The sequence below is a fragment of the Lissotriton vulgaris genome, unplaced genomic scaffold (genome assembly GCF_964263255.1).
Source record: "Lissotriton vulgaris unplaced genomic scaffold, aLisVul1.2 SCAFFOLD_728, whole genome shotgun sequence".
In the NCBI taxonomy this organism is placed as follows: domain Eukaryota; kingdom Metazoa; phylum Chordata; class Amphibia; order Caudata; family Salamandridae; genus Lissotriton; species Lissotriton vulgaris.
This window is the reverse complement of record NW_028248620.1, coordinates 722,272-858,996: the sequence shown is the minus strand read 5'-3', so window position 1 is coordinate 858,996 and position 136,725 is coordinate 722,272. Positions and strand designations below refer to the sequence as shown.

At 51.2% G+C, this 136,725-nt stretch overlaps 24 protein-coding genes across 24 annotated transcripts; 6 read left to right on the top strand and 18 right to left on the bottom strand.

The window, feature by feature from the left end:
- Positions 1-4,089: 4,089 nt before the first annotated feature.
- LOC147663973 (histone H4) lies at positions 4,090-4,477 on the bottom strand. Its single transcript, XM_086950035.1, has one exon. It carries the CDS (start codon positions 4,437-4,439, stop codon positions 4,128-4,130), a length of 312 nt encoding a protein of 103 aa, XP_086806161.1. The 5' UTR covers positions 4,440-4,477; the 3' UTR covers positions 4,090-4,127.
- A 1,244-nt stretch (positions 4,478-5,721) lies between these two features.
- Positions 5,722-6,120, bottom strand: LOC147663972 (histone H2A type 2-C-like). The gene has a single exon (XM_086950117.1). It carries the CDS (start codon positions 6,118-6,120, stop codon positions 5,722-5,724), a length of 399 nt encoding a protein of 132 aa, XP_086806243.1.
- A 318-nt stretch (positions 6,121-6,438) lies between these two features.
- LOC147663971 (histone H2B 1.2-like) lies at positions 6,439-6,883 on the top strand. Its single transcript, XM_086950056.1, has one exon. The coding sequence runs from the start codon at positions 6,450-6,452 to the stop codon at positions 6,828-6,830; it is 381 nt and encodes a 126-aa protein (XP_086806182.1). The 5' UTR covers positions 6,439-6,449; the 3' UTR covers positions 6,831-6,883.
- An 869-nt stretch (positions 6,884-7,752) lies between these two features.
- LOC147663970 (histone H3) lies at positions 7,753-8,163 on the bottom strand. Its single transcript, XM_086950116.1, has one exon. It carries the CDS (start codon positions 8,161-8,163, stop codon positions 7,753-7,755), a length of 411 nt encoding a protein of 136 aa, XP_086806242.1.
- A 24,129-nt stretch (positions 8,164-32,292) lies between these two features.
- Positions 32,293-32,680, bottom strand: LOC147663969 (histone H4). Its single transcript, XM_086950034.1, has one exon. The coding sequence runs from the start codon at positions 32,640-32,642 to the stop codon at positions 32,331-32,333; it is 312 nt and encodes a 103-aa protein (XP_086806160.1). The 5' UTR covers positions 32,643-32,680; the 3' UTR covers positions 32,293-32,330.
- Positions 32,681-33,924: 1,244 nt separating this feature from the next.
- LOC147663968 (histone H2A type 2-C-like) lies at positions 33,925-34,323 on the bottom strand. Its single transcript, XM_086950115.1, has one exon. It carries the CDS (start codon positions 34,321-34,323, stop codon positions 33,925-33,927), a length of 399 nt encoding a protein of 132 aa, XP_086806241.1.
- Positions 34,324-34,641: 318 nt separating this feature from the next.
- LOC147663967 (histone H2B 1.2-like) lies at positions 34,642-35,086 on the top strand. The gene has a single exon (XM_086950057.1). The coding sequence runs from the start codon at positions 34,653-34,655 to the stop codon at positions 35,031-35,033; it is 381 nt and encodes a 126-aa protein (XP_086806183.1). The 5' UTR covers positions 34,642-34,652; the 3' UTR covers positions 35,034-35,086.
- Positions 35,087-35,955: 869 nt separating this feature from the next.
- LOC147663966 (histone H3) lies at positions 35,956-36,366 on the bottom strand. Its single transcript, XM_086950114.1, has one exon. It carries the CDS (start codon positions 36,364-36,366, stop codon positions 35,956-35,958), a length of 411 nt encoding a protein of 136 aa, XP_086806240.1.
- A 20,236-nt stretch (positions 36,367-56,602) lies between these two features.
- LOC147663965 (histone H4) lies at positions 56,603-56,969 on the bottom strand. The gene has a single exon (XM_086950029.1). The coding sequence runs from the start codon at positions 56,950-56,952 to the stop codon at positions 56,641-56,643; it is 312 nt and encodes a 103-aa protein (XP_086806155.1). The 5' UTR covers positions 56,953-56,969; the 3' UTR covers positions 56,603-56,640.
- A 1,253-nt stretch (positions 56,970-58,222) lies between these two features.
- On the bottom strand, positions 58,223-58,621 carry LOC147663964 (histone H2A type 2-C-like). The gene has a single exon (XM_086950113.1). The coding sequence runs from the start codon at positions 58,619-58,621 to the stop codon at positions 58,223-58,225; it is 399 nt and encodes a 132-aa protein (XP_086806239.1).
- Positions 58,622-58,950: 329 nt separating this feature from the next.
- LOC147663963 (histone H2B 1.2-like) lies at positions 58,951-59,331 on the top strand. Its single transcript, XM_086950112.1, has one exon. It carries the CDS (start codon positions 58,951-58,953, stop codon positions 59,329-59,331), a length of 381 nt encoding a protein of 126 aa, XP_086806238.1.
- A 922-nt stretch (positions 59,332-60,253) lies between these two features.
- LOC147663962 (histone H3) lies at positions 60,254-60,664 on the bottom strand. Its single transcript, XM_086950111.1, has one exon. It carries the CDS (start codon positions 60,662-60,664, stop codon positions 60,254-60,256), a length of 411 nt encoding a protein of 136 aa, XP_086806237.1.
- A 20,236-nt stretch (positions 60,665-80,900) lies between these two features.
- LOC147663961 (histone H4) lies at positions 80,901-81,267 on the bottom strand. Its single transcript, XM_086950028.1, has one exon. The coding sequence runs from the start codon at positions 81,248-81,250 to the stop codon at positions 80,939-80,941; it is 312 nt and encodes a 103-aa protein (XP_086806154.1). The 5' UTR covers positions 81,251-81,267; the 3' UTR covers positions 80,901-80,938.
- Positions 81,268-82,520: 1,253 nt separating this feature from the next.
- LOC147663960 (histone H2A type 2-C-like) lies at positions 82,521-82,919 on the bottom strand. The gene has a single exon (XM_086950110.1). The coding sequence runs from the start codon at positions 82,917-82,919 to the stop codon at positions 82,521-82,523; it is 399 nt and encodes a 132-aa protein (XP_086806236.1).
- Positions 82,920-83,248: 329 nt separating this feature from the next.
- Positions 83,249-83,629, top strand: LOC147663959 (histone H2B 1.2-like). Its single transcript, XM_086950109.1, has one exon. The coding sequence runs from the start codon at positions 83,249-83,251 to the stop codon at positions 83,627-83,629; it is 381 nt and encodes a 126-aa protein (XP_086806235.1).
- A 922-nt stretch (positions 83,630-84,551) lies between these two features.
- On the bottom strand, positions 84,552-84,962 carry LOC147663958 (histone H3). Its single transcript, XM_086950108.1, has one exon. The coding sequence runs from the start codon at positions 84,960-84,962 to the stop codon at positions 84,552-84,554; it is 411 nt and encodes a 136-aa protein (XP_086806234.1).
- A 16,048-nt stretch (positions 84,963-101,010) lies between these two features.
- Positions 101,011-101,398, bottom strand: LOC147663957 (histone H4). The gene has a single exon (XM_086950039.1). The coding sequence runs from the start codon at positions 101,358-101,360 to the stop codon at positions 101,049-101,051; it is 312 nt and encodes a 103-aa protein (XP_086806165.1). The 5' UTR covers positions 101,361-101,398; the 3' UTR covers positions 101,011-101,048.
- Positions 101,399-102,629: 1,231 nt separating this feature from the next.
- LOC147663956 (histone H2A type 2-C-like) lies at positions 102,630-103,028 on the bottom strand. The gene has a single exon (XM_086950107.1). It carries the CDS (start codon positions 103,026-103,028, stop codon positions 102,630-102,632), a length of 399 nt encoding a protein of 132 aa, XP_086806233.1.
- A 318-nt stretch (positions 103,029-103,346) lies between these two features.
- On the top strand, positions 103,347-103,791 carry LOC147663955 (histone H2B 1.2-like). Its single transcript, XM_086950047.1, has one exon. It carries the CDS (start codon positions 103,358-103,360, stop codon positions 103,736-103,738), a length of 381 nt encoding a protein of 126 aa, XP_086806173.1. The 5' UTR covers positions 103,347-103,357; the 3' UTR covers positions 103,739-103,791.
- An 869-nt stretch (positions 103,792-104,660) lies between these two features.
- Positions 104,661-105,071, bottom strand: LOC147663954 (histone H3). Its single transcript, XM_086950106.1, has one exon. It carries the CDS (start codon positions 105,069-105,071, stop codon positions 104,661-104,663), a length of 411 nt encoding a protein of 136 aa, XP_086806232.1.
- A 15,884-nt stretch (positions 105,072-120,955) lies between these two features.
- Positions 120,956-121,343, bottom strand: LOC147663953 (histone H4). Its single transcript, XM_086950037.1, has one exon. The coding sequence runs from the start codon at positions 121,303-121,305 to the stop codon at positions 120,994-120,996; it is 312 nt and encodes a 103-aa protein (XP_086806163.1). The 5' UTR covers positions 121,306-121,343; the 3' UTR covers positions 120,956-120,993.
- A 1,244-nt stretch (positions 121,344-122,587) lies between these two features.
- On the bottom strand, positions 122,588-122,986 carry LOC147663952 (histone H2A type 2-C-like). Its single transcript, XM_086950105.1, has one exon. The coding sequence runs from the start codon at positions 122,984-122,986 to the stop codon at positions 122,588-122,590; it is 399 nt and encodes a 132-aa protein (XP_086806231.1).
- A 325-nt stretch (positions 122,987-123,311) lies between these two features.
- Positions 123,312-123,749, top strand: LOC147663951 (histone H2B 1.2-like). Its single transcript, XM_086950077.1, has one exon. It carries the CDS (start codon positions 123,316-123,318, stop codon positions 123,694-123,696), a length of 381 nt encoding a protein of 126 aa, XP_086806203.1. The 5' UTR covers positions 123,312-123,315; the 3' UTR covers positions 123,697-123,749.
- An 869-nt stretch (positions 123,750-124,618) lies between these two features.
- LOC147663950 (histone H3) lies at positions 124,619-125,029 on the bottom strand. The gene has a single exon (XM_086950104.1). The coding sequence runs from the start codon at positions 125,027-125,029 to the stop codon at positions 124,619-124,621; it is 411 nt and encodes a 136-aa protein (XP_086806230.1).
- Between the last annotated feature and the right edge of the window lie 11,696 nt (positions 125,030-136,725).

Here is a 136,725-nt window from a genome sequence, read left to right as displayed (position 1 = left end):
CTCCAAATGTCACATGAATCATTAAAACTGCTGCCTGGAGCTTGGATGTAGGCCCAAGGCCTTGTAGACCTTTCCCTGTAACTGTACAGGGGTTAAATACACTTTGTGGTGTCTGTAATGTGTTGGTTATTCACACATCCAGCTAGGGGTGACATCTGAAATCTTACCCTGCGCGGAGCTCCATAACTCTGGGTAGAAGGGACAACTTTATCCCCTTGAAGCTTAACTCCTCCAAATGTCACAAGATTCATTAAAACTGCTGCCTGGAGGCTGGAGGTAGGCCCAAGGCCTTGCAGACCTTTCCCTGTAACTGTAAAGGGGTTAAATACACTCTGTGGTGTCTGTAATGTGTTGGTTATTCACACATCCAGCTAGGGGTGACATCTGAAATCTTACCCTGCGCGGAGCTCCATAACCCTGGGTAGAAGGGACAACTTCATCCCCTTGAAGCTAATCACCTCCAAATGTCACAAGATTCATCAAAACTGGTGCCTGGATGCTGGAAGTAGGCCCAAGGCCTTGCAGGCCTTTTCCTGTAACTGCAAAGTAGTTAAATACACTTTGCTGAGTATTTGAGGTGCTTTGTTTTCAAACCTCCAGCTAGGGGTGTAATCTGGAATCTTACCCTGCGCGGAGCTCCATAACCCTGGGTAGAAGGTACAACTTCATCCCCTTGAAGCTTAACACCTCCAAATGTCACAAGATCCATCAAAACTGGAGCCTGGATGCTGGAAGTAGTCCCAATGCCTTGCAGGACTTTTCCTGTAACTGTAAAGGGGTTAAATACACTTTGTGGTGTCTGTAATGTGTTGGTTATTCACACATCCAGCTAGGGGTGACATCTGAAATCTTACCCTGCGCGGAGCTCCAAAACCCTGGGTAGAAGGGACAACTTCATCCCCTTGAAGCTTAACACCTCCAAATGTCACAAGATTCATCAAAACTGGTGCCTGGTTGCTGGAAGTAGGCCCAAGGCCTTGCAGGACTTTTCCTGTAACTGCAAAGTAGTTAAATACACTTTGCTGAGTATTTGAAGTGCTTTGTTTTCAAACATCCAGCTATGGGTGAAATCTGGAATCTTACCCTGCGCAGAGCTCCATAACCCTGGGCAAAAGGTACAACTTCATCCCCTTGAAGCTTAACACCTCCAAATGTCACAAGATTCATTAAAACTGCTGCCTGGAGGCTAGAGGTAAGCCCAAGGCCTTGCAGACCTTTCCCTGTAACTGTAAAGGGGATAAATACACTTTGTGGTGTCAGTAATGTGTTGGTTATTCACACATCCAGCTAGAGGTGACATCTGAAATCTTACCCTGCGCGGAGCTCCATAACCCTGGGTAGAAGGTACAACTTCATCCCCTTGAAGCTTAACACCTCCAAATGTCACAAGATTCATCAAAACTGGTGCCTGGATGCTGGAAGTAGTCCCAATGCCTTGCAGGACTTTTCCTGTAACTGCAAAGTAGTTAAATACACTTTGCTGAGTATATGAAGTGCTTTGTTTTCAAACCTCCAGCTAGGGGTGTAATCTCGAATCTTACCCTGCGCGGAGCTCCATAACCCTGGGTAGAAGGTACAACTTCATCCCCTTGAAGCTTAACACCTCCAAATGTCACAAGATTCAGTAAAACTGGTGCCTGGATGCTGTAAGTAGGCCCAAGGCCTTGCAGGCCTTTTCCTGGAACTGCAGAGGAGTTAAATACACTTTGTTGAGTATATGAAGTGCTTTGTTTTCAAACCTCCAGCTAGGGGTGTAATCTCGAATCTTACCCTGCGCGGAGCTCCATAACCCTGGGTAGAAGGTACAACTTCATCCCCTTGAAGCTTAACACCTCCTAATGTCACAAGATTCATTAAAACTGCTGCCGGGAGGCTGGAGGTAGGCCCAAGGCCTTGCAGACCTTTCCCTGTAACTGTACAGGGGTTAAATACACTCTGTTGTGTATGTGATTTGTTGGGTTTTCACACATCTAGGCAGGCAAGCATCACAAAAACAGGTGGCTGGAGACAGGCCCAAGGCCTTGTCCTGATGCTATAAAGGGGTGAAATACACTTTGACCATGTAAAGTGTTTTCTTATCAAACCTCCAGCCAGGGGTATAACCCGAAATCTTACCCTGCGCGGAGCTCCATAGCCAAGGTTAGTAGGAGCAACTGTATCCCTTTGAAGATGAACTCAACCAAATGTTACAATTATCACTAAACAGGCCCACAGCCTTGTGCTGATACTGTAACAGGGGTGAATCTCACCCTGCGCGGAGCTCCATAGCCCTGTGTAGAAATAGCCACTTTGTGCCTGCAGGCTAGAAATGGGCTTGGGACACTGAAGGCTAGAATCTGATAATGTAAAATACCTTTTGAATGAAGGTATTTTTTTTTTGGCAGACCTCCAGCTAAGGGGGAAAACCGGAAATGTTACCCGAATCGGAGCTCACCAGCCCTGGGTAGGAAAAGTGACTTTGTCCCCTTGAACCTAAAGAGTTGGTATAAAATCAATTTAAAAAAAAAAGTGTATATATAGTTTTTTTTTGCTTACCTCCAGCTAAGGGGGAAAACCGGAAATGTTACCCGAATCGGAGTTCCATAGCCTCGGGTAGAAACAGTGACTTTGTCCCCTTGAACCTAGAGAGTTAAAAAAAAAAAAATGTTTATATATAGTAAAAAAAATACAATACAATAGAAATATGTGTTTGTAGGTTTTTTTTTTTTTTTTGGGCCGACCTCCAGCTAAGGGGGGAAACCGGAAATGTTACCCGAATCGGAGCTCACCAGCCCTGGGTAGGAAAAGTGACTTTGTCCCCTTGAACCTGAAGAGTTAGTATACAATGAATTAAACAAAAAAAATTGTATATATCGTTTTTTTTTCTGTTTTGCTTACCTCCAGCAAGGGGGAAAACCGAAAATTTTACCCGAATCGGAGCTCCCCAGCCCTGGGTAGAAGTAGTGCCATTGTCCCCTTGAACCAAACTGTCCACACAGAAAAAAACTGAAACGGGTGCTTAAAGACCCACAGGGACCCGTAAACGGTCATGCTGGTTCGCCGCAAGAATCAGGATGCCACAGCCTCTTCCTATGGGCCTGCATGGGAACTCGACTTCATCGACCATTAAGCCCCCACGCAGTGGGGGCTTACAGAGCCTGGGCAGGAGACAAAGTTGGAGTTAGCGCGGCCGTTCCGCCGCCCGGCCATCTGGTCGCCAGGCTCACTGGGCCATCTGGTCACTGCACAACGGTGCGACCAGATGGCCCACTGAGCCATGCGACCAGATGGCCGATCGGCGGAACCGCCGCGTTAACTCCAACTTTGTCTCCCGCTCTGGTGCTGTAACCCCCCACTACGTGGGGGCTTAATAGTCGGCATAGGTCCCCCAGTCCAGGCCTCCAAGACGGCGGGCCCCTGGGCAGGGCTAAACCTGCCTTATCTCCCGAGTTTCGTCGCCCCAGGATAACGGGACCCTGGGGCGGTCTACACACGCCTTAGGTCCCCAGTCCAGGGCTCCATGACGGTGGGCCCCTGAACCGGGCTGAACCCGCCTTAGGTTACCAGTTCAGGGCTCCATGGTGGCGGTCCCCGGGGCCGGGCTAAGCACGCCTTATCTCTCCGGTTTCGGGGCCAAGGACAACGGGACCCTGGGGCGGGCTAAACACGCCTTATGGTCCCCAGTCCAGGGCTCCATGATGGCGGGCCCCTGGGCAGGGATAAACACGCCTTAGGTCCCCAGTCCAGGGCTCCATGATGGCGGAGCCCTGTGCCGTGCTAAACCTGCCTTATCTACCCAGTTTCGGGCCTCAGGATAAAGAGACCCTGGGGCGGGCTACACACGCCTTAGGTCCCCAGTCCATGGCTCCATGATGTAGGTCCCCTGAACCCGCCTTAGGTTACCAGTTTAGGGCTCTACGGTGGCGGACCCTGGGCCGGGCTGAACCCGCCTTCCCGAGCAGAGTGGCTGCGGAGCAAATCCCCGGGTTCCCTCCATCCTCCCCTCCCGACCGAGTGGGGGCCTAGATAGGAGCCCTGCGCTGCGGGAATAATAGTTCATAGACCCAGCTCTCACAAGACATGGTGGTCGGCTCTTAAAAGAGCCTTTGGGTTGTTTTGTCTTTTTTTTCCGTGGGCAAGTCGAGTGTTTAACCGCCGAATCCGTAGAGGGTGCGGCCCTGGCGCTTCAGGGCATAGACCACATCCATGGCGGTGACGGTCTTCCTCTTGGCGTGCTCGGTGTAGGTGACGGCGTCCCGGATCACGTTCTCCAGGAAAACCTTCAGCACTCCGCGGGTCTCCTCGTAGATGAGGCCGGAGATGCGCTTGACTCCGCCACGGCGCGCCAGGCGGCGAATGGCCGGCTTGGTGATGCCCTGGATGTTGTCCCGGAGCACCTTGCGGTGCCTCTTGGCGCCGCCTTTGCCGAGCCCCTTCCCTCCTTTGCCGCGTCCAGACATGTTCTCCTCTCGGTGCTGTGAGCAGAAGTGATAGCTCCAGCCCCCGCACCGGCTGATTATATGGAGGAGCTGCGGACCTGCGAGGGAGTCCAAGCGCCCGCCCTGTGAGGCGGGAGAGCCCGGCCCCGGCCCGCCCTCTGCAGGGAGCGGGGGCTGGAGAGGCCGTTGCCGTTTGAAAAAGAGCGGGCTCCCAGCCCGCCTTTGTCATGGGTTGGCTCAGCTGCTGCCGCCGGCGCACAGACCACAGTCAAACACACGCACACGCCTCCCTTCCCGGCCCCCACTTGTGACCGGCCCGCCTAACCCTCTCGTTCCGTGCCCCCCTCCCAATATGAACAGAAGCCTCGGACATTTCTAAAGGAGCCCAACACACGTTAACGGCCTCACCGGCACCACCCCGCTGTGTGTGGCCGCCTGCAACCCCGTAACACTGTCCACGTCTCGCGCCCAAGGCACCTCCCTTCCCGGCCCCCACTTGTGACCGCAGCCCGCCTAACCCTCTCGTTCGGTGCCCCCTCCCAATATGAACCGAAGCCTCGGACTTGTTTCAATGGAGCCCTACACCGGCACCACCCCGCTGTGTGACACCGCCTGCAACCCCGTAACACTGTCCAAGTCTCGCGCCCAAGGCACCCCTTTTCCCGGCCCCCACTTGTGACCGCGGCCCGCCTAACCCTCTCGTTCCGTGCCCCTCCCAATATGAACAGATGCTTAGGACATGTTTCAATGGAGCCCACACCGGCTCCTCCCCGCTGTGTGTGACTGCCTGCAACCCCGTAACACTGTCCACGTCTCGAGCCCAAGGCACCTCTCTTCCCGGCCCCTACTTGTGACCGCGGCCCGCCTAACCCTCTCTTTCGGCGCCCCCTCCCAATATGAACAGAAGCCTCGGACATGTTTAATGGAGCCCAACACACGTTAAAGGCCTCACCGGCACCACCCCGCTGTGTCTGGCCGCCTGCAATCCCGTAACGGTCCCCATCTCGCGCCCGGTTGTGTCGTCTGCCCCAAAAAGATGCCAAATAAATATAGGATTTTTATTAGAAAAAACATTATGGATATCGGACTCGAAGCTGGGCTTTGGGGACGGGGGCAACATTTATATGCAGGGCCGAGGGCTTGGAGTGTGTCCCACCTATGAAGCGACGGCGCGGGCGCTGCCGCATCTATGAAGCCGCCAGAGTAACACCTCGGCACGGATACGCTCTTTGATGGAGTCTGTGGATGGCCCTGAAAAGAGCCTTTGTGTTTAGGGTGTATTTCCACGGGGGTCTGCGGGCCTTTACTTGCTTGCTTTGCCCTGTGCCTTGTGGCTCTCGGTTTTCTTGGGCAGCAGCACGGCCTGGATGTTGGGCAGGACTCCTCCCTGGGCGATGGTGACTCGGCCCAGCAGCTTGTTCAGCTCCTCGTCGTTGCGGATGGCCAGCTGGAGGTGTCTGGGGATGATGCGGGTCTTCTTGTTGTCCCGGGCGGCGTTGCCAGCCAGCTCCAGGATCTCGGCGGTCAGGTACTCCAGCACTGCAGCCAGATAGACGGGGGCACCGGCGCCCACCCTCTCGGCGTAGCTTCCCTTACGGAGCAGTCTGTGCACACGGCCCACGGGGAACTGGAGCCCGGCTCTGGAAGAGCGTGTCTTGGCCTTGGCGCGGGCCTTTCCTCCCTGCTTTCCGCGTCCAGACATGGCGATCGATGTACAGTCTCAGTCACACAACAGCGAGAATGATACTGCTCTTTTTGCTGGACTCGGTAATATAAAGACTTCGGGTGCGTCTGATTGGTTGACAGCTAGTCGTTGATAGTACTTCTCATTGGAGGAAGGCGTGCTATGGTTTAGCCAATCAGTGTCCCAGAACCGCATTACAATAGGAAGTGGGGGCCCGGCCTATACCTGCCAATGAGAAGGGAGAGCCGGGAAGAAGCTGCTTTGCACGCCCTGGCTATAAATACAAGTGGGGCCGCCCAAACATGATTTCTCTCGGCTCCACAGCACGCGGTGAAAGATCCTCGACCATGCCTGAACCAGCCAAGTCCGCGCCGGCTCCCAAGAAGGGCTCCAAGAAAGCGCTCTCCAAGCCGCCCAAGAAGGACGGGAAGAAGCGCAAGAGGAGCAGGAAGGAAAGCTATGCCATCTACATTTACAAAGTGATGAAGCAGGTGCACCCGGACACCGGCATCTCTTCCAAGGCCATGGGCATCATGAACTCCTTCGTGAACGACATCTTTGAGCGCATCGCTGCAGAGTCTTCCAAACTGGCTCTCTACAACTCGCGGCGCACCATCACCTCACGGGAGATCCAGACCGCAGTCCGCCTTCTGCTGCCCGGAGAGCTGGCCAAGCACGCCGTGTCGGAGGGCACCAAGGCCGTCACCAAGTACACCAGCGCCAAGTAAGGCTTCCAGGCGCACCCCAACGAACACAACGGCTCTTTTAAGGGCCAACCACTTCCTCCCCTAAGAGCTAATGTAACCCTAGTATGACAGAAGAATATGTGTTTTTATAAGGGTAATGTTGAGCGCAGATAGCGCCGCTCTCCCGGGGTTTGCTGCACACCGAGGGACGATGGAGCAGGCAGCCCGTTTTGCCTCTTTCAATAAACATGTCTATATGAATGAGCCCTCCCTGGGACCAAGTGCCACCTATGCACTGTAATGTAACGATGACGTTATATAAACCTGCTGGCAATTCACACAGCTACTCCCGGGCAATTTGCTTTCCATGTTATGGGCGAGCAGCTTTAATGTGTGCCGGTTTAATTAGCGTTGTGTTTGTATTTCCAGACCCAGGGGAACGGCTACAATACGCCCCGGGGCAAACGCTACCGAAATCAGACACATGAACCCCATGTACCGGGAGCCCAGATGCCTCATAGCGCTGGCTTGTGACCAGCGGATCCCTGCCGCCATTAAATGATGGGCACATTGACGAGGTGTTTGTGCACTGTGAAGACGGAAGGCTCTGGTCACCCCCAGAGCCTGTATAAGTTGCCCAGTACTCGTGGTACTCTCAGAACCCGATGTACCGGGAGCACAGATGCCCAAAAGCGGTGGCTTGTGACCCGCGGATCCCTACCACAACCCTCTACCCAAACAACGCTTCAAATGAAGGGCACGTGGAAGAGGTGTTTGTGCACTGTGGACACCGAGTGCTCTGGTTTCCCCAGAAGCGGTATAAGTTGCCCGGTGCTCGTGGTATTCACAGCCCCTCCTCCCTAACCTGTAGGCCATGCCATGGCAGATAAGAGAAGCTCAAAGGTGACAGGGTGGTGGCCCTTAAAAGAGCCGTTGTGGTGGTTGTTCGGGTCGGTCTGTCTCCTTAGGCTCTCTCGCCTCGGATGCGACGGGCCAGCTGGATGTCCTTGGGCATGATGGTCACCCTCTTGGCGTGGATGGCGCACAGGTTGGTGTCCTCGAAGAGCCCGACCAGGTAGGCCTCGCTTGCCTCCTGCAGGGCCATGACGGCGGAGCTCTGGAAGCGCAGATCGGTCTTGAAGTCCTGGGCGATCTCCCTCACCAAGCGCTGGAAGGGCAGCTTGCGGATGAGGAGCTCGGTGGACTTCTGGTAGCGGCGGATCTCGCGGAGAGCCACGGTGCCGGGCCGGTAGCGGTGAGGCTTCTTGACTCCCCCGGTGGCAGGCGCGCTCTTGCGAGCTGCCTTGGTGGCCAGCTGCTTGCGGGGCGCTTTGCCGCCGGTGGACTTGCGGGCTGTCTGCTTGGTGCGGGCCATGGCGGGAGCGGTCTCTCTCAGCGACGAGCGAGGAAGAATGGCGTCTACCGGGGAAAGAGCTCTATTTATGCCCTCACAGACGGAGGGCTGCTCTGGTTGGCTGAAGAGACCGCCCTACGTTCGAAAATAGCCCGCGGTGTACAACGATTGGTTACTGAACGGGAGGCTGCAGCCTAGCTGTCCAATGAGCTGTGGATAAAAGAGAAGCCTCCGGTTGAATGACGTGAGTTGGAGCCGGAGCCGGAGCCCGCGCCTCGGCCAGCCTTTGTCTCCGTGTCCGTCCATCCACTACTAGTCACGCCGACGACTCGACCCCGGTCCCCCGGGAGAGGAGCCCGAGATGTCATAAGCACACTGCCCTTATCACCCTGGAACACTCCCCCGTTACCTGCGCTCGAGTCTGCCCGGGTACAGTGAAAGCACCAACACACACACACACACACGTTTATAATAAACCCCGGTCTTATGACTCCCAGACCCCCTTCTTACCCGCCCCTGCTCACCCTGGAACACTCCCCCGTTACCTGCTGCTCGATTGAAAGAGCACAATCCTCTGCTTTATGCAGACACTACATCGAGTCTGCCCGGGTACAGTGAAAGCACCGAGACACACACGTTATTGCACATGCATTATAAACGGAGGTCTTATAACTCCCAGACCCCCTTATTGTCTATGTTATACCGATTTCAATCCACGCAGCCCCGAAAGAGCCGTTTATATGGCCAAGATCACACGCGGCACTCGCGCGTGGAAAGGTGCCCTATGGATGCATTGTGCGGTTTATTTTTGAGAAGTGGGGCATTGGGTGGGTGCAAAGGTGGGGATGAACACGCTCTCTTCTAGACAGGGTGGTGGCCCTTAAAAGAGCCGTTGTGTTTGCAGTGTCTCGGTGCAAGCCCTTACTTCTTCTTGGGCGCTGCCTTTTTGGGCTTCGCTGCTTTGGGCTTGGCTGCCTTGGGTTTGACTACCTTGGCAGGGCTTTTCTTGGCTACTTTGGGCTTCGCCGCCTTGGCTTTCGCTGGGCTCTTGGCAGCCTTCTTGGCGGGGGCAGCCTTGGGCTTCTTGGGGCTCTTGGCTGCTGCTGGCTTCTTGACCTTCTTCGGGCTCTTCTTGACCCCCGCGGGAGCCTTTTTGGGCTTCTTGGCGGCAGGGGCTGCTTTCTTGGCGGCTGGCTTCTTGGTCTTGGAGGCTGACTTCTTGGCCGCCTTCTTACCTTCCAGCTGCTTCTTATTCACCTTGAAGGATCCGGAGGCCCCGGTGCCCTTCAGCTGAGCTAGGGCGCCTTTGCTGACCAGGCTCTTGAGGGAGACCTTGACGCGGCTCTTGTTCTTGTCCGCATCGTAGCCGGCGGCGGTCAGCGCCTTCTTCAGGGCCACCAGGGAGACTCCCTTCCTCTCGGCCGAGGCGGTCACGCACTTCAGGATGAGATCGGACACGCTGGGACCGGAAGGCTTCTTGGCCTTGGAGGCCCCCGCTGCTTTCTTCTGCTTCTTCTTGGGGGCGACCTCAGCGGGAGGAGCCGCGGCGGCTGGAGCGGTTTCTGCCATTGCTATGCAAGTCTCGACGCTGACGCTGTCACAGAACGGAAATGTACCTCGGCCCGAGCCCCGTGCATATATAGGGAGGAGCCAGCCCCTGATTGGTCCCGAGGAGAGAGGGCTGTGCGAGGCGCACTCGGCTCTCTGCTCCGAGCTGACATTTGTGTTTCCTACCATCGGAGTTTCAAAGTTTTAAACCACAATCCGTTAAACACACGCTCCCGTGCACACATGAAAAGAAGCCCAGCTTCAGCCCCTTCCCGTGCCCGCCCCCGTTTCAGCCGACCCCGTCCACAGAGGCTTGCAATCCGCCGTGAATCTCTGCCCTCCCCCGGTGGCTGACGCCTCCGTGACCGGAATCCCGGGCTCCGGGACCCTTTTCCCCGGTCCACCCTCGCGCTCTGAGGCCGGGAGCGGCGGCCCGCGGGCGGGAGGGGCCTCCTGCAGGGAGCGGGCCAAGTGGAGTCACCATGGGGCTCCGGGGGCCGCGGGGAGCGCCTCCTGCACCGGGCCGAAGTAACACAGGGCTCCGCCGGCCGAGCGCGGGGAGCGGAGACAACGCCAGAGAGACCCGGCCCCCCGGGGGCCAGGGGGGCCCTCGCCGCGCGCCTGCACCCTCGGCTGTGGCACCCAAGGCTCCGGGGCAGCCGGGGGGACTTTCACAAGCAGCGGGGCACGGTCCGGCATCAAGACTCACGGGCATCACAAGGCGGCTGCGCGCTGGTAGCTTCACATGCAGGCCGAGGGCATTCACTGCCAAGCACCGAGCTGGACGAGACGGGGGCACAGTAAACATAATAAACACACAGTGACACCATAGAGGCAGGCGGCCGAGTCAGACCTACATGCTTAATGGCACCCAGAGTGAGAGCAGAGGGTGTGAATGCACCTGAAACGGTGACCCCAGTACCTGCACGGAGGCCCTCTGCTGAGCTGATTTTCACAGCTGGAGTTAGGTTTACATCTCAGGTGACATCTTTGGACGGGACCCGACCATAACAACGCGGTCAAAACACCGCTGTACATTTCGATCGCTGCATTTACAACGCAAGTCTTCTCCACGACTTGCACGGGAGGGCGCACTAGACTAAGGAATAGTGCGATTTGCAATTCCAACACCTTCCCTACCTTACTTAGGCTGGAGTTGGAATAGTAAATCATACTATTCCTGAGTGTAGAGCGCCCTCCCGCGCAAGTCGTGGAAAGCCCCTAAAACAGCAATGTAATGTACCGCAATCTGATTGTTACAACATACATCCCACACTACAGAGTGAGGCCTTTGACTATCACTGTTGTATTGAGCTCGATGGCTGGGGTGGGGACCACTCCTGAATCAAATGGGATGTCAAGAGTGCGACCTGTGCCCACAAATCAGATTCTGCGCATGGCAGCCTGATTGAGGTCTAATTACAGGGTTTCGCCTTATATGTAGGTAGAAGGAAACACAAAGAAAACACTTCACATAGTCCAAAACGTACATGAACACCATTCACAGTTTCAGATCTTACCCTTCAGGTACCCAGGCCCATTCCTAGCTTCCAGGAACCTGTTCTAGTAATATATCTGACACAATGAGGTTTCCAGAATCAAGGGGACAAAGTCAGTCCTTCTACCCCGAGATATGGAGCTCCGCACAGGGAAAGATTTCACGCCTTTCCCTGGGATGGAGGTGTAAGAATAAAATACTTCACATGGACCAAAACTGCACAAAAAAACAGTCACCATATCAGAATAGAGCCTTCAGGGCACTGGGGCATTTCTAGCCTCCAGGGACCTGCTTTAGTGATATTTGTGACATTATGGGGTTTTCCGATTCAAGGGCACTAAGTCACTCCTTCTACCCAGGGATTTGGAGCTCCACGCAGGGCAAGATTCAACATTTCCCTCACGGGTGGAGGTGAAGAAATGAAAACACTTCACCTAGCCTAAAAGGTACATGCACCCATTTGAAATATCATGCCTTGGCCTGCAGAGACATGGGCACATTTCTATTCACCAAACACACGTTTTAGTGATAATTGTGAAATTATGATGTGCTCAGCTGCAAGGGGACAATGGCACTCCTTCTACCCAGAACTACGGAGCTCGGCATAGGGTAAGATTGCAGCCTTTCCCCTTGGATTTGAGGGAAGCGTTTTACCTCTCCGCCTGCATCCAAGGGGAAAACCTGCAATCTCCCCCTGCGCGTAGTTCCATAGCCCTGGGTAGAAGGAGCAACTGTATCCCTTTGAAGATTAACATCTCCAAATGTTACATGTGTCACAAAAAATGGTGCCTGGAGGTTAGAAATAGGCCAAAGGCATTGCATGCCTTTCCTGATAATGCAAAGGGGTGAAATACACTTCATTGGGCATGTGAAGTGTTTTGTTTTCACACCTCCAGCCAGGGGTGAAACCTGAAATCTTACCCTGCGCTGAGCTCCATATCCCTGGGTAGTAGGTGCCAGTTCATCCCCTTGAAGTTGAAAACCTGCATATGTCACAAGCATCAGTAAAACTGGTGCCCGGAGCCAGGAAACAAGCACAAGGCCTTGCAGGCCTTGTCCTGATACTGTAAAGGGGTGCACTTCACTTTATTGACCATGTGAAGGGTTTTCTTTTCACACCTCTAGCCAGGGGAATAACCAGAAATCTTACCCTGCGCGGAGCTCCTTAACCCTGGGTAGAAGGTGTGACTTACTCCCCTTGAAGCTTAACACCACCAAATGTCACAGATATCAGTAAAATTGGTGCCTGAAGGCTGGAAGTAGGCCCAAGGCCTTGCAGGCCTTTTCCTGTTACTGCAAAGGAGTTAAATACACTTTGCTGAGTATGTAAAGTGCTTTCGTTTCAAACGTGCAGCTAGGGGTGAAATCTGTAATCTTACCCTGCGCTGAGCTCCATAACCCTGGGTAGAAGGTGCGTCTTCATCCCCTTGAAGTTGAACACCTACAAATGTCACAACTATCAGTACAACTGATGCCTGGAGGCTGGAAGTAGGCCCAAGGCCTTGCAGGCCTTTCCTGATACTGTGAAGGAGTGAAATACACTGTATTGGGCATGTGAAGTGTTTTGCTTTAACACCTCCAGCAGGGGTGAAACCTGAAATCTTACCCTGCGCTGAGCTCCATGACCCTGGGTAGACAGTGTGACTTCATACCCTTGTAGCCTAACAACCCCAAATGACTTAGGTATCGGTAAAACTGGTGCCAGAAGGCTGGAAACACACCCAGGGCCTTGCAGGCCTAGCTCCGACACTGTAAAGGAGTTAAATGCACTTTGGTGTGTATGGTAAGTGTTCTATTTTCACACCTCCAGCCTGGGGTGAAACCTGAAATCTTACCCTGCGCGGAGCTCCATTACACTGGGTAGAAGGTGCGACTACATCCCCTTGAAGCTGAACACCTCCAAATGTCACAAGTTTTAAAAACACAGGTGCCTGGAGGCTGGAAACAGGCAAAAGGCCATGTTTTGATACTGTAAAGGAGTGAAGTACACTTTATTGAGCATGTGAAGTGTTGTGCTTTATCAGCTCCAGCAAGAGGAATAACCTGAAATCTTACCCTGCGCTGAGCTCCTTAACCCTGGGTAGAAGGTGTGACTACTTCCCCTTGAAGCTTAACACCACTAAATGTCACAGGTATCAGTACAATTGGTGCCTGGATGCTGTAAGTAGTCCCAATGCCTTGCAGGACTTTTCCTGTAACTGCAAAGTAGTTAAATACACTTTGCTGAGTATATGAAGTGCTTTGTTTTCAAACCTTCAGCTAGGGGTGTAATATGGAATCTTAATCTGCGCGGAGCTCCATAACCCTGGGTAGAAGGTACAACTTCATCCCCTTGAAGCTTAACACCTCCAAATGTCCCAAGTTTCAGTAAAACTGGTGCCTGGATGCTGTAAGTAGGCCCAAGGCCTTGCAGGCCTTTTCCTGGAACTGCAGAGGAGTTAAATACACTTTGTTGAGTATATGAAGTGCTTTGTTTTCAAACCTCCAGCTAGGGGTGTAATCTGGAATCTTACCCTGCGCGGAGCTCCACAACCCTGGGTAGAAGGTACAACTTCTTCCCCTTGAACCTTAACACCTCCAAATGTCGCAAGATTCACTAAAACTGCTGCCTGGAGACTAGAGGTAGGCCCAAGGCCTTGCAGACCTTTCCCTGTAACTGTAAAGGGGTTAAATACACTCTGTGGTGTCTGAGATGTGTTGGTTATTCACACATCCAGGCAGGGGTGATACCTGAAATATTACCCTGCGCGGAGCTCCATAACCCTGGGTAGAAGGTACAACTTCATACCCTTTGAAAGTTAACACCTCCAAATGTCACAAGTATCAGTAAAACTGGTGCCTGGATGCTGTAAGTAGGCCCAAGGCCTTGCAGGCCTTTTCCAGGAACTGCAGAGGAGTTAAATACACTTTGCTGAGTATATGAAGTGCTTTGTTTTCAAACCTCCAGCTAGGGGTGTAATCTGGAATCTTACCCTGCGCGGAGCTCCACAACCCTGGGTAGAAGGTACAACTTCATCCCCTTGAAGCTTAACACCTCCAAATGTCACAAGATTCATTAAAACTGCTGCCTGGAGGCTGGAGGTAGGCCCAAGGCCTTGCAGACCTTTCCCTGTAACTGTAAAGGGGTTAAATACACTTTGTGGTGTCTGTAATGTGTTGGTTATTCACACATCCAGCTAGGGGTGACATCTGAAATCTTACCCTGCGCGGAGCTCCATAACCCTGGGTAGAAGGGACAACTTCATCCCCTTGAAGCTTAACACCTCCAAATGTCACAAGATTCATCAAAACTGGTGCCTGGATGCTGGAAGTAGGCCCAAGGCCTTGCAGGCCTTTTCCTGGACCTGCAAAGGAGATAAATACACTGTGCTGAGTATGTAAAGTGCTTTATTTTCAAACGTGCAGCTACGGGTAAAATCTGGAATCTTACCCGGTGCGGAGCTCCATAACTCTGGGTAGAAGGTACAACTTCATCCCCTTGAAGCTTAACACCTCCAAATGTCACAAGATTCATTAAAACTGCTGCCTGGAGGCTTGAGGTAGGCCCAAGGCCTTGCAGACCTTTCCCTCTAACTGTAAAGGGGTTAAATAAACTTTGTGTTGTCTGAGATGTGTTGGTTATTCACACATCCAGGCAGGGGTGATACCTAAAATCTTACCCTGCGCGGAGCTCCATAACCCTGGGTAGAAGGTACAACTTCATACCCTTTGAAGGTTAACACCTCCAAATGTCACAAGTATCAGTACAACTGGTGCCTGGATGCTGGAAGTAGGCCCAAGGCCTTGCAGGCCTTTTCCTGTTACTCTAAATGAGTTAAATACACTTTGCTGAGTATGTAAAGTGCTTTCTTTTCAAACGTGCAGCTAGGGGTGAAATCTGGAATCTTACCCTGCGCGGAGCTCCATAACCCTGGGTAGAAGGTACAACTTCATCCCCTTGAAGCTTAACACCTCCAAATGTCACAAGATTCATTAAAACTGCTGCCTGGAGGCTGGGGGTAGGCCCAAGGCCTTGCAGACCTTTCCCTGTAACTGTAAAGGGGTTAAATACACTCTGTGGTGTCTGAGATGTGTTGGTTATTCACACATCCAGGCAGGGGTGATACCTGAAATCTTACCCTGCGCGGAGCTCCATAACCCTGGGTAGAAGGGACAACTTCATCCCCTTGAAGCTTAACACCTCCAAATGTCACAAGATTCATCAAAACTGGTGCCTGGTTGCTGGAAGTAGGCCCAAGGCCTTGCAGGACTTTTCCTGTAACTGCAAAGTAGTTAAATACACTTTGCTGAGTATTTGAAGTGCTTTGTTTTCAAACATCCAGCTATGGGTGAAATCTGGAATCTTACCCTGCGCAGAGCTCCATAACCCTGGGCAAAAGGTACAACTTCATCCCCTTGAAGCTTAACACCTCCAAATGTCACAAGATTCATTAAAACTGCTGCCTGGAGGCTGGAGGTAGGCCCAAGGCCTTGCAGACCTTTCCCTGTAACTGTAAAGGGGTTAAATACACTCTGTGGTGTCTGAGATGTGTTGGTTATTCACACATCCAGGCAGGGGTGATACCTGAAATCTTACCCTGCGCGGAGCTCCATAACCCTGGGTAGAAGGTACAACTTCATACCCTTTGAAAGTTAACACCTCCAAATGTCACAAGTATCAGTAAAACTGGTGCCTGGATGCTGTAAGTAGGCCCAAGGCCTTGCAGGCCTTTTCCTGGAACTGCAGAGGAGTTAAATACACTTTGCTGAGTATATGAAGTGCTTTGTTTTCAAACCTCCAGCTAGGGGTGTAATCTGGAATCTTACCCTGCGCGGAGCTCCACAACCCTGGGTAGAATGTACAACTTCATCCCCTTGAAGCTTAACACCTCCAAATGTCTCAAGATTCATCAAAACTGGTGCCTGGATGCTGGAAGTAGTCCCAATGCCTTGCAGGACTTTTCCTGTAACTGCAAAGTAGTTAAATACACTTTGCTGAGTATATGAAGTGCTTTGTTTTCAAACCTCCAGCTAGGGGTGTAATCTCGAATCTTACCCTGCGCGGAGCTCCATAACCCTGGGTAGAAGGTACAACTTCATCCCCTTGAAGCTTAACACCTCCAAATGTCACAAGATTCATTAAAACTGCTGCCTGGAGGCTGGAGGTAGGCCCAAGGCCTTGCAGACCTTTCCCTGTAACTGTAAAGGGGTTAAATACACTTTGTGGTGTCTGAGATGGGTTGGTTATTCACACATGCAGGCAGGGGTGATACCTGAAATCTTACCCTGCGCGGAGCTCCATAACCCTGGGTAGAAGGTACAACTTCATACCCTTTGAAAGTTAACACCTCCAAATGTCACAAGAATCAGTAAAACTGGTGCCTGGATGCTGTAAGTAGTCCCAATGCCTTGCAGGACTTTTCCTGTAACTGCAAAGTAGTTAAATACACTTTGCTGAGTATATGAAGTGCTTTGTTTTCAAACCTCCAGCTAGGGGTGTAATATGGAATCTTAATCTGCGCGGAGCTCCATAACCCTGGGTAGAAGGTACAACTTCATCCCCTTGAAGCTTAACACCTCCAAATGTCCCAAGTTTCAGTAAAACTGGTGCCTGGATGCTGTAAGTAGGCCCAAGGCCTTGCAGGCCTTTTCCTGGAACTGCAGAGGAGTTAAATACACTTTGTTGAGTATATGAAGTGCTTTGTTTTCAAACCTCCAGCTAGGGGTGTAATCTGGAATCTTACCCTGCGCGGAGCTCCACAACCCTGGGTAGAAGGTACAACTTCTTCCCCTTGAACCTTAACACCTCCAAATGTCGCAAGATTCACTAAAACTGCTGCCTGGAGACTAGAGGTAGGCCCAAGGCCTTGCAGACCTTTCCCTGTAACTGTAAAGGGGTTAAATACACTCTGTGGTGTCTGAGATGTGTTGGTTATTCACACATCCAGGCAGGGGTGATACCTGAAATCTTACCCTGCGCGGAGCTCCATAACCCTGGGTAGAAGGTACAACTTCATACCCTTTGAAAGTTAACACCTCCAAATGTCACAAGTATCAGTAAAACTGGTGCCTGGATGCTGTAAGTAGGCCCAAGGCCTTGCAGGCCTTTTCCAGGAACTGCAGAGGAGTTAAATACACTTTGCTGAGTATATGAAGTGCTTTGTTTTCAAACCTCCAGCTAAGGGTGTAATCTGGAATCTTACCCTGCGCGGAGCTCCACAACCCTGGGTAGAAGGTACAACTTCATCCCCTTGAAGCTTAACACCTCCAAATGTCACAAGATTCATTAAAACTGCTGCCTGGAGGCTGGAGGTAGGCCCAAGGCCTTGCAGACCTTTCCCTGTAACTGTAAAGGGGTTAAATACACTTTGTGGTGTCTGTAATGTGTTGGTTATTCACACATCCAGCTAGGGGTGACATCTGAAATCTTACCCTGCGCGGAGCTCCATAACCCTGGGTAGAAGGGACAACTTCATCCCCTTGAAGCTTAACACCTCCAAATGTCACAAGATTCATCAAAACTGGTGCCTGGATGCTGGAAGTAGGCCCAAGGCCTTGCAGGCCTTTTCCTGGACCTGCAAAGGAGATAAATACACTGTGCTGAGTATGTAAAGTGCTTTATTTTCAAACGTGCAGCTACGGGTAAAATCTGGAATCTTACCCGGTGCGGAGCTCCATAACTCTGGGTAGAAGGTACAACTTCATCCCCTTGAAGCTTAACACCTCCAAATGTCACAAGATTCATTAAAACTGCTGCCTGGAGGCTTGAGGTAGGCCCAAGGCCTTGCAGACCTTTCCCTCTAACTGTAAAGGGGTTAAATAAACTTTGTGTTGTCTGAGATGTGTTGGTTATTCACACATCCAGGCAGGGGTGATACCTAAAATCTTACCCTGCGCGGAGCTCCATAACCCTGGGTAGAAGGTACAACTTCATACCCTTTGAAGGTTAACACCTCCAAATGTCACAAGTATCAGTACAACTGGTGCCTGGATGCTGGAAGTAGGCCCAAGGCCTTGCAGGCCTTTTCCTGTTACTCTAAATGAGTTAAATACACTTTGCTGAGTATGTAAAGTGCTTTCTTTTCAAACGTGCAGCTAGGGGTGAAATCTGGAATCTTACCCTGCGCGGAGCTCCATAACCCTGGGTAGAAGGTACAACTTCATCCCCTTGAAGCTTAACACCTCCAAATGTCACAAGATTCATTAAAACTGCTGCCTGGAGGCTGGGGGTAGGCCCAAGGCCTTGCAGACCTTTCCCTGTAACTGTAAAGGGGTTAAATACACTCTGTGGTGTCTGAGATGTGTTGGTTATTCACACATCCAGGCAGGGGTGATACCTGAAATCTTACCCTGCGCGGAGCTCCATAACCCTGGGTAGAAGGGACAACTTCATCCCCTTGAAGCTTAACACCTCCAAATGTCACAAGATTCATCAAAACTGGTGCCTGGTTGCTGGAAGTAGGCCCAAGGCCTTGCAGGACTTTTCCTGTAACTGCAAAGTAGTTAAATACACTTTGCTGAGTATTTGAAGTGCTTTGTTTTCAAACATCCAGCTATGGGTGAAATCTGGAATCTTACCCTGCGCAGAGCTCCATAACCCTGGGCAAAAGGTACAACTTCATCCCCTTGAAGCTTAACACCTCCAAATGTCACAAGATTCATTAAAACTGCTGCCTGGAGGCTAGAGGTAAGCCCAAGGCCTTGCAGACCTTTCCCTGTAACTGTAAAGGGGATAAATACACTTTGTGGTGTCAGTAATGTGTTGGTTATTCACACATCCAGCTAGAGGTGACATCTGAAATCTTACCCTGCGCGGAGCTCCATAACCCTGGGTAGAAGGTACAACTTCATCCCCTTGAAGCTTAACACCTCCAAATGTCACAAGATTCATCAAAACTGGTGCCTGGATGCTGGAAGTAGTCCCAATGCCTTGCAGGACTTTTCCTGTAACTGCAAAGTAGTTAAATACACTTTGCTGAGTATATGAAGTGCTTTGTTTTCAAACCTCCAGCTAGGGGTGTAATCTGGAATCTTACCCTGCGCGGAGCTCCACAACCCTGGGTAGAAGGTACAACTTCATCCCCTTGAAGCTTAACACCTCCAAATGTCGCAAGATTCACTAAAACTGCTGCCTGGAGACTAGAGGTAGGCCCAAGGCCTTGCAGACCTTTCCCTGTAACTGTAAAGGGGTTAAATACACTCTGTGGTGTCTGAGATGTGTTGGTTATTCACACATCCAGGCAGGGGTGATACCTGAAATCTTACCCTGCGCGGAGCTCCATAACCCTGGGTAGAAGGTACAACTTCATACCCTTTGAAAGTTAACACCTCCAAATGTCACAAGTATCAGTAAAACTGGTGCCTGGATGCTGTAAGTAGGCCCAAGGCCTTGCAGGCCTTTTCCTGGAACTGCAGATGAGTTAATTACACTTTGCTGAGTATATGAAGTGCTTGGTTTTCAAACCTCCAGCTAGGGGTGTAATCTGGAATCTTACCCTGCGCGGAGCTCCACAACCCTGGGTAGAAGGTACAACTTCATCCCCTTGAAGCTTAACACCTCCAAATGTCTCAAGATTCATCAAAACTGGTGCCTGGATGCTGGAAGTAGTCCCAATGCCTTGCAGGACTTTTCCTGTAACTGTAAAGGGGTTAAATACACTTTGTGGTGTCTGTAATGTGTTGGTTATTCACACATCCAGCTAGGAGTGACATCTGAAATCTTACCCTGCGCGGAGCTCCATAACCCTGGGTAGAAGGTACAACTTCATCCCCTTGAAGCTTAACACCTCCAAATGTCACAAGATTCATCAAAACTGGTGCCTGGATGCTGTAAGTAGGCCCAAGGCCTGGCAGGCCTTTTCCTGGGACTGCAAAGGAGTTCAATACACTTTGCCGAGTTTGTTAAGTGTTTTGTTTCAACACCTCCAGCTAGGGGTGACATCTGAAATCTTACCCTGCGCGGAGCTCCATAACCCTGGGTAGAAGGTACAACTTCATACCCTTTGAAGGTTAACACCTCCAAATGTCACAAGTATCAGTAAAACTGGTGCCTGGATGCTGGAGGTGGGCCCAAGGCCTTGCAGGCCTTTTCCTGGAACTGCAAAGGAGTTAAATACACTTTGTGGTGTCTGTAATGTGTTGGTTATTCACACATCCAGCTAGGGGTGACATCTGAAATCTTACCCTGCGCGGAGCTCCATAACCCTGGGTAGAAGGGACAACTTCATCCCCTTGAAGCTAATCACCTCCAAATGTCACAAGATTCATCAAAACTGGTGCCTGGATGCTGGAAGTAGGCCCAAGGCCTTGCAGGCCTTTTCCTGTAACTGCAAAGTAGTTAAATACACTTTGCTGAGTATTTGAGGTGCTTTGTTTTCAAACCTCCAGCTAGGGGTGTAATCTGGAATCTTACCCTGCGCGGAGCTCCATAACCCTGGGTAGAAGGTACAACTTCATCCCCTTGAAGCTTAACACCTCCAAATGTCACAAGATCCATCAAAACTGGAGCCTGGATGCTGGAAGTAGTCCCAATGCCTTGCAGGACTTTTCCTGTAACTGTAAAGGGGTTAAATACACTTTGTGGTGTCTGTAATGTGTTGGTTATTCACACATCCAGCTAGGGGTGACATCTGAAATCTTACCCTGCGCGGAGCTCCAAAACCCTGGGTAGAAGGGACAACTTCATCCCCTTGAAGCTTAACACCTCCAAATGTCACAAGATTCATCAAAACTGGTGCCTGGTTGCTGGAAGTAGGCCCAAGGCCTTGCAGGCCTTTTCCTGTAACTGCAAAGTAGTTAAATACACTTTGCTGAGTGTGTGAAGTGCTTTGTTTTCAAACATCCAGCTATGGGTGAAATCTGGAATCTTACCCTGCGCAGAGCTCCATAACCCTGGGTAGAAGGTACAACTTTATCCCCTTGAAGCTTAACATCTCCAAATGTCACAAGATTCATTAAAACTGCTGCCTGGAGGCTGGAGGTAGGCCCAAGGCCTTGTAGACCTTTCCCTGTAACTGTACAGGGGTTAAATACACCTTGTGGTGTCTGTAATGTGTTGGTTATTCACGCATCCAGCTAGGGGTGACATCTGAAATCTTACCCTGCGCGGAGCTCCATAACTCTGGGTAGAAGGGACAACTTTATCCCCTTGAAGCTTAACTCCTCCAAATGTCACAAGATTCATCAAAACTGGTGCCTGGTTGCTGGAAGTAGGCCCAAGGCCTTGCAGGCCTTTTCCTGTAACTGCAAAGTAGTTAAATACACTTTGCTGAGTATGTGAAGTGCTTTGTTTTCAAACATCCAGCTAGGGGTGAAATCTGGAATCTTACCCTGCGCGGAGCTCCAAAACCCTGGGTAGAAGGGACAACTTCATCCCCTTGAAGCTTAACACCTCCAAATGTCACAAGATTCATCAAAACTGGTGCCTGGTTGCTGGAAGTAGGCCCAAGGCCTTGCAGGCCTTTTCCTGTAACTGCAAAGTAGTTAAATACACTTTGCTGAGTGTGTGAAGTGCTTTGTTTTCAAACATCCAGCTATGGGTGAAATCTGGAATCTTACCCTGCGCAGAGCTCCATAACCCTGGGTAGAAGGTACAACTTTATCCCCTTGAAGCTTAACATCTCCAAATGTCACAAGATTCATTAAAACTGCTGCCTGGAGGCTGGAGGTAGGCCCAAGGCCTTGTAGACCTTTCCCTGTAACTGTACAGGGGTTAAATACACCTTGTGGTGTCTGTAATGTGTTGGTTATTCACGCATCCAGCTAGGGGTGACATCTGAAATCTTACCCTGCGCGGAGCTCCATAACTCTGGGTAGAAGGGACAACTTTATCCCCTTGAAGCTTAACTCCTCCAAATGTCACAAGATTCATCAAAACTGGTGCCTGGTTGCTGGAAGTAGGCCCAAGGCCTTGCAGGCCTTTTCCTGTAACTGCAAAGTAGTTAAATACACTTTGCTGAGTATGTGAAGTGCTTTGTTTTCAAACATCCAGCTAGGGGTGAAATCTGGAATCTTACCCTGCGCGGAGCTCCATAACCCTGGGTAGAAGGTACAACCTCATCCCCTTGAAGCTTAACACCTCCAAATGTCACAAGATTCATTAAAACTGCTGCCTGGAGGCTGGAGGTATGCCCAGGGCCTTGCAGACCTTTCCCTGTAACTGTAAAGGGGTTAAATACACTTTGTGGTGTCTGTAATGTGTTGGTTATTCACACATCCAGCTAGGGGTGACATCTGAAATCTTACCCTGCGCGGAGCTCCATAACCCTGGGTAGAAGGGACAACTTCATCCCCTTGAAGCTTAACACCTCCAAATGTCACAAGATTCATCAAAACTGGTGCCTGGATGCTGTAAGTAGGCCCAAGGCCTGGCAGGCCTTTTCCTGGGACTGCAAAGGAGTTCAATACACTTTGCCGAGTTTGTTAAGTGTTTTGTTTCAACACCTCCAGCTAGGGGTGACATCTGAAATCTTACCCTGCGCGGAGCTCCATAACCCTGGGTAGAAGGTACAACTTCATACCCTTTGAAGGTTAACACCTCCTAATGTCACAAGTATCAGTAAAACTGGTGCCTGGATGCTGGAGGTGGGCCCAAGGCCTTGCAGGCCTTTTCCTGGAACTGCAAAGGAGTTAAATACACTTTGTGGTGTCTGTAATGTGTTGGTTATTCACACATCCAGCTAGGGGTGACATCTGAAATCTTACCCTGCGCGGAGCTCCATAACCCTGGGTAGAAGGTACAACTTCATCCCCTTGAAGCTTAACACCTCCAAATGTCACAAGATTCATCAAAACTGGTGCCTGGTTGCTGGAAGTAGGCCCAAGGCCTTGCAGGACTTTTCCTGTAACTGCAAAGTAGTTAAATACACTTTGCTGAGTATTTGAAGTGCTTTGTTTTCAAACATCCAGCTATGGGTGAAATCTGGAATCTTACCCTGCGCAGAGCTCCATAACCCTGGGCAAAAGGTACAACTTCATCCCCTTGAAGCTTAACACCTCCAAATGTCACAAGATTCATTAAAACTGCTGCCTGGAGGCTAGAGGTAAGCCCAAGGCCTTGCAGACCTTTCCCTGTAACTGTAAAGGGGATAAATACACTTTGTGGTGTCAGTAATGTGTTGGTTATTCACACATCCAGCTAGAGGTGACATCTGAAATCTTACCCTGCGCGGAGCTCCATAACCCTGGGTAGAAGGTACAACTTCATCCCCTTGAAGCTTAACACCTCCAAATGTCACAAGATTCATCAAAACTGGTGCCTGGATGCTGGAAGTAGTCCCAATGCCTTGCAGGACTTTTCCTGTAACTGCAAAGTAGTTAAATACACTTTGCTGAGTATATGAAGTGCTTTGTTTTCAAACCTCCAGCTAGGGGTGTAATCTGGAATCTTACCCTGCGCGGAGCTCCACAACCCTGGGTAGAAGGTACAACTTCATCCCCTTGAAGCTTAACACCTCCAAATGTCGCAAGATTCACTAAAACTGCTGCCTGGAGACTAGAGGTAGGCCCAAGGCCTTGCAGACCTTTCCCTGTAACTGTAAAGGGGTTAAATACACTCTGTGGTGTCTGAGATGTGTTGGTTATTCACACATCCAGGCAGGGGTGATACCTGAAATCTTACCCTGCGCGGAGCTCCATAACCCTGGGTAGAAGGTACAACTTCATACCCTTTGAAAGTTAACACCTCCAAATGTCACAAGTATCAGTAAAACTGGTGCCTGGATGCTGTAAGTAGGCCCAAGGCCTTGCAGGCCTTTTCCTGGAACTGCAGATGAGTTAATTACACTTTGCTGAGTATATGAAGTGCTTGGTTTTCAAACCTCCAGCTAGGGGTGTAATCTGGAATCTTACCCTGCGCGGAGCTCCACAACCCTGGGTAGAAGGTACAACTTCATCCCCTTGAAGCTTAACACCTCCAAATGTCTCAAGATTCATCAAAACTGGTGCCTGGATGCTGGAAGTAGTCCCAATGCCTTGCAGGACTTTTCCTGTAACTGTAAAGGGGTTAAATACACTTTGTGGTGTCTGTAATGTGTTGGTTATTCACACATCCAGCTAGGAGTGACATCTGAAATCTTACCCTGCGCGGAGCTCCATAACCCTGGGTAGAAGGTACAACTTCATACCCTTTGAAGGTTAACACCTCCAAATGTCACAAGTATCAGTAAAACTGGTGCCTGGATGCTGGAGGTGGGCCCAAGGCCTTGCAGGCCTTTTCCTGGAACTGCAAAGGAGTTAAATACACTTTGTGGTGTCTGTAATGTGTTGGTTATTCACACATCCAGCTAGGGGTGACATCTGAAATCTTACCCTGCGCGGAGCTCCATAACCCTGGGTAGAAGGGACAACTTCATCCCCTTGAAGCTAATCACCTCCAAATGTCACAAGATTCATCAAAACTGGTGCCTGGATGCTGGAAGTAGGCCCAAGGCCTTGCAGGCCTTTTCCTGTAACTGCAAAGTAGTTAAATACACTTTGCTGAGTATTTGAGGTGCTTTGTTTTCAAACCTCCAGCTAGGGGTGTAATCTGGAATCTTACCCTGCGCGGAGCTCCATAACCCTGGGTAGAAGGTACAACTTCATCCCCTTGAAGCTTAACACCTCCAAATGTCACAAGATCCATCAAAACTGGAGCCTGGATGCTGGAAGTAGTCCCAATACCTTGCAGGACTTTTCCTGTAACTGTAAAGGGGTTAAATACACTTTGTGGTGTCTGTAATGTGTTGGTTATTCACACATCCAGCTAGGGGTGACATCTGAAATCTTACCCTGCGCGGAGCTCCAAAACCCTGGGTAGAAGGGACAACTTCATCCCCTTGAAGCTTAACACCTCCAAATGTCACAAGATTCATCAAAACTGGTGCCTGGTTGCTGGAAGTAGGCCCAAGGCCTTGCAGGCCTTTTCCTGTAACTGCAAAGTAGTTAAATACACTTTGCTGAGTGTGTGAAGTGCTTTGTTTTCAAACATCCAGCTATGGGTGAAATCTGGAATCTTACCCTGCGCAGAGCTCCATAACCCTGGGTAGAAGGTACAACTTTATCCCCTTGAAGCTTAACATCTCCAAATGTCACAAGATTCATTAAAACTGCTGCCTGGAGGCTGGAGGTAGGCCCAAGGCCTTGTAGACCTTTCCCTGTAACTGTACAGGGGTTAAATACACCTTGTGGTGTCTGTAATGTGTTGGTTATTCACGCATCCAGCTAGGGGTGACATCTGAAATCTTACCCTGCGCGGAGCTCCATAACTCTGGGTAGAAGGGACAACTTTATCCCCTTGAAGCTTAACTCCTCCAAATGTCACAAGATTCATCAAAACTGGTGCCTGGTTGCTGGAAGTAAGCCCAAGGCCTTGCAGGCCTTTTCCTGTAACTGCAAAGTAGTTAAATACACTTTGCTGAGTATGTGAAGTGCTTTGTTTTCAAACATCCAGCTAGGGGTGAAATCTGGAATCTTACCCTGCGCGGAGCTCCAAAACCCTGGGTAGAAGGGACAACTTCATCCCCTTGAAGCTTAACACCTCCAAATGTCACAAGATTCATCAAAACTGGTGCCTGGTTGCTGGAAGTAGGCCCAAGGCCTTGCAGGCCTTTTCCTGTAACTGCAAAGTAGTTAAATACACTTTGCTGAGTGTGTGAAGTGCTTTGTTTTCAAACATCCAGCTATGGGTGAAATCTGGAATCTTACCCTGCGCAGAGCTCCATAACCCTGGGTAGAAGGTACAACTTTATCCCCTTGAAGCTTAACATCTCCAAATGTCACAAGATTCATTAAAACTGCTGCCTGGAGGCTGGAGGTAGGCCCAAGGCCTTGTAGACCTTTCCCTGTAACTGTACAGGGGTTAAATACACCTTGTGGTGTCTGTAATGTGTTGGTTATTCACGCATCCAGCTAGGGGTGACATCTGAAATCTTACCCTGCGCGGAGCTCCATAACTCTGGGTAGAAGGGACAACTTTATCCCCTTGAAGCTTAACTCCTCCAAATGTCACAAGATTCATCAAAACTGGTGCCTGGTTGCTGGAAGTAGGCCCAAGGCCTTGCAGGCCTTTTCCTGTAACTGCAAAGTAGTTAAATACACTTTGCTGAGTATGTGAAGTGCTTTGTTTTCAAACATCCAGCTAGGGGTGAAATCTGGAATCTTACCCTGCGCGGAGCTCCATAACCCTGGGTAGAAGGTACAACCTCATCCCCTTGAAGCTTAACACCTCCAAATGTCACAAGATTCATTAAAACTGCTGCCTGGAGGCTGGTGGTATGCCCAGGGCCTTGCAGACCTTTCCCTGTAACTGTAAAGGGGTTAAATACACTTTGTGGTGTCTGTAATGTGTTGGTTATTCACACATCCAGCTAGGGGTGACATCTGAAATCTTACCCTGCGCGGAGCTCCATAAGCCTGGGTAGAAGGGGCAACTTCATCCCCTTGAAGCTTAACACCTCCAAATGTCACAAGAGTCATCAAAACTGGTGCCTGGATGCTGTAAGTAGGCCCAAGGCCTGGCAGGCCTTTTCCTGGGACTGCAAAGGAGTTCAATACACTTTGCCGAGTTTGTTAAGTGTTTTGTTTCAACACCTCCAGCTAGGGGTGACATCTGAAATCTTACCCTGCGCGGAGCTCCATAACCCTGGGTAGAAGGTACAACTTCATACCCTTTGAAGGTTAACACCTCCTAATGTCACAAGTATCAGTAAAACTGGTGCCTGGATGCTGGAGGTGGGCCCAAGGCCTTGCAGGCCTTTTCCTGGAACTGCAAAGGAGTTAAATACACTTTGTGGTGTCTGTAATGTGTTGGTTATTCACACATCCAGCTAGGGGTGACATCTGAAATCTTACCCTGCGCGGAGCTCCATAACCCTGGGTAGAAGGTACAACTTCATCCCCTTGAAGCTTAACACCTCCAAATGTCACAAGATTCATCAAAACTGGTGCCTGGATGCTGGAAGTAGTCCCAATGCCTTGCAGGACTTTTCCTGTAACTGCAAAGTAGTTAAATACACTTTGCTGAGTATATGAAGTGCTTTGTTTTCAAACCTCCAGCTAGGGGTGTAATCTGGAATCTTACCCTGCGCGGAGCTCCACAACCCTGGGTAGAAGGTACAACTTCATCCCCTTGAAGCTTAACACCTCCAAATGTCGCAAGATTCACTAAAACTGCTGCCTGGAGACTAGAGGTAGGCCCAAGGCCTTGCAGACCTTTCCCTGTAACTGTAAAGGGGTTAAATACACTCTGTGGTGTCTGAGATGTGTTGGTTATTCACACATCCAGGCAGGGGTGATACCTGAAATCTTACCCTGCGCGGAGCTCCATAACCCTGGGTAGAAGGTACAACTTCATACCCTTTGAAAGTTAACACCTCCAAATGTCACAAGTATCAGTAAAACTGGTGCCTGGATGCTGTAAGTAGGCCCAAGGCCTTGCAGGCCTTTTCCTGGAACTGCAGATGAGTTAAATACACTTTGCTGAGTATATGAAGTGCTTGGTTTTCAAACCTCCAGCTAGGGGTGTAATCTGGAATCTTACCCTGCGCGGAGCTCCACAACCCTGGGTAGAAGGTACAACTTCATCCCCTTGAAGCTTAACACCTCCAAATGTCTCAAGATTCATCAAAACTGGTGCCTGGATGCTGGAAGTAGTCCCAATGCCTTGCAGGACTTTTCCTGTAACTGCAAAGTAGTTAAATACACTTTGCTGAGTATATGAAGTGCTTTGTTTTCAAACCTCCAGCTAGGGGTGTAATCTCGAATCTTACCCTGCGCTGAGCTCCATAACCCTGGGTAGAAGGTACAACTTCATCCCCTTGGAGCTTAACACCTCCAAATGTCACAAGATTCAGTAAAACTGGTGCCTGGATGCTGTAAGTAGGCCCAAGGCCTTGCAGGCCTTTTCCTGGAACTGCAGAGGAGTTAAATACACTTTGTTGAGTATATGAAGTGCTTTGTTTTCAAACCTCCAGCTAGGGGTGTAATCTGGAATCTTACCCTGCGCGGAGCTCCACAACCCTGGGTAGAAGGTACAACTTCATCCCCTTGAAGCTTAACACCTCCAAATGTCACATGAATCATTAAAACTGCTGCCTGGAGCTTGGATGTAGGCCCAAGGCCTTGTAGGCCTTTCCCTGTAACTGTACAGGGGTTAAATACACTTTGTGGTGTCTGTAATGTGTTGGTTATTCACACATCCAGCTAGGGGTGACATCTGAAATCTTACCCTGCGCGGAGCTCCATAACTCTGGGTAGAAGGGACAACTTTATCCCCTTGAAGCTTAACTCCTCCAAATGTCACAAGATTCATTAAAACTGCTGCCTGGAGGCTGGAGGTAGGCCCAAGGCCTTGCAGACCTTTCCCTGTAACTGTAAAGGGGTTAAATACACTCTGTGGTGTCTGTAATGTGTTGGTTATTCACACATCCAGCTAGGGGTGACATCTGAAATCTTACCCTGCGCGGAGCTCCATAACCCTGGGTAGAAGGGACAACTTCATCCCCTTGAAGCTAATCACCTCCAAATGTCACAAGATTCATCAAAACTGGTGCCTGGATGCTGGAAGTAGGCCCAAGGCCTTGCAGGCCTTTTCCTGTAACTGCAAAGTAGTTAAATACACTTTGCTGAGTATTTGAGGTGCTTTGTTTTCAAACCTCCAGCTAGGGGTGTAATCTGGAATCTTACCCTGCGCGGAGCTCCATAACCCTGGGTAGAAGGTACAACTTCATCCCCTTGAAGCTTAACACCTCCAAATGTCACAAGATCCATCAAAACTGGAGCCTGGATGCTGGAAGTAGTCCCAATGCCTTGCAGGACTTTTCCTGTAACTGTAAAGGGGTTAAATACACTTTGTGGTGTCTGTAATGTGTTGGTTATTCACACATCCAGCTAGGGGTGACATCTGAAATCTTACCCTGCGCGGAGCTCCAAAACCCTGGGTAGAAGGGACAACTTCATCCCCTTGAAGCTTAACACCTCCAAATGTCACAAGATTCATCAAAACTGGTGCCTGGTTGCTGGAAGTAGGCCCAAGGCCTTGCAGGACTTTTCCTGTAACTGCAAAGTAGTTAAATACACTTTGCTGAGTATTTGAAGTGCTTTGTTTTCAAACATCCAGCTATGGGTGAAATCTGGAATCTTACCCTGCGCAGAGCTCCATAACCCTGGGCAAAAGGTACAACTTCATCCCCTTGAAGCTTAACACCTCCAAATGTCACAAGATTCATTAAAACTGCTGCCTGGAGGCTAGAGGTAAGCCCAAGGCCTTGCAGACCTTTCCCTGTAACTGTAAAGGGGATAAATACACTTTGTGGTGTCAGTAATGTGTTGGTTATTCACACATCCAGCTAGAGGTGACATCTGAAATCTTACCCTGCGCGGAGCTCCATAACCCTGGGTAGAAGGTACAACTTCATCCCCTTGAAGCTTAACACCTCCAAATGTCACAAGATTCATCAAAACTGGTGCCTGGATGCTGGAAGTAGTCCCAATGCCTTGCAGGACTTTTCCTGTAACTGCAAAGTAGTTAAATACACTTTGCTGAGTATATGAAGTGCTTTGTTTTCAAACCTCCAGCTAGGGGTGTAATCTCGAATCTTACCCTGCGCGGAGCTCCATAACCCTGGGTAGAAGGTACAACTTCATCCCCTTGAAGCTTAACACCTCCAAATGTCACAAGATTCAGTAAAACTGGTGCCTGGATGCTGTAAGTAGGCCCAAGGCCTTGCAGGCCTTTTCCTGGAACTGCAGAGGAGTTAAATACACTTTGTTGAGTATATGAAGTGCTTTGTTTTCAAACCTCCAGCTAGGGGTGTAATCTCGAATCTTACCCTGCGCGGAGCTCCATAACCCTGGGTAGAAGGTACAACTTCATCCCCTTGAAGCTTAACACCTCCTAATGTCACAAGATTCATTAAAACTGCTGCCGGGAGGCTGGAGGTAGGCCCAAGGCCTTGCAGACCTTTCCCTGTAACTGTACAGGGGTTAAATACACTCTGTTGTGTATGTGATTTGTTGGGTTTTCACACATCTAGGCAGGCAAGCATCACAAAAACAGGTGGCTGGAGACAGGCCCAAGGCCTTGTCCTGATGCTATAAAGGGGTGAAATACACTTTGACCATGTAAAGTGTTTTCTTATCAAACCTCCAGCCAGGGGTATAACCCGAAATCTTACCCTGCGCGGAGCTCCATAGCCAAGGTTAGTAGGAGCAACTGTATCCCTTTGAAGATGAACTCAACCAAATGTTACAATTATCACTAAACAGGCCCACAGCCTTGTGCTGATACTGTAACAGGGGTGAATCTCACCCTGCGCGGAGCTCCATAGCCCTGTGTAGAAATAGCCACTTTGTGCCTGCAGGCTAGAAATGGGCTTGGGACACTGAAGGCTAGAATCTGATAATGTAAAATACCTTTTGAATGAAGGTATTTTTTTTTTGGCAGACCTCCAGCTAAGGGGGAAAACCGGAAATGTTACCCGAATCGGAGCTCACCAGCCCTGGGTAGGAAAAGTGACTTTGTCCCCTTGAACCTAAAGAGTTGGTATAAAATCAATTTAAAAAAAAAAGTGTATATATAGTTTTTTTTTGCTTACCTCCAGCTAAGGGGGAAAACCGGAAATGTTACCCGAATCGGAGTTCCATAGCCTCGGGTAGAAACAGTGACTTTGTCCCCTTGAACCTAGAGAGTTAAAAAAAAAAAAATGTTTATATATAGTAAAAAAAATACAATACAATAGAAATATGTGTTTGTAGGTTTTTTTTTTTTTTTTGGGCCGACCTCCAGCTAAGGGGGGAAACCGGAAATGTTACCCGAATCGGAGCTCACCAGCCCTGGGTAGGAAAAGTGACTTTGTCCCCTTGAACCTGAAGAGTTAGTATACAATGAATTAAACAAAAAAAATTGTATATATCGTTTTTTTTTCTGTTTTGCTTACCTCCAGCAAGGGGGAAAACCGAAAATTTTACCCGAATCGGAGCTCCCCAGCCCTGGGTAGAAGTAGTGCCATTGTCCCCTTGAACCAAACTGTCCACACAGAAAAAAACTGAAACGGGTGCTTAAAGACCCACAGGGACCCGTAAACGGTCATGCTGGTTCGCCGCAAGAATCAGGATGCCACAGCCTCTTCCTATGGGCCTGCATGGGAACTCGACTTCATCGACCATTAAGCCCCCACGCAGTGGGGGCTTACAGAGCCTGGGCAGGAGACAAAGTTGGAGTTAGCGCGGCCGTTCCGCCGCCCGGCCATCTGGTCGCCAGGCTCACTGGGCCATCTGGTCACTGCACAACGGTGCGACCAGATGGCCCACTGAGCCATGCGACCAGATGGCCGATCGGCGGAACCGCCGCGTTAACTCCAACTTTGTCTCCCGCTCTGGTGCTGTAACCCCCCACTACGTGGGGGCTTAATAGTCGGCATAGGTCCCCCAGTCCAGGCCTCCAAGACGGCGGGCCCCTGGGCAGGGCTAAACCTGCCTTATCTCCCGAGTTTCGTCGCCCCAGGATAACGGGACCCTGGGGCGGTCTACACACGCCTTAGGTCCCCAGTCCAGGGCTCCATGACGGTGGGCCCCTGAACCGGGCTGAACCCGCCTTAGGTTACCAGTTCAGGGCTCCATGGTGGCGGTCCCCGGGGCCGGGCTAAGCACGCCTTATCTCTCCGGTTTCGGGGCCAAGGACAACGGGACCCTGGGGCGGGCTAAACACGCCTTATGGTCCCCAGTCCAGGGCTCCATGATGGCGGGCCCCTGGGCAGGGATAAACACGCCTTAGGTCCCCAGTCCAGGGCTCCATGATGGCGGAGCCCTGTGCCGTGCTAAACCTGCCTTATCTACCCAGTTTCGGGCCTCAGGATAAAGAGACCCTGGGGCGGGCTACACACGCCTTAGGTCCCCAGTCCATGGCTCCATGATGTAGGTCCCCTGAACCCGCCTTAGGTTACCAGTTTAGGGCTCTACGGTGGCGGACCCTGGGCCGGGCTGAACCCGCCTTCCCGAGCAGAGTGGCTGCGGAGCAAATCCCCGGGTTCCCTCCATCCTCCCCTCCCGACCGAGTGGGGGCCTAGATAGGAGCCCTGCGCTGCGGGAATAATAGTTCATAGACCCAGCTCTCACAAGACATGGTGGTCGGCTCTTAAAAGAGCCTTTGGGTTGTTTTGTCTTTTTTTTCCGTGGGCAAGTCGAGTGTTTAACCGCCGAATCCGTAGAGGGTGCGGCCCTGGCGCTTCAGGGCATAGACCACATCCATGGCGGTGACGGTCTTCCTCTTGGCGTGCTCGGTGTAGGTGACGGCGTCCCGGATCACGTTCTCCAGGAAAACCTTCAGCACTCCGCGGGTCTCCTCGTAGATGAGGCCGGAGATGCGCTTGACTCCGCCACGGCGCGCCAGGCGGCGAATGGCCGGCTTGGTGATGCCCTGGATGTTGTCCCGGAGCACCTTGCGGTGCCTCTTGGCGCCGCCTTTGCCGAGCCCCTTCCCTCCTTTGCCGCGTCCAGACATGTTCTCCTCTCGGTGCTGTGAGCAGAAGTGATAGCTCCAGCCCCCGCACCGGCTGATTATATGGAGGAGCTGCGGACCTGCGAGGGAGTCCAAGCGCCCGCCCTGTGAGGCGGGAGAGCCCGGCCCCGGCCCGCCCTCTGCAGGGAGCGGGGGCTGGAGAGGCCGTTGCCGTTTGAAAAAGAGCGGGCTCCCAGCCCGCCTTTGTCATGGGTTGGCTCAGCTGCTGCCGCCGGCGCACAGACCACAGTCAAACACACGCACACGCCTCCCTTCCCGGCCCCCACTTGTGACCGGCCCGCCTAACCCTCTCGTTCCGTGCCCCCCTCCCAATATGAACAGAAGCCTCGGACATTTCTAAAGGAGCCCAACACACGTTAACGGCCTCACCGGCACCACCCCGCTGTGTGTGGCCGCCTGCAACCCCGTAACACTGTCCACGTCTCGCGCCCAAGGCACCTCCCTTCCCGGCCCCCACTTGTGACCGCAGCCCGCCTAACCCTCTCGTTCGGTGCCCCCTCCCAATATGAACCGAAGCCTCGGACTTGTTTCAATGGAGCCCTACACCGGCACCACCCCGCTGTGTGACACCGCCTGCAACCCCGTAACACTGTCCAAGTCTCGCGCCCAAGGCACCCCTTTTCCCGGCCCCCACTTGTGACCGCGGCCCGCCTAACCCTCTCGTTCCGTGCCCCTCCCAATATGAACAGATGCTTAGGACATGTTTCAATGGAGCCCACACCGGCTCCTCCCCGCTGTGTGTGACTGCCTGCAACCCCGTAACACTGTCCACGTCTCGAGCCCAAGGCACCTCTCTTCCCGGCCCCTACTTGTGACCGCGGCCCGCCTAACCCTCTCTTTCGGCGCCCCCTCCCAATATGAACAGAAGCCTCGGACATGTTTAATGGAGCCCAACACACGTTAAAGGCCTCACCGGCACCACCCCGCTGTGTCTGGCCGCCTGCAATCCCGTAACGGTCCCCATCTCGCGCCCGGTTGTGTCGTCTGCCCCAAAAAGATGCCAAATAAATATAGGATTTTTATTAGAAAAAACATTATGGATATCGGACTCGAAGCTGGGCTTTGGGGACGGGGGCAACATTTATATGCAGGGCCGAGGGCTTGGAGTGTGTCCCACCTATGAAGCGACGGCGCGGGCGCTGCCGCATCTATGAAGCCGCCAGAGTAACACCTCGGCACGGATACGCTCTTTGATGGAGTCTGTGGATGGCCCTGAAAAGAGCCTTTGTGTTTAGGGTGTATTTCCACGGGGGTCTGCGGGCCTTTACTTGCTTGCTTTGCCCTGTGCCTTGTGGCTCTCGGTTTTCTTGGGCAGCAGCACGGCCTGGATGTTGGGCAGGACTCCTCCCTGGGCGATGGTGACTCGGCCCAGCAGCTTGTTCAGCTCCTCGTCGTTGCGGATGGCCAGCTGGAGGTGTCTGGGGATGATGCGGGTCTTCTTGTTGTCCCGGGCGGCGTTGCCAGCCAGCTCCAGGATCTCGGCGGTCAGGTACTCCAGCACTGCAGCCAGATAGACGGGGGCACCGGCGCCCACCCTCTCGGCGTAGCTTCCCTTACGGAGCAGTCTGTGCACACGGCCCACGGGGAACTGGAGCCCGGCTCTGGAAGAGCGTGTCTTGGCCTTGGCGCGGGCCTTTCCTCCCTGCTTTCCGCGTCCAGACATGGCGATCGATGTACAGTCTCAGTCACACAACAGCGAGAATGATACTGCTCTTTTTGCTGGACTCGGTAATATAAAGACTTCGGGTGCGTCTGATTGGTTGACAGCTAGTCGTTGATAGTACTTCTCATTGGAGGAAGGCGTGCTATGGTTTAGCCAATCAGTGTCCCAGAACCGCATTACAATAGGAAGTGGGGGCCCGGCCTATACCTGCCAATGAGAAGGGAGAGCCGGGAAGAAGCTGCTTTGCACGCCCTGGCTATAAATACAAGTGGGGCCGCCCAAACATGATTTCTCTCGGCTCCACAGCACGCGGTGAAAGATCCTCGACCATGCCTGAACCAGCCAAGTCCGCGCCGGCTCCCAAGAAGGGCTCCAAGAAAGCGCTCTCCAAGCCGCCCAAGAAGGACGGGAAGAAGCGCAAGAGGAGCAGGAAGGAAAGCTATGCCATCTACATTTACAAAGTGATGAAGCAGGTGCACCCGGACACCGGCATCTCTTCCAAGGCCATGGGCATCATGAACTCCTTCGTGAACGACATCTTTGAGCGCATCGCTGCAGAGTCTTCCAAACTGGCTCTCTACAACTCGCGGCGCACCATCACCTCACGGGAGATCCAGACCGCAGTCCGCCTTCTGCTGCCCGGAGAGCTGGCCAAGCACGCCGTGTCGGAGGGCACCAAGGCCGTCACCAAGTACACCAGCGCCAAGTAAGGCTTCCAGGCGCACCCCAACGAACACAACGGCTCTTTTAAGGGCCAACCACTTCCTCCCCTAAGAGCTAATGTAACCCTAGTATGACAGAAGAATATGTGTTTTTATAAGGGTAATGTTGAGCGCAGATAGCGCCGCTCTCCCGGGGTTTGCTGCACACCGAGGGACGATGGAGCAGGCAGCCCGTTTTGCCTCTTTCAATAAACATGTCTATATGAATGAGCCCTCCCTGGGACCAAGTGCCACCTATGCACTGTAATGTAACGATGACGTTATATAAACCTGCTGGCAATTCACACAGCTACTCCCGGGCAATTTGCTTTCCATGTTATGGGCGAGCAGCTTTAATGTGTGCCGGTTTAATTAGCGTTGTGTTTGTATTTCCAGACCCAGGGGAACGGCTACAATACGCCCCGGGGCAAACGCTACCGAAATCAGACACATGAACCCCATGTACCGGGAGCCCAGATGCCTCATAGCGCTGGCTTGTGACCAGCGGATCCCTGCCGCCATTAAATGATGGGCACATTGACGAGGTGTTTGTGCACTGTGAAGACGGAAGGCTCTGGTCACCCCCAGAGCCTGTATAAGTTGCCCAGTACTCGTGGTACTCTCAGAACCCGATGTACCGGGAGCACAGATGCCCAAAAGCGGTGGCTTGTGACCCGCGGATCCCTACCACAACCCTCTACCCAAACAACGCTTCAAATGAAGGGCACGTGGAAGAGGTGTTTGTGCACTGTGGACACCGAGTGCTCTGGTTTCCCCAGAAGCGGTATAAGTTGCCCGGTGCTCGTGGTATTCACAGCCCCTCCTCCCTAACCTGTAGGCCATGCCATGGCAGATAAGAGAAGCTCAAAGGTGACAGGGTGGTGGCCCTTAAAAGAGCCGTTGTGGTGGTTGTTCGGGTCGGTCTGTCTCCTTAGGCTCTCTCGCCTCGGATGCGACGGGCCAGCTGGATGTCCTTGGGCATGATGGTCACCCTCTTGGCGTGGATGGCGCACAGGTTGGTGTCCTCGAAGAGCCCGACCAGGTAGGCCTCGCTTGCCTCCTGCAGGGCCATGACGGCGGAGCTCTGGAAGCGCAGATCGGTCTTGAAGTCCTGGGCGATCTCCCTCACCAAGCGCTGGAAGGGCAGCTTGCGGATGAGGAGCTCGGTGGACTTCTGGTAGCGGCGGATCTCGCGGAGAGCCACGGTGCCGGGCCGGTAGCGGTGAGGCTTCTTGACTCCCCCGGTGGCAGGCGCGCTCTTGCGAGCTGCCTTGGTGGCCAGCTGCTTGCGGGGCGCTTTGCCGCCGGTGGACTTGCGGGCTGTCTGCTTGGTGCGGGCCATGGCGGGAGCGGTCTCTCTCAGCGACGAGCGAGGAAGAATGGCGTCTACCGGGGAAAGAGCTCTATTTATGCCCTCACAGACGGAGGGCTGCTCTGGTTGGCTGAAGAGACCGCCCTACGTTCGAAAATAGCCCGCGGTGTACAACGATTGGTTACTGAACGGGAGGCTGCAGCCTAGCTGTCCAATGAGCTGTGGATAAAAGAGAAGCCTCCGGTTGAATGACGTGAGTTGGAGCCGGAGCCGGAGCCCGCGCCTCGGCCAGCCTTTGTCTCCGTGTCCGTCCATCCACTACTAGTCACGCCGACGACTCGACCCCGGTCCCCCGGGAGAGGAGCCCGAGATGTCATAAGCACACTGGCCTTATCACCCTGGAACACTCCCCCGTTACCTGCGCTCGAGTCTGCCCGGGTACAGTGAAAGCACCAACACACACACACACACACGTTTATAATAAACCCCGGTCTTATGACTCCCAGACCCCCTTCTTACCCGCCCCTGCTCACCCTGGAACACTCCCCCGTTACCTGCTGCTCGATTGAAAGAGCACAATCCTCTGCTTTATGCAGACACTACATCGAGTCTGCCCGGGTACAGTGAAAGCACCGAGACACACACGTTATTGCACATGCATTATAAACGGAGGTCTTATAACTCCCAGACCCCCTTATTGTCTATGTTATACCGATTTCAATCCACGCAGCCCCGAAAGAGCCGTTTATATGGCCAAGATCACACGCGGCACTCGCGCGTGGAAAGGTGCCCAATGGATGCATTGTGCGGTTTATTTTTGAGAAGTGGGGCATTGGGTGGGTGCAAAGGTGGGGATGAACACGCTCTCTTCTAGACAGGGTGGTGGCCCTTAAAAGAGCCGTTGTGTTTGCAGTGTCTCGGTGCAAGCCCTTACTTCTTCTTGGGCGCTGCCTTTTTGGGCTTCGCTGCTTTGGGCTTGGCTGCCTTGGGTTTGACTACCTTGGCAGGGCTTTTCTTGGCTACTTTGGGCTTCGCCGCCTTGGCTTTCGCTGGGCTCTTGGCAGCCTTCTTGGCGGGGGCAGCCTTGGGCTTCTTGGGGCTCTTGGCTGCTGCTGGCTTCTTGACCTTCTTCGGGCTCTTCTTGACCCCCGCGGGAGCCTTTTTGGGCTTCTTGGCGGCAGGGGCTGCTTTCTTGGCGGCTGGCTTCTTGGTCTTGGAGGCTGACTTCTTGGCCGCCTTCTTACCTTCCAGCTGCTTCTTATTCACCTTGAAGGATCCGGAGGCCCCGGTGCCCTTCAGCTGAGCTAGGGCGCCTTTGCTGACCAGGCTCTTGAGGGAGACCTTGACGCGGCTCTTGTTCTTGTCCGCATCGTAGCCGGCGGCGGTCAGCGCCTTCTTCAGGGCCACCAGGGAGACTCCCTTCCTCTCGGCCGAGGCGGTCACGCACTTCAGGATGAGATCGGACACGCTGGGACCGGAAGGCTTCTTGGCCTTGGAGGCCCCCGCTGCTTTCTTCTGCTTCTTCTTGGGGGCGACCTCAGCGGGAGGAGCCGCGGCGGCTGGAGCGGTTTCTGCCATTGCTATGCAAGTCTCGACGCTGACGCTGTCACAGAACGGAAATGTACCTCGGCCCGAGCCCCGTGCATATATAGGGAGGAGCCAGCCCCTGATTGGTCCCGAGGAGAGAGGGCTGTGCGAGGCGCACTCGGCTCTCTGCTCCGAGCTGACATTTGTGTTTCCTACCATCGGAGTTTCAAAGTTTTAAACCACAATCCGTTAAACACACGCTCCCGTGCACACATGAAAAGAAGCCCAGCTTCAGCCCCTTCCCGTGCCCGCCCCCGTTTCAGCCGACCCCGTCCACAGAGGCTTGCAATCCGCCGTGAATCTCTGCCCTCCCCCGGTGGCTGACGCCTCCGTGACCGGAATCCCGGGCTCCGGGACCCTTTTCCCCGGTCCACCCTCGCGCTCTGAGGCCGGGAGCGGCGGCCCGCGGGCGGGAGGGGCCTCCTGCAGGGAGCGGGCCAAGTGGAGTCACCATGGGGCTCCGGGGGCCGCGGGGAGCGCCTCCTGCACCGGGCCGAAGTAACACAGGGCTCCGCCGGCCGAGCGCGGGGAGCGGAGACAACGCCAGAGAGACCCGGCCCCCCGGGGGCCAGGGGGGCCCTCGCCGCGCGCCTGCACCCTCGGCTGTGGCACCCAAGGCTCCGGGGCAGCCGGGGGGACTTTCACAAGCAGCGGGGCACGGTCCGGCATCAAGACTCACGGGCATCACAAGGCGGCTGCGCGCTGGTAGCTTCACATGCAGGCCGAGGGCATTCACTGCCAAGCACCGAGCTGGACGAGACGGGGGCACAGTAAACATAATAAACACACAGTGACACCATAGAGGCAGGCGGCCGAGTCAGACCTACATGCTTAATGGCACCCAGAGTGAGAGCAGAGGGTGTGAATGCACCTGAAACGGTGACCCCAGTACCTGCACGGAGGCCCTCTGCTGAGCTGATTTTCACAGCTGGAGTTAGGTTTACATCTCAGGTGACATCTTTGGACGGGACCCGACCATAACAACGCGGTCAAAACACCGCTGTACATTTCGATCGCTGCATTTACAACGCAAGTCTTCTCCACGACTTGCACGGGAGGGCGCACTAGACTAAGGAATAGTGCGATTTGCAATTCCAACACCTTCCCTACCTTACTTAGGCTGGAGTTGGAATAGTAAATCATACTATTCCTGAGTGTAGAGCGCCCTCCCGCGCAAGTCGTGGAAAGCCCCTAAAACAGCAATGTAATGTACCGCAATCTGATTGTTACAACATACATCCCACACTACAGAGTGAGGCCTTTGACTATCACTGTTGTATTGAGCTCGATGGCTGGGGTGGGGACCACTCCTGAATCAAATGGGATGTCAAGAGTGCGACCTGTGCCCACAAATCAGATTCTGCGCATGGCAGCCTGATTGAGGTCTAATTACAGGGTTTCGCCTTATATGTAGGTAGAAGGAAACACAAAGAAAACACTTCACATAGTCCAAAACGTACATGAACACCATTCACAGTTTCAGATCTTACCCTTCAGGTACCCAGGCCCATTCCTAGCTTCCAGGAACCTGTTCTAGTAATATATCTGACACAATGAGGTTTCCAGAATCAAGGGGACAAAGTCAGTCCTTCTACCCCGAGATATGGAGCTCCGCACAGGGAAAGATTTCACGCCTTTCCCTGGGATGGAGGTGTAAGAATAAAATACTTCACATGGACCAAAACTGCACAAAAAAACAGTCACCATATCAGAATAGAGCCTTCAGGGCACTGGGGCATTTCTAGCCTCCAGGGACCTGCTTTAGTGATATTTGTGACATTATGGGGTTTTCCGATTCAAGGGCACTAAGTCACTCCTTCTACCCAGGGATTTGGAGCTCCACGCAGGGCAAGATTCAACATTTCCCTCACGGGTGGAGGTGAAGAAATGAAAACACTTCACCTAGCCTAAAAGGTACATGCACCCATTTGAAATATCATGCCTTGGCCTGCAGAGACATGGGCACATTTCTATTCACCAAACACACGTTTTAGTGATAATTGTGAAATTATGATGTGCTCAGCTGCAAGGGGACAATGGCACTCCTTCTACCCAGAACTACGGAGCTCGGCATAGGGTAAGATTGCAGCCTTTCCCCTTGGATTTGAGGGAAGCGTTTTACCTCTCCGCCTGCATCCAAGGGGAAAACCTGCAATCTCCCCCTGCGCGTAGTTCCATAGCCCTGGGTAGAAGGAGCAACTGTATCCCTTTGAAGATTAACATCTCCAAATGTTACATGTGTCACAAAAAATGGTGCCTGGAGGTTAGAAATAGGCCAAAGGCATTGCATGCCTTTCCTGATAATGCAAAGGGGTGAAATACACTTCATTGGGCATGTGAAGTGTTTTGTTTTCACACCTCCAGCCAGGGGTGAAACCTGAAATCTTACCCTGCGCTGAGCTCCATATCCCTGGGTAGTAGGTGCCAGTTCATCCCCTTGAAGTTGAAAACCTGCATATGTCACAAGCATCAGTAAAACTGGTGCCCGGAGCCAGGAAACAAGCACAAGGCCTTGCAGGCCTTGTCCTGATACTGTAAAGGGGTGCACTTCACTTTATTGACCATGTGAAGGGTTTTCTTTTCACACCTCTAGCCAGGGGAATAACCAGAAATCTTACCCTGCGCGGAGCTCCTTAACCCTGGGTAGAAGGTGTGACTTACTCCCCTTGAAGCTTAACACCACCAAATGTCACAGATATCAGTAAAATTGGTGCCTGAAGGCTGGAAGTAGGCCCAAGGCCTTGCAGGCCTTTTCCTGTTACTGCAAAGGAGTTAAATACACTTTGCTGAGTATGTAAAGTGCTTTCGTTTCAAACGTGCAGCTAGGGGTGAAATCTGTAATCTTACCCTGCGCTGAGCTCCATAACCCTGGGTAGAAGGTGCGTCTTCATCCCCTTGAAGTTGAACACCTACAAATGTCACAACTATCAGTACAACTGATGCCTGGAGGCTGGAAGTAGGCCCAAGGCCTTGCAGGCCTTTCCTGATACTGTGAAGGAGTGAAATACACTGTATTGGGCATGTGAAGTGTTTTGCTTTAACACCTCCAGCAGGGGTGAAACCTGAAATCTTACCCTGCGCTGAGCTCCATGACCCTGGGTAGACAGTGTGACTTCATACCCTTGTAGCCTAACAACCCCAAATGACTTAGGTATCGGTAAAACTGGTGCCAGAAGGCTGGAAACACACCCAGGGCCTTGCAGGCCTAGCTCCGACACTGTAAAGGAGTTAAATGCACTTTGGTGTGTATGGTAAGTGTTCTATTTTCACACCTCCAGCCTGGGGTGAAACCTGAAATCTTACCCTGCGCGGAGCTCCATTACACTGGGTAGAAGGTGCGACTACATCCCCTTGAAGCTGAACACCTCCAAATGTCACAAGTTTTAAAAACACAGGTGCCTGGAGGCTGGAAACAGGCAAAAGGCCATGTTTTGATACTGTAAAGGAGTGAAGTACACTTTATTGAGCATGTGAAGTGTTGTGCTTTATCAGCTCCAGCAAGAGGAATAACCTGAAATCTTACCCTGCGCTGAGCTCCTTAACCCTGGGTAGAAGGTGTGACTACTTCCCCTTGAAGCTTAACACCACTAAATGTCACAGGTATCAGTACAATTGGTGCCTGGATGCTGTAAGTAGTCCCAATGCCTTGCAGGACTTTTCCTGTAACTGCAAAGTAGTTAAATACACTTTGCTGAGTATATGAAGTGCTTTGTTTTCAAACCTTCAGCTAGGGGTGTAATATGGAATCTTAATCTGCGCGGAGCTCCATAACCCTGGGTAGAAGGTACAACTTCATCCCCTTGAAGCTTAACACCTCCAAATGTCCCAAGTTTCAGTAAAACTGGTGCCTGGATGCTGTAAGTAGGCCCAAGGCCTTGCAGGCCTTTTCCTGGAACTGCAGAGGAGTTAAATACACTTTGTTGAGTATATGAAGTGCTTTGTTTTCAAACCTCCAGCTAGGGGTGTAATCTGGAATCTTACCCTGCGCGGAGCTCCACAACCCTGGGTAGAAGGTACAACTTCTTCCCCTTGAACCTTAACACCTCCAAATGTCGCAAGATTCACTAAAACTGCTGCCTGGAGACTAGAGGTAGGCCCAAGGCCTTGCAGACCTTTCCCTGTAACTGTAAAGGGGTTAAATACACTCTGTGGTGTCTGAGATGTGTTGGTTATTCACACATCCAGGCAGGGGTGATACCTGAAATCTTACCCTGCGCGGAGCTCCATAACCCTGGGTAGAAGGTACAACTTCATACCCTTTGAAAGTTAACACCTCCAAATGTCACAAGTATCAGTAAAACTGGTGCCTGGATGCTGTAAGTAGGCCCAAGGCCTTGCAGGCCTTTTCCAGGAACTGCAGAGGAGTTAAATACACTTTGCTGAGTATATGAAGTGCTTTGTTTTCAAACCTCCAGCTAGGGGTGTAATCTGGAATCTTACCCTGCGCGGAGCTCCACAACCCTGGGTAGAAGGTACAACTTCATCCCCTTGAAGCTTAACACCTCCAAATGTCACAAGATTCATTAAAACTGCTGCCTGGAGGCTGGAGGTAGGCCCAAGGCCTTGCAGACCTTTCCCTGTAACTGTAAAGGGGTTAAATACACTTTGAGGTGTCTGTAATGTGTTGGTTATTCACACATCCAGCTAGGGGTGACATCTGAAATCTTACCCTGCGCGGAGCTCCATAACCCTGGGTAGAAGGGACAACTTCATCCCCTTGAAGCTTAACACCTCCAAATGTCACAAGATTCATCAAAACTGGTGCCTGGATGCTGGAAGTAGGCCCAAGGCCTTGCAGGCCTTTTCCTGGACCTGCAAAGGAGATAAATACACTGTGCTGAGTATGTAAAGTGCTTTATTTTCAAACGTGCAGCTAAGGGTAAAATCTGGAATCTTACCCGGTGCGGAGCTCCATAACTCTGGGTAGAAGGTACAACTTCATCCCCTTGAAGCTTAACACCTCCAAATGTCACAAGATTCATTAAAACTGCTGCCAGGAGGCTTGAGGTAGGCCCAAGGCCTTGCAGACCTTTCCCTCTAACTGTAAAGGGGTTAAATAAACTTTGTGTTGTCTGAGATGTGTTGGTTATTCACACATCCAGGCAGGGGTGATACCTAAAATCTTACCCTGCGCGGAGCTCCATAACCCTGGGTAGAAGGTACAACGTCATACCCTTTGAAAGTTAACACCTCCAAATGTCACAAGTATCAGTACAACTGGTGCCTGGATGCTGGAAGTAGGCCCAAGGCCTTGCAGGCCTTTTCCTGTTACTCTAAATGAGTTAAATACACTTTGCTGAGTATGTAAAGTGCTTTCTTTTCAAACGTGCAGCTAGGGGTGAAATCTGGAATCTTACCCTGCGCGGAGCTCCATAACCCTGGGTAGAAGGTACAACTTCATCCCCTTGAAGCTTAACACCTCCAAATGTCACAAGATTCATTAAAACTGCTGCCTGGAGGCTGGGGGTAGGCCCAAGGCCTTGCAGACCTTTCCCTGTAACTGTAAAGGGGTTAAATACACTTTGTGGTGTCTGTAATGTGTTGGTTATTCACACATCCAGCTAGGGGTGACATCTGAAATCTTACCCTGCGCCGAGCTCCATAACCCTGGGTAGAAGGTACAACTTCATCCCCTTGATGCTTAACACCTCCAAATGTCACAAGATTCATCAAAACTGGTGCCTGGATGCTGGAAGTAGGCCCAAGGCCTTGCAGGCCTTTTCCTGGAACCGCAAAAGAGAAAAATACACTGTGCTGAGTATGTAAAGTGCTTTCTTTTCAAACGTGCAGTAGGGGGGAAATCTGGAATCTTACCCGGCGCGGAGCTCCATAACTCTGGGTAGAAGAACAACTTAATCCCCTTGAAGCTTAACACCTCCAAATGTCCCAAGTTTCAGTAAAACTGGTGCCTGGATGCTGTAAGTAGGCCCAAGGCCTTGCAGGCCTTTTCCTGGAACTGCAGAGGAGTTAAATACACTTTGTTGAGTATATGAAGTGCTTTGTTTTCAAACCTCCAGCTAGGGGTGTAATCTGGAATCTTACCCTGCGCGGAGCTCCACAACCCTGGGTAGAAGGTACAACTTCTTCCCCTTGAAGCTTAACACCTCCAAATGTCGCAAGATTCACTAAAACTGCTGCCTGGAGACTAGAGGTAGGCCCAAGGCCTTGCAGACCTTTCCCTGTAACTGTAAAGGGGTTAAATACACTCTGTGGTGTCTGAGATGTGTTGGTTATTCACACATCCAGGCAGGGGTGATACCTGAAATCTTACCCTGCGCGGAGCTCCATAACCCTGGGTAGAAGGTACAACTTCATACCCTTTGAAAGTTAACACCTCCAAATGTCACAAGTATCAGTAAAACTGGTGCCTGGATGCTGTAAGTAGGCCCAAGGCCTTGCAGGCCTTTTCCTGGAACTGCAGAGGAGTTAAATACACTTTGCTGAGTATATGAAGTGCTTTGTTTTCAAACCTCCAGCTAGGGGTGTAATCTGGAATCTTACCCTGCGCGGAGCTCCACAACCCTGGGTAGAATGTACAACTTCATCCCCTTGAAGCTTAACACCTCCAAATGTCTCAAGATTCATCAAAACTGGTGCCTGGATGCTGGAAGTAGTCCCAATGCCTTGCAGGACTTTTCCTGTAACTGCAAAGTAGTTAAATACACTTTGCTGAGTATATGAAGTGCTTTGTTTTCAAACCTCCAGCTAGGGGTGTAATCTCGAATCTTACCCTGCGCGGAGCTCCATAACCCTGGGTAGAAGGTACAACTTCATCCCCTTGAAGCTTAACACCTCCAAATGTCACAAGATTCATTAAAACTGCTGCCTGGAGGCTGGAGGTAGGCCCAAGGCCTTGCAGACCTTTCCCTGTAACTGTAAAGGGGTTAAATACACTTTGTGGTGTCTGAGATGGGTTGGTTATTCACACATGCAGGCAGGGGTGATACCTGAAATCTTACCCTGCGCGGAGCTCCATAACCCTGGGTAGAAGGTACAACTTCATACCCTTTGAAAGTTAACACCTCCAAATGTCACAAGAATCAGTAAAACTGGTGCCTGGATGCTGTAAGTAGTCCCAATGCCTTGCAGGACTTTTCCTGTAACTGCAAAGTAGTTAAATACACTTTGCTGAGTATATGAAGTGCTTTGTTTTCAAACCTCCAGCTAGGGGTGTAATATGGAATCTTAATCTGCGCGGAGCTCCATAACCCTGGGTAGAAGGTACAACTTCATCCCCTTGAAGCTTAACACCTCCAAATGTCCCAAGTTTCAGTAAAACTGGTGCCTGGATGCTGTAAGTAGGCCCAAGGCCTTGCAGGCCTTTTCCTGGAACTGCAGAGGAGTTAAATACACTTTGTTGAGTATATGAAGTGCTTTGTTTTCAAACCTCCAGCTAGGGGTGTAATCTGGAATCTTACCCTGCGCGGAGCTCCACAACCCTGGGTAGAAGGTACAACTTCTTCCCCTTGAACCTTAACACCTCCAAATGTCGCAAGATTCACTAAAACTGCTGCCTGGAGACTAGAGGTAGGCCCAAGGCCTTGCAGACCTTTCCCTGTAACTGTAAAGGGGTTAAATACACTCTGTGGTGTCTGAGATGTGTTGGTTATTCACACATCCAGGCAGGGGTGATACCTGAAATATTACCCTGCGCGGAGCTCCATAACCCTGGGTAGAAGGTACAACTTCATACCCTTTGAAAGTTAACACCTCCAAATGTCACAAGTATCAGTAAAACTGGTGCCTGGATGCTGTAAGTAGGCCCAAGGCCTTGCAGGCCTTTTCCAGGAACTGCAGAGGAGTTAAATACACTTTGCTGAGTATATGAAGTGCTTTGTTTTCAAACCTCCAGCTAGGGGTGTAATCTGGAATCTTACCCTGCGCGGAGCTCCACAACCCTGGGTAGAAGGTACAACTTCATCCCCTTGAAGCTTAACACCTCCAAATGTCACAAGATTCATTAAAACTGCTGCCTGGAGGCTGGAGGTAGGCCCAAGGCCTTGCAGACCTTTCCCTGTAACTGTAAAGGGGTTAAATACACTTTGTGGTGTCTGTAATGTGTTGGTTATTCACACATCCAGCTAGGGGTGACATCTGAAATCTTACCCTGCGCGGAGCTCCATAACCCTGGGTAGAAGGGACAACTTCATCCCCTTGAAGCTTAACACCTCCAAATGTCACAAGATTCATCAAAACTGGTGCCTGGATGCTGGAAGTAGGCCCAAGGCCTTGCAGGCCTTTTCCTGGACCTGCAAAGGAGATAAATACACTGTGCTGAGTATGTAAAGTGCTTTATTTTCAAACGTGCAGCTACGGGTAAAATCTGGAATCTTACCCGGTGCGGAGCTCCATAACTCTGGGTAGAAGGTACAACTTCATCCCCTTGAAGCTTAACACCTCCAAATGTCACAAGATTCATTAAAACTGCTGCCTGGAGGCTTGAGGTAGGCCCAAGGCCTTGCAGACCTTTCCCTCTAACTGTAAAGGGGTTAAATAAACTTTGTGTTGTCTGAGATGTGTTGGTTATTCACACATCCAGGCAGGGGTGATACCTAAAATCTTACCCTGCGCGGAGCTCCATAACCCTGGGTAGAAGGTACAACTTCATACCCTTTGAAGGTTAACACCTCCAAATGTCACAAGTATCAGTACAACTGGTGCCTGGATGCTGGAAGTAGGCCCAAGGCCTTGCAGGCCTTTTCCTGTTACTCTAAATGAGTTAAATACACTTTGCTGAGTATGTAAAGTGCTTTCTTTTCAAACGTGCAGCTAGGGGTGAAATCTGGAATCTTACCCTGCGCGGAGCTCCATAACCCTGGGTAGAAGGTACAACTTCATCCCCTTGAAGCTTAACACCTCCAAATGTCACAAGATTCATTAAAACTGCTGCCTGGAGGCTGGGGGTAGGCCCAAGGCCTTGCAGACCTTTCCCTGTAACTGTAAAGGGGTTAAATACACTCTGTGGTGTCTGAGATGTGTTGGTTATTCACACATCCAGGCAGGGGTGATACCTGAAATCTTACCCTGCGCGGAGCTCCATAACCCTGGGTAGAAGGGACAACTTCATCCCCTTGAAGCTTAACACCTCCAAATGTCACAAGATTCATCAAAACTGGTGCCTGGTTGCTGGAAGTAGGCCCAAGGCCTTGCAGGACTTTTCCTGTAACTGCAAAGTAGTTAAATACACTTTGCTGAGTATTTGAAGTGCTTTGTTTTCAAACATCCAGCTATGGGTGAAATCTGGAATCTTACCCTGCGCAGAGCTCCATAACCCTGGGCAAAAGGTACAACTTCATCCCCTTGAAGCTTAACACCTCCAAATGTCACAAGATTCATTAAAACTGCTGCCTGGAGGCTGGAGGTAGGCCCAAGGCCTTGCAGACCTTTCCCTGTAACTGTAAAGGGGTTAAATACACTCTGTGGTGTCTGAGATGTGTTGGTTATTCACACATCCAGGCAGGGGTGATACCTGAAATCTTACCCTGCGCGGAGCTCCATAACCCTGGGTAGAAGGGACAACTTCATCCCCTTGAAGCTTAACACCTCCAAATGTCACAAGATTCATCAAAACTGGTGCCTGGTTGCTGGAAGTAGGCCCAAGGCCTTGCAGGACTTTTCCTGTAACTGCAAAGTAGTTAAATACACTTTGCTGAGTATTTGAAGTGCTTTGTTTTCAAACATCCAGCTATGGGTGAAATCTGGAATCTTACCCTGCGCAGAGCTCCATAACCCTGGGCAAAAGGTACAACTTCATCCCCTTGAAGCTTAACACCTCCAAATGTCACAAGATTCATTAAAACTGCTGCCTGGAGGCTAGAGGTAAGCCCAAGGCCTTGCAGACCTTTCCCTGTAACTGTAAAGGGGATAAATACACTTTGTGGTGTCAGTAATGTGTTGGTTATTCACACATCCAGCTAGAGGTGACATCTGAAATCTTACCCTGCGCGGAGCTCCATAACCCTGGGTAGAAGGTACAACTTCATCCCCTTGAAGCTTAACACCTCCAAATGTCACAAGATTCATCAAAACTGGTGCCTGGATGCTGGAAGTAGTCCCAATGCCTTGCAGGACTTTTCCTGTAACTGCAAAGTAGTTAAATACACTTTGCTGAGTATATGAAGTGCTTTGTTTTCAAACCTCCAGCTAGGGGTGTAATCTGGAATCTTACCCTGCGCGGAGCTCCACAACCCTGGGTAGAAGGTACAACTTCATCCCCTTGAAGCTTAACACCTCCAAATGTCGCAAGATTCACTAAAACTGCTGCCTGGAGACTAGAGGTAGGCCCAAGGCCTTGCAGACCTTTCCCTGTAACTGTAAAGGGGTTAAATACACTCTGTGGTGTCTGAGATGTGTTGGTTATTCACACATCCAGGCAGGGGTGATACCTGAAATCTTACCCTGCGCGGAGCTCCATAACCCTGGGTAGAAGGTACAACTTCATACCCTTTGAAAGTTAACACCTCCAAATGTCACAAGTATCAGTAAAACTGGTGCCTGGATGCTGTAAGTAGGCCCAAGGCCTTGCAGGCCTTTTCCTGGAACTGCAGATGAGTTAATTACACTTTGCTGAGTATATGAAGTGCTTGGTTTTCAAACCTCCAGCTAGGGGTGTAATCTGGAATCTTACCCTGCGCGGAGCTCCACAACCCTGGGTAGAAGGTACAACTTCATCCCCTTGAAGCTTAACACCTCCAAATGTCTCAAGATTCATCAAAACTGGTGCCTGGATGCTGGAAGTAGTCCCAATGCCTTGCAGGACTTTTCCTGTAACTGTAAAGGGGTTAAATACACTTTGTGGTGTCTGTAATGTGTTGGTTATTCACACATCCAGCTAGGAGTGACATCTGAAATCTTACCCTGCGCGGAGCTCCATAACCCTGGGTAGAAGGTACAACTTCATCCCCTTGAAGCTTAACACCTCCAAATGTCACAAGATTCATCAAAACTGGTGCCTGGATGCTGTAAGTAGGCCCAAGGCCTGGCAGGCCTTTTCCTGGGACTGCAAAGGAGTTCAATACACTTTGCCGAGTTTGTTAAGTGTTTTGTTTCAACACCTCCAGCTAGGGGTGACATCTGAAATCTTACCCTGCGCGGAGCTCCATAACCCTGGGTAGAAGGTACAACTTCATACCCTTTGAAGGTTAACACCTCCAAATGTCACAAGTATCAGTAAAACTGGTGCCTGGATGCTGGAGGTGGGCCCAAGGCCTTGCAGGCCTTTTCCTGGAACTGCAAAGGAGTTAAATACACTTTGTGGTGTCTGTAATGTGTTGGTTATTCACACATCCAGCTAGGGGTGACATCTGAAATCTTACCCTGCGCGGAGCTCCATAACCCTGGGTAGAAGGGACAACTTCATCCCCTTGAAGCTAATCACCTCCAAATGTCACAAGATTCATCAAAACTGGTGCCTGGATGCTGGAAGTAGGCCCAAGGCCTTGCAGGCCTTTTCCTGTAACTGCAAAGTAGTTAAATACACTTTGCTGAGTATTTGAGGTGCTTTGTTTTCAAACCTCCAGCTAGGGGTGTAATCTGGAATCTTACCCTGCGCGGAGCTCCATAACCCTGGGTAGAAGGTACAACTTCATCCCCTTGAAGCTTAACACCTCCAAATGTCACAAGATCCATCAAAACTGGAGCCTGGATGCTGGAAGTAGTCCCAATGCCTTGCAGGACTTTTCCTGTAACTGTAAAGGGGTTAAATACACTTTGTGGTGTCTGTAATGTGTTGGTTATTCACACATCCAGCTAGGGGTGACATCTGAAATCTTACCCTGCGCGGAGCTCCAAAACCCTGGGTAGAAGGGACAACTTCATCCCCTTGAAGCTTAACACCTCCAAATGTCACAAGATTCATCAAAACTGGTGCCTGGTTGCTGGAAGTAGGCCCAAGGCCTTGCAGGCCTTTTCCTGTAACTGCAAAGTAGTTAAATACACTTTGCTGAGTGTGTGAAGTGCTTTGTTTTCAAACATCCAGCTATGGGTGAAATCTGGAATCTTACCCTGCGCAGAGCTCCATAACCCTGGGTAGAAGGTACAACTTTATCCCCTTGAAGCTTAACATCTCCAAATGTCACAAGATTCATTAAAACTGCTGCCTGGAGGCTGGAGGTAGGCCCAAGGCCTTGTAGACCTTTCCCTGTAACTGTACAGGGGTTAAATACACCTTGTGGTGTCTGTAATGTGTTGGTTATTCACGCATCCAGCTAGGGGTGACATCTGAAATCTTACCCTGCGCGGAGCTCCATAACTCTGGGTAGAAGGGACAACTTTATCCCCTTGAAGCTTAACTCCTCCAAATGTCACAAGATTCATCAAAACTGGTGCCTGGTTGCTGGAAGTAGGCCCAAGGCCTTGCAGGCCTTTTCCTGTAACTGCAAAGTAGTTAAATACACTTTGCTGAGTATGTGAAGTGCTTTGTTTTCAAACATCCAGCTAGGGGTGAAATCTGGAATCTTACCCTGCGCGGAGCTCCAAAACCCTGGGTAGAAGGGACAACTTCATCCCCTTGAAGCTTAACACCTCCAAATGTCACAAGATTCATCAAAACTGGTGCCTGGTTGCTGGAAGTAGGCCCAAGGCCTTGCAGGCCTTTTCCTGTAACTGCAAAGTAGTTAAATACACTTTGCTGAGTGTGTGAAGTGCTTTGTTTTCAAACATCCAGCTATGGGTGAAATCTGGAATCTTACCCTGCGCAGAGCTCCATAACCCTGGGTAGAAGGTACAACTTTATCCCCTTGAAGCTTAACATCTCCAAATGTCACAAGATTCATTAAAACTGCTGCCTGGAGGCTGGAGGTAGGCCCAAGGCCTTGTAGACCTTTCCCTGTAACTGTACAGGGGTTAAATACACCTTGTGGTGTCTGTAATGTGTTGGTTATTCACGCATCCAGCTAGGGGTGACATCTGAAATCTTACCCTGCGCGGAGCTCCATAACTCTGGGTAGAAGGGACAACTTTATCCCCTTGAAGCTTAACTCCTCCAAATGTCACAAGATTCATCAAAACTGGTGCCTGGTTGCTGGAAGTAGGCCCAAGGCCTTGCAGGCCTTTTCCTGTAACTGCAAAGTAGTTAAATACACTTTGCTGAGTATGTGAAGTGCTTTGTTTTCAAACATCCAGCTAGGGGTGAAATCTGGAATCTTACCCTGCGCGGAGCTCCATAACCCTGGGTAGAAGGTACAACCTCATCCCCTTGAAGCTTAACACCTCCAAATGTCACAAGATTCATTAAAACTGCTGCCTGGAGGCTGGAGGTATGCCCAGGGCCTTGCAGACCTTTCCCTGTAACTGTAAAGGGGTTAAATACACTTTGTGGTGTCTGTAATGTGTTGGTTATTCACACATCCAGCTAGGGGTGACATCTGAAATCTTACCCTGCGCGGAGCTCCATAACCCTGGGTAGAAGGGACAACTTCATCCCCTTGAAGCTTAACACCTCCAAATGTCACAAGATTCATCAAAACTGGTGCCTGGATGCTGTAAGTAGGCCCAAGGCCTGGCAGGCCTTTTCCTGGGACTGCAAAGGAGTTCAATACACTTTGCCGAGTTTGTTAAGTGTTTTGTTTCAACACCTCCAGCTAGGGGTGACATCTGAAATCTTACCCTGCGCGGAGCTCCATAACCCTGGGTAGAAGGTACAACTTCATACCCTTTGAAGGTTAACACCTCCTAATGTCACAAGTATCAGTAAAACTGGTGCCTGGATGCTGGAGGTGGGCCCAAGGCCTTGCAGGCCTTTTCCTGGAACTGCAAAGGAGTTAAATACACTTTGTGGTGTCTGTAATGTGTTGGTTATTCACACATCCAGCTAGGGGTGACATCTGAAATCTTACCCTGCGCGGAGCTCCATAACCCTGGGTAGAAGGTACAACTTCATCCCCTTGAAGCTTAACACCTCCAAATGTCACAAGATTCATCAAAACTGGTGCCTGGTTGCTGGAAGTAGGCCCAAGGCCTTGCAGGACTTTTCCTGTAACTGCAAAGTAGTTAAATACACTTTGCTGAGTATTTGAAGTGCTTTGTTTTCAAACATCCAGCTATGGGTGAAATCTGGAATCTTACCCTGCGCAGAGCTCCATAACCCTGGGCAAAAGGTACAACTTCATCCCCTTGAAGCTTAACACCTCCAAATGTCACAAGATTCATTAAAACTGCTGCCTGGAGGCTAGAGGTAAGCCCAAGGCCTTGCAGACCTTTCCCTGTAACTGTAAAGGGGATAAATACACTTTGTGGTGTCAGTAATGTGTTGGTTATTCACACATCCAGCTAGAGGTGACATCTGAAATCTTACCCTGCGCGGAGCTCCATAACCCTGGGTAGAAGGTACAACTTCATCCCCTTGAAGCTTAACACCTCCAAATGTCACAAGATTCATCAAAACTGGTGCCTGGATGCTGGAAGTAGTCCCAATGCCTTGCAGGACTTTTCCTGTAACTGCAAAGTAGTTAAATACACTTTGCTGAGTATATGAAGTGCTTTGTTTTCAAACCTCCAGCTAGGGGTGTAATCTGGAATCTTACCCTGCGCGGAGCTCCACAACCCTGGGTAGAAGGTACAACTTCATCCCCTTGAAGCTTAACACCTCCAAATGTCGCAAGATTCACTAAAACTGCTGCCTGGAGACTAGAGGTAGGCCCAAGGCCTTGCAGACCTTTCCCTGTAACTGTAAAGGGGTTAAATACACTCTGTGGTGTCTGAGATGTGTTGGTTATTCACACATCCAGGCAGGGGTGATACCTGAAATCTTACCCTGCGCGGAGCTCCATAACCCTGGGTAGAAGGTACAACTTCATACCCTTTGAAAGTTAACACCTCCAAATGTCACAAGTATCAGTAAAACTGGTGCCTGGATGCTGTAAGTAGGCCCAAGGCCTTGCAGGCCTTTTCCTGGAACTGCAGATGAGTTAATTACACTTTGCTGAGTATATGAAGTGCTTGGTTTTCAAACCTCCAGCTAGGGGTGTAATCTGGAATCTTACCCTGCGCGGAGCTCCACAACCCTGGGTAGAAGGTACAACTTCATCCCCTTGAAGCTTAACACCTCCAAATGTCTCAAGATTCATCAAAACTGGTGCCTGGATGCTGGAAGTAGCCCCAAGGCCTTGCAGGACTTTTCCTGTAACTGCAAAGTAGTTAAATACACTTTGCTGAGTATTTGAAGTGCTTTGTTTTCAAACATCCAGCTATGGGTGAAATCTGGAATCTTACCCTGCGCAGAGCTCCATAACCCTGGGCAAAAGGTACAACTTCATCCCCTTGAAGCTTAACACCTCCAAATGTCACAAGATTCATTAAAACTGCTGCCTGGAGGCTAGAGGTAAGCCCAAGGCCTTGCAGACCTTTCCCTGTAACTGTAAAGGGGATAAATACACTTTGTGGTGTCTGTAATGTGTTGGTTATTCACACATCCAGCTAGGGGTGACATCTGAAATCTTACCCTGCGCGGAGCTCCAAAACCCTGGGTAGAAGGGACAACTTCATCCCCTTGAAGCTTAACACCTCCAAATGTCACAAGATTCATCAAAACTGGTGCCTGGTTGCTGGAAGTAGCCCCAAGGCCTTGCAGGACTTTTCCTGTAACTGCAAAGTAGTTAAATACACTTTGCTGAGTATTTGAAGTGCTTTGTTTTCAAACATCCAGCTATGGGTGAAATCTGGAATCTTACCCTGCGCAGAGCTCCATAACCCTGGGCAAAAGGTACAACTTCATCCCCTTGAAGCTTAACACCTCCAAATGTCACAAGATTCATTAAAACTGCTGCCTGGAGGCTAGAGGTAAGCCCAAGGCCTTGCAGACCTTTCCCTGTAACTGTAAAGGGGATAAATACACTTTGTGGTGTCAGTAATGTGTTGGTTATTCACACATCCAGCTAGAGGTGACATCTGAAATCTTACCCTGCGCGGAGCTCCATAACCCTGGGTAGAAGGTACAACTTCATCCCCTTGAAGCTTAACACCTCCAAATGTCACAAGATTCATCAAAACTGGTGCCTGGATGCTGGAAGTAGTCCCAATGCCTTGCAGGACTTTTCCTGTAACTGCAAAGTAGTTAAATACACTTTGCTGAGTATATGAAGTGCTTTGTTTTCAAACCTCCAGCTAGGGGTGTAATCTCGAATCTTACCCTGCGCGGAGCTCCATAACCCTGGGTAGAAGGTACAACTTCATCCCCTTGAAGCTTAACACCTCCAAATGTCACAAGATTCAGTAAAACTGGTGCCTGGATGCTGTAAGTAGGCCCAAGGCCTTGCAGGCCTTTTCCTGGAACTGCAGAGGAGTTAAATACACTTTGTTGAGTATATGAAGTGCTTTGTTTTCAAACCTCCAGCTAGGGGTGTAATCTCGAATCTTACCCTGCGCGGAGCTCCATAACCCTGGGTAGAAGGTACAACTTCATCCCCTTGAAGCTTAACACCTCCTAATGTCACAAGATTCATTAAAACTGCTGCCGGGAGGCTGGAGGTAGGCCCAAGGCCTTGCAGACCTTTCCCTGTAACTGTACAGGGGTTAAATACACTCTGTTGTGTATGTGATTTGTTGGGTTTTCACACATCTAGGCAGGCAAGCATCACAAAAACAGGTGGCTGGAGACAGGCCCAAGGCCTTGTCCTGATGCTATAAAGGGGTGAAATACACTTTGACCATGTAAAGTGTTTTCTTATCAAACCTCCAGCCAGGGGTATAACCCGAAATCTTACCCTGCGCGGAGCTCCATAGCCAAGGTTAGTAGGAGCAACTGTATCCCTTTGAAGATGAACTCAACCAAATGTTACAATTATCACTAAACAGGCCCACAGCCTTGTGCTGATACTGTAACAGGGGTGAATCTCACCCTGCGCGGAGCTCCATAGCCCTGTGTAGAAATAGCCACTTTGTGCCTGCAGGCTAGAAATGGGCTTGGGACACTGAAGGCTAGAATCTGATAATGTAAAATACCTTTTGAATGAAGGTATTTTTTTTTTGGCAGACCTCCAGCTAAGGGGGAAAACCGGAAATGTTACCCGAATCGGAGCTCACCAGCCCTGGGTAGGAAAAGTGACTTTGTCCCCTTGAACCTAAAGAGTTGGTATAAAATCAATTTAAAAAAAAAAGTGTATATATAGTTTTTTTTTGCTTACCTCCAGCTAAGGGGGAAAACCGGAAATGTTACCCGAATCGGAGCTCCATAGCCTCGGGTAGAAACAGTGACTTTGTCCCCTTGAACCTAGAGAGTTAAAAAAAAAAAAAAAATGTTTATATATAGTAAAAAAAATACAATACAATAGAAATATGTGTTTGTAGGTTTTTTTTTTTTTTTTTTGGGCCGACCTCCAGCTAAGGGGGGAAACCGGAAATGTTACCCGAATCGGAGCTCACCAGCCCTGGGTAGGAAAAGTGACTTTGTCCCCTTGAACCTGAAGAGTTAGTATACAATGAATTAAACAAAAAAAATTGTATATATCGTTTTTTTTTCTGTTTTGCTTACCTCCAGCAAGGGGGAAAACCGAAAATTTTACCCGAATCGGAGCTCCCCAGCCCTGGGTAGAAGTAGTGCCATTGTCCCCTTGAACCAAACTGTCCACACAGAAAAAAACTGAAACGGGTGCTTAAAGACCCACAGGGACCCGTAAACGGTCATGCTGGTTCGCCGCAAGAATCAGGATGCCACAGCCTCTTCCTATGGGCCTGCATGGGAACTCGACTTCATCGACCATTAAGCCCCCACGCAGTGGGGGCTTACAGAGCCTGGGCAGGAGACAAAGTTGGAGTTAGCGCGGCCGTTCCGCCGCCCGGCCATCTGGTCGCCAGGCTCACTGGGCCATCTGGTCACTGCACAACGGTGCGACCAGATGGCCCACTGAGCCATGCGACCAGATGGCCGATCGGCGGAACCGCCGCGTTAACTCCAACTTTGTCTCCCGCTCTGGTGCTGTAACCCCCCACTACGTGGGGGCTTAATAGTCGGCATAGGTCCCCCAGTCCAGGCCTCCAAGACGGCGGGCCCCTGGGCAGGGCTAAACCTGCCTTATCTCCCGAGTTTCGTCGCCCCAGGATAACGGGACCCTGGGGCGGTCTACACACGCCTTAGGTCCCCAGTCCAGGGCTCCATGACGGTGGGCCCCTGAACCGGGCTGAACCCGCCTTAGGTTACCAGTTCAGGGCTCCATGGTGGCGGTCCCCGGGGCCGGGCTAAGCACGCCTTATCTCTCCGGTTTCGGGGCCAAGGACAACGGGACCCTGGGGCGGGCTAAACACGCCTTATGGTCCCCAGTCCAGGGCTCCATGATGGCGGGCCCCTGGGCAGGGATAAACACGCCTTAGGTCCCCAGTCCAGGGCTCCATGATGGCGGAGCCCTGTGCCGTGCTAAACCTGCCTTATCTACCCAGTTTCGGGCCTCAGGATAAAGAGACCCTGGGGCGGGCTACACACGCCTTAGGTCCCCAGTCCATGGCTCCATGATGTAGGTCCCCTGAACCCGCCTTAGGTTACCAGTTTAGGGCTCTACGGTGGCGGACCCTGGGCCGGGCTGAACCCGCCTTCCCGAGCAGAGTGGCTGCGGAGCAAATCCCCGGGTTCCCTCCATCCTCCCCTCCCGACCGAGTGGGGGCCTAGATAGGAGCCCTGCGCTGCGGGAATAATAGTTCATAGACCCAGCTCTCACAAGACATGGTGGTCGGCTCTTAAAAGAGCCTTTGGGTTGTTTTGTCTTTTTTTTCCGTGGGCAAGTCGAGTGTTTAACCGCCGAATCCGTAGAGGGTGCGGCCCTGGCGCTTCAGGGCATAGACCACATCCATGGCGGTGACGGTCTTCCTCTTGGCGTGCTCGGTGTAGGTGACGGCGTCCCGGATCACGTTCTCCAGGAAAACCTTCAGCACTCCGCGGGTCTCCTCGTAGATGAGGCCGGAGATGCGCTTGACTCCGCCACGGCGCGCCAGGCGGCGAATGGCCGGCTTGGTGATGCCCTGGATGTTGTCCCGGAGCACCTTGCGGTGCCTCTTGGCGCCGCCTTTGCCGAGCCCCTTCCCTCCTTTGCCGCGTCCAGACATGTTCTCCTCTCGGTGCTGTGAGCAGAAGTGATAGCTCAAGCCCCGCACCGGCTCGTTATATGGAGGAGAAGCGGACCTGCGCGGGAGCTCCAAGTGCCCGCCCCTGTGTGGCGGGAGAGCCCGGCCCCGGCCCGCCCTCTGCAGGGAGCGGGGGCTGGAGAGGCCGTTGCCGTTTGAAAAAGAGCGGGCTCCCAGCCCGCCTTTGTTATGGCGGGCTGGCTCAGCAGCTGCCGCCAGTGCACAGATCACAGTGAAACACACGCACACGCCTCCCTTCCCGGCCCCCACTTGTGACCGCAGCCCGCCTAAACCTCTCGTTCCGTGCCCCTGCCAAGATGAACCGAAGCCTCGGACATGTTTCAATGGAGCCCACACCGGCTCCACCCCGCTGTGTGACACCGCCTGCAACCCCGTAACACCGTCCACGTCTCGCGCCCAAGGCACCTCCCTTCCCGGCCCCCACTTGTGACCGCAGCCCGCCTAACCCTCTCGTTCGGTGCCCCCTCCCAATATGAACCGAAGCCTCGGACTTGTTTCAATGGAGCCCTACACCGGCACCACCCCGCTGTGTGACACCGCCTGCAACCCCGTAACACTGTCCAAGTCTCGCGCCCAAGGCACCCCTTTTCCCGGCCCCCACTTGTGACCGCGGCCCGCCTAACCCTCTCGTTCCGTGCCCCTCCCAATATGAACAGATGCTTAGGACATGTTTCAATGGAGCCCACACCGGCTCCTCCCCGCTGTGTGTGACTGCCTGCAACCCCGTAACACTGTCCACGTCTCGAGCCCAAGGCACCTCTCTTCCCGGCCCCTACTTGTGACCGCGGCCCGCCTAACCCTCTCTTTCGGCGCCCCCTCCCAATATGAACAGAAGCCTCGGACATGTTTAATGGAGCCCAACACACGTTAAAGGCCTCACCGGCACCACCCCGCTGTGTCTGGCCGCCTGCAATCCCGTAACGGTCCCCATCTCGCGCCCGGTTGTGTCGTCTGCCCCAAAAAGATGCCAAATAAATATAGGATTTTTATTAGAAAAAACATTATGGATATCGGACTCGAAGCTGGGCTTTGGGGACGGGGGCAACATTTATATGCAGGGCCGAGGGCTTGGAGTGTGTCCCACCTATGAAGCGACGGCGCGGGCGCTGCCGCATCTATGAAGCCGCCAGAGTAACACCTCGGCACGGATACGCTCTTTGATGGAGTCTGTGGATGGCCCTGAAAAGAGCCTTTGTGTTTAGGGTGTATTTCCACGGGGGTCTGCGGGCCTTTACTTGCTTGCTTTGCCCTGTGCCTTGTGGCTCTCGGTTTTCTTGGGCAGCAGCACGGCCTGGATGTTGGGCAGGACTCCTCCCTGGGCGATGGTGACTCGGCCCAGCAGCTTGTTCAGCTCCTCGTCGTTGCGGATGGCCAGCTGGAGGTGTCTGGGGATGATGCGGGTCTTCTTGTTGTCCCGGGCGGCGTTGCCAGCCAGCTCCAGGATCTCTGCGGTCAGGTACTCCAGCACTGCAGCCAGATAGACGGGGGCACCGGCGCCCACCCTCTCGGCGTAGCTTCCCTTACGGAGCAGTCTGTGCACACGGCCCACGGGGAACTGGAGCCCGGCTCTGGAAGAGCGTGTCTTGGCCTTGGCGCGGGCCTTTCCTCCCTGCTTTCCGCGTCCAGACATGGCGATCGATGTAAAGTCTCAGTCACACAACAGCGAGAATGATACTGCTCTTTTTGCTGGACTCGGTAATATAAAGACTTCGGGTGCGTCTGATTGGTTGACAGCTAGTCGTTGATAGTACTTCTCATTGGAGGAAGGCGTGCTATGGTTTAGCCAATCAGTGTCCCAGAACCGCATTACAATAGGAAGTGGGGGCCCGGCCTATACCTGCCAATGAGAAGGGAGAGCCGGGAAGAAGCTGCTTTGCACGCCCTGGCTATAAATACAAGTGCGGCCGCCCAAACATGATTTCTCTCGGCTCCACAGCACGCGGTGAAAGATCCTCGACCATGCCTGAACCAGCCAAGTCCGCGCCGGCTCCCAAGAAGGGCTCCAAGAAAGCGCTCTCCAAGCCGCCCAAGAAGGACGGTAAGAAACGCAAGAGGAGCAGGAAGGAAAGCTATGCCATCTACATTTACAAAGTGATGAAGCAGGTGCACCCGGACACCGGCATCTCTTCCAAGGCCATGGGCATCATGAACTCCTTCGTGAACGACATCTTTGAGCGCGTCGCTGCAGAGTCTTCCAAACTGGCTCTCTACAACTCGCGGCGCACCATCACCTCACGGGAGATCCAGACCGCAGTCCGCCTTCTGCTGCCCGGAGAGCTGGCCAAGCACGCCGTGTCGGAGGGCACCAAGGCCGTCACCAAGTACACCAGCGCCAAGTAAGGCTTCCAGGCGCACCCCAACGAACACAACGGCTCTTTTAAGGGCCAACCACTTCCTCCCCTAAGAGCTAATGTAACCCTAGTATGACAGAAGAATATGTGTTTTTATAAGGGTAATGTTGAGCGCAGATAGCGCCGCTCTCCCGGGGTTTGCTGCACACCGAGGGACGATGGAGCAGGCAGCCCGTTTTGCCTCTTTCAATAAACATGTCTATATGAATGAGCCCTCCCTGGGACCACGTGCCACCTATGCACTGTAATGTAACGATGACGTTATATAAACCTGCTGGCAATTCACACAGCTACTCCCGGGCAATTTGCTTTCCATGTTATGGGCGAGCAGCTTTAATGTGTGCCGGTTTAATTAGCGTTGTGTTTGTATTTCCAGACCCAGGGGAACGGCTACAATACGCCCCGGGGCAAACGCTACCGAAATCAGACACATGAACCCCATGTACCGGGAGCCCAGATGCCTCATAGCGCTGGCTTGTGACCAGCGGATCCCTGCCGCCATTAAATGATGGGCACATTGACGAGGTGTTTGTGCACTGTGAAGACGGAAGGCTCTGGTCACCCCCAGAGCCTGTATAAGTTGCCCAGTACTCGTGGTACTCTCAGAACCCGATGTACCGGGAGCACAGATGCCCAAAAGCGGTGGCTTGTGACCCGCGGATCCCTACCACAACCCTCTACCCAAACAACGCTTCAAATGAAGGGCACGTGGAAGAGGTGTTTGTGCACTGTGGACACCGAGTGCTCTGGTTTCCCCAGAAGCGGTATAAGTTGCCCGGTGCTCGTGGTATTCACAGCCCCTCCTCCCTAACCTGTAGGCCATGCCATGGCAGATAAGAGAAGCTCAAAGGTGACAGGGTGGTGGCCCTTAAAAGAGCCGTTGTGGTGGTTGTTCGGGTCGGTCTGTCTCCTTAGGCTCTCTCGCCTCGGATGCGACGGGCCAGCTGGATGTCCTTGGGCATGATGGTCACCCTCTTGGCGTGGATGGCGCACAGGTTGGTGTCCTCGAAGAGCCCGACCAGGTAGGCCTCGCTTGCCTCCTGCAGGGCCATGACGGCGGAGCTCTGGAAGCGCAGATCGGTCTTGAAGTCCTGGGCGATCTCCCTCACCAAGCGCTGGAAGGGCAGCTTGCGGATGAGGAGCTCGGTGGACTTCTGGTAGCGGCGGATCTCGCGGAGAGCCACGGTGCCGGGCCGGTAGCGGTGAGGCTTCTTGACTCCCCCGGTGGCAGGCGCGCTCTTGCGAGCTGCCTTGGTGGCCAGCTGCTTGCGGGGCGCTTTGCCGCCGGTGGACTTGCGGGCTGTCTGCTTGGTGCGGGCCATGGCGGGAGCGGTCTCTCTCAGCGACGAGCGAGGAAGAATGGCGTCTACCGGGGAAAGAGCTCTATTTATGCCCTCACAGACGGAGGGCTGCTCTGGTTGGCTGAAGAGACCGCCCTACGTTCGAAAATAGCCCGCGGTGTACAACGATTGGTTACTGAACGGGAGGCTGCAGCCTAGCTGTCCAATGAGCTGTGGATAAAAGAGAAGCCTCCGGTTGAATGACGTGAGTTGGAGCCGGAGCCGGAGCCCGCGCCTCGGCCAGCCTTTGTCTCCGTGTCCGTCCATCCACTACTAGTCACGCCGACGACTCGACCCCGGTCCCCCGGGAGAGGAGCCCGAGATGTCATAAGCACACTGCCCTTATCACCCTGGAACACTCCCCCGTTACCTGCGCTCGAGTCTGCCCGGGTACAGTGAAAGCACCAACACACACACACACACACGTTTATAATAAACCCCGGTCTTATGACTCCCAGACCCCCTTCTTACCCGCCCCTGCTCACCCTGGAACACTCCCCCGTTACCTGCTGCTCGATTGAAAGAGCACAATCCTCTGCTTTATGCAGACACTACATCGAGTCTGCCCGGGTACAGTGAAAGCACCGAGACACACACGTTATTGCACATGCATTATAAACGGAGGTCTTATAACTCCCAGACCCCCTTATTGTCTATGTTATACCGATTTCAATCCACGCAGCCCCGAAAGAGCCGTTTATATGGCCAAGATCACACGCGGCACTCGCGCGTGGAAAGGTGCCCTATGGATGCATTGTGCGGTTTATTTTTGAGAAGTGGGGCATTGGGTGGGTGCAAAGGTGGGGATGAACACGCTCTCTTCTAGACAGGGTGGTGGCCCTTAAAAGAGCCGTTGTGTTTGCAGTGTCTCGGTGCAAGCCCTTACTTCTTCTTGGGCGCTGCCTTTTTGGGCTTCGCTGCTTTGGGCTTGGCTGCCTTGGGTTTGACTACCTTGGCAGGGCTTTTCTTGGCTACTTTGGGCTTCGCCGCCTTGGCTTTCGCTGGGCTCTTGGCAGCCTTCTTGGCGGGGGCAGCCTTGGGCTTCTTGGGGCTCTTGGCTGCTGCTGGCTTCTTGACCTTCTTCGGGCTCTTCTTGACCCCCGCGGGAGCCTTTTTGGGCTTCTTGGCGGCAGGGGCTGCTTTCTTGGCGGCTGGCTTCTTGGTCTTGGAGGCTGACTTCTTGGCCGCCTTCTTACCTTCCAGCTGCTTCTTATTCACCTTGAAGGATCCGGAGGCCCCGGTGCCCTTCAGCTGAGCTAGGGCGCCTTTGCTGACCAGGCTCTTGAGGGAGACCTTGACGCGGCTCTTGTTCTTGTCCGCATCGTAGCCGGCGGCGGTCAGCGCCTTCTTCAGGGCCACCAGGGAGACTCCCTTCCTCTCGGCCGAGGCGGTCACGCACTTCAGGATGAGATCGGACACGCTGGGACCGGAAGGCTTCTTGGCCTTGGAGGCCCCCGCTGCTTTCTTCTGCTTCTTCTTGGGGGCGACCTCAGCGGGAGGAGCCGCGGCGGCTGGAGCGGTTTCTGCCATTGCTATGCAAGTCTCGACGCTGACGCTGTCACAGAACGGAAATGTACCTCGGCCCGAGCCCCGTGCATATATAGGGAGGAGCCAGCCCCTGATTGGTCCCGAGGAGAGAGGGCTGTGCGAGGCGCACTCGGCTCTCTGCTCCGAGCTGACATTTGTGTTTCCTACCATCGGAGTTTCAAAGTTTTAAACCACAATCCGTTAAACACACGCTCCCGTGCACACATGAAAAGAAGCCCAGCTTCAGCCCCTTCCCGTGCCCGCCCCCGTTTCAGCCGACCCCGTCCACAGAGGCTTGCAATCCGCCGTGAATCTCTGCCCTCCCCCGGTGGCTGACGCCTCCGTGACCGGAATCCCGGGCTCCGGGACCCTTTTCCCCGGTCCACCCTCGCGCTCTGAGGCCGGGAGCGGCGGCCCGCGGGCGGGAGGGGCCTCCTGCAGGGAGCGGGCCAAGTGGAGTCACCATGGGGCTCCGGGGGCCGCGGGGAGCGCCTCCTGCACCGGGCCGAAGTAACACAGGGCTCCGCCGGCCGAGCGCGGGGAGCGGAGACAACGCCAGAGAGACCCGGCCCCCCGGGGGCCAGGGGGGCCCTCGCCGCGCGCCTGCACCCTCGGCTGTGGCACCCAAGGCTCCGGGGCAGCCGGGGGGACTTTCACAAGCAGCGGGGCACGGTCCGGCATCAAGACTCACGGGCATCACAAGGCGGCTGCGCGCTGGTAGCTTCACATGCAGGCCGAGGGCATTCACTGCCAAGCACCGAGCTGGACGAGACGGGGGCACAGTAAACATAATAAACACACAGTGACACCATAGAGGCAGGCGGCCGAGTCAGACCTACATGCTTAATGGCACCCAGAGTGAGAGCAGAGGGTGTGAATGCACCTGAAACGGTGACCCCAGTACCTGCACGGAGGCCCTCTGCTGAGCTGATTTTCACAGCTGGAGTTAGGTTTACATCTCAGGTGACATCTTTGGACGGGACCCGACCATAACAACGCGGTCAAAACACCGCTGTACATTTCGATCGCTGCATTTACAACGCAAGTCTTCTCCACGACTTGCACGGGAGGGCGCACTAGACTAAGGAATAGTGCGATTTGCAATTCCAACACCTTCCCTACCTTACTTAGGCTGGAGTTGGAATAGTAAATCATACTATTCCTGAGTGTAGAGCGCCCTCCCGCGCAAGTCGTGGAAAGCCCCTAAAACAGCAATGTAATGTACCGCAATCTGATTGTTACAACATACATCCCACACTACAGAGTGAGGCCTTTGACTATCACTGTTGTATTGAGCTCGATGGCTGGGGTGGGGACCACTCCTGAATCAAATGGGATGTCAAGAGTGCGACCTGTGCCCACAAATCAGATTCTGCGCATGGCAGCCTGATTGAGGTCTAATTACAGGGTTTCGCCTTATATGTAGGTAGAAGGAAACACAAAGAAAACACTTCACATAGTCCAAAACGTACATGAACACCATTCACAGTTTCAGATCTTACCCTTCAGGTACCCAGGCCCATTCCTAGCTTCCAGGAACCTGTTCTAGTAATATATCTGACACAATGAGGTTTCCAGAATCAAGGGGACAAAGTCAGTCCTTCTACCCCGAGATATGGAGCTCCGCACAGGGAAAGATTTCACGCCTTTCCCTGGGATGGAGGTGTAAGAATAAAATACTTCACATGGACCAAAACTGCACAAAAAAACAGTCACCATATCAGAATAGAGCCTTCAGGGCACTGGGGCATTTCTAGCCTCCAGGGACCTGCTTTAGTGATATTTGTGACATTATGGGGTTTTCCGATTCAAGGGCACTAAGTCACTCCTTCTACCCAGGGATTTGGAGCTCCACGCAGGGCAAGATTCAACATTTCCCTCACGGGTGGAGGTGAAGAAATGAAAACACTTCACCTAGCCTAAAAGGTACATGCACCCATTTGAAATATCATGCCTTGGCCTGCAGAGACATGGGCACATTTCTATTCACCAAACACACGTTTTAGTGATAATTGTGAAATTATGATGTGCTCAGCTGCAAGGGGACAATGGCACTCCTTCTACCCAGAACTACGGAGCTCGGCATAGGGTAAGATTGCAGCCTTTCCCCTTGGATTTGAGGGAAGCGTTTTACCTCTCCGCCTGCATCCAAGGGGAAAACCTGCAATCTCCCCCTGCGCGTAGTTCCATAGCCCTGGGTAGAAGGAGCAACTGTATCCCTTTGAAGATTAACATCTCCAAATGTTACATGTGTCACAAAAAATGGTGCCTGGAGGTTAGAAATAGGCCAAAGGCATTGCATGCCTTTCCTGATAATGCAAAGGGGTGAAATACACTTCATTGGGCATGTGAAGTGTTTTGTTTTCACACCTCCAGCCAGGGGTGAAACCTGAAATCTTACCCTGCGCTGAGCTCCATATCCCTGGGTAGTAGGTGCCAGTTCATCCCCTTGAAGTTGAAAACCTGCATATGTCACAAGCATCAGTAAAACTGGTGCCCGGAGCCAGGAAACAAGCACAAGGCCTTGCAGGCCTTGTCCTGATACTGTAAAGGGGTGCACTTCACTTTATTGACCATGTGAAGGGTTTTCTTTTCACACCTCTAGCCAGGGGAATAACCAGAAATCTTACCCTGCGCGGAGCTCCTTAACCCTGGGTAGAAGGTGTGACTTACTCCCCTTGAAGCTTAACACCACCAAATGTCACAGATATCAGTAAAATTGGTGCCTGAAGGCTGGAAGTAGGCCCAAGGCCTTGCAGGCCTTTTCCTGTTACTGCAAAGGAGTTAAATACACTTTGCTGAGTATGTAAAGTGCTTTCGTTTCAAACGTGCAGCTAGGGGTGAAATCTGTAATCTTACCCTGCGCTGAGCTCCATAACCCTGGGTAGAAGGTGCGTCTTCATCCCCTTGAAGTTGAACACCTACAAATGTCACAACTATCAGTACAACTGATGCCTGGAGGCTGGAAGTAGGCCCAAGGCCTTGCAGGCCTTTCCTGATACTGTGAAGGAGTGAAATACACTGTATTGGGCATGTGAAGTGTTTTGCTTTAACACCTCCAGCAGGGGTGAAACCTGAAATCTTACCCTGCGCTGAGCTCCATGACCCTGGGTAGACAGTGTGACTTCATACCCTTGTAGCCTAACAACCCCAAATGACTTAGGTATCGGTAAAACTGGTGCCAGAAGGCTGGAAACACACCCAGGGCCTTGCAGGCCTAGCTCCGACACTGTAAAGGAGTTAAATGCACTTTGGTGTGTATGGTAAGTGTTCTATTTTCACACCTCCAGCCTGGGGTGAAACCTGAAATCTTACCCTGCGCGGAGCTCCATTACACTGGGTAGAAGGTGCGACTACATCCCCTTGAAGCTGAACACCTCCAAATGTCACAAGTTTTAAAAACACAGGTGCCTGGAGGCTGGAAACAGGCAAAAGGCCATGTTTTGATACTGTAAAGGAGTGAAGTACACTTTATTGAGCATGTGAAGTGTTGTGCTTTATCAGCTCCAGCAAGAGGAATAACCTGAAATCTTACCCTGCGCTGAGCTCCTTAACCCTGGGTAGAAGGTGTGACTACTTCCCCTTGAAGCTTAACACCACTAAATGTCACAGGTATCAGTACAATTGGTGCCTGGATGCTGTAAGTAGTCCCAATGCCTTGCAGGACTTTTCCTGTAACTGCAAAGTAGTTAAATACACTTTGCTGAGTATATGAAGTGCTTTGTTTTCAAACCTTCAGCTAGGGGTGTAATATGGAATCTTAATCTGCGCGGAGCTCCATAACCCTGGGTAGAAGGTACAACTTCATCCCCTTGAAGCTTAACACCTCCAAATGTCCCAAGTTTCAGTAAAACTGGTGCCTGGATGCTGTAAGTAGGCCCAAGGCCTTGCAGGCCTTTTCCTGGAACTGCAGAGGAGTTAAATACACTTTGTTGAGTATATGAAGTGCTTTGTTTTCAAACCTCCAGCTAGGGGTGTAATCTGGAATCTTACCCTGCGCGGAGCTCCACAACCCTGGGTAGAAGGTACAACTTCTTCCCCTTGAACCTTAACACCTCCAAATGTCGCAAGATTCACTAAAACTGCTGCCTGGAGACTAGAGGTAGGCCCAAGGCCTTGCAGACCTTTCCCTGTAACTGTAAAGGGGTTAAATACACTCTGTGGTGTCTGAGATGTGTTGGTTATTCACACATCCAGGCAGGGGTGATACCTGAAATCTTACCCTGCGCGGAGCTCCATAACCCTGGGTAGAAGGTACAACTTCATACCCTTTGAAAGTTAACACCTCCAAATGTCACAAGTATCAGTAAAACTGGTGCCTGGATGCTGTAAGTAGGCCCAAGGCCTTGCAGGCCTTTTCCAGGAACTGCAGAGGAGTTAAATACACTTTGCTGAGTATATGAAGTGCTTTGTTTTCAAACCTCCAGCTAGGGGTGTAATCTGGAATCTTACCCTGCGCGGAGCTCCACAACCCTGGGTAGAAGGTACAACTTCATCCCCTTGAAGCTTAACACCTCCAAATGTCACAAGATTCATTAAAACTGCTGCCTGGAGGCTGGAGGTAGGCCCAAGGCCTTGCAGACCTTTCCCTGTAACTGTAAAGGGGTTAAATACACTTTGAGGTGTCTGTAATGTGTTGGTTATTCACACATCCAGCTAGGGGTGACATCTGAAATCTTACCCTGCGCGGAGCTCCATAACCCTGGGTAGAAGGGACAACTTCATCCCCTTGAAGCTTAACACCTCCAAATGTCACAAGATTCATCAAAACTGGTGCCTGGATGCTGGAAGTAGGCCCAAGGCCTTGCAGGCCTTTTCCTGGACCTGCAAAGGAGATAAATACACTGTGCTGAGTATGTAAAGTGCTTTATTTTCAAACGTGCAGCTAAGGGTAAAATCTGGAATCTTACCCGGTGCGGAGCTCCATAACTCTGGGTAGAAGGTACAACTTCATCCCCTTGAAGCTTAACACCTCCAAATGTCACAAGATTCATTAAAACTGCTGCCAGGAGGCTTGAGGTAGGCCCAAGGCCTTGCAGACCTTTCCCTCTAACTGTAAAGGGGTTAAATAAACTTTGTGTTGTCTGAGATGTGTTGGTTATTCACACATCCAGGCAGGGGTGATACCTAAAATCTTACCCTGCGCGGAGCTCCATAACCCTGGGTAGAAGGTACAACTTCATACCCTTTGAAAGTTAACACCTCCAAATGTCACAAGTATCAGTACAACTGGTGCCTGGATGCTGGAAGTAGGCCCAAGGCCTTGCAGGCCTTTTCCTGTTACTCTAAATGAGTTAAATACACTTTGCTGAGTATGTAAAGTGCTTTCTTTTCAAACGTGCAGCTAGGGGTGAAATCTGGAATCTTACCCTGCGCGGAGCTCCATAACCCTGGGTAGAAGGTACAACTTCATCCCCTTGAAGCTTAACACCTCCAAATGTCACAAGATTCATTAAAACTGCTGCCTGGAGGCTGGGGGTAGGCCCAAGGCCTTGCAGACCTTTCCCTGTAACTGTAAAGGGGTTAAATACACTTTGTGGTGTCTGTAATGTGTTGGTTATTCACACATCCAGCTAGGGGTGACATCTGAAATCTTACCCTGCGCCGAGCTCCATAACCCTGGGTAGAAGGTACAACTTCATCCCCTTGATGCTTAACACCTCCAAATGTCACAAGATTCATCAAAACTGGTGCCTGGATGCTGGAAGTAGGCCCAAGGCCTTGCAGGCCTTTTCCTGGAACCGCAAAAGAGAAAAATACACTGTGCTGAGTATGTAAAGTGCTTTCTTTTCAAACGTGCAGTAGGGGGGAAATCTGGAATCTTACCCGGCGCGGAGCTCCATAACTCTGGGTAGAAGAACAACTTAATCCCCTTGAAGCTTAACACCTCCAAATGTCCCAAGTTTCAGTAAAACTGGTGCCTGGATGCTGTAAGTAGGCCCAAGGCCTTGCAGGCCTTTTCCTGGAACTGCAGAGGAGTTAAATACACTTTGTTGAGTATATGAAGTGCTTTGTTTTCAAACCTCCAGCTAGGGGTGTAATCTGGAATCTTACCCTGCGCGGAGCTCCACAACCCTGGGTAGAAGGTACAACTTCTTCCCCTTGAAGCTTAACACCTCCAAATGTCGCAAGATTCACTAAAACTGCTGCCTGGAGACTAGAGGTAGGCCCAAGGCCTTGCAGACCTTTCCCTGTAACTGTAAAGGGGTTAAATACACTCTGTGGTGTCTGAGATGTGTTGGTTATTCACACATCCAGGCAGGGGTGATACCTGAAATCTTACCCTGCGCGGAGCTCCATAACCCTGGGTAGAAGGTACAACTTCATACCCTTTGAAAGTTAACACCTCCAAATGTCACAAGTATCAGTAAAACTGGTGCCTGGATGCTGTAAGTAGGCCCAAGGCCTTGCAGGCCTTTTCCTGGAACTGCAGAGGAGTTAAATACACTTTGCTGAGTATATGAAGTGCTTTGTTTTCAAACCTCCAGCTAGGGGTGTAATCTGGAATCTTACCCTGCGCGGAGCTCCACAACCCTGGGTAGAATGTACAACTTCATCCCCTTGAAGCTTAACACCTCCAAATGTCTCAAGATTCATCAAAACTGGTGCCTGGATGCTGGAAGTAGTCCCAATGCCTTGCAGGACTTTTCCTGTAACTGCAAAGTAGTTAAATACACTTTGCTGAGTATATGAAGTGCTTTGTTTTCAAACCTCCAGCTAGGGGTGTAATCTCGAATCTTACCCTGCGCGGAGCTCCATAACCCTGGGTAGAAGGTACAACTTCATCCCCTTGAAGCTTAACACCTCCAAATGTCACAAGATTCATTAAAACTGCTGCCTGGAGGCTGGAGGTAGGCCCAAGGCCTTGCAGACCTTTCCCTGTAACTGTAAAGGGGTTAAATACACTTTGTGGTGTCTGAGATGGGTTGGTTATTCACACATGCAGGCAGGGGTGATACCTGAAATCTTACCCTGCGCGGAGCTCCATAACCCTGGGTAGAAGGTACAACTTCATACCCTTTGAAAGTTAACACCTCCAAATGTCACAAGAATCAGTAAAACTGGTGCCTGGATGCTGTAAGTAGTCCCAATGCCTTGCAGGACTTTTCCTGTAACTGCAAAGTAGTTAAATACACTTTGCTGAGTATATGAAGTGCTTTGTTTTCAAACCTCCAGCTAGGGGTGTAATATGGAATCTTAATCTGCGCGGAGCTCCATAACCCTGGGTAGAAGGTACAACTTCATCCCCTTGAAGCTTAACACCTCCAAATGTCCCAAGTTTCAGTAAAACTGGTGCCTGGATGCTGTAAGTAGGCCCAAGGCCTTGCAGGCCTTTTCCTGGAACTGCAGAGGAGTTAAATACACTTTGTTGAGTATATGAAGTGCTTTGTTTTCAAACCTCCAGCTAGGGGTGTAATCTGGAATCTTACCCTGCGCGGAGCTCCACAACCCTGGGTAGAAGGTACAACTTCTTCCCCTTGAACCTTAACACCTCCAAATGTCGCAAGATTCACTAAAACTGCTGCCTGGAGACTAGAGGTAGGCCCAAGGCCTTGCAGACCTTTCCCTGTAACTGTAAAGGGGTTAAATACACTCTGTGGTGTCTGAGATGTGTTGGTTATTCACACATCCAGGCAGGGGTGATACCTGAAATATTACCCTGCGCGGAGCTCCATAACCCTGGGTAGAAGGTACAACTTCATACCCTTTGAAAGTTAACACCTCCAAATGTCACAAGTATCAGTAAAACTGGTGCCTGGATGCTGTAAGTAGGCCCAAGGCCTTGCAGGCCTTTTCCAGGAACTGCAGAGGAGTTAAATACACTTTGCTGAGTATATGAAGTGCTTTGTTTTCAAACCTCCAGCTAGGGGTGTAATCTGGAATCTTACCCTGCGCGGAGCTCCACAACCCTGGGTAGAAGGTACAACTTCATCCCCTTGAAGCTTAACACCTCCAAATGTCACAAGATTCATTAAAACTGCTGCCTGGAGGCTGGAGGTAGGCCCAAGGCCTTGCAGACCTTTCCCTGTAACTGTAAAGGGGTTAAATACACTTTGTGGTGTCTGTAATGTGTTGGTTATTCACACATCCAGCTAGGGGTGACATCTGAAATCTTACCCTGCGCGGAGCTCCATAACCCTGGGTAGAAGGGACAACTTCATCCCCTTGAAGCTTAACACCTCCAAATGTCACAAGATTCATCAAAACTGGTGCCTGGATGCTGGAAGTAGGCCCAAGGCCTTGCAGGCCTTTTCCTGGACCTGCAAAGGAGATAAATACACTGTGCTGAGTATGTAAAGTGCTTTATTTTCAAACGTGCAGCTACGGGTAAAATCTGGAATCTTACCCGGTGCGGAGCTCCATAACTCTGGGTAGAAGGTACAACTTCATCCCCTTGAAGCTTAACACCTCCAAATGTCACAAGATTCATTAAAACTGCTGCCTGGAGGCTTGAGGTAGGCCCAAGGCCTTGCAGACCTTTCCCTCTAACTGTAAAGGGGTTAAATAAACTTTGTGTTGTCTGAGATGTGTTGGTTATTCACACATCCAGGCAGGGGTGATACCTAAAATCTTACCCTGCGCGGAGCTCCATAACCCTGGGTAGAAGGTACAACTTCATACCCTTTGAAGGTTAACACCTCCAAATGTCACAAGTATCAGTACAACTGGTGCCTGGATGCTGGAAGTAGGCCCAAGGCCTTGCAGGCCTTTTCCTGTTACTCTAAATGAGTTAAATACACTTTGCTGAGTATGTAAAGTGCTTTCTTTTCAAACGTGCAGCTAGGGGTGAAATCTGGAATCTTACCCTGCGCGGAGCTCCATAACCCTGGGTAGAAGGTACAACTTCATCCCCTTGAAGCTTAACACCTCCAAATGTCACAAGATTCATTAAAACTGCTGCCTGGAGGCTGGGGGTAGGCCCAAGGCCTTGCAGACCTTTCCCTGTAACTGTAAAGGGGTTAAATACACTCTGTGGTGTCTGAGATGTGTTGGTTATTCACACATCCAGGCAGGGGTGATACCTGAAATCTTACCCTGCGCGGAGCTCCATAACCCTGGGTAGAAGGGACAACTTCATCCCCTTGAAGCTTAACACCTCCAAATGTCACAAGATTCATCAAAACTGGTGCCTGGTTGCTGGAAGTAGGCCCAAGGCCTTGCAGGACTTTTCCTGTAACTGCAAAGTAGTTAAATACACTTTGCTGAGTATTTGAAGTGCTTTGTTTTCAAACATCCAGCTATGGGTGAAATCTGGAATCTTACCCTGCGCAGAGCTCCATAACCCTGGGCAAAAGGTACAACTTCATCCCCTTGAAGCTTAACACCTCCAAATGTCACAAGATTCATTAAAACTGCTGCCTGGAGGCTGGAGGTAGGCCCAAGGCCTTGCAGACCTTTCCCTGTAACTGTAAAGGGGTTAAATACACTCTGTGGTGTCTGAGATGTGTTGGTTATTCACACATCCAGGCAGGGGTGATACCTGAAATCTTACCCTGCGCGGAGCTCCATAACCCTGGGTAGAAGGGACAACTTCATCCCCTTGAAGCTTAACACCTCCAAATGTCACAAGATTCATCAAAACTGGTGCCTGGTTGCTGGAAGTAGGCCCAAGGCCTTGCAGGACTTTTCCTGTAACTGCAAAGTAGTTAAATACACTTTGCTGAGTATTTGAAGTGCTTTGTTTTCAAACATCCAGCTATGGGTGAAATCTGGAATCTTACCCTGCGCAGAGCTCCATAACCCTGGGCAAAAGGTACAACTTCATCCCCTTGAAGCTTAACACCTCCAAATGTCACAAGATTCATTAAAACTGCTGCCTGGAGGCTAGAGGTAAGCCCAAGGCCTTGCAGACCTTTCCCTGTAACTGTAAAGGGGATAAATACACTTTGTGGTGTCAGTAATGTGTTGGTTATTCACACATCCAGCTAGAGGTGACATCTGAAATCTTACCCTGCGCGGAGCTCCATAACCCTGGGTAGAAGGTACAACTTCATCCCCTTGAAGCTTAACACCTCCAAATGTCACAAGATTCATCAAAACTGGTGCCTGGATGCTGGAAGTAGTCCCAATGCCTTGCAGGACTTTTCCTGTAACTGCAAAGTAGTTAAATACACTTTGCTGAGTATATGAAGTGCTTTGTTTTCAAACCTCCAGCTAGGGGTGTAATCTGGAATCTTACCCTGCGCGGAGCTCCACAACCCTGGGTAGAAGGTACAACTTCATCCCCTTGAAGCTTAACACCTCCAAATGTCGCAAGATTCACTAAAACTGCTGCCTGGAGACTAGAGGTAGGCCCAAGGCCTTGCAGACCTTTCCCTGTAACTGTAAAGGGGTTAAATACACTCTGTGGTGTCTGAGATGTGTTGGTTATTCACACATCCAGGCAGGGGTGATACCTGAAATCTTACCCTGCGCGGAGCTCCATAACCCTGGGTAGAAGGTACAACTTCATACCCTTTGAAAGTTAACACCTCCAAATGTCACAAGTATCAGTAAAACTGGTGCCTGGATGCTGTAAGTAGGCCCAAGGCCTTGCAGGCCTTTTCCTGGAACTGCAGATGAGTTAATTACACTTTGCTGAGTATATGAAGTGCTTGGTTTTCAAACCTCCAGCTAGGGGTGTAATCTGGAATCTTACCCTGCGCGGAGCTCCACAACCCTGGGTAGAAGGTACAACTTCATCCCCTTGAAGCTTAACACCTCCAAATGTCTCAAGATTCATCAAAACTGGTGCCTGGATGCTGGAAGTAGTCCCAATGCCTTGCAGGACTTTTCCTGTAACTGTAAAGGGGTTAAATACACTTTGTGGTGTCTGTAATGTGTTGGTTATTCACACATCCAGCTAGGAGTGACATCTGAAATCTTACCCTGCGCGGAGCTCCATAACCCTGGGTAGAAGGTACAACTTCATCCCCTTGAAGCTTAACACCTCCAAATGTCACAAGATTCATCAAAACTGGTGCCTGGATGCTGTAAGTAGGCCCAAGGCCTGGCAGGCCTTTTCCTGGGACTGCAAAGGAGTTCAATACACTTTGCCGAGTTTGTTAAGTGTTTTGTTTCAACACCTCCAGCTAGGGGTGACATCTGAAATCTTACCCTGCGCGGAGCTCCATAACCCTGGGTAGAAGGTACAACTTCATACCCTTTGAAGGTTAACACCTCCAAATGTCACAAGTATCAGTAAAACTGGTGCCTGGATGCTGGAGGTGGGCCCAAGGCCTTGCAGGCCTTTTCCTGGAACTGCAAAGGAGTTAAATACACTTTGTGGTGTCTGTAATGTGTTGGTTATTCACACATCCAGCTAGGGGTGACATCTGAAATCTTACCCTGCGCGGAGCTCCATAACCCTGGGTAGAAGGGACAACTTCATCCCCTTGAAGCTAATCACCTCCAAATGTCACAAGATTCATCAAAACTGGTGCCTGGATGCTGGAAGTAGGCCCAAGGCCTTGCAGGCCTTTTCCTGTAACTGCAAAGTAGTTAAATACACTTTGCTGAGTATTTGAGGTGCTTTGTTTTCAAACCTCCAGCTAGGGGTGTAATCTGGAATCTTACCCTGCGCGGAGCTCCATAACCCTGGGTAGAAGGTACAACTTCATCCCCTTGAAGCTTAACACCTCCAAATGTCACAAGATCCATCAAAACTGGAGCCTGGATGCTGGAAGTAGTCCCAATGCCTTGCAGGACTTTTCCTGTAACTGTAAAGGGGTTAAATACACTTTGTGGTGTCTGTAATGTGTTGGTTATTCACACATCCAGCTAGGGGTGACATCTGAAATCTTACCCTGCGCGGAGCTCCAAAACCCTGGGTAGAAGGGACAACTTCATCCCCTTGAAGCTTAACACCTCCAAATGTCACAAGATTCATCAAAACTGGTGCCTGGTTGCTGGAAGTAGGCCCAAGGCCTTGCAGGCCTTTTCCTGTAACTGCAAAGTAGTTAAATACACTTTGCTGAGTGTGTGAAGTGCTTTGTTTTCAAACATCCAGCTATGGGTGAAATCTGGAATCTTACCCTGCGCAGAGCTCCATAACCCTGGGTAGAAGGTACAACTTTATCCCCTTGAAGCTTAACATCTCCAAATGTCACAAGATTCATTAAAACTGCTGCCTGGAGGCTGGAGGTAGGCCCAAGGCCTTGTAGACCTTTCCCTGTAACTGTACAGGGGTTAAATACACCTTGTGGTGTCTGTAATGTGTTGGTTATTCACGCATCCAGCTAGGGGTGACATCTGAAATCTTACCCTGCGCGGAGCTCCATAACTCTGGGTAGAAGGGACAACTTTATCCCCTTGAAGCTTAACTCCTCCAAATGTCACAAGATTCATCAAAACTGGTGCCTGGTTGCTGGAAGTAGGCCCAAGGCCTTGCAGGCCTTTTCCTGTAACTGCAAAGTAGTTAAATACACTTTGCTGAGTATGTGAAGTGCTTTGTTTTCAAACATCCAGCTAGGGGTGAAATCTGGAATCTTACCCTGCGCGGAGCTCCAAAACCCTGGGTAGAAGGGACAACTTCATCCCCTTGAAGCTTAACACCTCCAAATGTCACAAGATTCATCAAAACTGGTGCCTGGTTGCTGGAAGTAGGCCCAAGGCCTTGCAGGCCTTTTCCTGTAACTGCAAAGTAGTTAAATACACTTTGCTGAGTGTGTGAAGTGCTTTGTTTTCAAACATCCAGCTATGGGTGAAATCTGGAATCTTACCCTGCGCAGAGCTCCATAACCCTGGGTAGAAGGTACAACTTTATCCCCTTGAAGCTTAACATCTCCAAATGTCACAAGATTCATTAAAACTGCTGCCTGGAGGCTGGAGGTAGGCCCAAGGCCTTGTAGACCTTTCCCTGTAACTGTACAGGGGTTAAATACACCTTGTGGTGTCTGTAATGTGTTGGTTATTCACGCATCCAGCTAGGGGTGACATCTGAAATCTTACCCTGCGCGGAGCTCCATAACTCTGGGTAGAAGGGACAACTTTATCCCCTTGAAGCTTAACTCCTCCAAATGTCACAAGATTCATCAAAACTGGTGCCTGGTTGCTGGAAGTAGGCCCAAGGCCTTGCAGGCCTTTTCCTGTAACTGCAAAGTAGTTAAATACACTTTGCTGAGTATGTGAAGTGCTTTGTTTTCAAACATCCAGCTAGGGGTGAAATCTGGAATCTTACCCTGCGCGGAGCTCCATAACCCTGGGTAGAAGGTACAACCTCATCCCCTTGAAGCTTAACACCTCCAAATGTCACAAGATTCATTAAAACTGCTGCCTGGAGGCTGGAGGTATGCCCAGGGCCTTGCAGACCTTTCCCTGTAACTGTAAAGGGGTTAAATACACTTTGTGGTGTCTGTAATGTGTTGGTTATTCACACATCCAGCTAGGGGTGACATCTGAAATCTTACCCTGCGCGGAGCTCCATAACCCTGGGTAGAAGGGACAACTTCATCCCCTTGAAGCTTAACACCTCCAAATGTCACAAGATTCATCAAAACTGGTGCCTGGATGCTGTAAGTAGGCCCAAGGCCTGGCAGGCCTTTTCCTGGGACTGCAAAGGAGTTCAATACACTTTGCCGAGTTTGTTAAGTGTTTTGTTTCAACACCTCCAGCTAGGGGTGACATCTGAAATCTTACCCTGCGCGGAGCTCCATAACCCTGGGTAGAAGGTACAACTTCATACCCTTTGAAGGTTAACACCTCCTAATGTCACAAGTATCAGTAAAACTGGTGCCTGGATGCTGGAGGTGGGCCCAAGGCCTTGCAGGCCTTTTCCTGGAACTGCAAAGGAGTTAAATACACTTTGTGGTGTCTGTAATGTGTTGGTTATTCACACATCCAGCTAGGGGTGACATCTGAAATCTTACCCTGCGCGGAGCTCCATAACCCTGGGTAGAAGGTACAACTTCATCCCCTTGAAGCTTAACACCTCCAAATGTCACAAGATTCATCAAAACTGGTGCCTGGTTGCTGGAAGTAGGCCCAAGGCCTTGCAGGACTTTTCCTGTAACTGCAAAGTAGTTAAATACACTTTGCTGAGTATTTGAAGTGCTTTGTTTTCAAACATCCAGCTATGGGTGAAATCTGGAATCTTACCCTGCGCAGAGCTCCATAACCCTGGGCAAAAGGTACAACTTCATCCCCTTGAAGCTTAACACCTCCAAATGTCACAAGATTCATTAAAACTGCTGCCTGGAGGCTAGAGGTAAGCCCAAGGCCTTGCAGACCTTTCCCTGTAACTGTAAAGGGGATAAATACACTTTGTGGTGTCAGTAATGTGTTGGTTATTCACACATCCAGCTAGAGGTGACATCTGAAATCTTACCCTGCGCGGAGCTCCATAACCCTGGGTAGAAGGTACAACTTCATCCCCTTGAAGCTTAACACCTCCAAATGTCACAAGATTCATCAAAACTGGTGCCTGGATGCTGGAAGTAGTCCCAATGCCTTGCAGGACTTTTCCTGTAACTGCAAAGTAGTTAAATACACTTTGCTGAGTATATGAAGTGCTTTGTTTTCAAACCTCCAGCTAGGGGTGTAATCTGGAATCTTACCCTGCGCGGAGCTCCACAACCCTGGGTAGAAGGTACAACTTCATCCCCTTGAAGCTTAACACCTCCAAATGTCGCAAGATTCACTAAAACTGCTGCCTGGAGACTAGAGGTAGGCCCAAGGCCTTGCAGACCTTTCCCTGTAACTGTAAAGGGGTTAAATACACTCTGTGGTGTCTGAGATGTGTTGGTTATTCACACATCCAGGCAGGGGTGATACCTGAAATCTTACCCTGCGCGGAGCTCCATAACCCTGGGTAGAAGGTACAACTTCATACCCTTTGAAAGTTAACACCTCCAAATGTCACAAGTATCAGTAAAACTGGTGCCTGGATGCTGTAAGTAGGCCCAAGGCCTTGCAGGCCTTTTCCTGGAACTGCAGATGAGTTAATTACACTTTGCTGAGTATATGAAGTGCTTGGTTTTCAAACCTCCAGCTAGGGGTGTAATCTGGAATCTTACCCTGCGCGGAGCTCCACAACCCTGGGTAGAAGGTACAACTTCATCCCCTTGAAGCTTAACACCTCCAAATGTCTCAAGATTCATCAAAACTGGTGCCTGGATGCTGGAAGTAGCCCCAAGGCCTTGCAGGACTTTTCCTGTAACTGCAAAGTAGTTAAATACACTTTGCTGAGTATTTGAAGTGCTTTGTTTTCAAACATCCAGCTATGGGTGAAATCTGGAATCTTACCCTGCGCAGAGCTCCATAACCCTGGGCAAAAGGTACAACTTCATCCCCTTGAAGCTTAACACCTCCAAATGTCACAAGATTCATTAAAACTGCTGCCTGGAGGCTAGAGGTAAGCCCAAGGCCTTGCAGACCTTTCCCTGTAACTGTAAAGGGGATAAATACACTTTGTGGTGTCTGTAATGTGTTGGTTATTCACACATCCAGCTAGGGGTGACATCTGAAATCTTACCCTGCGCGGAGCTCCAAAACCCTGGGTAGAAGGGACAACTTCATCCCCTTGAAGCTTAACACCTCCAAATGTCACAAGATTCATCAAAACTGGTGCCTGGTTGCTGGAAGTAGCCCCAAGGCCTTGCAGGACTTTTCCTGTAACTGCAAAGTAGTTAAATACACTTTGCTGAGTATTTGAAGTGCTTTGTTTTCAAACATCCAGCTATGGGTGAAATCTGGAATCTTACCCTGCGCAGAGCTCCATAACCCTGGGCAAAAGGTACAACTTCATCCCCTTGAAGCTTAACACCTCCAAATGTCACAAGATTCATTAAAACTGCTGCCTGGAGGCTAGAGGTAAGCCCAAGGCCTTGCAGACCTTTCCCTGTAACTGTAAAGGGGATAAATACACTTTGTGGTGTCAGTAATGTGTTGGTTATTCACACATCCAGCTAGAGGTGACATCTGAAATCTTACCCTGCGCGGAGCTCCATAACCCTGGGTAGAAGGTACAACTTCATCCCCTTGAAGCTTAACACCTCCAAATGTCACAAGATTCATCAAAACTGGTGCCTGGATGCTGGAAGTAGTCCCAATGCCTTGCAGGACTTTTCCTGTAACTGCAAAGTAGTTAAATACACTTTGCTGAGTATATGAAGTGCTTTGTTTTCAAACCTCCAGCTAGGGGTGTAATCTCGAATCTTACCCTGCGCGGAGCTCCATAACCCTGGGTAGAAGGTACAACTTCATCCCCTTGAAGCTTAACACCTCCAAATGTCACAAGATTCAGTAAAACTGGTGCCTGGATGCTGTAAGTAGGCCCAAGGCCTTGCAGGCCTTTTCCTGGAACTGCAGAGGAGTTAAATACACTTTGTTGAGTATATGAAGTGCTTTGTTTTCAAACCTCCAGCTAGGGGTGTAATCTCGAATCTTACCCTGCGCGGAGCTCCATAACCCTGGGTAGAAGGTACAACTTCATCCCCTTGAAGCTTAACACCTCCTAATGTCACAAGATTCATTAAAACTGCTGCCGGGAGGCTGGAGGTAGGCCCAAGGCCTTGCAGACCTTTCCCTGTAACTGTACAGGGGTTAAATACACTCTGTTGTGTATGTGATTTGTTGGGTTTTCACACATCTAGGCAGGCAAGCATCACAAAAACAGGTGGCTGGAGACAGGCCCAAGGCCTTGTCCTGATGCTATAAAGGGGTGAAATACACTTTGACCATGTAAAGTGTTTTCTTATCAAACCTCCAGCCAGGGGTATAACCCGAAATCTTACCCTGCGCGGAGCTCCATAGCCAAGGTTAGTAGGAGCAACTGTATCCCTTTGAAGATGAACTCAACCAAATGTTACAATTATCACTAAACAGGCCCACAGCCTTGTGCTGATACTGTAACAGGGGTGAATCTCACCCTGCGCGGAGCTCCATAGCCCTGTGTAGAAATAGCCACTTTGTGCCTGCAGGCTAGAAATGGGCTTGGGACACTGAAGGCTAGAATCTGATAATGTAAAATACCTTTTGAATGAAGGTATTTTTTTTTTGGCAGACCTCCAGCTAAGGGGGAAAACCGGAAATGTTACCCGAATCGGAGCTCACCAGCCCTGGGTAGGAAAAGTGACTTTGTCCCCTTGAACCTAAAGAGTTGGTATAAAATCAATTTAAAAAAAAAAGTGTATATATAGTTTTTTTTTGCTTACCTCCAGCTAAGGGGGAAAACCGGAAATGTTACCCGAATCGGAGCTCCATAGCCTCGGGTAGAAACAGTGACTTTGTCCCCTTGAACCTAGAGAGTTAAAAAAAAAAAAAAAATGTTTATATATAGTAAAAAAAATACAATACAATAGAAATATGTGTTTGTAGGTTTTTTTTTTTTTTTTTTGGGCCGACCTCCAGCTAAGGGGGGAAACCGGAAATGTTACCCGAATCGGAGCTCACCAGCCCTGGGTAGGAAAAGTGACTTTGTCCCCTTGAACCTGAAGAGTTAGTATACAATGAATTAAACAAAAAAAATTGTATATATCGTTTTTTTTTCTGTTTTGCTTACCTCCAGCAAGGGGGAAAACCGAAAATTTTACCCGAATCGGAGCTCCCCAGCCCTGGGTAGAAGTAGTGCCATTGTCCCCTTGAACCAAACTGTCCACACAGAAAAAAACTGAAACGGGTGCTTAAAGACCCACAGGGACCCGTAAACGGTCATGCTGGTTCGCCGCAAGAATCAGGATGCCACAGCCTCTTCCTATGGGCCTGCATGGGAACTCGACTTCATCGACCATTAAGCCCCCACGCAGTGGGGGCTTACAGAGCCTGGGCAGGAGACAAAGTTGGAGTTAGCGCGGCCGTTCCGCCGCCCGGCCATCTGGTCGCCAGGCTCACTGGGCCATCTGGTCACTGCACAACGGTGCGACCAGATGGCCCACTGAGCCATGCGACCAGATGGCCGATCGGCGGAACCGCCGCGTTAACTCCAACTTTGTCTCCCGCTCTGGTGCTGTAACCCCCCACTACGTGGGGGCTTAATAGTCGGCATAGGTCCCCCAGTCCAGGCCTCCAAGACGGCGGGCCCCTGGGCAGGGCTAAACCTGCCTTATCTCCCGAGTTTCGTCGCCCCAGGATAACGGGACCCTGGGGCGGTCTACACACGCCTTAGGTCCCCAGTCCAGGGCTCCATGACGGTGGGCCCCTGAACCGGGCTGAACCCGCCTTAGGTTACCAGTTCAGGGCTCCATGGTGGCGGTCCCCGGGGCCGGGCTAAGCACGCCTTATCTCTCCGGTTTCGGGGCCAAGGACAACGGGACCCTGGGGCGGGCTAAACACGCCTTATGGTCCCCAGTCCAGGGCTCCATGATGGCGGGCCCCTGGGCAGGGATAAACACGCCTTAGGTCCCCAGTCCAGGGCTCCATGATGGCGGAGCCCTGTGCCGTGCTAAACCTGCCTTATCTACCCAGTTTCGGGCCTCAGGATAAAGAGACCCTGGGGCGGGCTACACACGCCTTAGGTCCCCAGTCCATGGCTCCATGATGTAGGTCCCCTGAACCCGCCTTAGGTTACCAGTTTAGGGCTCTACGGTGGCGGACCCTGGGCCGGGCTGAACCCGCCTTCCCGAGCAGAGTGGCTGCGGAGCAAATCCCCGGGTTCCCTCCATCCTCCCCTCCCGACCGAGTGGGGGCCTAGATAGGAGCCCTGCGCTGCGGGAATAATAGTTCATAGACCCAGCTCTCACAAGACATGGTGGTCGGCTCTTAAAAGAGCCTTTGGGTTGTTTTGTCTTTTTTTTCCGTGGGCAAGTCGAGTGTTTAACCGCCGAATCCGTAGAGGGTGCGGCCCTGGCGCTTCAGGGCATAGACCACATCCATGGCGGTGACGGTCTTCCTCTTGGCGTGCTCGGTGTAGGTGACGGCGTCCCGGATCACGTTCTCCAGGAAAACCTTCAGCACTCCGCGGGTCTCCTCGTAGATGAGGCCGGAGATGCGCTTGACTCCGCCACGGCGCGCCAGGCGGCGAATGGCCGGCTTGGTGATGCCCTGGATGTTGTCCCGGAGCACCTTGCGGTGCCTCTTGGCGCCGCCTTTGCCGAGCCCCTTCCCTCCTTTGCCGCGTCCAGACATGTTCTCCTCTCGGTGCTGTGAGCAGAAGTGATAGCTCAAGCCCCGCACCGGCTCGTTATATGGAGGAGAAGCGGACCTGCGCGGGAGCTCCAAGTGCCCGCCCCTGTGTGGCGGGAGAGCCCGGCCCCGGCCCGCCCTCTGCAGGGAGCGGGGGCTGGAGAGGCCGTTGCCGTTTGAAAAAGAGCGGGCTCCCAGCCCGCCTTTGTTATGGCGGGCTGGCTCAGCAGCTGCCGCCAGTGCACAGATCACAGTGAAACACACGCACACGCCTCCCTTCCCGGCCCCCACTTGTGACCGCAGCCCGCCTAACCCTCTCGTTCCGTGCCCCTGCCAAGATGAACCGAAGCCTCGGACATGTTTCAATGGAGCCCACACCGGCTCCACCCCGCTGTGTGACACCGCCTGCAACCCCGTAACACCGTCCACGTCTCGCGCCCAAGGCACCTCCCTTCCCGGCCCCCACTTGTGACCGCAGCCCGCCTAACCCTCTCGTTCGGTGCCCCCTCCCAATATGAACCGAAGCCTCGGACTTGTTTCAATGGAGCCCTACACCGGCACCACCCCGCTGTGTGACACCGCCTGCAACCCCGTAACACTGTCCAAGTCTCGCGCCCAAGGCACCCCTTTTCCCGGCCCCCACTTGTGACCGCGGCCCGCCTAACCCTCTCGTTCCGTGCCCCTCCCAATATGAACAGATGCTTAGGACATGTTTCAATGGAGCCCACACCGGCTCCTCCCCGCTGTGTGTGACTGCCTGCAACCCCGTAACACTGTCCACGTCTCGAGCCCAAGGCACCTCTCTTCCCGGCCCCTACTTGTGACCGCGGCCCGCCTAACCCTCTCTTTCGGCGCCCCCTCCCAATATGAACAGAAGCCTCGGACATGTTTAATGGAGCCCAACACACGTTAAAGGCCTCACCGGCACCACCCCGCTGTGTCTGGCCGCCTGCAATCCCGTAACGGTCCCCATCTCGCGCCCGGTTGTGTCGTCTGCCCCAAAAAGATGCCAAATAAATATAGGATTTTTATTAGAAAAAACATTATGGATATCGGACTCGAAGCTGGGCTTTGGGGACGGGGGCAACATTTATATGCAGGGCCGAGGGCTTGGAGTGTGTCCCACCTATGAAGCGACGGCGCGGGCGCTGCCGCATCTATGAAGCCGCCAGAGTAACACCTCGGCACGGATACGCTCTTTGATGGAGTCTGTGGATGGCCCTGAAAAGAGCCTTTGTGTTTAGGGTGTATTTCCACGGGGGTCTGCGGGCCTTTACTTGCTTGCTTTGCCCTGTGCCTTGTGGCTCTCGGTTTTCTTGGGCAGCAGCACGGCCTGGATGTTGGGCAGGACTCCTCCCTGGGCGATGGTGACTCGGCCCAGCAGCTTGTTCAGCTCCTCGTCGTTGCGGATGGCCAGCTGGAGGTGTCTGGGGATGATGCGGGTCTTCTTGTTGTCCCGGGCGGCGTTGCCAGCCAGCTCCAGGATCTCGGCGGTCAGGTACTCCAGCACTGCAGCCAGATAGACGGGGGCACCGGCGCCCACCCTCTCGGCGTAGCTTCCCTTACGGAGCAGTCTGTGCACACGGCCCACGGGGAACTGGAGCCCGGCTCTGGAAGAGCGTGTCTTGGCCTTGGCGCGGGCCTTTCCTCCCTGCTTTCCGCGTCCAGACATGGCGATCGATGTAAAGTCTCAGTCACACAACAGCGAGAATGATACTGCTCTTTTTGCTGGACTCGGTAATATAAAGACTTCGGGTGCGTCTGATTGGTTGACAGCTAGTCGTTGATAGTACTTCTCATTGGAGGAAGGCGTGCTATGGTTTAGCCAATCAGTGTCCCAGAACCGCATTACAATAGGAAGTGGGGGCCCGGCCTATACCTGCCAATGAGAAGGGAGAGCCGGGAAGAAGCTGCTTTGCACGCCCTGGCTATAAATACAAGTGCGGCCGCCCAAACATGATTTCTCTCGGCTCCACAGCACGCGGTGAAAGATCCTCGACCATGCCTGAACCAGCCAAGTCCGCGCCGGCTCCCAAGAAGGGCTCCAAGAAAGCGCTCTCCAAGCCGCCCAAGAAGGACGGTAAGAAACGCAAGAGGAGCAGGAAGGAAAGCTATGCCATCTACATTTACAAAGTGATGAAGCAGGTGCACCCGGACACCGGCATCTCTTCCAAGGCCATGGGCATCATGAACTCCTTCGTGAACGACATCTTTGAGCGCGTCGCTGCAGAGTCTTCCAAACTGGCTCTCTACAACTCGCGGCGCACCATCACCTCACGGGAGATCCAGACCGCAGTCCGCCTTCTGCTGCCCGGAGAGCTGGCCAAGCACGCCGTGTCGGAGGGCACCAAGGCCGTCACCAAGTACACCAGCGCCAAGTAAGGCTTCCAGGCGCACCCCAACGAACACAACGGCTCTTTTAAGGGCCAACCACTTCCTCCCCTAAGAGCTAATGTAACCCTAGTATGACAGAAGAATATGTGTTTTTATAAGGGTAATGTTGAGCGCAGATAGCGCCGCTCTCCCGGGGTTTGCTGCACACCGAGGGACGATGGAGCAGGCAGCCCGTTTTGCCTCTTTCAATAAACATGTCTATATGAATGAGCCCTCCCTGGGACCACGTGCCACCTATGCACTGTAATGTAACGATGACGTTATATAAACCTGCTGGCAATTCACACAGCTACTCCCGGGCAATTTGCTTTCCATGTTATGGGCGAGCAGCTTTAATGTGTGCCGGTTTAATTAGCGTTGTGTTTGTATTTCCAGACCCAGGGGAACGGCTACAATACGCCCCGGGGCAAACGCTACCGAAATCAGACACATGAACCCCATGTACCGGGAGCCCAGATGCCTCATAGCGCTGGCTTGTGACCAGCGGATCCCTGCCGCCATTAAATGATGGGCACATTGACGAGGTGTTTGTGCACTGTGAAGACGGAAGGCTCTGGTCACCCCCAGAGCCTGTATAAGTTGCCCAGTACTCGTGGTACTCTCAGAACCCGATGTACCGGGAGCACAGATGCCCAAAAGCGGTGGCTTGTGACCCGCGGATCCCTACCACAACCCTCTACCCAAACAACGCTTCAAATGAAGGGCACGTGGAAGAGGTGTTTGTGCACTGTGGACACCGAGTGCTCTGGTTTCCCCAGAAGCGGTATAAGTTGCCCGGTGCTCGTGGTATTCACAGCCCCTCCTCCCTAACCTGTAGGCCATGCCATGGCAGATAAGAGAAGCTCAAAGGTGACAGGGTGGTGGCCCTTAAAAGAGCCGTTGTGGTGGTTGTTCGGGTCGGTCTGTCTCCTTAGGCTCTCTCGCCTCGGATGCGACGGGCCAGCTGGATGTCCTTGGGCATGATGGTCACCCTCTTGGCGTGGATGGCGCACAGGTTGGTGTCCTCGAAGAGCCCGACCAGGTAGGCCTCGCTTGCCTCCTGCAGGGCCATGACGGCGGAGCTCTGGAAGCGCAGATCGGTCTTGAAGTCCTGGGCGATCTCCCTCACCAAGCGCTGGAAGGGCAGCTTGCGGATGAGGAGCTCGGTGGACTTCTGGTAGCGGCGGATCTCGCGGAGAGCCACGGTGCCGGGCCGGTAGCGGTGAGGCTTCTTGACTCCCCCGGTGGCAGGCGCGCTCTTGCGAGCTGCCTTGGTGGCCAGCTGCTTGCGGGGCGCTTTGCCGCCGGTGGACTTGCGGGCTGTCTGCTTGGTGCGGGCCATGGCGGGAGCGGTCTCTCTCAGCGACGAGCGAGGAAGAATGGCGTCTACCGGGGAAAGAGCTCTATTTATGCCCTCACAGACGGAGGGCTGCTCTGGTTGGCTGAAGAGACCGCCCTACGTTCGAAAATAGCCCGCGGTGTACAACGATTGGTTACTGAACGGGAGGCTGCAGCCTAGCTGTCCAATGAGCTGTGGATAAAAGAGAAGCCTCCGGTTGAATGACGTGAGTTGGAGCCGGAGCCGGAGCCCGCGCCTCGGCCAGCCTTTGTCTCCGTGTCCGTCCATCCACTACTAGTCACGCCGACGACTCGACCCCGGTCCCCCGGGAGAGGAGCCCGAGATGTCATAAGCACACTGCCCTTATCACCCTGGAACACTCCCCCGTTACCTGCGCTCGAGTCTGCCCGGGTACAGTGAAAGCACCAACACACACACACACACACGTTTATAATAAACCCCGGTCTTATGACTCCCAGACCCCCTTCTTACCCGCCCCTGCTCACCCTGGAACACTCCCCCGTTACCTGCTGCTCGATTGAAAGAGCACAATCCTCTGCTTTATGCAGACACTACATCGAGTCTGCCCGGGTACAGTGAAAGCACCGAGACACACACGTTATTGCACATGCATTATAAACGGAGGTCTTATAACTCCCAGACCCCCTTATTGTCTATGTTATACCGATTTCAATCCACGCAGCCCCGAAAGAGCCGTTTATATGGCCAAGATCACACGCGGCACTCGCGCGTGGAAAGGTGCGCTATGGATGCATTGTGCGGTTTATTTTTGAGAAGTGGGGCATTGGGTGGGTGCAAAGGTGGGGATGAACACGCTCTCTTCTAGACAGGGTGGTGGCCCTTAAAAGAGCCGTTGTGTTTGCAGTGTCTCGGTGCAAGCCCTTACTTCTTCTTGGGCGCTGCCTTTTTGGGCTTCGCTGCTTTGGGCTTGGCTGCCTTGGGTTTGACTACCTTGGCAGGGCTTTTCTTGGCTACTTTGGGCTTCGCCGCCTTGGCTTTCGCTGGGCTCTTGGCAGCCTTCTTGGCGGGGGCAGCCTTGGGCTTCTTGGGGCTCTTGGCTGCTGCTGGCTTCTTGACCTTCTTCGGGCTCTTCTTGACCCCCGCGGGAGCCTTTTTGGGCTTCTTGGCGGCAGGGGCTGCTTTCTTGGCGGCTGGCTTCTTGGTCTTGGAGGCTGACTTCTTGGCCGCCTTCTTACCTTCCAGCTGCTTCTTATTCACCTTGAAGGATCCGGAGGCCCCGGTGCCCTTCAGCTGAGCTAGGGCGCCTTTGCTGACCAGGCTCTTGAGGGAGACCTTGACGCGGCTCTTGTTCTTGTCCGCATCGTAGCCGGCGGCGGTCAGCGCCTTCTTCAGGGCCACCAGGGAGACTCCCTTCCTCTCGGCCGAGGCGGTCACGCACTTCAGGATGAGATCGGACACGCTGGGACCGGAAGGCTTCTTGGCCTTGGAGGCCCCCGCTGCTTTCTTCTGCTTCTTCTTGGGGGCGACCTCAGCGGGAGGAGCCGCGGCGGCTGGAGCGGTTTCTGCCATTGCTATGCAAGTCTCGACGCTGACGCTGTCACAGAACGGAAATGTACCTCGGCCCGAGCCCCGTGCATATATAGGGAGGAGCCAGCCCCTGATTGGTCCCGAGGAGAGAGGGCTGTGCGAGGCGCACTCGGCTCTCTGCTCCGAGCTGACATTTGTGTTTCCTACCATCGGAGTTTCAAAGTTTTAAACCACAATCCGTTAAACACACGCTCCCGTGCACACATGAAAAGAAGCCCAGCTTCAGCCCCTTCCCGTGCCCGCCCCCGTTTCAGCCGACCCCGTCCACAGAGGCTTGCAATCCGCCGTGAATCTCTGCCCTCCCCCGGTGGCTGACGCCTCCGTGACCGGAATCCCGGGCTCCGGGACCCTTTTCCCCGGTCCACCCTCGCGCTCTGAGGCCGGGAGCGGCGGCCCGCGGGCGGGAGGGGCCTCCTGCAGGGAGCGGGCCAAGTGGAGTCACCATGGGGCTCCGGGGGCCGCGGGGAGCGCCTCCTGCACCGGGCCGAAGTAACACAGGGCTCCGCCGGCCGAGCGCGGGGAGCGGAGACAACGCCAGAGAGACCCGGCCCCCCGGGGGCCAGGGGGGCCCTCGCCGCGCGCCTGCACCCTCGGCTGTGGCACCCAAGGCTCCGGGGCAGCCGGGGGGACTTTCACAAGCAGCGGGGCACGGTCCGGCATCAAGACTCACGGGCATCACAAGGCGGCTGCGCGCTGGTAGCTTCACATGCAGGCCGAGGGCATTCACTGCCAAGCACCGAGCTGGACGAGACGGGGGCACAGTAAACATAATAAACACACAGTGACACCATAGAGGCAGGCGGCCGAGTCAGACCTACATGCTTAATGGCACCCAGAGTGAGAGCAGAGGGTGTGAATGCACCTGAAACGGTGACCCCAGTACCTGCACGGAGGCCCTCTGCTGAGCTGATTTTCACAGCTGGAGTTAGGTTTACATCTCAGGTGACATCTTTGGACGGGACCCGACCATAACAACGCGGTCAAAACACCGCTGTACATTTCGATCGCTGCATTTACAACGCAAGTCTTCTCCACGACTTGCACGGGAGGGCGCACTAGACTAAGGAATAGTGCGATTTGCAATTCCAACACCTTCCCTACCTTACTTAGGCTGGAGTTGGAATAGTAAATCATACTATTCCTGAGTGTAGAGCGCCCTCCCGCGCAAGTCGTGGAAAGCCCCTAAAACAGCAATGTAATGTACCGCAATCTGATTGTTACAACATACATCCCACACTACAGAGTGAGGCCTTTGACTATCACTGTTGTATTGAGCTCGATGGCTGGGGTGGGGACCACTCCTGAATCAAATGGGATGTCAAGAGTGCGACCTGTGCCCACAAATCAGATTCTGCGCATGGCAGCCTGATTGAGGTCTAATTACAGGGTTTCGCCTTATATGTAGGTAGAAGGAAACACAAAGAAAACACTTCACATAGTCCAAAACGTACATGAACACCATTCACAGTTTCAGATCTTACCCTTCAGGTACCCAGGCCCATTCCTAGCTTCCAGGAACCTGTTCTAGTAATATATCTGACACAATGAGGTTTCCAGAATCAAGGGGACAAAGTCAGTCCTTCTACCCCGAGATATGGAGCTCCGCACAGGGAAAGATTTCACGCCTTTCCCTGGGATGGAGGTGTAAGAATAAAATACTTCACATGGACCAAAACTGCACAAAAAAACAGTCACCATATCAGAATAGAGCCTTCAGGGCACTGGGGCATTTCTAGCCTCCAGGGACCTGCTTTAGTGATATTTGTGACATTATGGGGTTTTCCGATTCAAGGGCACTAAGTCACTCCTTCTACCCAGGGATTTGGAGCTCCACGCAGGGCAAGATTCAACATTTCCCTCACGGGTGGAGGTGAAGAAATGAAAACACTTCACCTAGCCTAAAAGGTACATGCACCCATTTGAAATATCATGCCTTGGCCTGCAGAGACATGGGCACATTTCTATTCACCAAACACACGTTTTAGTGATAATTGTGAAATTATGATGTGCTCAGCTGCAAGGGGACAATGGCACTCCTTCTACCCAGAACTACGGAGCTCGGCATAGGGTAAGATTGCAGCCTTTCCCCTTGGATTTGAGGGAAGCGTTTTACCTCTCCGCCTGCATCCAAGGGGAAAACCTGCAATCTCCCCCTGCGCGTAGTTCCATAGCCCTGGGTAGAAGGAGCAACTGTATCCCTTTGAAGATTAACATCTCCAAATGTTACATGTGTCACAAAAAATGGTGCCTGGAGGTTAGAAATAGGCCAAAGGCATTGCATGCCTTTCCTGATAATGCAAAGGGGTGAAATACACTTCATTGGGCATGTGAAGTGTTTTGTTTTCACACCTCCAGCCAGGGGTGAAACCTGAAATCTTACCCTGCGCTGAGCTCCATATCCCTGGGTAGTAGGTGCCAGTTCATCCCCTTGAAGTTGAAAACCTGCATATGTCACAAGCATCAGTAAAACTGGTGCCCGGAGCCAGGAAACAAGCACAAGGCCTTGCAGGCCTTGTCCTGATACTGTAAAGGGGTGCACTTCACTTTATTGACCATGTGAAGGGTTTTCTTTTCACACCTCTAGCCAGGGGAATAACCAGAAATCTTACCCTGCGCGGAGCTCCTTAACCCTGGGTAGAAGGTGTGACTTACTCCCCTTGAAGCTTAACACCACCAAATGTCACAGATATCAGTAAAATTGGTGCCTGAAGGCTGGAAGTAGGCCCAAGGCCTTGCAGGCCTTTTCCTGTTACTGCAAAGGAGTTAAATACACTTTGCTGAGTATGTAAAGTGCTTTCGTTTCAAACGTGCAGCTAGGGGTGAAATCTGTAATCTTACCCTGCGCTGAGCTCCATAACCCTGGGTAGAAGGTGCGTCTTCATCCCCTTGAAGTTGAACACCTACAAATGTCACAACTATCAGTACAACTGATGCCTGGAGGCTGGAAGTAGGCCCAAGGCCTTGCAGGCCTTTCCTGATACTGTGAAGGAGTGAAATACACTGTATTGGGCATGTGAAGTGTTTTGCTTTAACACCTCCAGCAGGGGTGAAACCTGAAATCTTACCCTGCGCTGAGCTCCATGACCCTGGGTAGACAGTGTGACTTCATACCCTTGTAGCCTAACAACCCCAAATGACTTAGGTATCGGTAAAACTGGTGCCAGAAGGCTGGAAACACACCCAGGGCCTTGCAGGCCTAGCTCCGACACTGTAAAGGAGTTAAATGCACTTTGGTGTGTATGGTAAGTGTTCTATTTTCACACCTCCAGCCTGGGGTGAAACCTGAAATCTTACCCTGCGCGGAGCTCCATTACACTGGGTAGAAGGTGCGACTACATCCCCTTGAAGCTGAACACCTCCAAATGTCACAAGTTTTAAAAACACAGGTGCCTGGAGGCTGGAAACAGGCAAAAGGCCTTGTTTTGATACTGTAAAGGAGTGAAGTACACTTTATTGAGCATGTGAAGTGTTGTGCTTTATCAGCTCCAGCAAGAGGAATAACCTGAAATCTTACCCTGCGCTGAGCTCCTTAACCCTGGGTAGAAGGTGTGACTACTTCCCCTTGAAGCTTAACACCACTAAATGTCACAGGTATCAGTACAATTGGTGCCTGGATGCTGTAAGTAGTCCCAATGCCTTGCAGGACTTTTCCTGTAACTGCAAAGTAGTTAAATACACTTTGCTGAGTATATGAAGTGCTTTGTTTTCAAACCTCCAGCTAGGGGTGTAATATGGAATCTTAATCTGCGCGGAGCTCCATAACCCTGGGTAGAAGGTACAACTTCATCCCCTTGAAGCTTAACACCTCCAAATGTCCCAAGTTTCAGTAAAACTGGTGCCTGGATGCTGTAAGTAGGCCCAAGGCCTTGCAGGCCTTTTCCTGGAACTGCAGAGGAGTTAAATACACTTTGTTGAGTATATGAAGTGCTTTGTTTTCAAACCTCCAGCTAGGGGTGTAATCTGGAATCTTACCCTGCGCGGAGCTCCACAACCCTGGGTAGAAGGTACAACTTCTTCCCCTTGAACCTTAACACCTCCAAATGTCGCAAGATTCACTAAAACTGCTGCCTGGAGACTAGAGGTAGGCCCAAGGCCTTGCAGACCTTTCCCTGTAACTGTAAAGGGGTTAAATACACTCTGTGGTGTCTGAGATGTGTTGGTTATTCACACATGCAGGCAGGGGTGATACCTGAAATCTTACCCTGCGCGGAGCTCCATAACCCTGGGTAGAAGGTACAACTTCATACCCTTTGAAAGTTAACACCTCCAAATGTCACAAGAATCAGTAAAACTGGTGCCTGGATGCTGTAAGTAGTCCCAATGCCTTGCAGGACTTTTCCTGTAACTGCAAAGTAGTTAAATACACTTTGCTGAGTATATGAAGTGCTTTGTTTTCAAACCTCCAGCTAGGGGTGTAATATGGAATCTTAATCTGCGCGGAGCTCCATAACCCTGGGTAGAAGGTACAACTTCATCCCCTTGAAGCTTAACACCTCCAAATGTCCCAAGTTTCAGTAAAACTGGTGCCTGGATGCTGTAAGTAGGCCCAAGGCCTTGCAGGCCTTTTCCTGGAACTGCAGAGGAGTTAAATACACTTTGTTGAGTATATGAAGTGCTTTGTTTTCAAACCTCCAGCTAGGGGTGTAATCTGGAATCTTACCCTGCGCGGAGCTCCACAACCCTGGGTAGAAGGTACAACTTCTTCCCCTTGAACCTTAACACCTCCAAATGTCGCAAGATTCACTAAAACTGCTGCCTGGAGACTAGAGGTAGGCCCAAGGCCTTGCAGACCTTTCCCTGTAACTGTAAAGGGGTTAAATACACTCTGTGGTGTCTGAGATGTGTTGGTTATTCACACATCCAGGCAGGGGTGATACCTGAAATCTTACCCTGCGCGGAGCTCCATAACCCTGGGTAGAAGGTACAACTTCATACCCTTTGAAAGTTAACACCTCCAAATGTCACAAGTATCAGTAAAACTGGTGCCTGGATGCTGTAAGTAGGCCCAAGGCCTTGCAGGCCTTTTCCAGGAACTGCAGAGGAGTTAAATACACTTTGCTGAGTATATGAAGTGCTTTGTTTTCAAACCTCCAGCTAGGGGTGTAATCTGGAATCTTACCCTGCGCGGAGCTCCACAACCCTGGGTAGAAGGTACAACTTCATCCCCTTGAAGCTTAACACCTCCAAATGTCACAAGATTCATTAAAACTGCTGCCTGGAGGCTGGAGGTAGGCCCAAGGCCTTGCAGACCTTTCACTGTAACTGTAAAGGGGTTAAATACACTTTGTGGTGTCTGTAATGTGTTGGTTATTCACACATCCAGCTAGGGGTGACATCTGAAATCTTACCCTGCGCGGAGCTCCATAACCCTGGGTAGAAGGGACAACTTCATCCCCTTGAAGCTTAACACCTCCAAATGTCACAAGATTCATCAAAACTGGTGCCTGGATGCTGGAAGTAGGCCCAAGGCCTTGCAGGCCTTTTCCTGGACCTGCAAAAGAGATAAATACACTGTGCTGAGTATGTAAAGTGCTTTATTTTCAAACGTGCAGCTACGGGTTAAATCTGGAATCTTACCCGGTGCGGAGCTCCATAACTCTGGGTAGAAGGTACAACTTCATCCCCTTGAAGCTTAACACCTCCAAATGTCACAAGATTCATTAAAACTGCTGCCTGGAGGCTTGAGGTAGGCCCAAGGCCTTGCAGACCTTTCCCTCTAACTGTAAAGGGGTTAAATAAACTTTGTGTTGTCTGAGATGTGTTGGTTATTCACACATCCAGGCAGGGGTGATACCTAAAATCTTACCCTGCGCGGAGCTCCATAACCCTGGGTAGAAGGTACAACTTCATACCCTTTGAAGGTTAACACCTCCAAATGTCACAAGTATCAGTACAACTGGTGCCTGGATGCTGGAAGTAGGCCCAAGGCCTTGCAGGCCTTTTCCTGTTACTCTAAATGAGTTAAATACACTTTGCTGAGTATGTAAAGTGCTTTCTTTTCAAACGTGCAGCTAGGGGTGAAATCTGGAATCTTACCCTGCGCGGAGCTCCATAACCCTGGGTAGAAGGTACAACTTCATCCCCTTGAAGCTTAACACCTCCAAATGTCACAAGATTCATTAAAACTGCTGCCTGGAGGCTGGGGGTAGGCCCAAGGCCTTGCAGACCTTTCCCTGTAACTGTAAAGGGGTTAAATACACTCTGTGGTGTCTGAGATGTGTTGGTTATTCACACATCCAGGCAGGGGTGATACCTGAAATCTTACCCTGCGCGGAGCTCCATAACCCTGGGTAGAAGGGACAACTTCATCCCCTTGAAGCTTAACACCTCCAAATGTCACAAGATTCATCAAAACTGGTGCCTGGTTGCTGGAAGTAGGCCCAAGGCCTTGCAGGACTTTTCCTGTAACTGCAAAGTAGTTAAATACACTTTGCTGAGTATTTGAAGTGCTTTGTTTTCAAACATCCAGCTATGGGTGAAATCTGGAATCTTACCCTGCGCAGAGCTCCATAACCCTGGGCAAAAGGTACAACTTCATCCCCTTGAAGCTTAACACCTCCAAATGTCACAAGATTCATTAAAACTGCTGCCTGGAGGCTGGAGGTAGGCCCAAGGCCTTGCAGACCTTTCCCTGTAACTGTAAAGGGGTTAAATACACTCTGTGGTGTCTGAGATGTGTTGGTTATTCACACATCCAGGCAGGGGTGATACCTGAAATCTTACCCTGCGCGGAGCTCCATAACCCTGGGTAGAAGGTACAACTTCATACCCTTTGAAAGTTAACACCTCCAAATGTCACAAGTATCAGTAAAACTGGTGCCTGGATGCTGTAAGTAGGCCCAAGGCCTTGCAGGCCTTTTCCTGGAACTGCAGAGGAGTTAAATACACTTTGCTGAGTATATGAAGTGCTTTGTTTTCAAACCTCCAGCTAGGGGTGTAATCTGGAATCTTACCCTGCGCGGAGCTCCACAACCCTGGGTAGAATGTACAACTTCATCCCCTTGAAGCTTAACACCTCCAAATGTCTCAAGATTCATCAAAACTGGTGCCTGGATGCTGGAAGTAGTCCCAATGCCTTGCAGGACTTTTCCTGTAACTGCAAAGTAGTTAAATACACTTTGCTGAGTATATGAAGTGCTTTGTTTTCAAACCTCCAGCTAGGGGTGTAATCTCGAATCTTACCCTGCGCGGAGCTCCATAACCCTGGGTAGAAGGTACAACTTCATCCCCTTGAAGCTTAACACCTCCAAATGTCACAAGATTCATTAAAACTGCTGCCTGGAGGCTGGAGGTAGGCCCAAGGCCTTGCAGACCTTTCCCTGTAACTGTAAAGGGGTTAAATACACTTTGTGGTGTCTGAGATGGGTTGGTTATTCACACATGCAGGCAGGGGTGATACCTGAAATCTTACCCTGCGCGGAGCTCCATAACCCTGGGTAGAAGGTACAACTTCATACCCTTTGAAAGTTAACACCTCCAAATGTCACAAGAATCAGTAAAACTGGTGCCTGGATGCTGTAAGTAGTCCCAATGCCTTGCAGGACTTTTCCTGTAACTGCAAAGTAGTTAAATACACTTTGCTGAGTATATGAAGTGCTTTGTTTTCAAACCTCCAGCTAGGGGTGTAATATGGAATCTTAATCTGCGCGGAGCTCCATAACCCTGGGTAGAAGGTACAACTTCATCCCCTTGAAGCTTAACACCTCCAAATGTCCCAAGTTTCAGTAAAACTGGTGCCTGGATGCTGTAAGTAGGCCCAAGGCCTTGCAGGCCTTTTCCTGGAACTGCAGAGGAGTTAAATACACTTTGTTGAGTATATGAAGTGCTTTGTTTTCAAACCTCCAGCTAGGGGTGTAATCTGGAATCTTACCCTGCGCGGAGCTCCACAACCCTGGGTAGAAGGTACAACTTCTTCCCCTTGAACCTTAACACCTCCAAATGTCGCAAGATTCACTAAAACTGCTGCCTGGAGACTAGAGGTAGGCCCAAGGCCTTGCAGACCTTTCCCTGTAACTGTAAAGGGGTTAAATACACTCTGTGGTGTCTGAGATGTGTTGGTTATTCACACATCCAGGCAGGGGTGATACCTGAAATCTTACCCTGCGCGGAGCTCCATAACCCTGGGTAGAAGGTACAACTTCATACCCTTTGAAAGTTAACACCTCCAAATGTCACAAGTATCAGTAAAACTGGTGCCTGGATGCTGTAAGTAGGCCCAAGGCCTTGCAGGCCTTTTCCAGGAACTGCAGAGGAGTTAAATACACTTTGCTGAGTATATGAAGTGCTTTGTTTTCAAACCTCCAGCTAAGGGTGTAATCTGGAATCTTACCCTGCGCGGAGCTCCACAACCCTGGGTAGAAGGTACAACTTCATCCCCTTGAAGCTTAACACCTCCAAATGTCACAAGATTCATTAAAACTGCTGCCTGGAGGCTGGAGGTAGGCCCAAGGCCTTGCAGACCTTTCCCTGTAACTGTAAAGGGGTTAAATACACTTTGTGGTGTCTGTAATGTGTTGGTTATTCACACATCCAGCTAGGGGTGACATCTGAAATCTTACCCTGCGCGGAGCTCCATAACCCTGGGTAGAAGGGACAACTTCATCCCCTTGAAGCTTAACACCTCCAAATGTCACAAGATTCATCAAAACTGGTGCCTGGATGCTGGAAGTAGGCCCAAGGCCTTGCAGGCCTTTTCCTGGACCTGCAAAGGAGATAAATACACTGTGCTGAGTATGTAAAGTGCTTTATTTTCAAACGTGCAGCTACGGGTAAAATCTGGAATCTTACCCGGTGCGGAGCTCCATAACTCTGGGTAGAAGGTACAACTTCATCCCCTTGAAGCTTAACACCTCCAAATGTCACAAGATTCATTAAAACTGCTGCCTGGAGGCTTGAGGTAGGCCCAAGGCCTTGCAGACCTTTCCCTCTAACTGTAAAGGGGTTAAATAAACTTTGTGTTGTCTGAGATGTGTTGGTTATTCACACATCCAGGCAGGGGTGATACCTAAAATCTTACCCTGCGCGGAGCTCCATAACCCTGGGTAGAAGGTACAACTTCATACCCTTTGAAGGTTAACACCTCCAAATGTCACAAGTATCAGTACAACTGGTGCCTGGATGCTGGAAGTAGGCCCAAGGCCTTGCAGGCCTTTTCCTGTTACTCTAAATGAGTTAAATACACTTTGCTGAGTATGTAAAGTGCTTTCTTTTCAAACGTGCAGCTAGGGGTGAAATCTGGAATCTTACCCTGCGCGGAGCTCCATAACCCTGGGTAGAAGGTACAACTTCATCCCCTTGAAGCTTAACACCTCCAAATGTCACAAGATTCATTAAAACTGCTGCCTGGAGGCTGGGGGTAGGCCCAAGGCCTTGCAGACCTTTCCCTGTAACTGTAAAGGGGTTAAATACACTCTGTGGTGTCTGAGATGTGTTGGTTATTCACACATCCAGGCAGGGGTGATACCTGAAATCTTACCCTGCGCGGAGCTCCATAACCCTGGGTAGAAGGGACAACTTCATCCCCTTGAAGCTTAACACCTCCAAATGTCACAAGATTCATCAAAACTGGTGCCTGGTTGCTGGAAGTAGGCCCAAGGCCTTGCAGGACTTTTCCTGTAACTGCAAAGTAGTTAAATACACTTTGCTGAGTATTTGAAGTGCTTTGTTTTCAAACATCCAGCTATGGGTGAAATCTGGAATCTTACCCTGCGCAGAGCTCCATAACCCTGGGCAAAAGGTACAACTTCATCCCCTTGAAGCTTAACACCTCCAAATGTCACAAGATTCATTAAAACTGCTGCCTGGAGGCTAGAGGTAAGCCCAAGGCCTTGCAGACCTTTCCCTGTAACTGTAAAGGGGATAAATACACTTTGTGGTGTCAGTAATGTGTTGGTTATTCACACATCCAGCTAGAGGTGACATCTGAAATCTTACCCTGCGCGGAGCTCCATAACCCTGGGTAGAAGGTACAACTTCATCCCCTTGAAGCTTAACACCTCCAAATGTCACAAGATTCATCAAAACTGGTGCCTGGATGCTGGAAGTAGTCCCAATGCCTTGCAGGACTTTTCCTGTAACTGCAAAGTAGTTAAATACACTTTGCTGAGTATATGAAGTGCTTTGTTTTCAAACCTCCAGCTAGGGGTGTAATCTGGAATCTTACCCTGCGCGGAGCTCCACAACCCTGGGTAGAAGGTACAACTTCATCCCCTTGAAGCTTAACACCTCCAAATGTCGCAAGATTCACTAAAACTGCTGCCTGGAGACTAGAGGTAGGCCCAAGGCCTTGCAGACCTTTCCCTGTAACTGTAAAGGGGTTAAATACACTCTGTGGTGTCTGAGATGTGTTGGTTATTCACACATCCAGGCAGGGGTGATACCTGAAATCTTACCCTGCGCGGAGCTCCATAACCCTGGGTAGAAGGTACAACTTCATACCCTTTGAAAGTTAACACCTCCAAATGTCACAAGTATCAGTAAAACTGGTGCCTGGATGCTGTAAGTAGGCCCAAGGCCTTGCAGGCCTTTTCCTGGAACTGCAGATGAGTTAATTACACTTTGCTGAGTATATGAAGTGCTTGGTTTTCAAACCTCCAGCTAGGGGTGTAATCTGGAATCTTACCCTGCGCGGAGCTCCACAACCCTGGGTAGAAGGTACAACTTCATCCCCTTGAAGCTTAACACCTCCAAATGTCTCAAGATTCATCAAAACTGGTGCCTGGATGCTGGAAGTAGCCCCAAGGCCTTGCAGGACTTTTCCTGTAACTGCAAAGTAGTTAAATACACTTTGCTGAGTATTTGAAGTGCTTTGTTTTCAAACATCCAGCTATGGGTGAAATCTGGAATCTTACCCTGCGCAGAGCTCCATAACCCTGGGCAAAAGGTACAACTTCATCCCCTTGAAGCTTAACACCTCCAAATGTCACAAGATTCATTAAAACTGCTGCCTGGAGGCTAGAGGTAAGCCCAAGGCCTTGCAGACCTTTCCCTGTAACTGTAAAGGGGATAAATACACTTTGTGGTGTCTGTAATGTGTTGGTTATTCACACATCCAGCTAGGGGTGACATCTGAAATCTTACCCTGCGCGGAGCTCCAAAACCCTGGGTAGAAGGGACAACTTCATCCCCTTGAAGCTTAACACCTCCAAATGTCACAAGATTCATCAAAACTGGTGCCTGGTTGCTGGAAGTAGCCCCAAGGCCTTGCAGGACTTTTCCTGTAACTGCAAAGTAGTTAAATACACTTTGCTGAGTATTTGAAGTGCTTTGTTTTCAAACATCCAGCTATGGGTGAAATCTGGAATCTTACCCTGCGCAGAGCTCCATAACCCTGGGCAAAAGGTACAACTTCATCCCCTTGAAGCTTAACACCTCCAAATGTCACAAGATTCATTAAAACTGCTGCCTGGAGGCTAGAGGTAAGCCCAAGGCCTTGCAGACCTTTCCCTGTAACTGTAAAGGGGATAAATACACTTTGTGGTGTCAGTAATGTGTTGGTTATTCACACATCCAGCTAGAGGTGACATCTGAAATCTTACCCTGCGCGGAGCTCCATAACCCTGGGTAGAAGGTACAACTTCATCCCCTTGAAGCTTAACACCTCCAAATGTCACAAGATTCATCAAAACTGGTGCCTGGATGCTGGAAGTAGTCCCAATGCCTTGCAGGACTTTTCCTGTAACTGCAAAGTAGTTAAATACACTTTGCTGAGTATATGAAGTGCTTTGTTTTCAAACCTCCAGCTAGGGGTGTAATCTCGAATCTTACCCTGCGCGGAGCTCCATAACCCTGGGTAGAAGGTACAACTTCATCCCCTTGAAGCTTAACACCTCCAAATGTCACAAGATTCAGTAAAACTGGTGCCTGGATGCTGTAAGTAGGCCCAAGGCCTTGCAGGCCTTTTCCTGGAACTGCAGAGGAGTTAAATACACTTTGTTGAGTATATGAAGTGCTTTGTTTTCAAACCTCCAGCTAGGGGTGTAATCTCGAATCTTACCCTGCGCGGAGCTCCATAACCCTGGGTAGAAGGTACAACTTCATCCCCTTGAAGCTTAACACCTCCTAATGTCACAAGATTCATTAAAACTGCTGCCGGGAGGCTGGAGGTAGGCCCAAGGCCTTGCAGACCTTTCCCTGTAACTGTACAGGGGTTAAATACACTCTGTTGTGTATGTGATTTGTTGGGTTTTCACACATCTAGGCAGGCAAGCATCACAAAAACAGGTGGCTGGAGACAGGCCCAAGGCCTTGTCCTGATGCTATAAAGGGGTGAAATACACTTTGACCATGTAAAGTGTTTTCTTATCAAACCTCCAGCCAGGGGTATAACCCGAAATCTTACCCTGCGCGGAGCTCCATAGCCAAGGTTAGTAGGAGCAACTGTATCCCTTTGAAGATGAACTCAACCAAATGTTACAATTATCACTAAACAGGCCCACAGCCTTGTGCTGATACTGTAACAGGGGTGAATCTCACCCTGCGCGGAGCTCCATAGCCCTGTGTAGAAATAGCCACTTTGTGCCTGCAGGCTAGAAATGGGCTTGGGACACTGAAGGCTAGAATCTGATAATGTAAAATACCTTTTGAATGAAGGTATTTTTTTTTTGGCAGACCTCCAGCTAAGGGGGAAAACCGGAAATGTTACCCGAATCGGAGCTCACCAGCCCTGGGTAGGAAAAGTGACTTTGTCCCCTTGAACCTAAAGAGTTGGTATAAAATCAATTTAAAAAAAAAAGTGTATATATAGTTTTTTTTTGCTTACCTCCAGCTAAGGGGGAAAACCGGAAATGTTACCCGAATCGGAGCTCCATAGCCTCGGGTAGAAACAGTGACTTTGTCCCCTTGAACCTAGAGAGTTAAAAAAAAAAAAAAAATGTTTATATATAGTAAAAAAAATACAATACAATAGAAATATGTGTTTGTAGGTTTTTTTTTTTTTTTTTTGGGCCGACCTCCAGCTAAGGGGGGAAACCGGAAATGTTACCCGAATCGGAGCTCACCAGCCCTGGGTAGGAAAAGTGACTTTGTCCCCTTGAACCTGAAGAGTTAGTATACAATGAATTAAACAAAAAAAATTGTATATATCGTTTTTTTTTCTGTTTTGCTTACCTCCAGCAAGGGGGAAAACCGAAAATTTTACCCGAATCGGAGCTCCCCAGCCCTGGGTAGAAGTAGTGCCATTGTCCCCTTGAACCAAACTGTCCACACAGAAAAAAACTGAAACGGGTGCTTAAAGACCCACAGGGACCCGTAAACGGTCATGCTGGTTCGCCGCAAGAATCAGGATGCCACAGCCTCTTCCTATGGGCCTGCATGGGAACTCGACTTCATCGACCATTAAGCCCCCACGCAGAGCCCTGGACTGGGGACCTAAGGCGTGTGTAGACCGCCCCAGGGTCCCGTTATCCTGGGGCGACGAAACTCGGGAGATAAGGCAGGTTTAGCCCTGCCCAGGGGCCCGCCGTCTTGGAGGCCTGGACTGGGGGACCTATGCCGACTATTAAGCCCCCACGCAGTGGGGGCTTACAGAGCCTGGGCAGGAGACAAAGTTGGAGTTAGCGCGGCCGTTCCGCCGCCCGGCCATCTGGTCGCCAGGCTCACTGGGCCATCTGGTCACTGCACAACGGTGCGACCAGATGGCCCACTGAGCCATGCGACCAGATGGCCGATCGGCGGAACCGCCGCGTTAACCCCAACTTTGTCTCCCGCTCTGGTGCTGTAACCCCCCACTACGTGGGGGCTTAATAGTCGGCATAGGTCCCCCAGTCCAGGCCTCCAAGACGGCGGGCCCCTGGGCAGGGCTAAACCTGCCTTATCTCCCGAGTTTCGTCGCCCCAGGATAACGGGACCCTGGGGCGGTCTACACACGCCTTAGGTCCCCAGTCCAGGGCTCCATGACGGTGGGCCCCTGAACCGGGCTGAACCCGCCTTAGGTTACCAGTTCAGGGCTCCATGGTGGCGGTCCCCGGGGCCGGGCTAAGCACGCCTTATCTCTCCGGTTTCGGGGCCAAGGACAACGGGACCCTGGGGCGGGCTAAACACGCCTTATGGTCCCCAGTCCAGGGCTCCATGATGGCGGGCCCCTGGGCAGGGATAAACACGCCTTAGGTCCCCAGTCCAGGGCTCCATGATGGCGGAGCCCTGTGCCGTGCTAAACCTGCCTTATCTACCCAGTTTCGGGCCTCAGGATAAAGAGACCCTGGGGCGGGCTACACACGCCTTAGGTCCCCAGTCCATGGCTCCATGATGTAGGTCCCCTGAACCCGCCTTAGGTTACCAGTTTAGGGCTCTACGGTGGCGGACCCTGGGCCGGGCTGAACCCGCCTTCCCGAGCAGAGTGGCTGCGGAGCAAATCCCCGGGTTCCCTCCATCCTCCCCTCCCGACCGAGTGGGGGCCTAGATAGGAGCCCTGCGCTGCGGGAATAATAGTTCATAGACCCAGCTCTCACAAGACATGGTGGTCGGCTCTTAAAAGAGCCTTTGGGTTGTTTTGTCTTTTTTTTCCGTGGGCAAGTCGAGTGTTTAACCGCCGAATCCGTAGAGGGTGCGGCCCTGGCGCTTCAGGGCATAGACCACATCCATGGCGGTGACGGTCTTCCTCTTGGCGTGCTCGGTGTAGGTGACGGCGTCCCGGATCACGTTCTCCAGGAAAACCTTCAGCACTCCGCGGGTCTCCTCGTAGATGAGGCCGGAGATGCGCTTGACTCCGCCACGGCGCGCCAGGCGGCGAATGGCCGGCTTGGTGATGCCCTGGATGTTGTCCCGGAGCACCTTGCGGTGCCTCTTGGCGCCGCCTTTGCCGAGCCCCTTCCCTCCTTTGCCGCGTCCAGACATGTTCTCCTCTCGGTGCTGTGAGCAGAAGTGATAGCTCCAGCCCCCGCACCGGCTGATTATATGGAGGAGCTGCGGACCTGCGAGGGAGTCCAAGCGCCCGCCCTGTGAGGCGGGAGAGCCCGGCCCCGGCCCGCCCTCTGCAGGGAGCGGGGGCTGGAGAGGCCGTTGCCGTTTGAAAAAGAGCGGGCTCCCAGCCCGCCTTTGTTATGGCGGGCTGGCTCAGCAGCTGCCGCCAGTGCACAGATCACAGTGAAACACACGCACACGCCTCCCTTCCCGGCCCCCACTTGTGACCGCAGCCCGCCTAAACCTCTCGTTCCGTGCCCCTGCCAAGATGAACCGAAGCCTCGGACATGTTTCAATGGAGCCCACACCGGCTCCACCCCGCTGTGTGACACCGCCTGCAACCCCGTAACACCGTCCACGTCTCGCGCCCAAGGCACCTCCCTTCCCGGCCCCCACTTGTGACCGCAGCCCGCCTAACCCTCTCGTTCGGTGCCCCCTCCCAATATGAACCGAAGCCTCGGACTTGTTTCAATGGAGCCCTACACCGGCACCACCCCGCTGTGTGACACCGCCTGCAACCCCGTAACACTGTCCAAGTCTCGCGCCCAAGGCACCCCTTTTCCCGGCCCCCACTTGTGACCGCGGCCCGCCTAACCCTCTCGTTCCGTGCCCCTCCCAATATGAACAGATGCTTAGGACATGTTTCAATGGAGCCCACACCGGCTCCTCCCCGCTGTGTGTGACTGCCTGCAACCCCGTAACACTGTCCACGTCTCGAGCCCAAGGCACCTCTCTTCCCGGCCCCTACTTGTGACCGCGGCCCGCCTAACCCTCTCTTTCGGCGCCCCCTCCCAATATGAACAGAAGCCTCGGACATGTTTAATGGAGCCCAACACACGTTAAAGGCCTCACCGGCACCACCCCGCTGTGTCTGGCCGCCTGCAATCCCGTAACGGTCCCCATCTCGCGCCCGGTTGTGTCGTCTGCCCCAAAAAGATGCCAAATAAATATAGGATTTTTATTAGAAAAAACATTATGGATATCGGACTCGAAGCTGGGCTTTGGGGACGGGGGCAACATTTATATGCAGGGCCGAGGGCTTGGAGTGTGTCCCACCTATGAAGCGACGGCGCGGGCGCTGCCGCATCTATGAAGCCGCCAGAGTAACACCTCGGCACGGATACGCTCTTTGATGGAGTCTGTGGATGGCCCTGAAAAGAGCCTTTGTGTTTAGGGTGTATTTCCACGGGGGTCTGCGGGCCTTTACTTGCTTGCTTTGCCCTGTGCCTTGTGGCTCTCGGTTTTCTTGGGCAGCAGCACGGCCTGGATGTTGGGCAGGACTCCTCCCTGGGCGATGGTGACTCGGCCCAGCAGCTTGTTCAGCTCCTCGTCGTTGCGGATGGCCAGCTGGAGGTGTCTGGGGATGATGCGGGTCTTCTTGTTGTCCCGGGCGGCGTTGCCAGCCAGCTCCAGGATCTCGGCGGTCAGGTACTCCAGCACTGCAGCCAGATAGACGGGGGCACCGGCGCCCACCCTCTCGGCGTAGCTTCCCTTACGGAGCAGTCTGTGCACACGGCCCACGGGGAACTGGAGCCCGGCTCTGGAAGAGCGTGTCTTGGCCTTGGCGCGGGCCTTTCCTCCCTGCTTTCCGCGTCCAGACATGGCGATCGATGTACAGTCTCAGTCACACAACAGCGAGAATGATACTGCTCTTTTTGCTGGACTCGGTAATATAAAGACTTCGGGTGCGTCTGATTGGTTGACAGCTAGTCGTTGATAGTACTTCTCATTGGAGGAAGGCGTGCTATGGTTTAGCCAATCAGTGTCCCAGAACCGCATTACAATAGGAAGTGGGGGCCCGGCCTATACCTGCCAATGAGAAGGGAGAGCCGGGAAGAAGCTGCTTTGCACGCCCTGGCTATAAATACAAGTGGGGCCGCCCAAACATGATTTCTCTCGGCTCCACAGCACGCGGTGAAAGATCCTCGACCATGCCTGAACCAGCCAAGTCCGCGCCGGCTCCCAAGAAGGGCTCCAAGAAAGCGCTCTCCAAGCCGCCCAAGAAGGACGGGAAGAAGCGCAAGAGGAGCAGGAAGGAAAGCTATGCCATCTACATTTACAAAGTGATGAAGCAGGTGCACCCGGACACCGGCATCTCTTCCAAGGCCATGGGCATCATGAACTCCTTCGTGAACGACATCTTTGAGCGCATCGCTGCAGAGTCTTCCAAACTGGCTCTCTACAACTCGCGGCGCACCATCACCTCACGGGAGATCCAGACCGCAGTCCGCCTTCTGCTGCCCGGAGAGCTGGCCAAGCACGCCGTGTCGGAGGGCACCAAGGCCGTCACCAAGTACACCAGCGCCAAGTAAGGCTTCCAGGCGCACCCCAACGAACACAACGGCTCTTTTAAGGGCCAACCACTTCCTCCCCTAAGAGCTAATGTAACCCTAGTATGACAGAAGAATATGTGTTTTTATAAGGGTAATGTTGAGCGCAGATAGCGCCGCTCTCCCGGGGTTTGCTGCACACCGAGGGACGATGGAGCAGGCAGCCCGTTTTGCCTCTTTCAATAAACATGTCTATATGAATGAGCCCTCCCTGGGACCAAGTGCCACCTATGCACTGTAATGTAACGATGACGTTATATAAACCTGCTGGCAATTCACACAGCTACTCCCGGGCAATTTGCTTTCCATGTTATGGGCGAGCAGCTTTAATGTGTGCCGGTTTAATTAGCGTTGTGTTTGTATTTCCAGACCCAGGGGAACGGCTACAATACGCCCCGGGGCAAACGCTACCGAAATCAGACACATGAACCCCATGTACCGGGAGCCCAGATGCCTCATAGCGCTGGCTTGTGACCAGCGGATCCCTGCCGCCATTAAATGATGGGCACATTGACGAGGTGTTTGTGCACTGTGAAGACGGAAGGCTCTGGTCACCCCCAGAGCCTGTATAAGTTGCCCAGTACTCGTGGTACTCTCAGAACCCGATGTACCGGGAGCACAGATGCCCAAAAGCGGTGGCTTGTGACCCGCGGATCCCTACCACAACCCTCTACCCAAACAACGCTTCAAATGAAGGGCACGTGGAAGAGGTGTTTGTGCACTGTGGACACCGAGTGCTCTGGTTTCCCCAGAAGCGGTATAAGTTGCCCGGTGCTCGTGGTATTCACAGCCCCTCCTCCCTAACCTGTAGGCCATGCCATGGCAGATAAGAGAAGCTCAAAGGTGACAGGGTGGTGGCCCTTAAAAGAGCCGTTGTGGTGGTTGTTCGGGTCGGTCTGTCTCCTTAGGCTCTCTCGCCTCGGATGCGACGGGCCAGCTGGATGTCCTTGGGCATGATGGTCACCCTCTTGGCGTGGATGGCGCACAGGTTGGTGTCCTCGAAGAGCCCGACCAGGTAGGCCTCGCTTGCCTCCTGCAGGGCCATGACGGCGGAGCTCTGGAAGCGCAGATCGGTCTTGAAGTCCTGGGCGATCTCCCTCACCAAGCGCTGGAAGGGCAGCTTGCGGATGAGGAGCTCGGTGGACTTCTGGTAGCGGCGGATCTCGCGGAGAGCCACGGTGCCGGGCCGGTAGCGGTGAGGCTTCTTGACTCCCCCGGTGGCAGGCGCGCTCTTGCGAGCTGCCTTGGTGGCCAGCTGCTTGCGGGGCGCTTTGCCGCCGGTGGACTTGCGGGCTGTCTGCTTGGTGCGGGCCATGGCGGGAGCGGTCTCTCTCAGCGACGAGCGAGGAAGAATGGCGTCTACCGGGGAAAGAGCTCTATTTATGCCCTCACAGACGGAGGGCTGCTCTGGTTGGCTGAAGAGACCGCCCTACGTTCGAAAATAGCCCGCGGTGTACAACGATTGGTTACTGAACGGGAGGCTGCAGCCTAGCTGTCCAATGAGCTGTGGATAAAAGAGAAGCCTCCGGTTGAATGACGTGAGTTGGAGCCGGAGCCGGAGCCCGCGCCTCGGCCAGCCTTTGTCTCCGTGTCCGTCCATCCACTACTAGTCACGCCGACGACTCGACCCCGGTCCCCCGGGAGAGGAGCCCGAGATGTCATAAGCACACTGCCCTTATCACCCTGGAACACTCCCCCGTTACCTGCGCTCGAGTCTGCCCGGGTACAGTGAAAGCACCAACACACACACACACACACGTTTATAATAAACCCCGGTCTTATGACTCCCAGACCCCCTTCTTACCCGCCCCTGCTCACCCTGGAACACTCCCCCGTTACCTGCTGCTCGATTGAAAGAGCACAATCCTCTGCTTTATGCAGACACTACATCGAGTCTGCCCGGGTACAGTGAAAGCACCGAGACACACACGTTATTGCACATGCATTATAAACGGAGGTCTTATAACTCCCAGACCCCCTTATTGTCTATGTTATACCGATTTCAATCCACGCAGCCCCGAAAGAGCCGTTTATATGGCCAAGATCACACGCGGCACTCGCGCGTGGAAAGGTGCCCTATGGATGCATTGTGCGGTTTATTTTTGAGAAGTGGGGCATTGGGTGGGTGCAAAGGTGGGGATGAACACGCTCTCTTCTAGACAGGGTGGTGGCCCTTAAAAGAGCCGTTGTGTTTGCAGTGTCTCGGTGCAAGCCCTTACTTCTTCTTGGGCGCTGCCTTTTTGGGCTTCGCTGCTTTGGGCTTGGCTGCCTTGGGTTTGACTACCTTGGCAGGGCTTTTCTTGGCTACTTTGGGCTTCGCCGCCTTGGCTTTCGCTGGGCTCTTGGCAGCCTTCTTGGCGGGGGCAGCCTTGGGCTTCTTGGGGCTCTTGGCTGCTGCTGGCTTCTTGACCTTCTTCGGGCTCTTCTTGACCCCCGCGGGAGCCTTTTTGGGCTTCTTGGCGGCAGGGGCTGCTTTCTTGGCGGCTGGCTTCTTGGTCTTGGAGGCTGACTTCTTGGCCGCCTTCTTACCTTCCAGCTGCTTCTTATTCACCTTGAAGGATCCGGAGGCCCCGGTGCCCTTCAGCTGAGCTAGGGCGCCTTTGCTGACCAGGCTCTTGAGGGAGACCTTGACGCGGCTCTTGTTCTTGTCCGCATCGTAGCCGGCGGCGGTCAGCGCCTTCTTCAGGGCCACCAGGGAGACTCCCTTCCTCTCGGCCGAGGCGGTCACGCACTTCAGGATGAGATCGGACACGCTGGGACCGGAAGGCTTCTTGGCCTTGGAGGCCCCCGCTGCTTTCTTCTGCTTCTTCTTGGGGGCGACCTCAGCGGGAGGAGCCGCGGCGGCTGGAGCGGTTTCTGCCATTGCTATGCAAGTCTCGACGCTGACGCTGTCACAGAACGGAAATGTACCTCGGCCCGAGCCCCGTGCATATATAGGGAGGAGCCAGCCCCTGATTGGTCCCGAGGAGAGAGGGCTGTGCGAGGCGCACTCGGCTCTCTGCTCCGAGCTGACATTTGTGTTTCCTACCATCGGAGTTTCAAAGTTTTAAACCACAATCCGTTAAACACACGCTCCCGTGCACACATGAAAAGAAGCCCAGCTTCAGCCCCTTCCCGTGCCCGCCCCCGTTTCAGCCGACCCCGTCCACAGAGGCTTGCAATCCGCCGTGAATCTCTGCCCTCCCCCGGTGGCTGACGCCTCCGTGACCGGAATCCCGGGCTCCGGGACCCTTTTCCCCGGTCCACCCTCGCGCTCTGAGGCCGGGAGCGGCGGCCCGCGGGCGGGAGGGGCCTCCTGCAGGGAGCGGGCCAAGTGGAGTCACCATGGGGCTCCGGGGGCCGCGGGGAGCGCCTCCTGCACCGGGCCGAAGTAACACAGGGCTCCGCCGGCCGAGCGCGGGGAGCGGAGACAACGCCAGAGAGACCCGGCCCCCCGGGGGCCAGGGGGGCCCTCGCCGCGCGCCTGCACCCTCGGCTGTGGCACCCAAGGCTCCGGGGCAGCCGGGGGGACTTTCACAAGCAGCGGGGCACGGTCCGGCATCAAGACTCACGGGCATCACAAGGCGGCTGCGCGCTGGTAGCTTCACATGCAGGCCGAGGGCATTCACTGCCAAGCACCGAGCTGGACGAGACGGGGGCACAGTAAACATAATAAACACACAGTGACACCATAGAGGCAGGCGGCCGAGTCAGACCTACATGCTTAATGGCACCCAGAGTGAGAGCAGAGGGTGTGAATGCACCTGAAACGGTGACCCCAGTACCTGCACGGAGGCCCTCTGCTGAGCTGATTTTCACAGCTGGAGTTAGGTTTACATGTCAGGTGACATCTTTGGACGGGACCCGACCATAACAACGCGGTCAAAACACCGCTGTACATTTCGATCGCTGCATTTACAACGCAAGTCTTCTCCACGACTTGCACGGGAGGGCGCACTAGACTAAGGAATAGTGCGATTTGCAATTCCAACACCTTCCCTACCTTACTTAGGCTGGAGTTGGAATAGTAAATCATACTATTCCTGAGTGTAGAGCGCCCTCCCGCGCAAGTCGTGGAAAGCCCCTAAAACAGCAATGTAATGTACCGCAATCTGATTGTTACAACATACATCCCACACTACAGAGTGAGGCCTTTGACTATCACTGTTGTATTGAGCTCGATGGCTGGGGTGGGGACCACTCCTGAATCAAATGGGATGTCAAGAGTGCGACCTGTGCCCACAAATCAGATTCTGCGCATGGCAGCCTGGTTGAGGTCTAATTACAGGGTTTCGCCTTATATGTAGGTAGAAGGAAACACAAAGAAAACACTTCACATAGTCCAAAACGTACATGAACACCATTCACAGTTTCAGATCTTACCCTTCAGGTACCCAGGCCCATTCCTAGCTTCCAGGAACCTGTTCTAGTAATATATCTGACACAATGAGGTTTCCAGAATCAAGGGGACAAAGTCAGTCCTTCTACCCCGAGATATGGAGCTCCGCACAGGGAAAGATTTCACGCCTTTCCCTGGGATGGAGGTGTAAGAATAAAATACTTCACATGGACCAAAACTGCACAAAAAAACAGTCACCATATCAGAATAGAGCCTTCAGGGCACTGGGGCATTTCTAGCCTCCAGGGACCTGCTTTAGTGATATTTGTGACATTATGGGGTTTTCCGATTCAAGGGCACTAAGTCACTCCTTCTACCCAGGGATTTGGAGCTCCACGCAGGGCAAGATTCAACATTTCCCTCACGGGTGGAGGTGAAGAAATGAAAACACTTCACCTAGCCTAAAAGGTACATGCACCCATTTGAAATATCATGCCTTGGCCTGCAGAGACATGGGCACATTTCTATTCACCAAACACACGTTTTAGTGATAATTGTGAAATTATGATGTGCTCAGCTGCAAGGGGACAATGGCACTCCTTCTACCCAGAACTACGGAGCTCGGCATAGGGTAAGATTGCAGCCTTTCCCCTTGGATTTGAGGGAAGCGTTTTACCTCTCCGCCTGCATCCAAGGGGAAAACCTGCAATCTCCCCCTGCGCGTAGTTCCATAGCCCTGGGTAGAAGGAGCAACTGTATCCCTTTGAAGATTAACATCTCCAAATGTTACATGTGTCACAAAAAATGGTGCCTGGAGGTTAGAAATAGGCCAAAGGCATTGCATGCCTTTCCTGATAATGCAAAGGGGTGAAATACACTTCATTGGGCATGTGAAGTGTTTTGTTTTCACACCTCCAGCCAGGGGTGAAACCTGAAATCTTACCCTGCGCTGAGCTCCATATCCCTGGGTAGTAGGTGCCAGTTCATCCCCTTGAAGTTGAAAACCTGCATATGTCACAAGCATCAGTAAAACTGGTGCCCGGAGCCAGGAAACAAGCACAAGGCCTTGCAGGCCTTGTCCTGATACTGTAAAGGGGTGCACTTCACTTTATTGACCATGTGAAGGGTTTTCTTTTCACACCTCTAGCCAGGGGAATAACCAGAAATCTTACCCTGCGCGGAGCTCCTTAACCCTGGGTAGAAGGTGTGACTTACTCCCCTTGAAGCTTAACACCACCAAATGTCACAGATATCAGTAAAATTGGTGCCTGAAGGCTGGAAGTAGGCCCAAGGCCTTGCAGGCCTTTTCCTGTTACTGCAAAGGAGTTAAATACACTTTGCTGAGTATGTAAAGTGCTTTCGTTTCAAACGTGCAGCTAGGGGTGAAATCTGTAATCTTACCCTGCGCTGAGCTCCATAACCCTGGGTAGAAGGTGCGTCTTCATCCCCTTGAAGTTGAACACCTACAAATGTCACAACTATCAGTACAACTGATGCCTGGAGGCTGGAAGTAGGCCCAAGGCCTTGCAGGCCTTTCCTGATACTGTGAAGGAGTGAAATACACTGTATTGGGCATGTGAAGTGTTTTGCTTTAACACCTCCAGCAGGGGTGAAACCTGAAATCTTACCCTGCGCTGAGCTCCATGACCCTGGGTAGACAGTGTGACTTCATACCCTTGTAGCCTAACAACCCCAAATGACTTAGGTATCGGTAAAACTGGTGCCAGAAGGCTGGAAACACACCCAGGGCCTTGCAGGCCTAGCTCCGACACTGTAAAGGAGTTAAATGCACTTTGGTGTGTATGGTAAGTGTTCTATTTTCACACCTCCAGCCTGGGGTGAAACCTGAAATCTTACCCTGCGCGGAGCTCCATTACACTGGGTAGAAGGTGCGACTACATCCCCTTGAAGCTGAACACCTCCAAATGTCACAAGTTTTAAAAACACAGGTGCCTGGAGGCTGGAAACAGGCAAAAGGCCATGTTTTGATACTGTAAAGGAGTGAAGTACACTTTATTGAGCATGTGAAGTGTTGTGCTTTATCAGCTCCAGCAAGAGGAATAACCTGAAATCTTACCCTGCGCTGAGCTCCTTAACCCTGGGTAGAAGGTGTGACTACTTCCCCTTGAAGCTTAACACCACTAAATGTCACAGGTATCAGTACAATTGGTGCCTGGATGCTGTAAGTAGTCCCAATGCCTTGCAGGACTTTTCCTGTAACTGCAAAGTAGTTAAATACACTTTGCTGAGTATATGAAGTGCTTTGTTTTCAAACCTCCAGCTAGGGGTGTAATATGGAATCTTAATCTGCGCGGAGCTCCATAACCCTGGGTAGAAGGTACAACTTCATCCCCTTGAAGCTTAACACCTCCAAATGTCCCAAGTTTCAGTAAAACTGGTGCCTGGATGCTGTAAGTAGGCCCAAGGCCTTGCAGGCCTTTTCCTGGAACTGCAGAGGAGTTAAATACACTTTGTTGAGTATATGAAGTGCTTTGTTTTCAAACCTCCAGCTAGGGGTGTAATCTGGAATCTTACCCTGCGCGGAGCTCCACAACCCTGGGTAGAAGGTACAACTTCTTCCCCTTGAACCTTAACACCTCCAAATGTCGCAAGATTCACTAAAACTGCTGCCTGGAGACTAGAGGTAGGCCCAAGGCCTTGCAGACCTTTCCCTGTAACTGTAAAGGGGTTAAATACACTCTGTGGTGTCTGAGATGTGTTGGTTATTCACACATGCAGGCAGGGGTGATACCTGAAATCTTACCCTGCGCGGAGCTCCATAACCCTGGGTAGAAGGTACAACTTCATACCCTTTGAAAGTTAACACCTCCAAATGTCACAAGAATCAGTAAAACTGGTGCCTGGATGCTGTAAGTAGTCCCAATGCCTTGCAGGACTTTTCCTGTAACTGCAAAGTAGTTAAATACACTTTGCTGAGTATATGAAGTGCTTTGTTTTCAAACCTCCAGCTAGGGGTGTAATATGGAATCTTAATCTGCGCGGAGCTCCATAACCCTGGGTAGAAGGTACAACTTCATCCCCTTGAAGCTTAACACCTCCAAATGTCCCAAGTTTCAGTAAAACTGGTGCCTGGATGCTGTAAGTAGGCCCAAGGCCTTGCAGGCCTTTTCCTGGAACTGCAGAGGAGTTAAATACACTTTGTTGAGTATATGAAGTGCTTTGTTTTCAAACCTCCAGCTAGGGGTGTAATCTGGAATCTTACCCTGCGCGGAGCTCCACAACCCTGGGTAGAAGGTACAACTTCTTCCCCTTGAACCTTAACACCTCCAAATGTCGCAAGATTCACTAAAACTGCTGCCTGGAGACTAGAGGTAGGCCCAAGGCCTTGCAGACCTTTCCCTGTAACTGTAAAGGGGTTAAATACACTCTGTGGTGTCTGAGATGTGTTGGTTATTCACACATCCAGGCAGGGGTGATACCTGAAATCTTACCCTGCGCGGAGCTCCATAACCCTGGGTAGAAGGTACAACTTCATACCCTTTGAAAGTTAACACCTCCAAATGTCACAAGTATCAGTAAAACTGGTGCCTGGATGCTGTAAGTAGGCCCAAGGCCTTGCAGGCCTTTTCCAGGAACTGCAGAGGAGTTAAATACACTTTGCTGAGTATATGAAGTGCTTTGTTTTCAAACCTCCAGCTAGGGGTGTAATCTGGAATCTTACCCTGCGCGGAGCTCCACAACCCTGGGTAGAAGGTACAACTTCATCCCCTTGAAGCTTAACACCTCCAAATGTCACAAGATTCATTAAAACTGCTGCCTGGAGGCTGGAGGTAGGCCCAAGGCCTTGCAGACCTTTCACTGTAACTGTAAAGGGGTTAAATACACTTTGTGGTGTCTGTAATGTGTTGGTTATTCACACATCCAGCTAGGGGTGACATCTGAAATCTTACCCTGCGCGGAGCTCCATAACCCTGGGTAGAAGGGACAACTTCATCCCCTTGAAGCTTAACACCTCCAAATGTCACAAGATTCATCAAAACTGGTGCCTGGATGCTGGAAGTAGGCCCAAGGCCTTGCAGGCCTTTTCCTGGACCTGCAAAAGAGATAAATACACTGTGCTGAGTATGTAAAGTGCTTTATTTTCAAACGTGCAGCTACGGGTTAAATCTGGAATCTTACCCGGTGCGGAGCTCCATAACTCTGGGTAGAAGGTACAACTTCATCCCCTTGAAGCTTAACACCTCCAAATGTCACAAGATTCATTAAAACTGCTGCCTGGAGGCTTGAGGTAGGCCCAAGGCCTTGCAGACCTTTCCCTCTAACTGTAAAGGGGTTAAATAAACTTTGTGTTGTCTGAGATGTGTTGGTTATTCACACATCCAGGCAGGGGTGATACCTAAAATCTTACCCTGCGCGGAGCTCCATAACCCTGGGTAGAAGGTACAACTTCATACCCTTTGAAGGTTAACACCTCCAAATGTCACAAGTATCAGTACAACTGGTGCCTGGATGCTGGAAGTAGGCCCAAGGCCTTGCAGGCCTTTTCCTGTTACTCTAAATGAGTTAAATACACTTTGCTGAGTATGTAAAGTGCTTTCTTTTCAAACGTGCAGCTAGGGGTGAAATCTGGAATCTTACCCTGCGCGGAGCTCCATAACCCTGGGTAGAAGGTACAACTTCATCCCCTTGAAGCTTAACACCTCCAAATGTCACAAGATTCATTAAAACTGCTGCCTGGAGGCTGGGGGTAGGCCCAAGGCCTTGCAGACCTTTCCCTGTAACTGTAAAGGGGTTAAATACACTCTGTGGTGTCTGAGATGTGTTGGTTATTCACACATCCAGGCAGGGGTGATACCTGAAATCTTACCCTGCGCGGAGCTCCATAACCCTGGGTAGAAGGGACAACTTCATCCCCTTGAAGCTTAACACCTCCAAATGTCACAAGATTCATCAAAACTGGTGCCTGGTTGCTGGAAGTAGGCCCAAGGCCTTGCAGGACTTTTCCTGTAACTGCAAAGTAGTTAAATACACTTTGCTGAGTATTTGAAGTGCTTTGTTTTCAAACATCCAGCTATGGGTGAAATCTGGAATCTTACCCTGCGCAGAGCTCCATAACCCTGGGCAAAAGGTACAACTTCATCCCCTTGAAGCTTAACACCTCCAAATGTCACAAGATTCATTAAAACTGCTGCCTGGAGGCTGGAGGTAGGCCCAAGGCCTTGCAGACCTTTCCCTGTAACTGTAAAGGGGTTAAATACACTCTGTGGTGTCTGAGATGTGTTGGTTATTCACACATCCAGGCAGGGGTGATACCTGAAATCTTACCCTGCGCGGAGCTCCATAACCCTGGGTAGAAGGTACAACTTCATACCCTTTGAAAGTTAACACCTCCAAATGTCACAAGTATCAGTAAAACTGGTGCCTGGATGCTGTAAGTAGGCCCAAGGCCTTGCAGGCCTTTTCCTGGAACTGCAGAGGAGTTAAATACACTTTGCTGAGTATATGAAGTGCTTTGTTTTCAAACCTCCAGCTAGGGGTGTAATCTGGAATCTTACCCTGCGCGGAGCTCCACAACCCTGGGTAGAATGTACAACTTCATCCCCTTGAAGCTTAACACCTCCAAATGTCTCAAGATTCATCAAAACTGGTGCCTGGATGCTGGAAGTAGTCCCAATGCCTTGCAGGACTTTTCCTGTAACTGCAAAGTAGTTAAATACACTTTGCTGAGTATATGAAGTGCTTTGTTTTCAAACCTCCAGCTAGGGGTGTAATCTCGAATCTTACCCTGCGCGGAGCTCCATAACCCTGGGTAGAAGGTACAACTTCATCCCCTTGAAGCTTAACACCTCCAAATGTCACAAGATTCATTAAAACTGCTGCCTGGAGGCTGGAGGTAGGCCCAAGGCCTTGCAGACCTTTCCCTGTAACTGTAAAGGGGTTAAATACACTTTGTGGTGTCTGAGATGGGTTGGTTATTCACACATGCAGGCAGGGGTGATACCTGAAATCTTACCCTGCGCGGAGCTCCATAACCCTGGGTAGAAGGTACAACTTCATACCCTTTGAAAGTTAACACCTCCAAATGTCACAAGAATCAGTAAAACTGGTGCCTGGATGCTGTAAGTAGTCCCAATGCCTTGCAGGACTTTTCCTGTAACTGCAAAGTAGTTAAATACACTTTGCTGAGTATATGAAGTGCTTTGTTTTCAAACCTCCAGCTAGGGGTGTAATATGGAATCTTAATCTGCGCGGAGCTCCATAACCCTGGGTAGAAGGTACAACTTCATCCCCTTGAAGCTTAACACCTCCAAATGTCCCAAGTTTCAGTAAAACTGGTGCCTGGATGCTGTAAGTAGGCCCAAGGCCTTGCAGGCCTTTTCCTGGAACTGCAGAGGAGTTAAATACACTTTGTTGAGTATATGAAGTGCTTTGTTTTCAAACCTCCAGCTAGGGGTGTAATCTGGAATCTTACCCTGCGCGGAGCTCCACAACCCTGGGTAGAAGGTACAACTTCTTCCCCTTGAACCTTAACACCTCCAAATGTCGCAAGATTCACTAAAACTGCTGCCTGGAGACTAGAGGTAGGCCCAAGGCCTTGCAGACCTTTCCCTGTAACTGTAAAGGGGTTAAATACACTCTGTGGTGTCTGAGATGTGTTGGTTATTCACACATCCAGGCAGGGGTGATACCTGAAATCTTACCCTGCGCGGAGCTCCATAACCCTGGGTAGAAGGTACAACTTCATACCCTTTGAAAGTTAACACCTCCAAATGTCACAAGTATCAGTAAAACTGGTGCCTGGATGCTGTAAGTAGGCCCAAGGCCTTGCAGGCCTTTTCCAGGAACTGCAGAGGAGTTAAATACACTTTGCTGAGTATATGAAGTGCTTTGTTTTCAAACCTCCAGCTAAGGGTGTAATCTGGAATCTTACCCTGCGCGGAGCTCCACAACCCTGGGTAGAAGGTACAACTTCATCCCCTTGAAGCTTAACACCTCCAAATGTCACAAGATTCATTAAAACTGCTGCCTGGAGGCTGGAGGTAGGCCCAAGGCCTTGCAGACCTTTCCCTGTAACTGTAAAGGGGTTAAATACACTTTGTGGTGTCTGTAATGTGTTGGTTATTCACACATCCAGCTAGGGGTGACATCTGAAATCTTACCCTGCGCGGAGCTCCATAACCCTGGGTAGAAGGGACAACTTCATCCCCTTGAAGCTTAACACCTCCAAATGTCACAAGATTCATCAAAACTGGTGCCTGGATGCTGGAAGTAGGCCCAAGGCCTTGCAGGCCTTTTCCTGGACCTGCAAAGGAGATAAATACACTGTGCTGAGTATGTAAAGTGCTTTATTTTCAAACGTGCAGCTACGGGTAAAATCTGGAATCTTACCCGGTGCGGAGCTCCATAACTCTGGGTAGAAGGTACAACTTCATCCCCTTGAAGCTTAACACCTCCAAATGTCACAAGATTCATTAAAACTGCTGCCTGGAGGCTTGAGGTAGGCCCAAGGCCTTGCAGACCTTTCCCTCTAACTGTAAAGGGGTTAAATAAACTTTGTGTTGTCTGAGATGTGTTGGTTATTCACACATCCAGGCAGGGGTGATACCTAAAATCTTACCCTGCGCGGAGCTCCATAACCCTGGGTAGAAGGTACAACTTCATACCCTTTGAAGGTTAACACCTCCAAATGTCACAAGTATCAGTACAACTGGTGCCTGGATGCTGGAAGTAGGCCCAAGGCCTTGCAGGCCTTTTCCTGTTACTCTAAATGAGTTAAATACACTTTGCTGAGTATGTAAAGTGCTTTCTTTTCAAACGTGCAGCTAGGGGTGAAATCTGGAATCTTACCCTGCGCGGAGCTCCATAACCCTGGGTAGAAGGTACAACTTCATCCCCTTGAAGCTTAACACCTCCAAATGTCACAAGATTCATTAAAACTGCTGCCTGGAGGCTGGGGGTAGGCCCAAGGCCTTGCAGACCTTTCCCTGTAACTGTAAAGGGGTTAAATACACTCTGTGGTGTCTGAGATGTGTTGGTTATTCACACATCCAGGCAGGGGTGATACCTGAAATCTTACCCTGCGCGGAGCTCCATAACCCTGGGTAGAAGGGACAACTTCATCCCCTTGAAGCTTAACACCTCCAAATGTCACAAGATTCATCAAAACTGGTGCCTGGTTGCTGGAAGTAGGCCCAAGGCCTTGCAGGACTTTTCCTGTAACTGCAAAGTAGTTAAATACACTTTGCTGAGTATTTGAAGTGCTTTGTTTTCAAACATCCAGCTATGGGTGAAATCTGGAATCTTACCCTGCGCAGAGCTCCATAACCCTGGGCAAAAGGTACAACTTCATCCCCTTGAAGCTTAACACCTCCAAATGTCACAAGATTCATTAAAACTGCTGCCTGGAGGCTAGAGGTAAGCCCAAGGCCTTGCAGACCTTTCCCTGTAACTGTAAAGGGGATAAATACACTTTGTGGTGTCAGTAATGTGTTGGTTATTCACACATCCAGCTAGAGGTGACATCTGAAATCTTACCCTGCGCGGAGCTCCATAACCCTGGGTAGAAGGTACAACTTCATCCCCTTGAAGCTTAACACCTCCAAATGTCACAAGATTCATCAAAACTGGTGCCTGGATGCTGGAAGTAGTCCCAATGCCTTGCAGGACTTTTCCTGTAACTGCAAAGTAGTTAAATACACTTTGCTGAGTATATGAAGTGCTTTGTTTTCAAACCTCCAGCTAGGGGTGTAATCTGGAATCTTACCCTGCGCGGAGCTCCACAACCCTGGGTAGAAGGTACAACTTCATCCCCTTGAAGCTTAACACCTCCAAATGTCGCAAGATTCACTAAAACTGCTGCCTGGAGACTAGAGGTAGGCCCAAGGCCTTGCAGACCTTTCCCTGTAACTGTAAAGGGGTTAAATACACTCTGTGGTGTCTGAGATGTGTTGGTTATTCACACATCCAGGCAGGGGTGATACCTGAAATCTTACCCTGCGCGGAGCTCCATAACCCTGGGTAGAAGGTACAACTTCATACCCTTTGAAAGTTAACACCTCCAAATGTCACAAGTATCAGTAAAACTGGTGCCTGGATGCTGTAAGTAGGCCCAAGGCCTTGCAGGCCTTTTCCTGGAACTGCAGATGAGTTAATTACACTTTGCTGAGTATATGAAGTGCTTGGTTTTCAAACCTCCAGCTAGGGGTGTAATCTGGAATCTTACCCTGCGCGGAGCTCCACAACCCTGGGTAGAAGGTACAACTTCATCCCCTTGAAGCTTAACACCTCCAAATGTCTCAAGATTCATCAAAACTGGTGCCTGGATGCTGGAAGTAGCCCCAAGGCCTTGCAGGACTTTTCCTGTAACTGCAAAGTAGTTAAATACACTTTGCTGAGTATTTGAAGTGCTTTGTTTTCAAACATCCAGCTATGGGTGAAATCTGGAATCTTACCCTGCGCAGAGCTCCATAACCCTGGGCAAAAGGTACAACTTCATCCCCTTGAAGCTTAACACCTCCAAATGTCACAAGATTCATTAAAACTGCTGCCTGGAGGCTAGAGGTAAGCCCAAGGCCTTGCAGACCTTTCCCTGTAACTGTAAAGGGGATAAATACACTTTGTGGTGTCTGTAATGTGTTGGTTATTCACACATCCAGCTAGGGGTGACATCTGAAATCTTACCCTGCGCGGAGCTCCAAAACCCTGGGTAGAAGGGACAACTTCATCCCCTTGAAGCTTAACACCTCCAAATGTCACAAGATTCATCAAAACTGGTGCCTGGTTGCTGGAAGTAGCCCCAAGGCCTTGCAGGACTTTTCCTGTAACTGCAAAGTAGTTAAATACACTTTGCTGAGTATTTGAAGTGCTTTGTTTTCAAACATCCAGCTATGGGTGAAATCTGGAATCTTACCCTGCGCAGAGCTCCATAACCCTGGGCAAAAGGTACAACTTCATCCCCTTGAAGCTTAACACCTCCAAATGTCACAAGATTCATTAAAACTGCTGCCTGGAGGCTAGAGGTAAGCCCAAGGCCTTGCAGACCTTTCCCTGTAACTGTAAAGGGGATAAATACACTTTGTGGTGTCAGTAATGTGTTGGTTATTCACACATCCAGCTAGAGGTGACATCTGAAATCTTACCCTGCGCGGAGCTCCATAACCCTGGGTAGAAGGTACAACTTCATCCCCTTGAAGCTTAACACCTCCAAATGTCACAAGATTCATCAAAACTGGTGCCTGGATGCTGGAAGTAGTCCCAATGCCTTGCAGGACTTTTCCTGTAACTGCAAAGTAGTTAAATACACTTTGCTGAGTATATGAAGTGCTTTGTTTTCAAACCTCCAGCTAGGGGTGTAATCTCGAATCTTACCCTGCGCGGAGCTCCATAACCCTGGGTAGAAGGTACAACTTCATCCCCTTGAAGCTTAACACCTCCAAATGTCACAAGATTCAGTAAAACTGGTGCCTGGATGCTGTAAGTAGGCCCAAGGCCTTGCAGGCCTTTTCCTGGAACTGCAGAGGAGTTAAATACACTTTGTTGAGTATATGAAGTGCTTTGTTTTCAAACCTCCAGCTAGGGGTGTAATCTCGAATCTTACCCTGCGCGGAGCTCCATAACCCTGGGTAGAAGGTACAACTTCATCCCCTTGAAGCTTAACACCTCCTAATGTCACAAGATTCATTAAAACTGCTGCCGGGAGGCTGGAGGTAGGCCCAAGGCCTTGCAGACCTTTCCCTGTAACTGTACAGGGGTTAAATACACTCTGTTGTGTATGTGATTTGTTGGGTTTTCACACATCTAGGCAGGCAAGCATCACAAAAACAGGTGGCTGGAGACAGGCCCAAGGCCTTGTCCTGATGCTATAAAGGGGTGAAATACACTTTGACCATGTAAAGTGTTTTCTTATCAAACCTCCAGCCAGGGGTATAACCCGAAATCTTACCCTGCGCGGAGCTCCATAGCCAAGGTTAGTAGGAGCAACTGTATCCCTTTGAAGATGAACTCAACCAAATGTTACAATTATCACTAAACAGGCCCACAGCCTTGTGCTGATACTGTAACAGGGGTGAATCTCACCCTGCGCGGAGCTCCATAGCCCTGTGTAGAAATAGCCACTTTGTGCCTGCAGGCTAGAAATGGGCTTGGGACACTGAAGGCTAGAATCTGATAATGTAAAATACCTTTTGAATGAAGGTATTTTTTTTTTGGCAGACCTCCAGCTAAGGGGGAAAACCGGAAATGTTACCCGAATCGGAGCTCACCAGCCCTGGGTAGGAAAAGTGACTTTGTCCCCTTGAACCTAAAGAGTTGGTATAAAATCAATTTAAAAAAAAAAGTGTATATATAGTTTTTTTTTGCTTACCTCCAGCTAAGGGGGAAAACCGGAAATGTTACCCGAATCGGAGCTCCATAGCCTCGGGTAGAAACAGTGACTTTGTCCCCTTGAACCTAGAGAGTTAAAAAAAAAAAAAAAATGTTTATATATAGTAAAAAAAATACAATACAATAGAAATATGTGTTTGTAGGTTTTTTTTTTTTTTTTTGGGCCGACCTCCAGCTAAGGGGGGAAACCGGAAATGTTACCCGAATCGGAGCTCACCAGCCCTGGGTAGGAAAAGTGACTTTGTCCCCTTGAACCTGAAGAGTTAGTATACAATGAATTAAACAAAAAAAATTGTATATATCGTTTTTTTTTCTGTTTTGCTTACCTCCAGCAAGGGGGAAAACCGAAAATTTTACCCGAATCGGAGCTCCCCAGCCCTGGGTAGAAGTAGTGCCATTGTCCCCTTGAACCAAACTGTCCACACAGAAAAAAACTGAAACGGGTGCTTAAAGACCCACAGGGACCCGTAAACGGTCATGCTGGTTCGCCGCAAGAATCAGGATGCCACAGCCTCTTCCTATGGGCCTGCATGGGAACTCGACTTCATCGACCATTAAGCCCCCACGCAGTGGGGGCTTACAGAGCCTGGGCAGGAGACAAAGTTGGAGTTAGCGCGGCCGTTCCGCCGCCCGGCCATCTGGTCGCCAGGCTCACTGGGCCATCTGGTCACTGCACAACGGTGCGACCAGATGGCCCACTGAGCCATGCGACCAGATGGCCGATCGGCGGAACCGCCGCGTTAACTCCAACTTTGTCTCCCGCTCTGGTGCTGTAACCCCCCACTACGTGGGGGCTTAATAGTCGGCATAGGTCCCCCAGTCCAGGCCTCCAAGACGGCGGGCCCCTGGGCAGGGCTAAACCTGCCTTATCTCCCGAGTTTCGTCGCCCCAGGATAACGGGACCCTGGGGCGGTCTACACACGCCTTAGGTCCCCAGTCCAGGGCTCCATGACGGTGGGCCCCTGAACCGGGCTGAACCCGCCTTAGGTTACCAGTTCAGGGCTCCATGGTGGCGGTCCCCGGGGCCGGGCTAAGCACGCCTTATCTCTCCGGTTTCGGGGCCAAGGACAACGGGACCCTGGGGCGGGCTAAACACGCCTTATGGTCCCCAGTCCAGGGCTCCATGATGGCGGGCCCCTGGGCAGGGATAAACACGCCTTAGGTCCCCAGTCCAGGGCTCCATGATGGCGGAGCCCTGTGCCGTGCTAAACCTGCCTTATCTACCCAGTTTCGGGCCTCAGGATAAAGAGACCCTGGGGCGGGCTACACACGCCTTAGGTCCCCAGTCCATGGCTCCATGATGTAGGTCCCCTGAACCCGCCTTAGGTTACCAGTTTAGGGCTCTACGGTGGCGGACCCTGGGCCGGGCTGAACCCGCCTTCCCGAGCAGAGTGGCTGCGGAGCAAATCCCCGGGTTCCCTCCATCCTCCCCTCCCGACCGAGTGGGGGCCTAGATAGGAGCCCTGCGCTGCGGGAATAATAGTTCATAGACCCAGCTCTCACAAGACATGGTGGTCGGCTCTTAAAAGAGCCTTTGGGTTGTTTTGTCTTTTTTTTCCGTGGGCAAGTCGAGTGTTTAACCGCCGAATCCGTAGAGGGTGCGGCCCTGGCGCTTCAGGGCATAGACCACATCCATGGCGGTGACGGTCTTCCTCTTGGCGTGCTCGGTGTAGGTGACGGCGTCCCGGATCACGTTCTCCAGGAAAACCTTCAGCACTCCGCGGGTCTCCTCGTAGATGAGGCCGGAGATGCGCTTGACTCCGCCACGGCGCGCCAGGCGGCGAATGGCCGGCTTGGTGATGCCCTGGATGTTGTCCCGGAGCACCTTGCGGTGCCTCTTGGCGCCGCCTTTGCCGAGCCCCTTCCCTCCTTTGCCGCGTCCAGACATGTTCTCCTCTCGGTGCTGTGAGCAGAAGTGATAGCTCCAGCCCCCGCACCGGCTGATTATATGGAGGAGCTGCGGACCTGCGAGGGAGTCCAAGCGCCCGCCCTGTGAGGCGGGAGAGCCCGGCCCCGGCCCGCCCTCTGCAGGGAGCGGGGGCTGGAGAGGCCGTTGCCGTTTGAAAAAGAGCGGGCTCCCAGCCCGCCTTTGTCATGGGTTGGCTCAGCTGCTGCCGCCGGCGCACAGACCACAGTCAAACACACGCACACGCCTCCCTTCCCGGCCCCCACTTGTGACCGGCCCGCCTAACCCTCTCGTTCCGTGCCCCCCTCCCAATATGAACAGAAGCCTCGGACATTTCTAAAGGAGCCCAACACACGTTAACGGCCTCACCGGCACCACCCCGCTGTGTGTGGCCGCCTGCAACCCCGTAACACTGTCCACGTCTCGCGCCCAAGGCACCTCCCTTCCCGGCCCCCACTTGTGACCGCAGCCCGCCTAACCCTCTCGTTCGGTGCCCCCTCCCAATATGAACCGAAGCCTCGGACTTGTTTCAATGGAGCCCTACACCGGCACCACCCCGCTGTGTGACACCGCCTGCAACCCCGTAACACTGTCCAAGTCTCGCGCCCAAGGCACCCCTTTTCCCGGCCCCCACTTGTGACCGCGGCCCGCCTAACCCTCTCGTTCCGTGCCCCTCCCAATATGAACAGATGCTTAGGACATGTTTCAATGGAGCCCACACCGGCTCCTCCCCGCTGTGTGTGACTGCCTGCAACCCCGTAACACTGTCCACGTCTCGAGCCCAAGGCACCTCTCTTCCCGGCCCCTACTTGTGACCGCGGCCCGCCTAACCCTCTCTTTCGGCGCCCCCTCCCAATATGAACAGAAGCCTCGGACATGTTTAATGGAGCCCAACACACGTTAAAGGCCTCACCGGCACCACCCCGCTGTGTCTGGCCGCCTGCAATCCCGTAACGGTCCCCATCTCGCGCCCGGTTGTGTCGTCTGCCCCAAAAAGATGCCAAATAAATATAGGATTTTTATTAGAAAAAACATTATGGATATCGGACTCGAAGCTGGGCTTTGGGGACGGGGGCAACATTTATATGCAGGGCCGAGGGCTTGGAGTGTGTCCCACCTATGAAGCGACGGCGCGGGCGCTGCCGCATCTATGAAGCCGCCAGAGTAACACCTCGGCACGGATACGCTCTTTGATGGAGTCTGTGGATGGCCCTGAAAAGAGCCTTTGTGTTTAGGGTGTATTTCCACGGGGGTCTGCGGGCCTTTACTTGCTTGCTTTGCCCTGTGCCTTGTGGCTCTCGGTTTTCTTGGGCAGCAGCACGGCCTGGATGTTGGGCAGGACTCCTCCCTGGGCGATGGTGACTCGGCCCAGCAGCTTGTTCAGCTCCTCGTCGTTGCGGATGGCCAGCTGGAGGTGTCTGGGGATGATGCGGGTCTTCTTGTTGTCCCGGGCGGCGTTGCCAGCCAGCTCCAGGATCTCGGCGGTCAGGTACTCCAGCACTGCAGCCAGATAGACGGGGGCACCGGCGCCCACCCTCTCGGCGTAGCTTCCCTTACGGAGCAGTCTGTGCACACGGCCCACGGGGAACTGGAGCCCGGCTCTGGAAGAGCGTGTCTTGGCCTTGGCGCGGGCCTTTCCTCCCTGCTTTCCGCGTCCAGACATGGCGATCGATGTACAGTCTCAGTCACACAACAGCGAGAATGATACTGCTCTTTTTGCTGGACTCGGTAATATAAAGACTTCGGGTGCGTCTGATTGGTTGACAGCTAGTCGTTGATAGTACTTCTCATTGGAGGAAGGCGTGCTATGGTTTAGCCAATCAGTGTCCCAGAACCGCATTACAATAGGAAGTGGGGGCCCGGCCTATACCTGCCAATGAGAAGGGAGAGCCGGGAAGAAGCTGCTTTGCACGCCCTGGCTATAAATACAAGTGGGGCCGCCCAAACATGATTTCTCTCGGCTCCACAGCACGCGGTGAAAGATCCTCGACCATGCCTGAACCAGCCAAGTCCGCGCCGGCTCCCAAGAAGGGCTCCAAGAAAGCGCTCTCCAAGCCGCCCAAGAAGGACGGTAAGAAGCGCAAGAGGAGCAGGAAGGAAAGCTATGCCATCTACATTTACAAAGTGATGAAGCAGGTGCACCCGGACACCGGCATCTCTTCCAAGGCCATGGGCATCATGAACTCCTTCGTGAACGACATCTTTGAGCGCATCGCTGCAGAGTCTTCCAAACTGGCTCTCTACAACTCGCGGCGCACCATCACCTCACGGGAGATCCAGACCGCAGTCCGCCTTCTGCTGCCCGGAGAGCTGGCCAAGCACGCCGTGTCGGAGGGCACCAAGGCCGTCACCAAGTACACCAGCGCCAAGTAAGGCTTCCAGGCGCACCCCAACGAACACAACGGCTCTTTTAAGGGCCAACCACTTCCTCCCCTAAGAGCTAATGTAACCCTAGTATGACAGAAGAATATGTGTTTTTATAAGGGTAATGTTGAGCGCAGATAGCGCCGCTCTCCCGGGGTTTGCTGCACACCGAGGGACGATGGAGCAGGCAGCCCGTTTTGCCTCTTTCAATAAACATGTCTATATGAATGAGCCCTCCCTGGGACCAAGTGCCACCTATGCACTGTAATGTAACGATGACGTTATATAAACCTGCTGGCAATTCACACAGCTACTCCCGGGCAATTTGCTTTCCATGTTATGGGCGAGCAGCTTTAATGTGTGCCGGTTTAATTAGCGTTGTGTTTGTATTTCCAGACCCAGGGGAACGGCTACAATACGCCCCGGGGCAAACGCTACCGAAATCAGACACATGAACCCCATGTACCGGGAGCCCAGATGCCTCATAGCGCTGGCTTGTGACCAGCGGATCCCTGCCGCCATTAAATGATGGGCACATTGACGAGGTGTTTGTGCACTGTGAAGACGGAAGGCTCTGGTCACCCCCAGAGCCTGTATAAGTTGCCCAGTACTCGTGGTACTCTCAGAACCCGATGTACCGGGAGCACAGATGCCCAAAAGCGGTGGCTTGTGACCCGCGGATCCCTACCACAACCCTCTACCCAAACAACGCTTCAAATGAAGGGCACGTGGAAGAGGTGTTTGTGCACTGTGGACACCGAGTGCTCTGGTTTCCCCAGAAGCGGTATAAGTTGCCCGGTGCTCGTGGTATTCACAGCCCCTCCTCCCTAACCTGTAGGCCATGCCATGGCAGATAAGAGAAGCTCAAAGGTGACAGGGTGGTGGCCCTTAAAAGAGCCGTTGTGGTGGTTGTTCGGGTCGGTCTGTCTCCTTAGGCTCTCTCGCCTCGGATGCGACGGGCCAGCTGGATGTCCTTGGGCATGATGGTCACCCTCTTGGCGTGGATGGCGCACAGGTTGGTGTCCTCGAAGAGCCCGACCAGGTAGGCCTCGCTTGCCTCCTGCAGGGCCATGACGGCGGAGCTCTGGAAGCGCAGATCGGTCTTGAAGTCCTGGGCGATCTCCCTCACCAAGCGCTGGAAGGGCAGCTTGCGGATGAGGAGCTCGGTGGACTTCTGGTAGCGGCGGATCTCGCGGAGAGCCACGGTGCCGGGCCGGTAGCGGTGAGGCTTCTTGACTCCCCCGGTGGCAGGCGCGCTCTTGCGAGCTGCCTTGGTGGCCAGCTGCTTGCGGGGCGCTTTGCCGCCGGTGGACTTGCGGGCTGTCTGCTTGGTGCGGGCCATGGCGGGAGCGGTCTCTCTCAGCGACGAGCGAGGAAGAATGGCGTCTACCGGGGAAAGAGCTCTATTTATGCCCTCACAGACGGAGGGCTGCTCTGGTTGGCTGAAGAGACCGCCCTACGTTCGAAAATAGCCCGCGGTGTACAACGATTGGTTACTGAACGGGAGGCTGCAGCCTAGCTGTCCAATGAGCTGTGGATAAAAGAGAAGCCTCCGGTTGAATGACGTGAGTTGGAGCCGGAGCCGGAGCCCGCGCCTCGGCCAGCCTTTGTCTCCGTGTCCGTCCATCCACTACTAGTCACGCCGACGACTCGACCCCGGTCCCCCGGGAGAGGAGCCCGAGATGTCATAAGCACACTGCCCTTATCACCCTGGAACACTCCCCCGTTACCTGCGCTCGAGTCTGCCCGGGTACAGTGAAAGCACCAACACACACACACACACACGTTTATAATAAACCCCGGTCTTATGACTCCCAGACCCCCTTCTTACCCGCCCCTGCTCACCCTGGAACACTCCCCCGTTACCTGCTGCTCGATTGAAAGAGCACAATCCTCTGCTTTATGCAGACACTACATCGAGTCTGCCCGGGTACAGTGAAAGCACCGAGACACACACGTTATTGCACATGCATTATAAACGGAGGTCTTATAACTCCCAGACCCCCTTATTGTCTATGTTATACCGATTTCAATCCACGCAGCCCCGAAAGAGCCGTTTATATGGCCAAGATCACACGCGGCACTCGCGCGTGGAAAGGTGCCCTATGGATGCATTGTGCGGTTTATTTTTGAGAAGTGGGGCATTGGGTGGGTGCAAAGGTGGGGATGAACACGCTCTCTTCTAGACAGGGTGGTGGCCCTTAAAAGAGCCGTTGTGTTTGCAGTGTCTCGGTGCAAGCCCTTACTTCTTCTTGGGCGCTGCCTTTTTGGGCTTCGCTGCTTTGGGCTTGGCTGCCTTGGGTTTGACTACCTTGGCAGGGCTTTTCTTGGCTACTTTGGGCTTCGCCGCCTTGGCTTTCGCTGGGCTCTTGGCAGCCTTCTTGGCGGGGGCAGCCTTGGGCTTCTTGGGGCTCTTGGCTGCTGCTGGCTTCTTGACCTTCTTCGGGCTCTTCTTGACCCCCGCGGGAGCCTTTTTGGGCTTCTTGGCGGCAGGGGCTGCTTTCTTGGCGGCTGGCTTCTTGGTCTTGGAGGCTGACTTCTTGGCCGCCTTCTTACCTTCCAGCTGCTTCTTATTCACCTTGAAGGATCCGGAGGCCCCGGTGCCCTTCAGCTGAGCTAGGGCGCCTTTGCTGACCAGGCTCTTGAGGGAGACCTTGACGCGGCTCTTGTTCTTGTCCGCATCGTAGCCGGCGGCGGTCAGCGCCTTCTTCAGGGCCACCAGGGAGACTCCCTTCCTCTCGGCCGAGGCGGTCACGCACTTCAGGATGAGATCGGACACGCTGGGACCGGAAGGCTTCTTGGCCTTGGAGGCCCCCGCTGCTTTCTTCTGCTTCTTCTTGGGGGCGACCTCAGCGGGAGGAGCCGCGGCGGCTGGAGCGGTTTCTGCCATTGCTATGCAAGTCTCGACGCTGACGCTGTCACAGAACGGAAATGTACCTCGGCCCGAGCCCCGTGCATATATAGGGAGGAGCCAGCCCCTGATTGGTCCCGAGGAGAGAGGGCTGTGCGAGGCGCACTCGGCTCTCTGCTCCGAGCTGACATTTGTGTTTCCTACCATCGGAGTTTCAAAGTTTTAAACCACAATCCGTTAAACACACGCTCCCGTGCACACATGAAAAGAAGCCCAGCTTCAGCCCCTTCCCGTGCCCGCCCCCGTTTCAGCCGACCCCGTCCACAGAGGCTTGCAATCCGCCGTGAATCTCTGCCCTCCCCCGGTGGCTGACGCCTCCGTGACCGGAATCCCGGGCTCCGGGACCCTTTTCCCCGGTCCACCCTCGCGCTCTGAGGCCGGGAGCGGCGGCCCGCGGGCGGGAGGGGCCTCCTGCAGGGAGCGGGCCAAGTGGAGTCACCATGGGGCTCCGGGGGCCGCGGGGAGCGCCTCCTGCACCGGGCCGAAGTAACACAGGGCTCCGCCGGCCGAGCGCGGGGAGCGGAGACAACGCCAGAGAGACCCGGCCCCCCGGGGGCCAGGGGGGCCCTCGCCGCGCGCCTGCACCCTCGGCTGTGGCACCCAAGGCTCCGGGGCAGCCGGGGGGACTTTCACAAGCAGCGGGGCACGGTCCGGCATCAAGACTCACGGGCATCACAAGGCGGCTGCGCGCTGGTAGCTTCACATGCAGGCCGAGGGCATTCACTGCCAAGCACCGAGCTGGACGAGACGGGGGCACAGTAAACATAATAAACACACAGTGACACCATAGAGGCAGGCGGCCGAGTCAGACCTACATGCTTAATGGCACCCAGAGTGAGAGCAGAGGGTGTGAATGCACCTGAAACGGTGACCCCAGTACCTGCACGGAGGCCCTCTGCTGAGCTGATTTTCACAGCTGGAGTTAGGTTTACATCTCAGGTGACATCTTTGGACGGGACCCGACCATAACAACGCGGTCAAAACACCGCTGTACATTTCGATCGCTGCATTTACAACGCAAGTCTTCTCCACGACTTGCACGGGAGGGCGCACTAGACTAAGGAATAGTGCGATTTGCAATTCCAACACCTTCCCTACCTTACTTAGGCTGGAGTTGGAATAGTAAATCATACTATTCCTGAGTGTAGAGCGCCCTCCCGCGCAAGTCGTGGAAAGCCCCTAAAACAGCAATGTAATGTACCGCAATCTGATTGTTACAACATACATCCCACACTACAGAGTGAGGCCTTTGACTATCACTGTTGTATTGAGCTCGATGGCTGGGGTGGGGACCACTCCTGAATCAAATGGGATGTCAAGAGTGCGACCTGTGCCCACAAATCAGATTCTGCGCATGGCAGCCTGATTGAGGTCTAATTACAGGGTTTCGCCTTATATGTAGGTAGAAGGAAACACAAAGAAAACACTTCACATAGTCCAAAACGTACATGAACACCATTCACAGTTTCAGATCTTACCCTTCAGGTACCCAGGCCCATTCCTAGCTTCCAGGAACCTGTTCTAGTAATATATCTGACACAATGAGGTTTCCAGAATCAAGGGGACAAAGTCAGTCCTTCTACCCCGAGATATGGAGCTCCGCACAGGGAAAGATTTCACGCCTTTCCCTGGGATGGAGGTGTAAGAATAAAATACTTCACATGGACCAAAACTGCACAAAAAAACAGTCACCATATCAGAATAGAGCCTTCAGGGCACTGGGGCATTTCTAGCCTCCAGGGACCTGCTTTAGTGATATTTGTGACATTATGGGGTTTTCCGATTCAAGGGCACTAAGTCACTCCTTCTACCCAGGGATTTGGAGCTCCACGCAGGGCAAGATTCAACATTTCCCTCACGGGTGGAGGTGAAGAAATGAAAACACTTCACCTAGCCTAAAAGGTACATGCACCCATTTGAAATATCATGCCTTGGCCTGCAGAGACATGGGCACATTTCTATTCACCAAACACACGTTTTAGTGATAATTGTGAAATTATGATGTGCTCAGCTGCAAGGGGACAATGGCACTCCTTCTACCCAGAACTACGGAGCTCGGCATAGGGTAAGATTGCAGCCTTTCCCCTTGGATTTGAGGGAAGCGTTTTACCTCTCCGCCTGCATCCAAGGGGAAAACCTGCAATCTCCCCCTGCGCGTAGTTCCATAGCCCTGGGTAGAAGGAGCAACTGTATCCCTTTGAAGATTAACATCTCCAAATGTTACATGTGTCACAAAAAATGGTGCCTGGAGGTTAGAAATAGGCCAAAGGCATTGCATGCCTTTCCTGATAATGCAAAGGGGTGAAATACACTTCATTGGGCATGTGAAGTGTTTTGTTTTCACACCTCCAGCCAGGGGTGAAACCTGAAATCTTACCCTGCGCTGAGCTCCATATCCCTGGGTAGTAGGTGCCAGTTCATCCCCTTGAAGTTGAAAACCTGCATATGTCACAAGCATCAGTAAAACTGGTGCCCGGAGCCAGGAAACAAGCACAAGGCCTTGCAGGCCTTGTCCTGATACTGTAAAGGGGTGCACTTCACTTTATTGACCATGTGAAGGGTTTTCTTTTCACACCTCTAGCCAGGGGAATAACCAGAAATCTTACCCTGCGCGGAGCTCCTTAACCCTGGGTAGAAGGTGTGACTTACTCCCCTTGAAGCTTAACACCACCAAATGTCACAGATATCAGTAAAATTGGTGCCTGAAGGCTGGAAGTAGGCCCAAGGCCTTGCAGGCCTTTTCCTGTTACTGCAAAGGAGTTAAATACACTTTGCTGAGTATGTAAAGTGCTTTCGTTTCAAACGTGCAGCTAGGGGTGAAATCTGTAATCTTACCCTGCGCTGAGCTCCATAACCCTGGGTAGAAGGTGCGTCTTCATCCCCTTGAAGTTGAACACCTACAAATGTCACAACTATCAGTACAACTGATGCCTGGAGGCTGGAAGTAGGCCCAAGGCCTTGCAGGCCTTTCCTGATACTGTGAAGGAGTGAAATACACTGTATTGGGCATGTGAAGTGTTTTGCTTTAACACCTCCAGCAGGGGTGAAACCTGAAATCTTACCCTGCGCTGAGCTCCATGACCCTGGGTAGACAGTGTGACTTCATACCCTTGTAGCCTAACAACCCCAAATGACTTAGGTATCGGTAAAACTGGTGCCAGAAGGCTGGAAACACACCCAGGGCCTTGCAGGCCTAGCTCCGACACTGTAAAGGAGTTAAATGCACTTTGGTGTGTATGGTAAGTGTTCTATTTTCACACCTCCAGCCTGGGGTGAAACCTGAAATCTTACCCTGCGCGGAGCTCCATTACACTGGGTAGAAGGTGCGACTACATCCCCTTGAAGCTGAACACCTCCAAATGTCACAAGTTTTAAAAACACAGGTGCCTGGAGGCTGGAAACAGGCAAAAGGCCATGTTTTGATACTGTAAAGGAGTGAAGTACACTTTATTGAGCATGTGAAGTGTTGTGCTTTATCAGCTCCAGCAAGAGGAATAACCTGAAATCTTACCCTGCGCTGAGCTCCTTAACCCTGGGTAGAAGGTGTGACTACTTCCCCTTGAAGCTTAACACCACTAAATGTCACAGGTATCAGTACAATTGGTGCCTGGATGCTGTAAGTAGTCCCAATGCCTTGCAGGACTTTTCCTGTAACTGCAAAGTAGTTAAATACACTTTGCTGAGTATATGAAGTGCTTTGTTTTCAAACCTTCAGCTAGGGGTGTAATATGGAATCTTAATCTGCGCGGAGCTCCATAACCCTGGGTAGAAGGTACAACTTCATCCCCTTGAAGCTTAACACCTCCAAATGTCCCAAGTTTCAGTAAAACTGGTGCCTGGATGCTGTAAGTAGGCCCAAGGCCTTGCAGGCCTTTTCCTGGAACTGCAGAGGAGTTAAATACACTTTGTTGAGTATATGAAGTGCTTTGTTTTCAAACCTCCAGCTAGGGGTGTAATCTGGAATCTTACCCTGCGCGGAGCTCCACAACCCTGGGTAGAAGGTACAACTTCTTCCCCTTGAACCTTAACACCTCCAAATGTCGCAAGATTCACTAAAACTGCTGCCTGGAGACTAGAGGTAGGCCCAAGGCCTTGCAGACCTTTCCCTGTAACTGTAAAGGGGTTAAATACACTCTGTGGTGTCTGAGATGTGTTGGTTATTCACACATCCAGGCAGGGGTGATACCTGAAATCTTACCCTGCGCGGAGCTCCATAACCCTGGGTAGAAGGTACAACTTCATACCCTTTGAAAGTTAACACCTCCAAATGTCACAAGTATCAGTAAAACTGGTGCCTGGATGCTGTAAGTAGGCCCAAGGCCTTGCAGGCCTTTTCCAGGAACTGCAGAGGAGTTAAATACACTTTGCTGAGTATATGAAGTGCTTTGTTTTCAAACCTCCAGCTAGGGGTGTAATCTGGAATCTTACCCTGCGCGGAGCTCCACAACCCTGGGTAGAAGGTACAACTTCATCCCCTTGAAGCTTAACACCTCCAAATGTCACAAGATTCATTAAAACTGCTGCCTGGAGGCTGGAGGTAGGCCCAAGGCCTTGCAGACCTTTCCCTGTAACTGTAAAGGGGTTAAATACACTTTGAGGTGTCTGTAATGTGTTGGTTATTCACACATCCAGCTAGGGGTGACATCTGAAATCTTACCCTGCGCGGAGCTCCATAACCCTGGGTAGAAGGGACAACTTCATCCCCTTGAAGCTTAACACCTCCAAATGTCACAAGATTCATCAAAACTGGTGCCTGGATGCTGGAAGTAGGCCCAAGGCCTTGCAGGCCTTTTCCTGGACCTGCAAAGGAGATAAATACACTGTGCTGAGTATGTAAAGTGCTTTATTTTCAAACGTGCAGCTAAGGGTAAAATCTGGAATCTTACCCGGTGCGGAGCTCCATAACTCTGGGTAGAAGGTACAACTTCATCCCCTTGAAGCTTAACACCTCCAAATGTCACAAGATTCATTAAAACTGCTGCCAGGAGGCTTGAGGTAGGCCCAAGGCCTTGCAGACCTTTCCCTCTAACTGTAAAGGGGTTAAATAAACTTTGTGTTGTCTGAGATGTGTTGGTTATTCACACATCCAGGCAGGGGTGATACCTAAAATCTTACCCTGCGCGGAGCTCCATAACCCTGGGTAGAAGGTACAACTTCATACCCTTTGAAAGTTAACACCTCCAAATGTCACAAGTATCAGTACAACTGGTGCCTGGATGCTGGAAGTAGGCCCAAGGCCTTGCAGGCCTTTTCCTGTTACTCTAAATGAGTTAAATACACTTTGCTGAGTATGTAAAGTGCTTTCTTTTCAAACGTGCAGCTAGGGGTGAAATCTGGAATCTTACCCTGCGCGGAGCTCCATAACCCTGGGTAGAAGGTACAACTTCATCCCCTTGAAGCTTAACACCTCCAAATGTCACAAGATTCATTAAAACTGCTGCCTGGAGGCTGGGGGTAGGCCCAAGGCCTTGCAGACCTTTCCCTGTAACTGTAAAGGGGTTAAATACACTTTGTGGTGTCTGTAATGTGTTGGTTATTCACACATCCAGCTAGGGGTGACATCTGAAATCTTACCCTGCGCCGAGCTCCATAACCCTGGGTAGAAGGTACAACTTCATCCCCTTGATGCTTAACACCTCCAAATGTCACAAGATTCATCAAAACTGGTGCCTGGATGCTGGAAGTAGGCCCAAGGCCTTGCAGGCCTTTTCCTGGAACCGCAAAAGAGAAAAATACACTGTGCTGAGTATGTAAAGTGCTTTCTTTTCAAACGTGCAGTAGGGGGGAAATCTGGAATCTTACCCGGCGCGGAGCTCCATAACTCTGGGTAGAAGAACAACTTAATCCCCTTGAAGCTTAACACCTCCAAATGTCCCAAGTTTCAGTAAAACTGGTGCCTGGATGCTGTAAGTAGGCCCAAGGCCTTGCAGGCCTTTTCCTGGAACTGCAGAGGAGTTAAATACACTTTGTTGAGTATATGAAGTGCTTTGTTTTCAAACCTCCAGCTAGGGGTGTAATCTGGAATCTTACCCTGCGCGGAGCTCCACAACCCTGGGTAGAAGGTACAACTTCTTCCCCTTGAAGCTTAACACCTCCAAATGTCGCAAGATTCACTAAAACTGCTGCCTGGAGACTAGAGGTAGGCCCAAGGCCTTGCAGACCTTTCCCTGTAACTGTAAAGGGGTTAAATACACTCTGTGGTGTCTGAGATGTGTTGGTTATTCACACATCCAGGCAGGGGTGATACCTGAAATCTTACCCTGCGCGGAGCTCCATAACCCTGGGTAGAAGGTACAACTTCATACCCTTTGAAAGTTAACACCTCCAAATGTCACAAGTATCAGTAAAACTGGTGCCTGGATGCTGTAAGTAGGCCCAAGGCCTTGCAGGCCTTTTCCTGGAACTGCAGAGGAGTTAAATACACTTTGCTGAGTATATGAAGTGCTTTGTTTTCAAACCTCCAGCTAGGGGTGTAATCTGGAATCTTACCCTGCGCGGAGCTCCACAACCCTGGGTAGAATGTACAACTTCATCCCCTTGAAGCTTAACACCTCCAAATGTCTCAAGATTCATCAAAACTGGTGCCTGGATGCTGGAAGTAGTCCCAATGCCTTGCAGGACTTTTCCTGTAACTGCAAAGTAGTTAAATACACTTTGCTGAGTATATGAAGTGCTTTGTTTTCAAACCTCCAGCTAGGGGTGTAATCTCGAATCTTACCCTGCGCGGAGCTCCATAACCCTGGGTAGAAGGTACAACTTCATCCCCTTGAAGCTTAACACCTCCAAATGTCACAAGATTCATTAAAACTGCTGCCTGGAGGCTGGAGGTAGGCCCAAGGCCTTGCAGACCTTTCCCTGTAACTGTAAAGGGGTTAAATACACTTTGTGGTGTCTGAGATGGGTTGGTTATTCACACATGCAGGCAGGGGTGATACCTGAAATCTTACCCTGCGCGGAGCTCCATAACCCTGGGTAGAAGGTACAACTTCATACCCTTTGAAAGTTAACACCTCCAAATGTCACAAGAATCAGTAAAACTGGTGCCTGGATGCTGTAAGTAGTCCCAATGCCTTGCAGGACTTTTCCTGTAACTGCAAAGTAGTTAAATACACTTTGCTGAGTATATGAAGTGCTTTGTTTTCAAACCTCCAGCTAGGGGTGTAATATGGAATCTTAATCTGCGCGGAGCTCCATAACCCTGGGTAGAAGGTACAACTTCATCCCCTTGAAGCTTAACACCTCCAAATGTCCCAAGTTTCAGTAAAACTGGTGCCTGGATGCTGTAAGTAGGCCCAAGGCCTTGCAGGCCTTTTCCTGGAACTGCAGAGGAGTTAAATACACTTTGTTGAGTATATGAAGTGCTTTGTTTTCAAACCTCCAGCTAGGGGTGTAATCTGGAATCTTACCCTGCGCGGAGCTCCACAACCCTGGGTAGAAGGTACAACTTCTTCCCCTTGAACCTTAACACCTCCAAATGTCGCAAGATTCACTAAAACTGCTGCCTGGAGACTAGAGGTAGGCCCAAGGCCTTGCAGACCTTTCCCTGTAACTGTAAAGGGGTTAAATACACTCTGTGGTGTCTGAGATGTGTTGGTTATTCACACATCCAGGCAGGGGTGATACCTGAAATATTACCCTGCGCGGAGCTCCATAACCCTGGGTAGAAGGTACAACTTCATACCCTTTGAAAGTTAACACCTCCAAATGTCACAAGTATCAGTAAAACTGGTGCCTGGATGCTGTAAGTAGGCCCAAGGCCTTGCAGGCCTTTTCCAGGAACTGCAGAGGAGTTAAATACACTTTGCTGAGTATATGAAGTGCTTTGTTTTCAAACCTCCAGCTAGGGGTGTAATCTGGAATCTTACCCTGCGCGGAGCTCCACAACCCTGGGTAGAAGGTACAACTTCATCCCCTTGAAGCTTAACACCTCCAAATGTCACAAGATTCATTAAAACTGCTGCCTGGAGGCTGGAGGTAGGCCCAAGGCCTTGCAGACCTTTCCCTGTAACTGTAAAGGGGTTAAATACACTTTGTGGTGTCTGTAATGTGTTGGTTATTCACACATCCAGCTAGGGGTGACATCTGAAATCTTACCCTGCGCGGAGCTCCATAACCCTGGGTAGAAGGGACAACTTCATCCCCTTGAAGCTTAACACCTCCAAATGTCACAAGATTCATCAAAACTGGTGCCTGGATGCTGGAAGTAGGCCCAAGGCCTTGCAGGCCTTTTCCTGGACCTGCAAAGGAGATAAATACACTGTGCTGAGTATGTAAAGTGCTTTATTTTCAAACGTGCAGCTACGGGTAAAATCTGGAATCTTACCCGGTGCGGAGCTCCATAACTCTGGGTAGAAGGTACAACTTCATCCCCTTGAAGCTTAACACCTCCAAATGTCACAAGATTCATTAAAACTGCTGCCTGGAGGCTTGAGGTAGGCCCAAGGCCTTGCAGACCTTTCCCTCTAACTGTAAAGGGGTTAAATAAACTTTGTGTTGTCTGAGATGTGTTGGTTATTCACACATCCAGGCAGGGGTGATACCTAAAATCTTACCCTGCGCGGAGCTCCATAACCCTGGGTAGAAGGTACAACTTCATACCCTTTGAAGGTTAACACCTCCAAATGTCACAAGTATCAGTACAACTGGTGCCTGGATGCTGGAAGTAGGCCCAAGGCCTTGCAGGCCTTTTCCTGTTACTCTAAATGAGTTAAATACACTTTGCTGAGTATGTAAAGTGCTTTCTTTTCAAACGTGCAGCTAGGGGTGAAATCTGGAATCTTACCCTGCGCGGAGCTCCATAACCCTGGGTAGAAGGTACAACTTCATCCCCTTGAAGCTTAACACCTCCAAATGTCACAAGATTCATTAAAACTGCTGCCTGGAGGCTGGGGGTAGGCCCAAGGCCTTGCAGACCTTTCCCTGTAACTGTAAAGGGGTTAAATACACTCTGTGGTGTCTGAGATGTGTTGGTTATTCACACATCCAGGCAGGGGTGATACCTGAAATCTTACCCTGCGCGGAGCTCCATAACCCTGGGTAGAAGGGACAACTTCATCCCCTTGAAGCTTAACACCTCCAAATGTCACAAGATTCATCAAAACTGGTGCCTGGTTGCTGGAAGTAGGCCCAAGGCCTTGCAGGACTTTTCCTGTAACTGCAAAGTAGTTAAATACACTTTGCTGAGTATTTGAAGTGCTTTGTTTTCAAACATCCAGCTATGGGTGAAATCTGGAATCTTACCCTGCGCAGAGCTCCATAACCCTGGGCAAAAGGTACAACTTCATCCCCTTGAAGCTTAACACCTCCAAATGTCACAAGATTCATTAAAACTGCTGCCTGGAGGCTGGAGGTAGGCCCAAGGCCTTGCAGACCTTTCCCTGTAACTGTAAAGGGGTTAAATACACTCTGTGGTGTCTGAGATGTGTTGGTTATTCACACATCCAGGCAGGGGTGATACCTGAAATCTTACCCTGCGCGGAGCTCCATAACCCTGGGTAGAAGGTACAACTTCATACCCTTTGAAAGTTAACACCTCCAAATGTCACAAGTATCAGTAAAACTGGTGCCTGGATGCTGTAAGTAGGCCCAAGGCCTTGCAGGCCTTTTCCTGGAACTGCAGAGGAGTTAAATACACTTTGCTGAGTATATGAAGTGCTTTGTTTTCAAACCTCCAGCTAGGGGTGTAATCTGGAATCTTACCCTGCGCGGAGCTCCACAACCCTGGGTAGAATGTACAACTTCATCCCCTTGAAGCTTAACACCTCCAAATGTCTCAAGATTCATCAAAACTGGTGCCTGGATGCTGGAAGTAGTCCCAATGCCTTGCAGGACTTTTCCTGTAACTGCAAAGTAGTTAAATACACTTTGCTGAGTATATGAAGTGCTTTGTTTTCAAACCTCCAGCTAGGGGTGTAATCTCGAATCTTACCCTGCGCGGAGCTCCATAACCCTGGGTAGAAGGTACAACTTCATCCCCTTGAAGCTTAACACCTCCAAATGTCACAAGATTCATTAAAACTGCTGCCTGGAGGCTGGAGGTAGGCCCAAGGCCTTGCAGACCTTTCCCTGTAACTGTAAAGGGGTTAAATACACTTTGTGGTGTCTGAGATGGGTTGGTTATTCACACA

Bases quoted from the DNA above. Each gene is read 5' to 3' on its own strand.
- LOC147663967 (XM_086950057.1), top strand. From the start codon at position 34,653: ATGCCTGAACCAGCCAAGTCCGCGCCGGCTCCCAAGAAGGGCTCCAAG.
- LOC147663962 (XM_086950111.1), bottom strand. From the start codon at position 60,664: ATGGCCCGCACCAAGCAGACAGCCCGCAAGTCCACCGGCGGCAAAGCG.
- LOC147663963 (XM_086950112.1), top strand. From the start codon at position 58,951: ATGCCTGAACCAGCCAAGTCCGCGCCGGCTCCCAAGAAGGGCTCCAAG.
- LOC147663955 (XM_086950047.1), top strand. From the start codon at position 103,358: ATGCCTGAACCAGCCAAGTCCGCGCCGGCTCCCAAGAAGGGCTCCAAG.
- LOC147663969 (XM_086950034.1), bottom strand. From the start codon at position 32,642: ATGTCTGGACGCGGCAAAGGAGGGAAGGGGCTCGGCAAAGGCGGCGCC.
- LOC147663957 (XM_086950039.1), bottom strand. From the start codon at position 101,360: ATGTCTGGACGCGGCAAAGGAGGGAAGGGGCTCGGCAAAGGCGGCGCC.
- LOC147663970 (XM_086950116.1), bottom strand. From the start codon at position 8,163: ATGGCCCGCACCAAGCAGACAGCCCGCAAGTCCACCGGCGGCAAAGCG.
- LOC147663959 (XM_086950109.1), top strand. From the start codon at position 83,249: ATGCCTGAACCAGCCAAGTCCGCGCCGGCTCCCAAGAAGGGCTCCAAG.
- LOC147663953 (XM_086950037.1), bottom strand. From the start codon at position 121,305: ATGTCTGGACGCGGCAAAGGAGGGAAGGGGCTCGGCAAAGGCGGCGCC.
- LOC147663952 (XM_086950105.1), bottom strand. From the start codon at position 122,986: ATGTCTGGACGCGGAAAGCAGGGAGGAAAGGCCCGCGCCAAGGCCAAG.
- LOC147663960 (XM_086950110.1), bottom strand. From the start codon at position 82,919: ATGTCTGGACGCGGAAAGCAGGGAGGAAAGGCCCGCGCCAAGGCCAAG.
- LOC147663956 (XM_086950107.1), bottom strand. From the start codon at position 103,028: ATGTCTGGACGCGGAAAGCAGGGAGGAAAGGCCCGCGCCAAGGCCAAG.
- LOC147663965 (XM_086950029.1), bottom strand. From the start codon at position 56,952: ATGTCTGGACGCGGCAAAGGAGGGAAGGGGCTCGGCAAAGGCGGCGCC.
- LOC147663973 (XM_086950035.1), bottom strand. From the start codon at position 4,439: ATGTCTGGACGCGGCAAAGGAGGGAAGGGGCTCGGCAAAGGCGGCGCC.
- LOC147663961 (XM_086950028.1), bottom strand. From the start codon at position 81,250: ATGTCTGGACGCGGCAAAGGAGGGAAGGGGCTCGGCAAAGGCGGCGCC.
- LOC147663966 (XM_086950114.1), bottom strand. From the start codon at position 36,366: ATGGCCCGCACCAAGCAGACAGCCCGCAAGTCCACCGGCGGCAAAGCG.
- LOC147663964 (XM_086950113.1), bottom strand. From the start codon at position 58,621: ATGTCTGGACGCGGAAAGCAGGGAGGAAAGGCCCGCGCCAAGGCCAAG.
- LOC147663958 (XM_086950108.1), bottom strand. From the start codon at position 84,962: ATGGCCCGCACCAAGCAGACAGCCCGCAAGTCCACCGGCGGCAAAGCG.
- LOC147663972 (XM_086950117.1), bottom strand. From the start codon at position 6,120: ATGTCTGGACGCGGAAAGCAGGGAGGAAAGGCCCGCGCCAAGGCCAAG.
- LOC147663968 (XM_086950115.1), bottom strand. From the start codon at position 34,323: ATGTCTGGACGCGGAAAGCAGGGAGGAAAGGCCCGCGCCAAGGCCAAG.
- LOC147663950 (XM_086950104.1), bottom strand. From the start codon at position 125,029: ATGGCCCGCACCAAGCAGACAGCCCGCAAGTCCACCGGCGGCAAAGCG.
- LOC147663971 (XM_086950056.1), top strand. From the start codon at position 6,450: ATGCCTGAACCAGCCAAGTCCGCGCCGGCTCCCAAGAAGGGCTCCAAG.
- LOC147663954 (XM_086950106.1), bottom strand. From the start codon at position 105,071: ATGGCCCGCACCAAGCAGACAGCCCGCAAGTCCACCGGCGGCAAAGCG.
- LOC147663951 (XM_086950077.1), top strand. From the start codon at position 123,316: ATGCCTGAACCAGCCAAGTCCGCGCCGGCTCCCAAGAAGGGCTCCAAG.